Raw genomic sequence first — 124,826 nt, 5'->3', positions numbered from 1 at the left:
TCAGTAAATATGTTGTTTTGTCGTTATTAATAGAATGTAATGGGCCTTTGAGATCTTAAGTACTTATGTTACCTTTGTTATTCAAACGCTGAACTTAAGCAGTGAAATAATAGAAATTATTTGAAGGAAGTTATTAAGGGGTTTAACTATTTTAAGTCAATATTTAGCTTACTCATATTGGTTTCCTGAAGATGTCAGAATTTGTTTTCAGTGTAAGACAAATATTCAAAAGTAATAGATCAAGTTTAAAATGTAAATCCACTGTATGTATTATATTGATACCATCATTTTCAGGATGTACATAAGAGGATTGTGATACATAATTAGTAATCTCAGGGTTTTCCCCATATATCTAAAATTTAGACTGTACTTATTTCTCTTTCAGTTAATCAATTTCTCTTAGCAAAATAAATTTAGTTTGGTATTTGATGTTCTATTAAAAAGACTATTTCCAGGCTTGAGCCAGCTTAGAGACCTAGAACACCTTGAATGAAGGGGGGACTGAGTCTTCCTTAAGAACCTCAGAAAACTATCTAAAATCTATACTGTATCTTTCAGCCTTCACCAAAGGGACCTACAGCCTTTAACTAGGATAACTGCATTGAGGAAAAGGAAATAAGCAGACCTTTTGGGAATTACTGGATATGGGCTTTGACATTTACTCCAGGAGACCCAAAATATCACTGTGATCACGTCAGAATAGTGGCTTATGGAGGTCACAGAATCAATGGAAATTTAGGTCATGTCCATTTCACAGTGGACCAAGTGGATACCCAAGCCCGTGCTGCGGTTATTTCCCCAGTTCTAAAATGTGTAATTGAAATCGATATACTCAGCAGCTGACAGAATCCCACACTGGTTCTCTGACCTGTGGAGTGACGGCTATTGTGGTGAGAAAGGCCAAGTGGAAGTCAATAGAACTGCCTCTACCTAGGAAAATCATACATCAAAAGCAATACCATGTTCCTAGGGGACTGCAGAAATTCGTATCAACATTAAGGACTTCAAAGATACAGGGGTGGTTGACAGAGCAGGAGTACTGCCATCTTGAACAACTACTGTCATTTTAAAATTCATCTTAATAAAAAACTGCCTAAATCCAAAGGGCATCAGTGTAATGGCTAAGGCAGCATGACTGTAAACCACAAACAACATCTCCAACCAGAAACATCCCGAACTCCTCCCCTACCAGAGACATGCTAGCCCTGAGATAAACCCCCTCTGGGTGGGAAGATGCCAGCCTCGAGATAAACCTCTTCTGGCCGGAAAGATGTCAGCCCCAAGATAACCTCCCCTCTGCCCAGAGACATTTTAACTCCACCATAAAACTTCTCCCCCAAACAGAAACATTCCAAGCTTATAATAAGCCCCCTCACCCTAAAATCAATATATACTCTTAGTCTGTAAGAGAAAGTGCTCCCGACTGAAATCGGCCAGAAGGCCCTCTCAGGTTTATTTTCTCTACAATAAATCTGTCTTTAACTGTTAAGCCACATTTTGTGTTTCTTTCCTCTTTAACTCTTACATTGGTGATTCCCACCACATCCCCAATGAACACTCCTGTTTGTCCTGTGCAGAAGACAGATGGATCCTGGAGGATGACACTAGATTAAGTTTAACCCGATGGTGTCTCTAATTGCAGCCATTGTGCCAGATGTGGTTTCACTGCTTGAGCAAATTAACACATCCCCAGGTACTTGGTATACAGCTATTGATCTGGCAAATGCCCTTTTCCCCATCCCTGTCCATAAAACCCATTAGAAGTAGTTTGCTTTCATTTGGAAAGGCCAGAAATACACCATCCCTGCCTACATTAGGGGTACATCAACTCTCCAACACTATGTCGTAATTTAGTTCACAGGGATTTTTTTTTTTTTTTTTTTTTTTTTGAGACAAGGTCTCATTCTCTTGCCCAGGCTGAAGTGCAGCGGCACGATCAGAGCACATTGCAGCCCCAATGTCCCACGCTCAAACAATCTTCCCACTTCAGCTTCCTGAGTAGCTAGGACTCCAGGCATGTATCACCACATATGGCTAATTTTTAAATTTTTTTTTGTAGAAACAGGGTCTCAATACATTGCCCAGGCTGGTCTTAAACTCCCGGGCTCAAGCAATCCTCCCTCATTGGCCTCCCAAAGTGCTGGGATTACAGGCATGAGCCACTGCACCCAGTGGGATCTTGATCATTTTTCCCTTTCAAGAGATATCACACTGGTCCATGACATCAATGAGATTATGGTGATCGGATTTAGTGAGAGAGAAATAGTACCTACTCTAGACATTGGTAAGATAGCTGCATGACAGAAAGTGGAAAATAAATCCGAAAAAACCTCCAGGGGCCTTCTACCTCAGTGAAATTTCTAGGGCTTCAGTGGTGTAGGGCATATTGAGATACTCCTTCTATTTGATTTTTTTGTTTGCTTTGAGATGGAGTCTCACTCTTGTCGCCTAGGCTGGAGTGCAGTGGCACAATCTAGGCTCACTGCAACCTCTGCCTCTCAGGTTCAAGTGATTCTCCTGCCTCAGCCTCCCAAGTAGCTGGAACTACAGGTGTGTACCACCATGCCCAGATAATTTTTGTATTTTTAGTAGAGACGGGGTTTCACCATGTTGGCCAGGCTGATCTCAAACTCCTGACCTCAAGTGATCTGCCTGCCTCGGCCTCCCAAAGTGCTGGGATTACAGGCATGAGCCACCACGCCCAGCCTGAATTTTTAATTTTTTTGAGACAGAGTCTCAGTATGTTGTGCAGGCTGGTCTCAAACTCTTAAGGTCAAGTGATCTGCCTGACTTGGCCTCCCAAAGTGCTAAGATTACCGGCATGAACCCCTGTGCCTGGCCAGAGATATTCCCTCTAAAATGAAGCGTAAGTTGTTGCATCTGGGCCCTTCTAAAACCAAAAAATGAGGCACAACACCTAGTAGGGTGACATGGTTTGGCTGTGTCCCCATCCAAATCTCACTTTGAATTGTAATCATCCCCACGTGTCAAGGGTGGGGCTAGGTGGAGCTAATTGAATCATGGGGGCAGTTTCCCCCATACTATTCTGTGGTAGCAAATAAGTCTCATGAGATCTGATGGTTTTATCAATGGGAGTTCTCCTGCAGAAGCTCTCTCGCCTGCCACTATGTAAGATGTGACTTTGCTCCTCATTCCCCTTCCACTATGATTGTGAGGCCTCCCCAGCCATGTGGAACTGGGAGTCAATTAAATCTCTTTCCTTTATAAATTACCCAGTCTCAGATATACCTTCATTAGCAGTGTGAGAACAGACTAATACATAGTACCTCCTTGGATTTTGGAGGCAACATATTCCTCATATGGCTTTGTTACTCTGGCCTATTTATGAAGCGACCTGAGAAGCTGCTAGTTTTGAGTGGGGTCCAGAATAAGAAAAGGCTCTGTAACAGCTCCAGGCTGCTAGGCAAGCTGCTCTGCCACTTGCGGCATATGATCCAGCAGATCCAATGACAGTGGTGCTTGAAATGACAGTGGCATTTAGGGATGTTGTTTGGAGCTCTTGGCAGGCCCCCATAGGTGAACCACAGCTCAGGCCCTTAGGATTTTAGAGCAAAGACTTGCCATCTCCTGCAGATAACCACTCTCCTATTGAGAACAGCTCTTGATCTGCTACTGGGTTTTAGTAGAAACAACACTTGACCATAGGCCCCCAAGTTACCATGTGACCTGAGCTGCCCATCATGATCTGGGCCACCAAGCCCAGATCATGTTATCTGACCCACCAAGCCATAAAGTTGGGTGTGCACACCAGTGCTCCATCACCAAATGGAAATGGTAAATATGTGATGGGGCCTGAGCAGGCCCTGAAGGCACAAGCTACATGAAGAAGTGGCCCAAATGCTCATGGTCTCCACTCCTGATACACAGTCTTCTCTCTCCCAGTCTGCACCTGTGGCCTCATGGGGAGTTCCCTACAGTCAGCTGACAGAGGAAGAGAAGACTTGGGCCTGGTTTACAGATGGTTCTGCATGGTAGGTAGGCACCACCCCAAAGTGGACAGCTGCAGCACTATCACCTCTTCCTAGGACGTCCCTGAAGGACAGTGAAAGGAAATCCTCCCAGTGGGCAGAACTCCCAAACAGTGCACCTAGTTGTTCACTCTGCTTGGGAGGAGAAATGGATAAATATGCAATCATATACTGATTTGTGGGGTGTGACGAACGGTTGGTTAGATGGTCAGGGACTTGGGAGGAACATGTTGGAAAACTAGTGACAAGGAAATTTGAGGAAAAGGTATACGGATAGACTTCCTTATGTGGGTCAAAAAAAGTGAAGATATTTATGTCCTGTGTGAATCCTCACCAAAGGTGACCTCAGCAGAGGAGGATTTTAATAGCCAAGTGGACAGAATAATCGTTTCTGTGGATACCAGTTAGCCTCTTTCCCCAGCTATCCCCTCATTGCCCAATGGGTTCATGAACAAAGTGGCCATGGTGCCAGGGATGGAGGTTATGCATGGGATCAGCAACATGCACCCCCACTCATGAAAGCCGACCTGACTATGACCACTGCTGAGTGTCTAATCTACCACTAGCAGAGACTATCACTGAGTTTCCAATATGGTGTCATTCCTGGGGAGATCAGTTATCTGGTTGATTACTCTGGATTGCTTCCATCAGGGAAGAAGCAATGTTTTGTCCTTACTGGAACAGACACTCTAGATACTGGTTTGCCTTCCATGCACACAAAGCTTCCGCCTAAACTACCATCCATGGTCTTACAGAATTCCTTATCCACCATCATAATATTCCATACAGCATTGCTTCTGGTTAAGGAACTAACGTCACAGCCAAAGAAGTGCAGCAATGGGCCCATGCTCATGGAATTCACTGCTCTCACCATGTTCCCCACCACCCTGAAATAGCTGGCTTGAAAGAATGGTGGAATGGCCTTTGGAAGATTCAGTTACAGTGCCAACTAGGTTACAATACCTTGCAGAGCTAGGGTAAGATTCTCCAGGAGTCTGTATATACTCTGAATCTGTATCTAACATATGGTGCTATTTCTCCCACAGCCAGGATTCACAGATCCATGAATCAATGGGTGGAAATCAATGGGTCCCTATCAACCCTAGTGACCCACTAGCAAAATTTCTCCTCCTGTTACAGAGATCTTTTGGTCTGCTAGCCTAGAGGTTTCAGTTCCAAAGGGAGGAATGCTTCCACCAGGAGACACAACGATTCCATTGAGCTAGAAGTTAAGGCAAAGAAGGGAGTTGTGGTGTTGGTTGGAGTGATTGATCCTGTCTACCAAGGGGAAACTGGAATACTACTCCACAATGGAGGGAAGGAAGAGTATTCTAGAATACAGGAAATACTCTAGAGAATCTCTTAGTGTTACCATCCCTTATGATTAAGGTCAATGGAAAACGACAACAACCCAACCTAGGCAGGACTAATGGCCCAGATTCTACAACAATGAAGGTTTGGGTTACCCTACCAATAAAGAACTATGACTAGCTGAGTTGCTTGCTGAAGGCAAACAGAATATGGAATGGGTAGTGGAAGAAGGTAGTTATAAATATCAGTTATCATGTGACCAGTTAGAGAAACAAGGGCTGTAATTGTCATATTTCCTGCTTATTTTGTTATGAATATATTTGTTTGTATGTATCAAATACTTTTGTTTTCTTCCTTCTCTTATCCCCTTGTCATGTAACATAAGATGTATTGGCTTTAAATAATAGTATTTAAGAATTGTTAACTTTACATCATGGTATTTAAGTTACAGGATATCAAAGAAAACAGTTAACATTAGTGAAGGACTTTACCTCTTTTTCTGGGGAAAAGGTTAGTGCATTTTCGGTTGTAGGTAGAACAGTTGTATCATGTTAGATGGAATTATGACCTTGTTATGGTCTTCATTTGAAGATTAAATATGGTTTAAGGAGGTGTATATGGGTGCCAAGTTCACAAGGCATGGATTTGTGATGGTTAATTGTATGTGTCAACTTGACTGGATCTTGGGGTACCCAGATATTTAGTCAAACATTATTCTGGGGTTTCTTTGGGAGTGTTCCTGGGTGACAGGAACATTTAAATTGGTAGACTGAGTAAAGCAGATTGCTCTCCCTGATGTGGGTGGGCCTCACCCAATCAGTTGAAGGCCTGAATAGAACAAAAAGGATTACCCTCCCCAAAGTAAGAGTGAATTATCCTGCCTGACTGCCTTCAAACTAGAACATCAGCTTTTTCTTCCCTTCAGACTTGAACGGAAACAGCTCTTCCTGGGTCTTGAGTCTGCCAGCCTTTGAACTGGAACTACACCATTGGTACTCCTGGGTCTTCCTCCTGACAACTCACCTAGCAGACATTGAGACTTGTCAACCCACACTATCATGTGAGCCGACTCCCTACAATGAATCTTTGTCTGTCTTTCTCGCTCGCTCTCTCATATATATCCTATTGATTCTGTTTCCCTGGAGAAACCTAATACAGATTTGAAAATAAATATTTGTATAAATTAAATCTATTTCCATGTTAGGTTCTAAAAAGTCATTATTACTTAGAGATGGGGTCTAGTTATACTGCCCGGGCTTGAGTACAATGGCTATTCACAGGCACAATCGTTGTACGCCACAAACTCAAACTCCTGGACTCAAGCAATCTTCTTGCCTCAGCCTCCTGAGTAACTGGGACTACAGGTGTGGGCCACCGTGTTGGGCTCAAAAATTAATTTTGGCCAGGCATAGTGGCTCGTGCCTGTATCCCAGCACTTTGGGAGGCTGAGGCAGCAGGATCTCTTGAGGCCAGGAGTTCAAGACTAGCTCTGGCAACATAGAGAGACCCAGTCTCCACAAAACAGAAAAATTAATTTTAATTGTTAAAAAATTAATGTTTTAAATGTTAAAAAATTTAAATTTTAATGCATTTAAAAATAAAATTTAAATGCATTAAGAGTCCTTTAAAGTAAATTGCACTGAAACATTTAAAAAAAACCCAGGTGTAATCCTGAAATCTATAAATTCACCTATAGATCTTTTTTTTTTTCACTTTTTTTTAAAATTATACTTTAAGTATTAGGGTACATGTGCACAAAGTGCAGGTTAGTTACATATGTATACATGTGCCATGTTGGTGTGCTGCACCCATTAACTCGTCATTTAACATTAGGTATATCTCCTAATGCTATCCCTCCCCCCTGCCCCCACCCCAGAACAGGCCCCGGTGTGTGATGTTCCCCTTTCTGTGTCCATGTGTTCTCATTGTTCAATTCCCACCTATGAGTGAGAACATGTGGTGTTTGGTTTTTTGTCCTTGCGATAGTTTGCTGAGAATGATGGTTTCCAGCTTCATCCATTACCCTACAAAGGACATGAATTCATCATTTTTATGGCTGCATAATATTCCATGGTGTACATGTGCCATATTTTCTTAATCAAGTCTAGCATTGTTGGACATTTGGGTTGGTTCCAAGTCTTTGCTATTGTGAATAGTGCTGCAATAAACATACGTGTGCATGTGTCTTTATAGCAGCATGATTTATAATCCTTTGGGTATATACCCAGTAATGGGATTGCTGGGTAAAATGGTATTTCTAGTTCTAGATCCCTGAGGAATTGCCACATTGACTTCCACAATGGTTGAACCAGTTTACAGTCCCACCAACAGTGTAAAAGTGTTCCTATTTCTCCACATCCTCTCCAGCACCTGTTGTTTCCTGACTTTTTAATGATTGCCATTCTAACTGGTGTGAGATGGTATCTCACTGTGGTTTTGATTTGCATTTCTCTGATGGCCAGTGACGATGAGCATTTTTTCATGTGTCCTTTGGCTGCATAAATGTCTTCTTTTGAGAAGTGTCTGTTCATATCCTTTGCTCACTTTTTGATGGGGTTGTTTTTTTCTTGTAAATTTGTTGGAGTTCATTGTAGATTCTGGATATTAGCTCTTTGTCAGAGGAGTAGATTGCAAAAATTTTCTCCCATTCTGTAGGTTGCCTGTTCACTCTGATGGTAGTTTCTTTTGCTGTGCAGAAGCTCTTGAGTTTAATTAGATCCCACTTGTCAATTTTGGCTTTTGTTGCCATTGCTTTTGGTGTTTTAGACATGAAGTTCTTGCCCATGCCTATGTCCTGAATGGTATTGCCTAGGTTTTCTTCTAGGGTTTTTATGGTTTCAGGTCTAACATTTAAGTCTTTAATCCATCGTGAATTAATTTTTGTATAAGGTGTAAGGAAGGGATCCAGTTTCAGCTTTCTACATAAGGCTAGCCAGTTTTCCCAGCACCATTTATTAAATAGGGAATCCTTTCCCCATTTCTTGTTTTTGTCAGGTTTGTCAAAGATCAGATGGTTGTAGATATGCAGCATTATTTCTTAGGGCTCTGTTGTGTTCCATTGGTCTATATCTCTGTTTTGGTACCAGTACCATGCTGTTTTGGTTACTATAGCCTTGTAGTATAGTTTGAAGTCAGGTAGCGTGGTGCCTTCAGCTTTGTTCTTTTGGCTTAGGATTGACTTGGCCATGCGGGCTCTTTTTTGGTTCCATATAAACTTTAAAGAAGTGTTTTCCAATTCTGTGAAGAAAGTCATTGGTAGCTTGATGGGGATGGCATTGAATCTATAAATTACCTTGGGCAGTATGGCCATTTTCACGGTATTGACTCTTCCCATCCATGAGCATGGAATGTTCTTCCATTTGTTTGCAACCTCTTTTATTTCGTTGAGCAGGGGTTTGTAGTTCTCCTTGAAGAGGTCCTTCACACCCCTTGTAAGTTGGATTCCTAGGTATTTTATTCTCTTTGAAGCGTCATCCTGCATTTAATTATTGCCTCAATTTCTGAGCCTGTTATTGGTCTATTCAAAGATTCAACTTCCTGGTTTAGTCTTGGGAGAGTGTATGTGTCGAGGAATTTATCCATTTCTTCTCGATTTTCTAGTTTATTTGCATAGAGGTGTTTATAGTATTCTCTGATGGTAGTTTGCATTTCTGTGGGATCGGTGGTGATATCCCCTTTATCATTTTTTATTGCATCTATTTGATTCTTCTCTCTTCTTTATTAGTCTTGCTAGCGGTCTATCAATGGGAGTTCACTCATGATTTGGCTGTCTGTTTGTCTGTTATTGGTGTATAAGAATGCTTGTGATTTTTGCACATTGATTTTGTATCCTGAGACTTTGCTTAAGTTGCCTATCAGCTTAAGGAGATTTTGGGCTGAGACGATGGGGTTTTCTAGATATACAATCATGTCATCTGCAAACAGGGACAATTTGACTTCCTCTTTTCCTAATTGAATACCCTTTATTTCTTTCTCCTGCCTGATTGCTCTGGCCAGAACTTCCAACACTATGTTGAATAGGAGTGGTGAGAGAGGGCATCCCTGTCTTGTGCCAGTTTTCAAAGGGAATGCTTCCAGTTGTTGCCCATTCAGTATGATATTGGCCGTGGGTTTGTCATAGATAGCTCTTATTATTTTGAGATACGTCCCATCAATACCTAATTTATTGAGAGTTTTTAGCATGAAGGCTGTTGAATTTTGTCAAAGGCCTTTTCTGCATCTATTGAGATAATCATGTGTTTTTTGTCATTGGTGCTGTTTATATGCTGGATTATGTTTATTGATTTGCGTATGTTGAACCAGCCTTGCATCCCAGGGATGAAGCCCACTTGATCACGGTGGATAAGCTTTTTGATGTGCTGCTGGATTCGGTTTGCCAGTATTTTATTGAGGATTTTTGCATCAATGTTCATCAGGGATATTGGTCTAAAATTCTCTTTTTATGTTGTGTCTCTGCCAGGCTTTGGTATCAGGATGATGCTGGCCTCATAAAATGAGTTAGGGAGGATTCTCTCTTTTTCTGTTGATTGGAATAGTTTCAGAAGGAATGGTACCAGCTCCTCCTTGTACCTCTGGTAGAATTCAGCTGTGAATCCATCTGGTCCTGGACATTTTTTGGTTGGTAGGCTATTAATTATTGCCTCAATTTCAGCTCCTGTTATTGGTCTATTCAGAGATTCAACTTCTTCCTGGCTTAGTTTTGGGAGGGTGTATGTGTCGAGGAATTTATCCATTTCTTCTAGATTTTCTAGTTTATTTGCATAGAGGTGTTTATAGTATTCTCTGATGGTAGTTTGTATTTCTGTGGGATTGGTGGTGATATCCCCTTTCTCATTTTTTATTGCGTCTATTTGATTCTTCTCTCTTTTCTTCTTTATTAGTCTTGTTAGTGGTCTATCAATTTTGTTGATCTTTTCAAAAAACCAGCTCCTGGATTCACTGATTTTTTGAAGGGTTTTTTGTGTCTCTATTTCCTTCAGTTCTGCTCTGATCTTAGTTATTTCTTGCCTTCTGCTAGCTTTTGAATGTGTTTGCTCTGGCTTCTCTAGTTAATTGTGATGTTAGGATGTCAATTTTAGATCTTTCCTGCTTTCTGTTGTGGGCATTTAGTGCTATAAATTTCCCTCTACACAATGCTTTGAATGTGTCCCAGAGATTCTGGTATGTTGTGTCTTTGTTCTCGTTGGTTTCAAAGAACATCTTTATTTCTGCCTTCATTTCGTTATGTACCCAGTAGTCATTCAGGAGCAGGTTGTTCAGTTTCCATGTAGTTGAGCGGTTTTGAGGGAGTTTCTTAATCCTGAGTTCTAGTTTGATTGCACTGTGGTCTGAGAGACAGTTTGTTATAATTTCTGTTCTTTTACATTTGCTGAGGAGTGCTTTACTTCCAACTATGTGGTCAACTTTGGAATATGTGTGGTGTGGTGCTGAGAAGAATGTATAGTCTGTTGATTTGGGGTGGAGAGTTCTGTAGATGTCTATTAGGTCTGCTTGGTGCAGAGCTGAGTTCAATTCCTGGATATCCTTGTTAACTTTCTTTCTCGTTGATCTGTCTAATGTTGACAGTGGAGTGTTAAAGTCTCCCATTATTATTGTGTGGGAGTCTAAGTCTCTTTGTAGGTCTCTAAGGACTTGCTTTATGAATCTGGGTGCTCTTGTATTGGGTGCGTATATATTTAGGATAGTTAGCTCTTCTTGTTGAATTGATCCCTTTACCATTATGTAATGGCCTTCTTTGTCTCTTTTGATCTTTGTTGGTTTAAAGTCTGTTTGATCAGAGACTAGGATTGCAACCCCTGCCTTTTTTTGTTTTCCATTTGCTTGGTAGATCTTCCTCCATCCCTTTATTTTGAGCCTATGTGTGTCTCTGCAGGAGAGATGGGTTTCCTGAATACAGCACACTGATAGGTCTTGACTCTTTATCCAATTTGCCAGTCTGTGTCTTTTAATTGGAGCATTTAGCCCAGTTACATTTAAGGTTAGTATTGTTATGTGTGAATTTGATCCTGTCATTATGATGTTAGCTGGTTATTTTGCTCATTAGTTGATGCAGTTGCTTCCTAGCCTCAATGGTCTTTACAATTTGGCATGTTTTTGCAGTGGCTGGTACCAGTTGTTCCTTTCCATGTTTAGTGCTTCCTTCAGGAGCTCTTTTAGGGCAGGCCTGGTGGTGACAAAAACTCTCAGCATTTGCTTGTCTGTAAAGGATTTTATTTCTCCTTCACTTATGAAGCTTAGTTTGGCTGGATATGAAACTCTGGGTTGAAAATTCTTTTCTTTAAGAACGTTGAATGTTGGCCCCCACTCTCTTCTGGCTTGTAGAGTTTCTGCCGAGAGATCAGCTGTTAGTCTGATGGGATTCCCTTTGTGGGTAACCCGACCTTTCTCTCTGGCTGTCCTTAACATCTTTTCCTTCATTTCAACTTTGGTGAATCTGACAATTATGTGTCTCGGAGTTGCTCTTCTCGAGGAGTACCTTTGTGGCGTTCTCTGTATTTTCTGAATTTGAATGTTGGCCTGCCTTGCTAGATTGGGGAAGTTCTCCTGGATAATATCCTGCAGGGTGTTTTCCAACTTGGTTCCACTCTCCCCGTCACTTTCAGGTACACCAATCAGACGTAGATTTGGTCTTTTCACATAGTCCCATATTTCTTGGAGGCTTTGTTCGTTTCTTTTTATTCTTTTTTCTCTAAATTTCTCTTCTCACTTCATTTCATTCATTTGATCTTCCATCACTGATAACCTTTCTTCCAGTTGATCGAATCGGCTACTGAGGCTTGTGCATTCGTCACGTAGTTCTCGTGCCTTGGTTTTCAGCTCCATCAGGTCCTTTAAGGACTTCTCTGCATTGGTTATTCTAGTTAGCCATTCGTCTAATTTTTTTTCAAGGTTTTTAACTTCTTTGCCATGGGTTCGAACTTCCTCTTTTAGCTCGGAGTAGTTTGATTGTCTGAAGCCTTCTCTCAACTCGTCATTCTCCATCCAGCTTTGTTCCATTGCTGGTGAGGAGCTGGGTTCCTTTAGAGGAGGAGAGGCACTCTGATTTTTAGAGTTTCCGGTTTTTCTGCTCTGTTTTTTCCCCCATCTTTGTGGTTTTATCTACCTTTGGTCTTTGATGATGGTGACATACAGATGGGGTTTTGGTGTGGATGTCCTTTCTGTTTGTTAGTTTTCCTTCTAACAGTCAGGACCCTCAGCTGCAGGAATGTTGGAGTTTGCTGGAGGTCCACTCCAGACCCTGTTTGCCTGGGTATCAGCAGCAGAGGCTGCAGAACAGCAGATATTGGTGAACAGCAAATGTTGCTGCCTGATCGTTCCTCTGGAAGTTTTGTCTCAGAGGAGTACCCGGCCGTGTGAGGTGTCAGTCTGCCCCTACTGGGGGGTGCCTCCCAGTTAGGCTACTCAGGGGTCAGGGACGCACTTGAGGAGGCAGTCTCTCCGTTCTCAGATCTCCAGCTGCGTGCTGGGAGAACCACTACTCTCTTCAAAGCTGTCAGACAGGGACATTTAAGTCTGCAGAGGATTCTGCTGCCTTTTGTTTGGCAATGCCCTGCCCCCAGAGGCGGAGTCTACAGAGGCAGGCAGGCCTCCTTGAGCTGCAGTGGGCTCCACCCAGTTCGAGCTTCTGGGCCACTTTACCTACTCAAGCCTCAGGAATGGCAGGCGCCCCTCCCCCAGCCTCGCTGCCACCTTGCAGTTTGAGCTCAGACTGCTGTGCTAGCAATCAGTGAGACTCCATGGGCGTAGGACCCTCCGAGCCAGGCACGGGATATAATCTCCTGGTGTGCCGTTTGCTAAGACTGTTGGAAAAGCGCAGTATTAGGGTGGGAGTGACCCTATTTTCCAGATGCCATCTGTCACCCCTTTCTTTGACTAGGAATGGGAATTCCCTGATCCCTTGCACTTCCCGGGTGAGGTGATGCCTCGCCCTGCTTCAGCTCACGCTCAGTGCGCTGCACCCACTTTCCTGCACCCACTGTCAGACACTGCCCAGTGAGATGAACCCGGTACCTCAGTTGGAAATGCAGAAATCAACTGTCTTCTGCGTTGCTCATGCTAGGAGCTGCAGACTGGAGCTGTTCCTATTTGGCCATCTTGGCTCCACCCGAAATTCACCTATAGGTCTATAGAATTTATAGATCTTGAAATCTATAAATTCACCTTACTGTACAATATGGATTAAAAGTACTTGAGACACAGAAAGACTAAGGCAGCTGCCTGGAGACTTGGATCCACTAAGTGGCTGAACTGAGATTTACATGGGAAAGATGAAAATTACATGAAATAAATTGTGTAAGGGACGCTGGCTGATAATATGCAAAATGGCCTACTTATTTCAGAATAAAAACAGTATTCTTTAAAAAACACCCAGGTATAGTAAATATTCTCTGGTGGTTAATAAAAAGCCTAAAAATTCACAAAGTATTCCTTACACTCATGTATGGACTTTTTTTTTCTTTTCTTTTCTTTACAGTGGTGCAATCTAGGCTGACTGCAACCTCCGCCTCTCAGGTTCAAGCCACTCTCCTGCCTCAGCCTCCTGAGTAGCTGGGATTATAGGCATGTACCATCATGCTCGGCTAATTTTTGTATTTTTAGGAGAGACAGGGTTTCACCATGTTGGCCAGGTTGGTCTCAAACTCCTGACCTCAGGTGATCCACTTGCCTCAGCCTCCCAAAGTGCTGGGATTACAGGCGTGAGCCACCATGCCCAGCCTAGACAGATTTTTTGTTTTTGAGACAGAGTCTGGCTCTGCTGCCCAGGCTGGAGTGCAGTGGCATGATCTCGGCTCACTGCAATCTCTGCCTCCCAGGCTCAAGCAATTCTCATGCCTCAGCCTCCTGGGTAGCTGGGACTACAGGCACGCACCACCATGCTTGGCTGATTTTTGAATTTTTAGTAGAAGTGGGGTTTCGCCATGTTTCCCAGGCTGGTCTCGAACTCCTGGCCTCAACTAATCCACCCTCCTCGGCCTCATAAAGTGCTGGGATTACAGGCGTAGCCACCCAGCCAAGGAATCAATTTAATTAAGTAATTCTATTGTTATATGTTTTCCTTTTACTAAAAGAAAATAATTCAGAATAAATTTCCATCAAAAATCAGTATTTGGCTAATTGTTAACTTCAAAATCCAGTAATACACTCACTTGCTGCCACCAGCCCCCACACTGTGTCTTCTCATGGCTCCGCCGCCCTGCTCCTCCACAGGTTGCAATGGAAATAGAGATCACCGCGCTCGTCATTGACAATGGCTCTGGCATGTGCAAAGCTGGCTTTGCTGGGGATGGATGGCCCCTGAGCTGTGTTCCCCTCCATCAGGTGCCCCCGACACCAGGGTGTGATGGTGGGCATGGGCCAGAAGGATGCCTACATGGGCCATGAGGCCCAGAGCAAGCACGACATCCTGACCCTGAAGTACCCTATCGAGCATGGCATCATCAGCATCTGGGATGACATGGAGAATATCTGGCACCACACCTTCTACAACGAGCTGTGCATAGCCCCAGAGAAGCACCCAGTGCTGCTGACCGAGGCCCCTTGAACCCCAAGGCCAACAGAGAAAAGATGACTCAGATCACGTTTGAGACCTTCAACACCCCAGCCATGTATGTGGCCATCCAGGCTGTGTTGTCCCTCTAAGCCTCTGGGCGCATCACTGGCATTGTCATGGACTCTGGAGACAGGGTCACCCACATGGTGCCCATCTACGAGGGCCACGCCCTCCCCTCACACCATCCTGCGTCTGGACCTGGCTGGCCAGGACCTGACCAACTACCTCATGAAGATCCTCACTGAGCTTCACCATCACGGCCAAGCAGGAGATTGTGCGTGACATCAACGAGAAGCTGTGGTACATCGCCCTGGACATCGAGCAGGAGATGGCCACTGCCACATCCTCCTCCTCCCTGGAGAAGAGCTACGAGCTGCCTGATGGCCAGGTCAGGTCATCACCATCGGCAACAAGTGGTTCTGGTGTCTGCAGGTGCTGTTCCAGCCTTCCTCCTTGGGCATGGACTCCTGCGGCATCCACAAGACCACCTTCAACTCCATCATGAAGTGTGACATGGACATCCGCGAAGTCCTGTACGCCAACACAGTGCTGTCCAGCAGCACCACCATGTGCCCTGGCATCACCGCGCTGGCATCCAGCACTATGAAGATCAAGATCATCATGCCCCCAGAGCACAAGTACTCGGTGTGGATTGGTGGTTCCATCCTGGCCTCACTGTCCACCTTCCAGCAGATGTGGATTAGCAATTGGGTATGTGGCCCCTCCATCATCCACTGCAAATGCCTCTAAATGGACTGCAAGCATGTGGATTAGCAATCAGGTATGTATGACGAGTCTGGCCCATCGTCCACCGCAAATGCCTCTAAATGGACTGCGAGCAGATGTGCAGATTTGTTGCATGGGTTAATTCAGCAGTATAAATTTGCCCCTGGCAAATGCATACACCTCATGCTAGCCTCACAAAACTGGAATAAGCCTTCAAAAAGAAATTTGTGGTCAGGTGTGGTGGCTCATGCCTATAATCCCAGCACTCTGGGAGGCTGAGATGGGTGGATCACAAGGTCAGGATTTCGAAACCGGCCTGGCCAACATGCTGAAACCCCGTCTCTACTAAAAATACAAAAATTAGCCAGGCATGGTGGCATTCGCCTATAATCCCAGCTACTGGGGAGGCTGAGGCAGGAGAATCGCTTGAACCTGGGAGGCGGAGGCTGTGGTGAGCCGAGACTGCACCACTGCACTCCAGCCTGGGCAACAGGGTGAGACTCCGTCTCAAAAAAAAAAAGCAAAAAAAAAAAAAAAAAAAACATACAAACAAAGTTGTCCTTGAAGCTTGTATCTGATATCAGCACTGGATTGTAGACTTGTTGCTGATTTTGACTTTCTATTCAAGTTATATTGAAGTTAACTGTTCCCCTTGGTAATGTGTTTAATACCCTGTACATGTCTCTGATTTCAACCTTTAGTACATGTGGCTTGGCCACTTTGTGGCTGAGGTAAGAATGTGCTTGTGGAAGACAAGTCTGTGGCTTGGTGAGTATGCGTGGCCAGCAGTCTCCAATATGTGCAGGGTATTAATGTGTCAGGGCTGAGTGTTCTGGGATTTCTCTAGAGGCTGGCAAGGGCTCCTGAACCAGTTGTTTCTGTCCTGCTGGTCTGTCAGAGTTGGAAAGTCCAAGCCATAGGACCCAGTTTCCTTTCTTAGCTGATGTTTTCCTGCCAGAACACCGTGGGCTGTTACTTGCCTTGAGTTGGAAGCGGTTTGGATTTACACCTGTAAATATATTCATCCTTTTAATTTATGTAAGGTTTTTTTGTACATAATTCTAAATTCTTTAAAGAGATGACAACAAATTTTGATTTTCTACTGTTATGTGAGAACATTAGGCCCCAGCAACACGTCATTGTGTAAAGAAAAATAAAAGTGCTGCAGTTAAAAAAAAAAATTCAATAACAGAGAGTGGGAGAACGAGCAACTGGAGAGGGAGAGTGAGAGCAAGAAAGAATGAGGGACAGAGAGAAAGAAGAAAGGAAAGAGGAAGGGAGGGAGGGAAGGTAAAACAATGGGGGAAATACCAACTAAGAAAATGAAATCAGTTATGTTCCTTTAAAGCAGCACCTAATAATAGATGCTGATTCTGATAATAAAAGATGTAGCTTCCATGTTACCAGAAAAAATTGTGAAAAGAGCAGATTGAATCTAATAAAGTATTTAAATACTACACATATGCACACCAACAAAGTATCGTGATGAGCAGGGGCAAGGCAAAAATCAGGTTAAGTCGAATGATTCCCACAGAAGGTCAGAGAAGTGCTGTATACTGCAGCCCCCACACAGCCCCTCTCTGGTAGTAGGAGCTAAGCACTAGATCTTGCACTGGACCAAGACGTTCAAAGAGGGAACTGTGTGAAACACCACACTGTTCAAATATAATTTAAAAATAATTTTATTTTACTTATTTTATTTTTGAGATGGAGTTTCGCTTTTGTTGCCCAGGCTAGAGTGCAATGGCGCGATCTCGGCTCACTGCAACCTCTGGCTCCTGGGTTCGAGTGATTCTCCTGCCTCAGCTTCCTGAGTAGCTAGGATTATAGGCATGCACCACCACGTCTGGCTAATTTTGTATTTTTAGTAGAGACGGGGCTTCATCATGTTGGTCAGGCTGGTCTCGAACTCCTAACCTCAAGTGATCCACCTGCCTCAGCCTCCCAAAGTGCTGGGATTACAGGCGTGAGCCACCACGCCTGGACTTCAAAATAATTTTAAACTAGAAAAACACAGTTGCAAATGTTAGAGATACTTTAAAAACATTTATCATTATTTAAAAAATTATAACTATTGATACCTCTCACCCCTGGAACTGAAATGCAGCACTGTCGGGTACCTGGGCACACAGGCTAGGAATCTCTACTTTAATAAGAGAAGGCTTGTGCTTTTTTTGCCCTTGGAAACTTCTAATTTGGAGGGACATACATTTTGTTTTTGGCCTTTTTGTGCTTAATGTGTGATGAACACCCTTGCATATGGCCCCTTATATATCTGTGTACTTCCCTGGGATTTATTGTACCCAGGAACAGAATTGTTGGGTCATACAGTAAATGCATATACTTTTTTTTTTTTTTTTTTTTTTTTTTTTGAGACAGAGTCTCGCTCCGTTACCCAGGCTGGAGGGTAGTGGTGCGATCTTGGCTCACTGCAACCTCTGCCTCCCGGGTTCAAGCGATTCTCCTGCCTCAGCCTCCTGAGTAGCTGGGATTACAGGAGTGCACCACCACATCCAGCTAATTTTTGCATTTTTGGTAGGGACGGGGTTTCACCATGATGGCCAGGCTGGTCTGGAACTCCTGAGTGACCTCAGGCGCTCCACTTGCTTCGGCCTTCCAAAGTGCTGGGATTGCAGGAGTGAGCCACCGCACCTGGCCCAGTAAATGCATATCTAATTTTACAAGGTACTTCCAGACAGCTCTTTGGAACAGCTGCCCCAGTCCACACTCCCATCAGCCATGCAGGAGGGTTTGTAGGTCCTTACACTCCCACTGCCACTTGGCATTATCCTGCTTCTTAAATTTGTCGGGCTGATAAACTGATATGTTATTTTAATTCCTCATACTTGCAATGATCTTGAACACCTCATCATATACTGCTGGCTTTTCAAATTTCTTCCTCTGCAAATTGCCTATTGTATGCTTTGGCTAATTTTCTATTGGCGTTGCTGTCTTCTTCTTCTTTCTTCCTTCTTCTTTTGTCCTTCCCCTTCCTCCTCCCCCTTCCTTCTCTCCCTTCCTCCTCCTCCTCCTCCTTCCTCCTGCCTCCTCCTCCTCCTTCTTTTGTTTTGTTTTTAAAAACAGGGTCTTGCTTGTCACCCAGGCTGGAGTGCAGTGGCATGACCACAGCTCACTGTAACCTCAAACTCCTGGGCTCATGTGATCCTCCCGCCTTAGCTTCCCAAGTAGCTAGGATGATGACTGGCGTGTGCCACCACAACCAGGTAATTAAAATTTTTTTTTCTAGAGACAGGGTCATGTTGTACTGTCTGGCTGGTCTCAAACTCCTGGCCTCAAGCAATCCTCCTGCTTCAGCCTCCCAAAGTACTGGGATTACAGGTGTAAATCACTACACCCAGCCTCTCTTCTTGATGATTCACAGGAAATCTTTTTATATTCTAGGTATCAAATCCCTTGTTGGTTTATGCATTGCAAATATCCTCTCCCAATCTGCACATTATCTCTTACTTTTGTCCATAGTGTCTTTCATTGAGCACAAAACCTTAATTTTGCTATAATCCAATCATCTCTTCAGCATATGGATTATAGTCTTGAAGTTTTGTCCAAGCCCATAGGTCACAGACATCTCCCTACAATTTCTATTAACATTACAGTTTTATTTTCACATTTAGGTCCTCAATCTACCTAGAATCCTTTTTTTTGAGATGGAGTCTCGCTCTGTCACCCAGGCTGGAGAGCAATGGCACAATCTTGGCTCACTGCAACTTCTGCCTTCCAAGTTCAAGCGATTCTTCTGCCTCAGCCTCCTGAGTAGCTGGGACTACAGGCACACGCCACCACACCTGGCTAATTTTTTGTATTTTTAGTAGACATGGTGTTTCACCATGTCTGGTTGACCAGGCCAGTCTTGAACTCCTGACCTCAAGTGATCCGCCCGCCACGACCTCCCAAAGTGCTGAGATTACAGGCGTTGAGACACTGTGCCTGGCCCCTAGAATCCATTTTTGTACATGTCATGAGGAAGGGATCCAGTTTTATTGTTCTCTGTCATGAGCCAGTTTTCTCAACACCTTTAACTAAGCAACTGTCCTTTCTCCCTTGATTTGTTATACAATAGGTTTTTATACACAGGTGTCTGCATCTATGCTGTTGTATTGGTCTACTTTTCTGTTTCTGTGCCAATGACACATTGTTTCTATTTCTATTTTATTTATTTATTTTTTTTTAGACAGAGTTTTGCTCTTGTTGCCCAAGCTGGAGTGCAATGGCACAATCTTAGCTCACTGCAACCTCCACCTCCTGGGTTCAAGCGATTCTCCTGCCTCAGCTTCCCGAGGAGCTGGGATTACAGGTATGCGCCATCACGCCCAGCTAATTTTGTATTTTTAGTAGAGACGGGGTTTCTCCATGTTGGTCAGGCTGGTCTTGAACTCCCGACCTCAGGTGATCCGCCCGCCTCGGCCTCCCAAAGTGCTGGGATTACAGGCATGAACCACCACGCCGAGCCTATATTTCTAAATTCAAAGAAACAAAGGCCGGCCGTGGTGACTCGTGCCTGTAATCCCAGCACTTTGGGAGGCCGAGGTGGGCGGATCACCTGAGGTTGGGAGTTCAAGACCAGCCTGACCAACATGGAGAAACCCCGTCTCTACTAAAAATACAAAATTAGCTGGGCGTCGTGGCGCATGCCTGTAATCCCAGCTACTCGGGAGGCTGAGGCAGGAGAATCACTTGAACCCGGGAGGCGGAGGCTATGGTTAGCTGAGATCGCGCCGTTGAACTAAAGCCTGGGCAACAAGAGCAAAACTCCGTCTCAAAAAAATAAATAAATAAAAATAAATTCAAAGAAACAAGAAAGAAATAAGACAGAAATAAAATAGACAACAAAAGACAACAGTGAAAATTAAGCAAACCAAAGCAGATTCTTTGAAAAGACCAATAAAAGAGACAGACTTCTGACCAGTGATCAATAAAAAAACAAAAAGAAAATTAAAAAACCAAGATATAGGCTGGGCACGGTGGTGAAACTCTGTCAAAACAAAAAACAAAAAACAAAAAACAAAACAAAACAAAAAACAAGATATAGAATGATAAGGGGGGCAACAACTAGGGAAAAACAGATTTTTTTTTTTTTTTGAGACGGAGTTTCGCTCTTGTTGCCCAGGCTGGAGTGCAATGGCACGATCTCAGCTCACCACAACCTCCGCCTCCAGGGTTCAAGCGATTCTCCTGCCTCAGCCTCCCGAGTAGCTGGGATTACAGGCATGTGCCACCACGTCTGGCTAATTTTGTATTTTTTTTTAGTATAGACGGGCTTTCTCCATGTTGGTCAGGCTGGTCTCGAACTCCCAACCTTGGGTGATCTGCCCGCCTCAGCCTCCCAAAGTGCCGGGATTACAGGCGTGAGCCACTGATCAGCCTCCCAAAGTGCTGGGATTACAGGCGTGAGCCACTGAGCCTGACCAGAAAAATAGATTTTTTAAAAGTAAAGAATTATGAATGACATGCCAATGAATTAAAAAACCTAGATGAAAATAAATGATACATTCTTAGAAAAATACGCCATGCTAAAAATGGCACAAATAGAAAGGCCTTGAATAGTCCAGTAAGTATTAAAGAAATAAAAATGGTAGTTAAAGAACTGTTCTCTCTCAAAACCCCAGTGGGTTTTGTAGGTGAGCTGTAGCAAACCTTCAAGGTATAGTTAATTCCAATCATATGCATAATAACAAAAGTAAAACCTATTTATTCCACTTTTTGAGGTTAGCATAACCTAAATTATAAAACTGGATGGGAGAACCCAAGAAAAGAAAATCCTACGGCCACTTAGAATGTTATGGTTCAACATCAATAGTATACTAATATGGCCAGGTGCAGTGGCTCATGTTTATAATCCCAACAATTTGGAAGGCTGAGGCAGGAGGATTGCTGGAGCCCAGGAGTTTGAGACCAGCCTGGGCAACATAGTGAGATGTCTCTACTAAAAATACAAAATTAGCCGGGTGTGGTGGCACATGCCTGTAATCCTAACTACTCGGGAGGCTGAGGCAGGAGAATCGTTTGAACCCAGGAGACGGAGGCTGCGGTGAGCCGAGATTGTGCCATTGCACTCCAGCCTGGGCAACAAGAGCAAAACTCCATCTCAAAAACAAACAAACAAACAAAAAAACAAAAATATATATATATATATGCCGGGCATGGTAGCTCTTGCCTGTAATCCCAGCTACTCGGGAGGCTGAGCCTTGAGCCCAGGAGTCTGAGGCTGCAGTGAGCCATGATCACGCCACTGCACTCCAGCCTGAGCGACAGAGTGAGACCCTGCTCAAAAATGAAAAAAAAAAAAAAAAGGCCGCGAACGGTGGTTCACGCCTGTAATCCCAGCGCTTTCGGAGGCCGAGGCAGGCAGGTCACCTGAGGTGAGGAGTTCAAGACCAGCCTGGCCAACATGGTGAAACCCCATCTCTAGTAAAAATACAAAATCAGCCAGGCGTGGTAGTTTACACCTGTAGTCCCAGCTACTCGGGAGGCTGAGGCAGGAGAATTGCTTGAACCTGGGAGGCAGAGGGTGCACTAAGCCAAGATTGTGCCATTTCACTCCAGCCTGGGCGACAAGAGCAAAGACTCCGTCTCAAACAAACAAAAAGAAACAAACTCTCTGTTGCTGATGGTGGGTGAAAACAGAGTTTTAGGGAATTGGGATGTCCTGAGACAGAGAAATAGTGTTGGTCAGGTCAACCCCAAAGAAGCCTGAACTGGATTCACAGAGAGGATGATGGTGGATTCAGAAGTCTGGGATGAACAGGGGTGACGTATGTTCGCTAATGTGGTGTGGGTCCTGATCATGATGACAGACCCATCTGCTCTTAGACATAAATTTTGCTGACTTTCTTACCACGAGGATATGGCTGTTGTATAGACTGTGGTTGGCATTAAGACACCCAGTTTGAGGAGGACATTGATGATAGGCTCATTTCCCTCTTCTGCCAGTATGGAAAGTGGACACTGGGGCTAGAAGAGGCAACAGGTGCTGTGTAATTTTGATTTTAACGGGAGCATCCTAAGCAGCTGCCCTCCCTTGTTAAAGTCAGCTGTCCACAAGTTGGCTGGGACTTCTGCAAGGGCTCAACTCATAAAGACAGTTATTGTGGGTCAGACCCGGGTGATACAAATGGCATGGGGAGGTCCGGTTATACTCCAACTGGCCTGCAGCGCATTACTATGTTTAGTTTGCAAGGAACATGTCTACCTGATATGTCAGTAGACGTACAAGATTAGGCAGGAAGGCACATACCTCAATGAAGCATCCTATGGTAACAGAAAGCCATTTCATAAGATAAGAGCTAACTAACATGATCTCAACTAAAACTGCAGCCCACAGCAGATCTGGCGAGGCAACCTGAGTGCAGAGACAAGGCAGAATACGTGACCTCAGTGTTGAGGGGAAATGTCCATTTGTCCATCAGTGGAGATAGGGACACTAGGACTGGGGGACAAAAGGAGGGAGAGTGTGGCTAGGGGTGATCCAAGCAGACTCAATATAACCCCCATGATTCTTTTCTAGTCTAAGGATGGCTGAGGTTAAATCAAGCACACATTTTTCCAACAGCCAGGTTTTTGTTTGTGTTGAAGCTACAGAGGCAATTTCCAAGACATGGTTCAACATGGGACTGTACTTCCAAGGTATGAAGGTTTGGTCTTTTGCTCTTGTAGGGACATGAGTTCAGCCCCCTGCTTTCCCCACTGGCTTTTGAGTTTTACTGTGAAATGGGCTAATGAACCGAGGGCCGCATCTGAATCCTTTAGGAATGCTGGGAAGCAATCCCGACAAAACTTTGGAGGAATGACCAACTTTTGAAGGAGCCTTCAAAATCCTTCACCTCAGAAAACTCTCTGTTGCAATGATTTACTTGATTATAATAATCTTTTGAGTACTCAGGTGATTTAAGTTTGTACCTGTTGGTTTTGGATCAATCAGATTTATTAGGGACCAGTTTCTTGATCATGCTCAGTATTTATTTTTCCTTTGAATCTCAGGTGCAGAAGGTGGAGGAAGCTATACTCCACTGGTCATGTTACATTATTATCTTTGATCAGTAAAATGCTTATCTTTTTATTTACTTATTCATTTATTTACTCAACTTTACCTTCATTCCTCACTCCCGTTTCCAACACCCACCCCCTCATAGGCAGATATTCCAGTGTGATTGTTGTCATTCTCTTTTATTCTATGTGTTCTGATAAATGCAAATGTTATCGGGTTTGAAATCTCTTTGTGTTCCTTTCAAACTTTTAAATGTATTCAACATAGAGAAAAGTTTTGAAAACTTCCATGTACAGTTGAAAGACATGTAAGAAAACACCCATCTACCCACCAGCTGGCTTAAGAACTGGAACATTATAGAGTTTGAGAAGCCAACTGTGGATCCCTCATCTCCTTCCCCCACCCAGAAGAAACCACTACCTTGACCTTTATGTTCTCATTTCCTCGATTTTTGAGGAAAATTTTTTTTTTTTTTTTTTTGGAGACAGAGTTTCACTTTTGTTGCCCAGGCTGGAGTGCAGTGGCACGATCTCAGCTCACTGCAACCCCCACCTCCTGGGTTCAAGTGATTCTCCTGCCTCAGCATTCAGAGCAGCTGACATTACAGGCACATGCCACCACGTCCGGCTAATTTTTGTATTTTTAGTAGATACAGGATTTCTCCATGTTGGCCAGGCTGGTCTCGAACTCCTGACCTCAGGTGATCCACTCACCTCGGCCTCCCAAAGTGCTGGGATTATAGGCGTGAGTCACTGTGCCTGGCCTGCTTTTGAGAAAATTTCACCTCCCATGTATGTATCACTGAACAAGGTATTGTTTTGTTTTGAAAACCGAATGGCAAGCATGCACTTAGCTGGTTATGGAAGGAGCAGTATTGGTACAATTAGGTGAGGAGTTCCAGGAGAGGATAAGCTGGAGAGAATCTCTCAGTCAGTGAGTCTGGCTTCAGTTTCCCTAAGAGTTTACAAGAGCTGCTTCTGGGGAAGTCAGAGGGTAAGGTTCTAAATGAGGCCAGGAAAATACACCCATGTCTCAGCATAGTCAGGGCACTGGCAGGGCTGTTATGTGGACCAGAAATTAGTTACCATATGGTCTGGTTACCATATGGTTTGACGGGGAGTGGGCCGCTCTAACTCTTCACTTCCAAACTCTGTGACCAGCCCCCACCCTCAATAGTAGATCACGGCAGGCAACTTCTGTGGGATGAAATGCATGTCCACACCTGCTCCAGGCAGCTGCAGTGCTGGTGGGAGGGTGTGCAAGAGCCGCACCAGCACATACTCAAAACCAGCCAAGTACAGACCGTCTGCGCCAGGCTCACCTGGGCATTCTGGCCTCAGGTTAGCAGAGTGTAGGTGTGGCTGTTTCCTCCTCAGTGAAGAGCAGACTCTAAAGGATGATGCCATGGGGAGTGGGTGACTAGGCCAAGGGAACAGACACTTTCTGCTTGTTTTTTCTCCTCCCCCTTTTTTTTTTTTTTTTTTTTTTTGACAGGGTCTCACTCTGTCACCCAGGCTGGAGTGCAGTGGTGCAATCTCGGCTCACTGCAGTCTCAGACTCCTGGGCTCAAGCTCAAGCAATCCTCCCACCTCAGCCTCTCTGGTAGCTGGGACCACAGGCACACACCACCACATTTGGCTAATTTTGTATTTTTTGTAGAGATGAGGACTCACTATGTTGCTCAGGCTGGAACTGAACTCCTAGGCTCAAGCAATCTGCCCGCCTCGGCCTCTCGAAGTGCTGGGATTACAGGTGTAAGTCACCGTGACTGGCAATTCCACCACTTTCTTGTTTTATTTATTCCCTGTCATCCACGCTCCCATTCCTCCCGACTCCCCGACATAGGCATTTTTCAAATGTGTTTAACTTACGTCCTTTTGTGTGCATTTCTGTAAGGTGTGTATTTGGTGTATATGTGCATATATTTGTAACTTGTGAGTAGTACTGTTACACGGTTCATTCTTTTTCACTCAGTGCTACGTGCTGAAGATCATCGTGTTGCCCTGTGTACATCTAACTCACTGGTCTAAAGGTTAAGAGGTCCTCTGTGGAGTGCACCCATCACTATTTCCCTGTGTATGCCCCTGGTGATGGACACCCAGCATGCCTTCGACTTCCCACTGTTGCAAACCACACCATAATGAACATTCTTCTACATGACCCTTTATGGACCTGTGTGAGAATTTCTTTGGAGGGCCCATGGGGATAGTGCCACATTCATCTCTGGGATGGCTGCCAAAGTCCCCAATCCCAATGCAAGAGGGTCCCTATGCCCCCATATCCCCACTAAAGGACTTGGCATGATCCAGCTTTTTAAAATTTTGTCTGTTTGTGAAATCTAAAGTAAAATCTCACTGTGGTTTTATTTTAGACTTTTCTGTTAATACATCTGAACATCTTTTATTAGGCCTGTTAGCTTTTTGGGTTTTCCACTTCAGGAAATTGCTTGTTCATATTCTTTGTAGACCTGTTTGCAACTGGAGGCCCTGTCACTGTTTTTCCTCTCTATATGTACTCCACTGATAGTCCTAATCCTGTGGGAAAGCTGAACCCTACCCAGGGTTTCTACACACTGTACCAGGCTCTGTAGTGCCTTTCCATATGAATTTTAGGATCAGTTTGTAAATTTCTGCAAAAAGCCTGCTGAGATTTTTATAGGAATTACATTTAATCTATGGATCAATTTGGGGAGAACTGACATCATAACAATACTAAGTTTTCCAACCCACGAATGTTTTTCATTAATTTGGCTCCTCTTTCTCTCAGCAAGTGTATAGGTCTTCCACATCTTTTGTCAGATTTATTCCTAAGTCACATTTTTAGATGTTATTGTAAATGGTATTTTAAAACTTTCTGTATCTAATTGTTCATTGCTAGTATACAGATATACAACTAATTTTTGTATATTGATCTTATAACCTGCAACTTGTTAGACTCACTTATTAGTTCTAGTAGGGTTTTATTTTTGGTGGACTCAGTTGGATTTTCTATATAGATGATCACATTTTCTGTAAATACAGTTTTACTTCTTCCTTTCCAATTTGGATGCCTTTTGCTTCTTTTTCTTGCCTGACTGCACTGCCTAGAACCTTCAGTATAATGCTAAATAGAAGTGGTGAGAGTGGACATCTCTGTTTTATTTCTGATCTTGGGGGGGAAAGCACTCAGTTTTCACCACTAAATATAATGTTAGCTGTGGGTTATTTTGCAGATGCCCTATATCAGATTGAAGAAGTTCCCTTCTACTTCTAGTTTGCCAAGAGGTTTTTGTTTTTTAAACTCAGGAATGGATGTTGGATGTTGTCAAATGCTTTTTCTGCATTTATTGCAATAATCATATGGGTTTTCCTTTTTGGTTTGTTAATATGTTGAACTGCATGATTGATTTTCTAATGCCAAGCCAATCCTGCATTCCCGGGATAAGATCCATTTTGTTATGATTCATTATCCTTTTAATACATTATTGGATTTGATTTGATAAAGTTTTGTTTATAATTTTTGTATCTCTTGAACTTTCCATTTTAATACTAATGGCTCCTCAAATTGGCCTCCCCACCACGCGCCTGTTTTCCACATGACCCACTCTGCCTGTTCATATCCTCTAGACTGTGTCTGGGATGGTTACTGAGGCGGTTACTGAGGCTGGGACTTTCCCCAAACTTACGGAGGGTCAAAGAAAATTTAGAACAAAGACTTGAAAGCATTTTTTTTATGTGGTCAATCCTACCTCTGAGTATGTGAATCAACTCCTGGCAGCAGTCTTCCCCCTTAACAAAGGCGTGTCCCCAACCTGAAGAGCCATCTTCAAAGCCTCTCAGTACCTGACAGGTTAGTTCCTAAGAGAAAAAGCATTATTAACTGCTTAAGAAATCCCCTGACCCTAGATTATCCCTCTGTCACTGTTCCCCCATATGGTACTGCTCTGCTCCAAAAAGGAAATATCCAATACTTCCCACTGAAGAATTCTATCCCATTCTGACTGCCTACTTGATATCCCACACTCTAAGATGCCCAAATAACCCCTTCAAATTCCTGACCCTGTGTTTTCTGTGGATGGCTTTTATATCCAAGATATTAGGGGAGCACACAGGGCAGGATATACTCCTTTCCCCATTGCACCATAGAAGCTCTTCTTCCTTCAATCCCTTCGTCGCGAAAGTAATAATGGTAGTAATAGCAAACACATATACAGTGCTTACTACATGCCATGCATTATTCTAAATATGTAGATTAACTCATTTAATACCCTCAATAATCCTATGAAGTGCACATTACTACTATCCCCATTTTTGTTTTATTTATTTTTAAGGGGGCTTTTGGCAAAAACCAGAATGCCTGCTAGACAAATTCTAAAAGAGCTGTAACACTACTATCCCCATTTTTACAGAAGAAACTACAGAAAATTGAGGTCAAGTGACTTGACCAGCTCTGGGATTTGAATCCAGGCAGTCTGGCTCAAGTCCACTGAACTACCATACTCGCAAGTGACAGAACTGTGGTACTGACCCATGTTTGCACACAGTAGAGGGCCCCCCGGCCCACTATTCATACAAATTCTTTCTAAGGCTTCAGAATATGTCATGCCTGTGTTATCTGTGGTGTCTTTGGCCAAATCTGGTGTCAGTGAGTTTCTCACTGCTGCTGACAATGAAATATATATGTTTGGAAACAAAAATTATGTAGGGCCGGGCGCGATGGCTCACGCCTGTAATCCCAGCACTTTGGGAGGCCAAGGTGTATGGATCACTTCAGGCCCGGAGCTTGAGACCAGCCTGACCGACATGGTGAAATCCTGTCTCTACTAAAAATACAAAAATTATCCGGGTGTGATGGTGGGCGCCTGTAATCCCAGCTACTTGGGAGGCTGAGGCAGAAGAATCACTTAAACCCAGCAGGCAAAGGTTGAAGTGAGATGAGATCGCACCACTGCACTCCAGCCTGGGTGACAGAGTGAGCCTCTGTCTCAATAAATAAATAAATAAATAAATAAAATTGTAGGGAGAACACTTTTTTAAAAAGACATTATTATTTAATGTCATCAGAGTGACAAGAAGAAAACACTGCATTCATAGGGCAAGATTAGGAAGCTATAAAAAGGAACATTTGCAAGACAACACCAACTAAAAAGATCTTATAGAGTCAAGCAATAATCAAAGGACCTTCAAAGCAGCCAGAGAAAAAGAACACCTACAAAAAAAATTAGAGTGACAGTAGACTTTGCAACAGTAATAATAGAAACCACATGAGTGTCATAATGTCCTCTTAGTGTCAGTGTTTAATATCCTTCTAAAAAAGGCAATTTAGAAGTAGGTACCTAGCAAACCTATCTTTTAAGAAGAATAAAGGGAAAAAAAGGCATTTATAGATAAACACAGACTAAGAGTTTCCAATTAAGTGATCTATGCTAAAGGATTTTCTAAAGTTCTGTATGTATTTCAAGAAGAGGAAAAATCAGGCTGGGAGCAGTGGCTCATGCCTGTTATCCCAGCACTTTGGGAGGTCAAGGCAGGCGGATCACGAGGTCAGGAGATCGAGACCATCCTGGCTAACACGGTGAAACTCCGTCTCTACTAAACACACACACACACACACACACACACACACACACACACACACACACACACACACACACACACAAATAGCCAGGCATGGTGACAGGCGCCTGTAGTCCCAGCTACTCGGGAGGCTGAGGCAGGAGAATGGTGTGAACCCAGGAGGCGGAGCTTGCAGTGAGCCCAGATCGCGCCACTGCACTCCCGCCTGGGCGACAGAGTGAGACTCCATCTCAAAAAAAAAAAGAAGAAGAAAAATCATCCCAAAAACAACATCTGAGGTAAAAGAAGAAAGATGGGCAAATAAAAGGTAAATGAGTATTTAAACAAACAATGTTTGCATAAAATGATATTGTTAGTGTCATCCTTAATAAGGGAGGAACAAAAATAGTAGATATAATAACATGTCAATTGGGAGACATTAAAGATTTATAAAGTCTGTGAATTCTTTGGGTGGGGAGTATGTTTAACTTTGGACTTTAGGTTAAATATGTAAGGCAAGCTTTCAAGGCCAATCGCTAAACAAAAAATCTTTGGAGAGACTAACAAAAAATAGAAAAGGTACAAATAATACGAACAACATAAAAGATACAGTAAAAATTTAAAAATAAGAGAATATAATTAATTTGCAAACTACATGAAGTGGACCAATTCCTAGAAAATTGATTTATTTATTGGATAAGATCACTATAACCTTAACCAGACAAATACAGATGGCTAAAGATGCAAAAATCCTAAACAGTTTATTAGCAAACTACATCCAGAATGAGTAAGATTTAATACAACATAAAAATGTTCAGTTTAATCCCAGAAATGCAAGAGCAGTTTAACATTAGAAAGTTAAACTAAATCTTTTAAGATTTAGTTCATATGCCATCTCTTCCAAGAAAGCTTCCTTGGTCCCCTGAGCTGGGTTGTGTATTCCTTAGGGGCTCTTACAGTCTATTCTTCCCACCAGTGTTACTGCACTGACCACACTGCCCTGAAATTACAGTTCTGTGTCTGGGAACACACCTCGTTCATCTCTGTGTCTTCAGTGTACAGCAGGAAGCCTGACACACAGTAAGTGGTCAAATTTTGCTCAACTGAACTTATACATAGCATTCTGTATAATTCTGATGGCATGCTGATGAAATTAGTGGATGACCAAAACAGGAGAGTAGGTCACACATTAGACAACAGAATTAGTATCCGGAGTCATGGGCAGGCAGAAACACTGGAGCCAGACTAGGCCCCAGTAGGGCTAGGGGCAAAGTCAGGACTAAAACCCCACACAGCCTGTTCTCACTTTGACAATGAAAAATACTCTTTTTGAGCTGTAACTTACCCTCCTATGGGTATCTCCCATTATAACAACACTTACTATGAGTCCAGTATCATGCCAACTTCCACGCCATCCCCTGCAGCCCCCCTACCACCACCAAGTACCACAGGTAAAGTATAATGAGAGTGGTCCGCTTGGCCTGGGGACCAGGAAACAGTTCCTCACAGTGCAAGAGAAAGGGGGATGATAGCTGGGATCAGAAAGCCTAATGAGAGTTGGGGTTTTGTTTTTCACCAGGTAACAGGCAGCATGACAACACAGCAGTTTGAGGGCTATTTGAGTAAGAGGCAGGCCTGCCTTCAGGAGCCCTAGGGTGTACAGCCAGTCAGAAAATATGGGGCTTTGCCACAACCCTACCAACTGAGAACTTGCCTCCCAAAAGAACCCAGGAGCTATCCTCACTGCTTCTTCACAGCCCCCAACCTTATGAAAAATGATATCCAAGTTCCTTAGCATGGCATTAAAGGCCTTTGTGCCTAGCCTACTCCTCAAGGCCTTTATCTCTCTATCCTCCACATTAATCAATTAAGTCATTCATCCATTCATTCAGTTTATTCCACAAATATTTATTGAGTGTCTACTATGCACTGTTGTTTATGGCACTGGGGATACAGCAGTGAACAAAACAGAAGTCCCTGCTTTATGGAGCTTACAGTCTACTGAAGAGAGACAAACACTAACCACAATAAATAAATATAAAATATACCAGGTGGTGATCAGTGCTTTGTAGAAAAACATACATGAAGTAGGATAAAGGGATATAAAATGCATGTGATGGGGCAATTTTAGATATGTTGATCAGGAAACACTTCTCTAGGGAGGTGACATTTGAGCACACTGGAAGTGCTAGGGCAACTCATCAGATTATTTAAGAGGAAGGGTGTTTCAGGCAGTGAGAAGAATAAGTACAAAGGCCCTGAAAAGGAAGGGTATCTAGTACACTTGGGGAACAGCAAGGAGGCCAGTGTAGCTGGAGAAGAGTGAGTGATACTGAGAGTGATAGGAGACAAGGTAAGAAAGGTAAAGGGAACCAGATTATGTAGGGACTTTTGGGCCATGGTGAGGGCTTTGGCTTTTGTTGAGGGAGGTGGGAGCCATGGGAGAATTCTGAATAGTGGAAGGACATGATCCGATTTGGATTGTATAAAGAATTTCAGAGAAGAATAGTTAATAGGTACTAGAACACTAAGCAAAAGAAAACAAAATACACAATTATTAGCTCCAAGGAAAACGAAAGGGTATACAACAAAGGATATGTAATCAGAATATACTATGTAGTTTTGATGTGAACAATACTTACAATGTCATACTCATGCAAACAGTGACTACTGGTTGAACAAAAATTATATAAAATGTTTTAAAGAAGTAATAACAGATGTAATCACAAAGATGACCAAGCAATAAGAGACTATTAGGGATGACTAGGCAGATTAGCAAGTAAAATATATGAGGTTTGTACAAATGAAAAATATAACTTTTGAAATAAAAAACTCAATGGGCAGATTAAAGAGCAGATTAGACATAGTTGAAAAGAGAATCAGTAAGCTGAAAGATATACCTAAAGAAATTATCCAGAATGAAGTGCAGAAAGACAAGGAGATAGAAAATCTCAGAGATGTTATGAGATACAGAAGATAGAATGAGGAGGTCCAAAATATGACTAACTGTATTCTGAGAAAGAAAAACTAGAAAAAATGAAAGGCAATATTTGAAGAGATAATGGTTGAGAATTTCCCAGAAATTACGAAAAGCATGAATCCACTGAGCCACGAAGCATGACATTCCCAAAGTAGAATGAAAAAAAATACATATGTAAACATGTTAGAGTAAAACTGCAGGACCCCCTGCACATTCTACTACTACTACTACTACTACTACACACACACACACACACAACCAGCAATTAGTCTGATAGTCGACTTCTTAATAGCAACAGACTTCTCAAAGCCAAAAGATAATGGAACCATATATTCTAAGTGTTGAGTAAAAATACCTGTAACAAACTATCTTTTAAGAATGAGGATAAAATAAAGACATTTACATATAAGAAAAACTGGAAGAATTTAACATCAAGAGACCTGTACTAAAAAAAAAAACCCACTTAAACACTATATTCATAATGAAAGAAAATGATCCCAAAGGATGATCTGCGATACAAGAATGTATGCATGTAAGTCCAAACAAACACTGTCTATATAAAATAATACTGACAATGATGTAAAATTGTGAGGTTTATAAAAAGGAACAAACTAACATATTTGAAAACAACAGTATGTGATCAGGAGAGGAATGACTAGAGTTGAAGGTTTCTAAGCTTCCTGCATTCTTTAAGAAGGGGGCTAAAATATTGTTTAACTTTAGACTTTATAAGTTAAACACATATGGAAAACATCAAGGATAACCGCAGAAAGAATAGAAAAAAATTTAAAAATAGGGAGGAAAAAATTGAATAAGAAAACAAATCTCAAAACTAAAAAAGCAGGCGAGAAAAGAGAAAATGAAGCACCGAAAAGGTAGTGGTGGTAAACAGAAATAAAAAAGTATGATGGTAGAAACAAGCCCAAATACATCACAGTAAATGTAAACAGACTAAACTTGCCAACCAAAAGAGATAATCAGATTAGATTTTTTAAAAGGTCCAGTTATATGTTGTTTCCAAGAGATATAATTAAAGCATAATGGCATGAAAATGCTCAAAAGTAAAAGGATGGAAAATTATATACCACACAAATCCCAACAAGAAAAGTTTGTGTTACTACATTAATATAAGATAAAATAGGTTTCAAAGAAAAATGCATTATCAGGAATAGAGAGGGTCATTACATATTTATCAGGAATATATAACAATTTTTAATTTGAATATTCCTAATGAACACCCTCGAAATATATAAAGCAAGAAACGAGATAGAATTACAAGGAGAAATTGCCAAATCCACCATTACAGTTGAACATTAACACACCTCTTTCAATTATCAGTAGATAATGACCAAAAAAATCAGTATAGATAAGTAAAAATTGAACAATAGTTCACAAACTTGATAATAGACATATGTAGATCTCTGTATTCAACAATTAGAGAACACACATTCTTATAAATTAGCACATAGGAAGTATTCAAAAATATTGGTCACATACTAAGCCATAAAACAAGTCTAAAAAATTTCAGAGTTGTTGTCACACAAGCCACATCCTCTGACCATAATGCAATTAAGATAGATTTCAATAACAAAGAGATAAAATTTTAAATCCCCAAACATTTGGAAATCTAAAAACACATTTCTATATAACTTACAGGTCAAAGAAGTAACCTTGATGGAAATGAAGTACTTATAACTGAGCAATAATGAAAATACTACATATCTAAACTTATGGAGAAGCAGGAGTTAGAGGGAAATTATATCCTTAAACGCACGAATTAGAAAATGGGCAAGAATGAAAATTAATGAGCTCAATGTCCAGTTAAATTAGAAAAAGAACAACAGAATAAACCCAAAAAATGTGGAAGGAAGGAGATCAAAAAAGATAAGAGCAGAAATTAAAGAAATAGAAAACAAAGATACAATAGAGAGGAGCAACAAAGCCAAAAGTTGGTTCTTTGAAAAGACTAATAAAATAGATAAACCTCTGGTGAGATTGATCAAGAAAAAAAGTGAGAAGGCACAAATAACCAATATCAGTAATGAAAAAGGAGACATTGTTACAGTTTATACACAGCAGAGAATAAAAAGGAAACTTTATGCCAATGAATTTGAAAATGCAGACAAAATGGACCAACTCCTAGAAAACTGTTCTCTTACCAAAATCGACTCAAGAAGAAAAAGAAATCCTCAACAGTTCCATAGCTACTAAAGGAATTACAGCAGTAGTTAAAACTCTTCCCGCCAAAACAAACAAAAAATAGCAGGCAGATTCTTCCACTTGGTATGTGGATTACAGGTAGGTGAAGAGATACTGATCCCCTCAGCCCTAGAGGTGTCCGGGTAGGACCTGAGGAAGTGGAGACCCTAGGCAGGCCACTTCTCTCTATGGGCAGCCTCTTCTGGAGATCCTTAGAGGGTGGCCCTTAGTGAAGTAGGGTCTGACAAATCTCTCTGCAGTCCCTGAAGGTGGTGAGCACAAATAAGTAGCATCCAGCTCTGCAGTAAATGTGCTAAACAGGGCCAAGAAGGTGCTCTATCACTTGGACAGCCTCTTCAGTAGCCAGCTCCTGTAGTCTTCTGCTCATTGAGGACAAGGGGCCTGTGGAGCTGCTGGAGGAGTCTGTGTTCCAGTTTCCAAGAAACACCACGCACAGCCCAAGTTGTGACTGGTTGGGATGGGACTGGGTGAAGGGAGGCCAAGGAGGGGCTTCCTGAGGGTGTAGCTCCAGGTAGAAACCCTGAAACTCTGTCTTCCCGAGTACCAGATACTTTAATCCGTTTGCAGCTGATGAGCCCTTTTAATGGTATCCAAGCTAGCTGCAGGGTGATGGTTCTAATAATGATGCATGTTCTGCAAATAAGAGCTTCATCATTATTTTGAAATTGTTAATATGAAAGCGTTCAACTGGATTTGAAATCTACTCACATCATCAAGAGAAGTTTTAACAATATACTTGTCAGTCAAACAAAAAGAAAAGCTGTTACATATAATTCCAATTGTTAAATATCTTTGAAACATTTAAAAATTGGCTTTAAATATTTTATCACCTACTTGTACAAAGAAAGACATTTATGGATGGCGACTGTTAAGAATTTGAAGAATGCATCATTAAAAAGTCTTGCTCAGGATTTGTGTGTAGCCATTTCAAGCATAAAGCTTATAAAATAAACATGGAGGCAAATTTCAACCTTCTTATTTACAATTTTGAAAAGATTTTAATTTATAAGTTTAATACTAATTCAATATTGAAAAGGAAAACACTAGACCAAGATGGTTTTGCAGGAGTTCTACCAAACCAATCATTCCAAAGTTATACAGCATCTTCCAGAATATTGTAAAAGAGGGAACACTCTGAGTCATTCTATACCAGCAGAACCTTAATGCCAAAAGCCAGTAAGAACAGCCTGAGAAAGGAAAAGTAAAGACCAATTTTATTCATGGACACAGTTGCAAAATTCCAAACTTTTGTTTACCAACCTGAGTCCAGCACTGTATAAAAAATGAAAGACCATGACCAAGTTGTGTTTATACAAGAAATGCAAAGATGGTCTAACATGAGGAAAATCTATAAATGTCATTTACCACATATCAGATTATTGGAGAAAAAACATATAATTATCATAAGAAACAGAAAAGGCATTTGGTAAAAATTCAACACCCTTTCATTATTAAAAAAATAAAAGCCTCTTAGTATAGAGTAATAGGATGGAACTTGCTTAACCTGATAAAACCTGTAGGAAATCTATAGCAAATACGGTATCATTCTTAATAGGGAAAAGTTAGTGGTGTTTCCTCTAAAATACACAACAAGACACAGATGCATGCTGTCATCATTGTACTGATGTCCTGGTCATCTCAGTATGACAAGAAAAATAAAGGCATAAAGATTGGAAAGGAAAAGACAAAACTGTCATTATTTATAGCTGATATGGTTGTCACCATAGAAAACATAAAAGAATATACAGACACCTTAAAAGGAACCAGGGCTCCTTGGAAAAATGGCTGATTCCAGCACTAAGAGAGGAAAATACAAGATGAGTCTGGAGCATTTCCTAGTGCTGGCAAGTAAAGCAGTGCTCAAAACCAAAGGATGGGAGTATGTGAAAGGGACACAGGAGCCAACTGGCAAGAGTCCCCAGTGGCCAAAACTGGACTGATTTGACCAACAAAACAAAGAACACAGTATTAGATTTATAACTCAAATTATTAAATAAAAATGCATGAGTTCATACTGATAAAAGTGACTGAATAAATAAATAAGGGATAAGAGACAAATCTTTACAGAAGAATTTCAAATGATATACAGGGATACACCCCCTCCTTCCAGGAGCTGTAGCTCAATTCTTCCCGCCTCCTTGAGGGTGGGCTAGAGTCTTCCAAAGAACAGACTATGAAAAGGGAAAGGCAGCAACTTGCCAGGGGGAAAACCTGGCAAACACCACCTTAACCAAGGGATGAAGGTTCACAAAACCAGGGATGCCAATGGATACCAGGTACCTCTGATATGATCTGATAAGAAAGGCATTTAAACTCTGGTGTTCTTTCCAAAAACAACTCCAGTCTAAATATAAGCAAAACTTCAGACAAATACAAACTGAGGAACATTCAACAGTATTCCTTAAAACTGTTAGGTCATAAAAAACAAGGACATTCTCAGCTTAATGGACTTCTGGAAAAAAAAAAAAAAAAAAAAAAAACAAGAACAGACTGAGAAACTGTCATAGACCAGAGGACACTATGGAGACATGACAACTGAATGCAATGTGTATTTTGAATTGGATCCTGGAACAAAAAAAGGACACCAGTGAAAAAAACTGATAAAGCCATGTAAAGTCTGATGTTTGGGTAGTAGTAATATAGCAATGTTGCTTTCTTATTTTTGATAAATGTACTACAGTGAGGAATATACAGAAACTCTCTGTACTATCTCTTAACTAACTTTTCTGTAAATCTAAAACTATTTCAGAATAAAAACCTACTTAAAAATAAGTTTAGGGCCGGGCGTGGCGGCTCACTCCTATAATCCCAGCACTTTGGGAGGCCAAGGCAGGCAGATCACCTGAGGTCAGGAGTTCGAGAGACCAGCCTGACCAACATGGTGAAACTCCGTCTTTACTAAAAATACAAAAACTACCTGGGCATGGTGGTGGAAGCCTGTAATCCCAACTGCTCAGGAGGCTGAGGCAGGAGAATTGCTTGAACCTGGGAGGTGGGGGTGGCAGTGAGCCGAGATTGCGCCACTGCACTCCAGACTAGGAGACAGAGCGAGACTCCATCTCAAAAACCAAAAACAAACAAAAAAAACAACACCTTGGGAGGCCGAAGCAGGTGGATCATTTGAGGTCAGGAGTTCGAGATCAGCCTGGCCAACATGGTGAAACCCCATCTCTACTAAAAATACAAAAAGTTAGCTGAGCGTGGTGGCACGCGCTTGTAATCCCAGCTACTGGGAAGGCTGAGTAGGAGAATTGCTTGAACCCGGGAGGCAGAGGTTGCAGTGAGCCGAGATCGCGCCACTGCACTCCAGCCTGGGCAACTGAGAGAGCTGTGACCTCAAAAATAAATAAATAATAAATAAATAAATAAAATAAATAATAAAAAGTGTAATAAGGCAAATGGTTATAATACTAATATACAAAAGCCAACTTCATTTATATATACCTACAAAAGAGATAAAAAATACAATAGAAGATCCCACTTATAATAGCAGAAAACCCATAAAGTTTCTAATAAATAAATAAATCTAACACAAGATATGTAGACCTTATGCAGAAAAATATAAAGCTCTGCCAGAAGACATTCAATAATTTATTTACAATAGAGAGCTATGTCAGGCTCTTAGGGAGGGAGACTCAACACCATAAACATCGATTCTCTTCAAAATGATCTACAGATTCATTGCAATTCCAACATTTTTATAGAACATGACAAGCTGATTCTGAAACGTGTTTAAAAAAACACAAAGGGGGGCCGGGCGTGGTAACCCCCACCTGTAATCCCAGCACTTTGGGAGGCCAAGGCAGGAGGATCACTTGAGGCCAAGAGTTCGAGACCAGCCTGGGGAACATGGCAAAACCCTGTCTCTACAAAAAAATACCAAAATTAGCTGGGTGTGGTGGCATGCCCCTGTAGTTCCAGCTACTTGGAAGGCTGAGGTAGGAGAACTGCTTGAGCCCTGGAGGTTGAGGCTGCAGTGAACTTACTGCACCACTGCACGCCAGCCTGTGTGACACAGCAAGACCCTGTCTCAAATGACTAAATTAATAAAATAAAATAACAAAGGGGGGCTGGTCAAGGTAGCTCATGCCTGTCATCCCAGCACTTTGGGAGGCCAAGGTGGGTGGATTGCTTGAGCACAGGCGTTCGAGACCAGCCTGGTTAACATGCGGGGAACCCTGTCTCTACAAAAAATACAAAAATTAGCTGGGCATGATGGCATGATGGTAGTCTCAGCTACCCAGGAGGCTGAGGTGGGAGGACCGCTTGAGCCCAGAAGGTTGAGGCTGTTATGAGCCAAGATCACACCACTGTACTCCAGCCTGGGTGACAGAGCAAGAACCTATCTCAAAATAAATAAATAAATAAATAAATATAATAACAAAGGGCTAAAAATACATGATACTTCTGAAGAAAAATAAGATGGGAAGATTTTGCTTTATCAAATATCAAGATTTATTATGAAGGCAAGGTAATTAAGGCAGTATAGTACTGGTTCAGGGACAAAAAGCTAGCCAACAGCAAAGAGAGGCCAGAAACAGATCTATATGGATATGGAACTTTGATGCTCCAGCCAGAGGTGGTTTCTCAGATTATTATGTTATCCATATGGAAAATAATGAAACCAGCTCCCTACCTTATACCACACAAAAACCAATTCCATTTGGACTTAAATGTGAAAGGTAAACTTTTAAAACTTTTATTAGAAGAAAATAAAGAAAATGTTTATAACTATAGGTTAGAGAAGACAAGACAAAAAATTGCTGGCGATAATACAGAAAAGATGGATTTGTTCAACTCAAAAATAAGACTAGCCTGGGCAACAGGGAGACCCTGTCTCTACAAAAAATAAAAAATACCAATTAGCCAGGTATGGCTAATTTACAGGCATGGCACACACCTGTAGTCCCAGCTACTCGGGAAGCTGAGGTGGGAGGATCACCTGAGCCCAGGGAGGTCAAGGCTGCAGTGAGCTGTGATCCCACCACTGCACTCCAGCTTGGTTGGGTGAAAGAGTGAGACCCCGTCTCAAAAAAAAAAAAAAAAAAAAAGAAAGAAAAATAAGAATTTCTGCTCATGCAAAGACACCATTAAAAAAGCTTCAAAATTACAGAAGCTATTCAACACATACAACTGACAATGATAAGGATCCACATAAAGAACACCTACAAATCAATAAAAAAATGATTTAGCCAGGCATGGTGATGCACATCTATAATCCTAGCTACTTGGGAAATGGAGGCAGGAGGATCCTTTTGAGCACAGGAGTTCACGACCAGTCTCGGCAATGTAGTGAGAACCCATCTAAAAAAAAAAAGATTTTTTTTTTTTTTTTTTCTATTTTAGCCTTTTTATTTTTTTATTTTTATTTTTATTTTTTTCTTTTATTATTATTATTATTATTATTATTATTATACTTTAGGTTTTATGGTACATGTGCCCAATGTACAGGTAAGTTACATATATATACACGTGCCATGCTGGTGCGCTGCACCCACCAACTCGTCATCTAGCATTAGGTATATCTCCCAATGCTATCCCTCCCCCCTCCCCCCAACCCACATTTGAGACACAGTCTAGTTCTGCCGCCTAGGCTCAAGTGCAGCTCACTGTAGCCACCGCCTCCCGGGCTCAAGCCATCCTCCCACCTCAGCCTCCCAAGTAGCTGGGACCACAGGCATGCACCACCACACCCGGGTAATTTTTGTATTTTTTGTAGAGATGGGGTTTCGTCATGTTGCCCAGTCTGGTCTCGAACTCCTGGGTTCAAGTGATCTGCCTGCCTTGGCCTCCCTAAGTGCTGAGATTACAGGCATGAGCCATTGTACCCAGAAAAATTTTAATGGGCTAAAGATATTAACAGTCCTTTCACAGAAGAGGAAACGTGTGGCTAAGGACCATGAAAAGATGCTTGATCACATTAATGACTAAGAAAATGCTAATATGTCCCCAGTGAAATACCATTTTACACTCAGTGTAATAACAAAAAATAAGAAGGAGGACAATATCAAGTGTTTGAGGATGTGGATCAATGGGATCTCTTATACATTTCTGAAAGTAGTGTAAATTGGTTACCACCAGTTTGGCATAATCCTGTCAAGCCGAACTTTTGGATGACCTATTAATCAACAATCGCATTCCTAGGTCTATACACCTTAGAAAAATGGGTGTGCATGTGTCCCAGGAGATACACCTAAGAATGCTCATGGTAGCACTGTCCATAAGAGCAAAAAGCTGGAAATGACCCAAATGTCCAACAACGGTTGAATGGATAATTTGTCTTATGGTCACCCAAGGGAATACTGTAAACAAACTTTAGCTACATGTAACAACATAGATGAATCTCAGAAACATAATATTGAATGAAAAAAGCTAAATCTCAGAAGACCACACAGGGCCGGGCGTGGTGGCTCACGCCTGTAATCCCAGCACTTTGGGAGGCCGAAGCAGGTGGATCACCTGAGGTCAGGAGTTCAAGACCAGCCTGGCCAACATGGTGAAACCCCAACTCTACTAAAAATACAAAATTAGCTGGGTGTGGTGGTGCACACCTGTAATCCCAGCTACTCGGGAGGCTGAGGCAGGAGAATCACTTGAACCCAGGAGGCGGAGGTTACAGTGAGCCGAGATCACACCATTGCACTGCACTCCAGCCTGGGCGACAAGTGAAACTCTGTCTCAAAAAAAAAAAAAAACAAAAACAAAAACCAAACACAAACACACACACACACACACAGTATGATATTATTTTTACAAGGCTCACAACTGAGTCAAATAAACAATGTATTGGTTAAGCATCCCCACAAATATGAAAAAAAAATCCCATATATCAAAAAGGGCAAGTGAATGTTAAGCACAAGACTTAGCAGAGTAGGAATTTCAGGAGTGGAGTGGTGGGGAGGGTGAGGAATGGGATAGAAAATGACACACAGGTAGATGATATCATTAATGTTCTTGGGTGGGGTTGTGAGTTCTTGGGTTTTCATATTATTATATTTATAACTCGTGTATATAATGTATATATTCTGGGTTTTTTTGTTTTTTGAGATGGAATCTCGCTCTGTCCCCCAAGCTGGAGTGCAGTGGCGTGACCTTGGCTCCCTGCAACCTCCTCCTCTTGGGTTCAAGCGATTCTCCTACCTCAGCCTTCCAAGTAGCTGGGATTACAGGCACATGCCACCACACCCAGCTAATTTTTATATTTTTAGTAGAGACGGGATTTCACCATGTTGGCCAGGCTGGTCTTCAACTCCTGACCTCAAGTGATTCACCCGCCTCAGCCTCCCAAAGTGCTGGGATTACAGGTGTGAGCCGCTGTGCCTGGCCTATTCTTTTATCATATATCTAATATATGTTATATGAACAGCATATAGGAGAAAAGTAGAGAACGTGAGGAAGGAAAACTCTTTGAAGAGTTTTGCTGTTAGGGGAATTGAGAAATGAAGTCATAACTGCAAAGGCATGTGAGATGAAGAGGATTTAAAGTTTTTTTCAAAGACAGGAGTAATAGTAGATAGATGGAATGGCAGAGCGAGGACTTTGATGAACTCACTTTCCCTCTAAAACAATGAAAAGATGGTCAAACCAACTCAAATCAACCCTTTTAGAACTCTGGCAATTAACCAAAGCCACAGAAAGAAGTGAAAATCATCATCCAAAGAAACTACTGAATCTTGGCAAGACAGTGAGGTCTACGACATTTCACTTGTGGTGATCCCCATCCTCCCTCCCCAACCCTCCCTAGCTCCGTGGTACAGGATCCAAAAGGTGACCAAATTCCAGACAACAGAGAAATCTGACCACTTAGAGAATTTTACAGGAAATCCTAGAGAATGAGACAACCATAGGAAACTTTGAAAAGCTCTGACATATTCCTAGGGATCTAAAGGGCTGTGCATATACTCAAGGCTATATGCATGCCAAGTAAAGAGCTGGGATAGGAGAGGACCCAAGCCACTCACTTCTGGCTGACTGCAAGGCCCTGTGCAAATACAAAGTGAAAGCGAAGGCTGTCTCATACACTGGCTGGACTTTGAAGGCAATGCTTTCTTACGCAGATCCTCTTGGCAAGGGTTGGAAGATGTACAGGCAAGGCATTTAAGGATATATTCTGACCAATCACTGGCTGACCACCAAATTATATTTATTCACTAGGTGTGACCCCTAGGAATCCAGGCTTAAAAAGAAAAACAAGAACTGAAAAGAAAAAAGGCTGCTAGCAGGCAACTCAGAGGCCACATAATGCAGGTACTTGAATCTAGAAGTGATCTCCTGGTGCCGGGGCAGGCCTGCAGCCTAGGGCTGTGTAGGTCGGCCTGGTTCTGGGCTGGGCTGGAACCTAAGGTGGAGACTGAATCCACAAAATGAGTTCAGAAAAGTCACTGAACAAACAAGCAGTAACAAGAAAAAGAACTATGACAACAACAAAAACAAAAACAGACCAACAACAAACCTTGGAAGTCCAGATGGCAGCAAGATGGCAGAGCAGGACTTTCCAGTGCTCATCCCCCAACAGAAACATCAATTTGAAAAACAATCCACACACGAAAATACTTCACCAGAGCTAAGGAAACCAGGTGAGAGTTGACAGCACCTGGGTGTAGCACAGAAATAAGAAAAGACACTTTGAAGAGGGTAGGAAAAAAAGTTACACACTATCCATGCCACCCCTCCCCCAACCCCAGGCAGTGCAGTGGGAAAAAGAGATACTTTTCTCGGGGAAGAGAAAGGAAGTAAGCACTAGGCTTTCCCTTGGACTCCAACACCAGGCCTGCCCCAGCCAAACCCAGCACCGGGCAGGCACCCACAGCCCAAGCCTCTAGGCTGGTACCTGCAGACCGAGCCTCCAGGCCTGCCCCAGCACCAGACCAGATTCCACTGCCTCACACTCCAGGCCTGCCCGGCAGTCTCAGTCTCCAGACCCACCCCAGTGCCAGGCTAGCCCCCACAGACTCAGGTACCAGGCTTGTTCCAGGGCCAGGCCAGGCCAGCCCAGGTGGCCGTGGGTCCCAGACCACCCCCAGCATGGGGCTGGCCCCCCCAGCCTCAGGTTTCAGGCCCACCCCAGCACCAGGCCAGCCTCCACAGCACTAGTCATTAGGCCAGCACCTGCAGACCCAGCATCCAGCAAGACCTTGTGGACACAGGCTCCAGGCCCACTCAGTGCCAGGCCAGGCCATGTGGTCCCAGGCTCCAGGCCCACCTTAGGTTCCAGCCCAGCCCAGAACCAGGTCGACCTACACAGCCCTAGGCTGCAGGCCTGCCCCGGCACCAGGAGATCACTTCCAGATTCAAGTACCAGGCTGGCACACTCAGACACAGACTCTAGGCCTGCCCAGTGGTGGACTGATCTCTGTGGCCCCACCCTTCAGGCTGGTCCCTGCAGCCCCATGCTCCAACAGATCCAGGGTCCAGGCCCATTCCGGTAGATCCCAGTACTGGGCTGGGCCTAGAGAATCCAGGCGCCACACCTGCCCCAGCACCACAGAGTTCCCAGGCTCCAGGCTGGTCCTCATGGCCAAAGGCTCTAGCTGACCCAGGGTTCAGGCCCACCCTAGTAAGCTCTGGTGCCAAACCAACTCCTGTGGACTGAGGCTCCAGGACCACCCTTGCAGACCCAGGATCCAGGCCAGCCCCCATGGACCCAGAACCCAGGCTTGACATGCAGATTGAGGCTTCAGGTCCACCTCAGCACCATGTCAGCCCCTGTAGACCCAGACATGAAGTTGGCTCCCACAGATCCAGGAACCAGCTGTGCTCTTGTGGACCCAGGCACCAGGCCCACCTTCACATACCCAATCAACAGGCCCATCTGTTTGGATCCAGGCTCCAGGCCAAACCCCATGGACCCAGTCATCGGGTCCACCTACCTGCTGACCCAGACACCAGACCAGCCTGCCTGAGGACTCCAGCAGCAAGCCTGCCCACAGAACATGCCAGATGGCCAGTCCAGAATCTCTGGACAGGCTGACTGGTGAGGGGCTTTCCCAGACAAAGGCAGTCTGCAAAGACTAGAATGAGTTTTCACGTCTTCAGATGTGCAGACAACAATGCACAGCCACAAGGATCAAGAACAATCAGGGAGGCCAAGCACGGTGGCTCAGGCCTATAATCCCGAGCACTCTGGGAGGCCGAGGCGGGCAGACTGCTTGAGCCGAGGAGTTTGAGACCAGCCTGGGCAACATAGCCAGACCCTGTCTCTATTTTTTAAGGAAAAAATTTTTTTAACCTGGAGCGGTGGCTCACGCCTGTAATCCCAACACCTTGGGAGGCCGAGGCAGGTGGATTGCTTGAGCTCAGGAGTTTGAGACCAGCCTGGGCAACATGGCGAAACCCCGTCTCTACAAAAAAATTAGCTGGATGTAGTGGCGCATGTCTGTGGTCCCAGTTACTTGGAAGGCTGAGGCAGGAGGGTCGCTTGAGACTGGGAGGCAGAGGTTGCAGTGAGCTGAGATCATGCCACTGCACTCCAGCCTGGGTGACAGAGTGAGACTCTGTCTCAAAATAAATTTTGTTTTGTTTTGTTTTTAAAAAGTACAATCGACTGGGTGCAGTGGCCCACACCTGTAATCCCAGCACTTTGGGAGGCTGAGGCGGGCAGATCACTTGAGGTCAGGAGTTCGAGACCAGCCTGACCAACATGGTGAAACCCCCAACTCTACTAAAAATACAAAAATTAGCTGGGCATGGTGGCACGCGCCTGTAATCCCAGCTACTCGGGAGGCTGAGGCATGAGAATAGCTTGAACCCAGGAGCCAGGGGTCGCAGTGAGCCGAGATCGCGCCACTGCACTCCAGCCTGGAGTGGGTAGGTGACAGAGCGAGACTCCACCTCAAAAAAAAAAAGAAAAAAAAGAACAATCAGGGAAAGGGAAACACACCACCACCAAAGGAACAAAAGAAAGCACCAGTAACTGACCCTACAAAGAGGAGACGTATGAAGTGGCTTACAAAGAATTCAAAGTAATTATATAAAAGAAGCTCAGAACTTCAAGAAAATATGCAGGGACAATTCAATGATATCATGAAAAAATGAATAAAATGAAACATTTAACAGAGAGATTGAAATTATTTTAAAAATTAGGGGTTTTTTTTTTGTGTGTGTGTGTGTGTGTGTGTTTTCTGCTATAGGCTTGGTTGGTTGCTGTTGAAATGGGCAAGTTCATGAAACCTGGGAAAGTGGTGCTGGTCCTGGCTGAATGCTACTCTGGACACAAAGCTGTCACCATGAAGAACGTTGATAAGGGCACCTCAATCTTCCCCTACAGCCATGCTCTGGTGGCTGGAATTGACTGCTATCCCCGCAAATGACAGCTGCCCATGGGCAAGAAGAAGATCGCCAAAAGGTCAAAGATAAAGTCTTGTTAAAGTGCATAATTGTAATCATCTCATGCTCACAAGGTACTCTGTTGATATCCCCTGAGTGGGATATATCCCACTCAGAACTGATCAAGCAGAAAAAAGAATCTGTGAACCTGAAGACAGATTATTTGAAAATATACAGTCATGGGGGAAAAATGAAAAAGAAATAAGACAGCTTACGGGATTTACAGGATAGCTTCAAAAGAGCAAATTTTTGAATTACAGAGTTCATGAAGGAGAAGAAAAAGACAAAGGAACAGAAAGCTTACTTTAAAAAGTAATAGCAGAAAGCTTTCCAAGTTTGGAGAAAGATACAAAATATCCAGGCATAGGTCAAAGTTCTCCAATCAAATTAAATGCAAACAAGACTATACAAAAACATATAATCAAACTGTCAAAAATCAAGGACAAGCAGAGGATCCTTGAAAGCAGGAAGAGAAAAGTAGCAAATAACAGGTACAGGAGTTCTAATAAGGCTAGCAGCAGATTTCGCAGCAGAGACCTTACAGGCCATGAAAAAGTGAAATGATCTATTCAGTGTGCTGAAGGAAAAAACCTTCCAATCAAAAACTGTACCAGCAAAGCTGCCTTTCAGAAATGGAGAGGAAAAGTCATTATATGAAAAAGACACTTGCACATGCATGTTTATAGCAGCACAATTCACAACTGCAAAAACATGGCACCAGCCCAGATGCCCATCAGTTAACGAGTGGATAAGGAAACTGTGGTAATATATATACCATGGAATACTACTCAGCCATAAAAAGGAATGAAATAATGGCATTCGCAGCAACCTGGATGGACTCGGAGGCCATTATTTTAAGTGAAGTAACTCAGGAATGGAAAACCAAACATTGTATGTTCTCAATCATAAGTGGGAGCTAAGCTATGAGGATGCAAAGGCATAAGAATGACACAATGGACTTTGGGGACTCGGGGGAAAGGGTGGGAGGGGGTGAGGGATAAGAGACTACACATTGGGTATAGTGTATACTGCTTGGGTGATGGGTACACCAAAATCTCAGAATTCACCACTAAAGAATTTACCCATGCAACCAACCACCACCTGTTCCCCAAAAACCAACCGAAATTTAAAAAAAATAATTAAAAAACAAAAAATGAATGAGAGACAAGAGACTTTCCAAGACAAACAATAGCTGAGGCAGTTCATTGCCACTAGATCTGTCTTACAAGAAATGCTAAAGTTAGCTTGTCTAACCCGCCTTATTTTGTTGTTGTTGTTCTGTTTTGTTTTTAAGTTTTTAGCAGCCTGAAGCCACGGTTTTTAGTTTCTGTGTCTAGTGATAAGCAGAAAAGAGGGATGAGGAAGGGGCTTAACTGGCTCAACCAGAAACAGAAACTAAGAACTCATGACTGTATTCGTTCCCTTGGACACCTCTGTGCTAAAGAGAGTTTTTCAAGCTGCAAGAAAAGAATGCTAATTAGTAACACGAAAACATATGAAAGTATAAAACTCACTGGTAAAAGTAAGTATACAGTCAAATTCAGAATACTATAATACTGTAATGGTGGTGTGTAGATTGCTTATACATGTAGTATAAAGGTTAAGAGGTAAAATTATTAAAATAATATCTACAATAATTTGTTAACAGATACACATTATAAAAAGAAATAAATTATACCATCAAAACCACAAAATGTGGTGAGGGGGTGGAGCGAAAGTGTAGAATTTTTTAATGCACTCAAAGTTAAGTTGTTACCAGCTTAAAATAGCCAGTTACAAGATGTTTTAGGCTGGGTGTGGTGGCTCAGGCCTGTACTCCTAGCACTTTAGGAGGCCGAGGCAGGAGGACTGCTTGAGTTCAAGGCAGGAGTTTGAGACCAGCCTGGGCAACATAGCAAGACCCCATCTCTAAAAAAAAAACTTTAAAACTTAGCCGGGCGTGGTCGTTGCATGCCTCTAGTTGCAGCTATTCAGGAGGCTGAGGTGGTAGGACTGCTTAAGCCCAGGAGGTTGAGGCGGTGGGCTGTGATTGCACCACTGCACTCCAGCCTGGGTGACAGAGCAAGACTCTGTCTCAAAAATAAATAAATAAATAAAATTTATAAAATAAAGAAGTAATATCAGTCATTCTCAAACTCTTCCAAAAAACTGAAGAAGAAGGCATACTTCCAAACTCTTTTTTTTTTGAGACAGAGTCTCGCTCTGTCACTCAGGCTGGAGTGCAGTGGCGCAATCTCAGCTCACTGCAATCTCCGCCTCCCGGATTCAAGCAATTCTCCTGCCTCAGCCTCCTGAGTAGCTGGGGTTACAGGCGCATGCCACCACGCCCGGCTAATTTTTGTATTTTTAGTAGAGACAGGGTTTCACCATGTTGGTCAGGCTGGTCTCAAACTCCTGACCTTGTGATCCACCTGCCTTGGCCTCCTAAAGTGCTGGGATTACAGGCGTGAGCCACCGCGCCCGGCCCCAAACTCTTTTTATGAGGCCAGCATTACCCCGATACCAAAGGCAGACAATGACACTAGAGGAAAAGAAAATTACAGGCCAATATCCCTGATGAACAGAGAAGCAAAAATCCTCAACAAAGTACTGGAAACCATATTTAACAGTACGTTAAATGGATCATTTACTATGATCAAGTAGGATTTATCACAAGGATGCAAGGTTGGTTCAACACATGCAAATTAGCAGAATGAAGGACAAAAACCATATGTCAATAGATGCAGAAAAAGCATTTGGCAAAATTCAACATCCCTTCATGATAAAAACTCAAAAAACTAGATTAGGAGAAATGTACCTCAACATAATAAATACCATATATAACAAACCCACAGCTACCATCATACTCAATGGTGAAAAGTTGAAAGCCTTTCCTTTAAGATGAGGAACTCTATTCTACAGAATACTAGAAGTTCCAGCCAGAGGAATAAGTCAAGAGAAAGAAATAAAAGGCACCCAAATTGGACAAGAAGAAGTAAAATTGTTCCCATTTGCAGACGACACAATCTTATATATAGAAAATACTAAAGACTCCACCAAAAAACTGTTAGAACAAGCCTGGGTGCAGTGGCTCATGCCTGTAATCCCAGCACTTTGGGAGGCCGAGGCAGGCAGATGGCTTGAGGCCAGGAGTTCGAGACCACCCTGGCCAACATGGTAAAACCCCATCTCTACTAAAAAATATAAAACTTAGCCAGGTATGGTGGCACACGCCTATAGTCCCAGCTACTCGGGAGGCTGAGGCATGAGAATTGCTTGAACCCAGGAGACAGGGGGTGCAGTGAGCTGAGAACATGCCACTGCACTCCCACTTAGGCGATACAGTGAGACTCTGTCTCCAAAAAAAAAAAAAAAAGAAAAAAGAAAACCGTTAGAACAAATAAATTCAGTAAAGTTGCAGGATACAAAATCAACATACAAAAATCAGTAGCATTTCTATACACTAACAACAAACTATCTGAAAAAGAAATCAAGAAAGCAATCCCATTTACAATAGCTACAGAAAAAAAGTAAAATACTTAGGAATAACCGGGCGCAGTGGCTCATGCCTGTAATCCCAGCACTTTGGGAGGCCGAGGCGGGTGGATCACCTGAGGTCAGGGGTTCGAAGCCAGGCTGGCCAACATGGCGAAACCCCGTCTCTACTAAAAATACAAAATTAGCAGGGTGTGGTAGCACACATCTGTAATCCCAGCTACTCAGGAGGCTGAGGCAGGAGAATCGTTTGAAACTGGGAGGCGGAGGTTGCAGTGAGACGAGATCGCGCCACTGCATACTCCAGCCTGGGCAACAAGAGCGAAACTCCATCTCAAAACAAAAACAAAAACAAACTTAGGAATAAATTTAACCAAGGAGGTAAAAGACGTGTACCCTGAAAACAGTAAGACATTGATGAATGAAACTGAAGATGATACAAATACATGGAAGGATACCCTGTGGTCATGAATTGGAAAAATTAGTATTGTTTAAATGTCCATACTACTCAAAGTGATCTACAAATTTAATGCAATCTCTATAAAAGTTCCATGTCATTTTTTACAGAAAAATACTAAAATTTGTATAAACCACAAAAGACACCAAATAGCCAAAGTAATCTGGAGCAAAAAGAACAAAGCTGGTAATCCCAGCACTTTGGGAGGCTGAAGTGAAAGGACTGCTTGAATCTAGGAGTTTGAGACCAGCCTGGGCAACACAGTGAGACCCTTGTCTCTACAAAAAAATTAAAAATTAGCTGGGTGTGGTGGTGTGCACCTGTATGTAGCCCTACATACTTGGGAGGCTGAGATGGGAGGATTGCTTGAGCCCAAGAGTTCGAGGTTGCAGTGAGCTATGATCACACTGCTGCACTGCAGCCTGGGTTACAGAGCGAGACCCTGCCTCAAAAAAACAAAAGGCATTCAGACAGGAAACAAAAAAGTGAAACTATCTCTATTTAGAGATAACATGATCTTGTATATTAAAAAATCCCAAGGAATCCACCAAAAAACTATTTGAACTAATAAACAAGTTCAGCAATGTCATATGATAGAGGATCAATAAACAAAAATCAATTGTATTTCTATGCACTAGCAATGAACAATCAAGAAATGAAATTAAGGGCTGGGGGCAGTGGCTCATGCCTGTAATCCCAGCACTTTGGGAGGCTGAGGTCGGGTGGATTACTTGAGGCCAGGAGTCCGAGACCAGCCTGGCCAACATGGCAAAACCCCATCGCTACTAAAAATACAAAAATTAGCTGGGTGTGGTGGTATGCACCTGTAGTCCCAGCTACTTGGGAGGCTGAGGCACAAGAATTGCTTGAACCCGGGAGGCGGAGGTTGCAGTAAGCTGAGATCACGCCACTGCACTCCAGCCTGGGTGACAGAGTGAGACTCTGTCTCAAAAAAAAAAAAAAAAGAAAGAAAGAAAAATAAAGAAAAAATTTGAAGGCCAGGCACGGTGGCTCACGCCTGTAATCCCAGCACTTTGGGAGGCCAAGGCGGGCAGATCACGAGGTCAGGAGTTTGAGACCAGCCTGGCCAACATGGTGCAACCCCGTCTCTACTAAAAATACAAAAAATTAGCTGGGTGTAGTGGCGGGTGCCTGTAATCCCAGCTACTCTGGAGGCTGAGGCAGGAGAATCGCTTGAACCCTGGAGGCGGAGGTTGCAATGAGCCGAGAGCGCACCACTGCACTCCAGCCTGGGTGACAGAGTGAGACTCTGTCTCAAAAAAAAGAAAAAAAGAAAAAGTCCAGCTAGGTGCAGTGGTTCACACCTGTAATCCCATGAGTTCAAGGCTGCTGTGGGCTATGATGGAGCCATTGCACTCTAGTTTATTGCACTCTGTTGCAGGTCTAGCAACAGAGCAAGACCTTGTCTCTAGAAAACAAACCCCTGACTCTGAGATAAAAGCATGAGGAAATTAAAAATTATTTTAATTTAAAAATTTTTTAAAATTAAAAAACATCCCATTTTAAAGTAGTATCAAAAAGAATAAAATGCCTAGGAATAAATTTAACAAAGGAACTGCAAGACTTGTACACTGAAAACTATAAAACACTCCTGAAAGAAATTAAAGATCTAAATAAATCCCATGTTCACAGACTAGAAGACAATACTGTTAAATGGCAATACTCCCCAAGTTGATATACAGATTCAACATAATCTCTATGAGAATTTCAGCTGCTTTTTTTTTTTTTTTTTAAGAAATTGATAAGCTGCTGAGTTTGGTAGATCATGCCTGTAATCCCAGCACTTTGGGAGGACGAGGCAGGAGGATTGTTTGAAGCCAGGAGTTTGATATCAGCCTGGGCTACAAAGCAAGACCCTGTCTCTACCAAAAAAAAAAAAAAAAGCAAAGAGGATCACTTGAGCCCAGGAGTTCAAGGCTGCAGTGAAGTATGATCACACCATTGCACTCCAGCCTGGGCAACAGAGAAAGATCCTATCTGTAAAAGAAAAAAAAAAGAAAGAAATTGGAAAGCTGATCCTAAAATTCGTATGAAAATGCAAGGATAGCCAAAACAATCTTGAAAAAGAACAAAGTTGGAAGACTCTCACTTCTTGACTTCAAAACTTACTACAACTACAGTAATTAAGACAGTGTGGTCTAGCATAGTGACAGACATGCAAATCAATAGAATAGAATTAAGAGTCCAGAAGTTAACCTTTATGTTTATGTTTATGTTTTATGGTCAATTCTTTATTTTTTTCAGAGATGGGGTGTCACTATGTTGCCCAGGTTGGCCCTGAACTCCTGGGCTAAAGTGATCCTCCTGCTTCAGCCTCTCTAGTAGCTGGGACTACAGATGGGTGTCACTATGCCTGGTCTATGGTCAACTGATTTTTGACAAGGTTGCCAAGACAATCCAATGGTAAAAAGAATATTTTTCAACAAAAGGTGCTGAGAAAACTAGATATCCATGTCGGAAGAATAAACCTGTATCCCTACTCTCACACTATACACAAATATTAACTCAAAATGGGCTGGGTACAGTATGTCTGTAATCCCAGCACTTTGGGAGGCTGAGGTGAGAGGATCACTTGAGCCCAGGAGTTCGAGACCAGCATGGGCAACATAGAGAGACCTCATCTCTACAAAAAACACAAAAATTAGCTGGGTGTGATGGCTCACACTTGTAGCGTCAGCTACTCAGGAGGCTGAGATGGGGGGATCACTTGAGCTTAAGAGGTCAAGGCTGCAGTGAGCTGTGATTGTGCCACTGCACTCCAGCCTGGGTGACAGAACGAGACCCTGTCTTGAAACAAAAATAACTCAAAATGGATCACTGTCCTAAATGTAAGAGCTAAAACGATAAAATTCCTAGAAGAAAACATAGGAATAAATCTTTGTCACCCTGAGTTAGGCGACGATTTATTGGATATAACACCAAATGCCCAAGTGACAACAAAATAGGTAAGCTGGACATCACTGAAATTAAAACCTACTGTACATCAAAAGATACCATCAATAAAATGAAAAGAACCCACAGAATGGGAGAAAATATTTATAATTCATTTTATCTGACAAAGGACTTATATCCAGATACATGAAGAAGTCCTGGCCAGGTGCAGTGGCTCATGCCTGTAATCCTAGCACTTTGGGTGGCCGAGGCAGGTGGACTGCCTGAGCTCAGGAGTTCAAGATCAGCCTGGGCAACACGGTGAAACCCCATCTCTACTAAAATACAAAAAAAAAAAAAAAAAAAAAATTAGCCAGGTGCGTCGTCGTGTGCCTGTAGTCCCAGCTATTCAGGAGGCTGAGGCAGGAGAATTGCTTGAACCCAGGAGGCGGAGGTTGAAGTAAGCCAAGATCACGCCACTGCACTCCAGCCTGGGTGACAGAGTGAGACTCCGTCTCCAAAAAAAAAAAGAAGTCCTGCAACTCAATAATAAAAAGACACATAATCCAATTAAAAATGGGCTAAGAATTTGAATAGATATTTCTCCAAAGATATACAAGCATATAAAAGGACATTCAATATCATGAGTTATTAGGGAAATGAAAATCAAAACTACAATGAGACACCACTTTCATACTCACTAGGATGGCTATAATAAAAAAGACAAATGAAAAGTGTTGATGAGGATATGGAGAAATTGGAACCTTCATACATTGCTGATAGGACTGTAAAATGGCATAGCCACTTTTGCAAACAGTTTGATAGCTCCTCAAAACATAAGGCGGGGCACCACGGCTCATACCTATAATCTCAGCACTTTGGGAGGCCGAGGAGGGCAGATCACTTGAGCCCAGGAGATCAAGACCAGCCTGGGCAACATGGCAAAACCCCATCTCTACAAAAAATACAAAAATTAGCCAGGTGTGGTGGCACGTGCCCATGGTCCCAGCCACTCAGGAGGCTGAAGGGGGAGGATCACTTGAGCCCAGGAGGCGGAGGTTGCAGTGAGCCAAGATTGGGACACTGCATTCCAGTCTGGGTGACAGAGTGAGACCCTGTCTCAAAAAGAAAAAAAAAAAAGTTAAACATAGAGCCACCATATGACAGCAATTCCACTCCATGTTCAGAGAAACATTAGTCATATTGGCCAACATGAAAGCAACTGAACTGACCAACTGAGGAACGGAGGTAGATCCATATGACAGAATATTATTTGACAATAGGAAGGAATGATACATGCAACAGCATGGATGGACCTCAAAACATTATGCTAAGCGAAAGAAGCCAGCCAGCAAGACCAGTATCTTGTATGATCTCATTTATATGGAATATCTAGAATAGACAAATCTCTAGATAGAGACAGAAAGAATATTAGTGGGTGGCTAAGACTGGGGAGAAGACTAATGGGAAGTGACTGCTAATGAGTATGAAGCTTCTTTGGTGGGGGTGCGGGGGTGAAAATGTTCTAAAATTGATCATGTTTGGGAGGCCGAGGTGGGTGGCTCACTTGAGGTCAGGAGTTTGAGACCACCCTGGCCAACATGGCAAAACCTCGTCTCTACTAAAAATACAAAAATTAGTCAGGCATGGTGGTGTGCACCTGTAATCCCAGTTACTCGGGAGGCTGAGGCAGGAGAATCACTTGAACCCGGGAGACAGAAGTTGCAGTGAGCCGAGATTGTACCACTGTACCCCAGCTTGGGTGACAGAGCGAGAGTCTGTCTCAAAAAATAAAGATAAATAAATAAAACTACTGAACAGTATACTTTTATTATTTATAGTAATATTTATTATTATGTTAACAGTACCCTTTAAAAGGGTGAATTTTACTCAGAAAGTTGAGGCCAGAGGATCACTTAAGCCCAGGAGTTCAAGTCCAGCCTGGGCAATACAGTAAGACCCTGTCTCAAAAATAAATAAATAAAAGGTGAATTAGATGGTATGTGACATGCATCTCAATGAAGTTGCAACGAAAAGATGGAAGAAGTAATAGAATGTCTGTGTGCTAATAAGAATGATCTTGTAGAGAGAGGGGAAAACTGGTGGAACCATGTCCTCAAGTAGGTGAGAGAGGATGGGATGGAGTGCCAAAGTGGAGAGACTGGATTTTGATGACAGTAGGAGCACCTCACGTAGAACAAAGAAGGCAGAATATGTGCATAGATGCTGTGTGGTGGTTGGATGTGGTGGTGGGAATCTGCAGATGTTTTATTCCAATGGTTTTCATTTTTTCAGTCAAGTAGGAAGCCTGAGTGTAAGGACAGGGAAGGAAATGTTGAGGATTTCAGGAGAGAAGGTATGAAACAATCATCATCTAGGAGGGTAGGAAAGGAAATGCAATGGAGCAGGTAGAGAGCTGGATTTAACCAGGGCTGAGGCAGTGCCCAGTAAAGTGGATGGTAAGTACGCTGAAGTGGCAGAGGGTGAAGGGAAGTGAGACTGTCTGCCCAGGAATGATTGTAACAGTGGCTCATAGAATCTAAGCTGATTAAAGGAGGGACATGGGAGCATGGGGGAAGTGAAAGGGAGTGAAAATGTTCAGTCCCAGTGGGATTGAGGGATTGCTGGAGTTGGAGTACTAGTAGGTGTGAACTAGAAAAATAGGAGGTACTGGCTAGAGAACAGGATGCCTGAAACTGAGAATATGAAAACAATGCAGTCACAGGTACTGACAAGAACAAGGGTCAGGCTTGGCACAGTGGGTCACACCTGTAATCCCAGCACTTTGGGAGGCCCAGGCGGGTAGACCACTTGAGGTCAGGAGTTCGAGACCAGCCTGGCCAACATGGTGAAACGCAGTCTCTACAAAAATTAGCTGAGCGTGGTGGCAGGTGCCTGTAATCTCAGCTACTCTGGAGGCTGAGGCAGGAAAATCACTTGAACCCAGGAGGCAGAGGCTGCAGTGAGCTGAGATCGCACCACTGCACTCCAGCCTGGGTGACAGAGTGAGACTCCGTCTGGAAAAAAAAAAAAAAAAAACAAGCTTCAGACTATTGGGAGTAGGTAGCTGAGGTGGGGTTAAAAGGCAGGATCATTGTAGGGTGGCAAATCACAGAACTGATAGAACTGATAGATGAAAATATTGGAAGGACCAGCTACACAGATATTAAAATCACCAAGAATTAGGACTGGACCAGTGTTAAAGAGAATGACAGTGAGATCATAGCTAAACTCATCTAGAAATAGTAATGACGGGCAGATATGGGTGTATGTCTGTATATGATGATACAGAGTGGTAGCTCATGGTATATTCTGATGATATGAGATTTACAACAAGGTTGTTCATATTTATATAATCCCAACATATTTTACGAAGGAAAAAAGGGGAACTATAGTGGAAAAACCTGACAGACACCACCTTAAACAAGGACTCAAAGTCAACAAAACCAGTAAAAGGACAAAATGACATCACATGCCTCCTGATAGGAAGCACTGAAGACATTTCTCTTCTGCGGTATTCTCACCAAAATTACATAACTTGAATATAATCACAGTGACACTTGAGACAAACCCAAATTCTATGAAATAACTGTCCAGGAGTCTTCTAAATGATCAAAATCATAAAAGACAAAGAAAGACTCAAGAACTGTTCCATATTGGAAGAGTCTAAGGAGGCATGATAACTAAATGTAATGTGGGAGCCTGAACTGAATCCTTGAAAAGAAAAGCGGCACTAGTGAAAAACTGATGTAATCTAAATAAGCCCTGTACTTTCGTTAAGAGTACAGGCAAGACCTCATTTTATTGTACTGCACTTCACAGATACTGTGTCTTTTTCTAATTGAAGGTTTGTGGCAAAGTTGTATTGAGTAAATCTATTAGTGCCATTTTTCCAACAGTATGTGCTCCCTTAGTGTCTCTGTCTTACATTTTGGTAATTTTCACATTTCAAACCTTTTCTTATGTCTGTTATGGTGATCTGTGATCAGTGATCTTTTTTTTTTTTTGAGACAGGGTTTCACTCCTGTCACTCAGGGTGGAGTGCAGTGGCGTGATCTCAGCTCACTGCAGCCTTTGCCTCCTGGGCTCAAGCGATTCTCCTGCCTCAGCCTCCCTGAGTAGCTGGGACTAGCGGCGCACGCCACAGCACCCAGCTTAATTTTTGTATTTTTTGTAGAGTTTCACCATCTTGCCCACGCTGGTCTTGAACTCCTGAGGTCAAGCAATCCACCCACCTCGGCCTCCCAAAGTGCTGGGATTACAGGCGTGAGCTACCGCACCCTGTCTAGATCAGTGATCTTTGGTGTAACTATTTGTAATTGTTTTAGGGCACCATGAACTGTACCCATGTAAGATGGCAAACTGAACTGACAAATATGTATGTTCCGACTGCTCGACTGACTGGCTATTCCTCCGTCTCTCTCCCTCTCCTCGGGCCTCCCTATCCAAGACATAACAAATTGAAATTAGGCCAACTAATAACCCCACAATGGCTTCTAAGTATTCGAGTGAAAGGAAGTGTCTCAACATCTATCACTTTATTTTTTATTTTTATTTTTTTGGAGACAGGGTCTTGCCATGTTGCCCAGGCTGGTCTCAAACTCCTCGGCTCACACAATCCTCCCGCCTCAGCCTCCCAAAGTGCTGGGATTACAGCCATGAGCCATTGTGCCCGGCCTTCAACATCTCTCACTTTAAATCAAAGGTTGGAAATGATTAAGCTTTGTGAGGAAGGCACGTTGAAAGATGAGAGAGGCCAAAGGCTAGGCTTCTTGCGCCGAACAGTTAGCCAAATTGTGAATGCAAAGGAAAAGTTTTTGAAGGAAATTAAAAGTGCTACTCCAGTGAACACATGAGTGATAAGACAGTGAAACAGTGTTATTGTGGATATGGAGAAAGTTTGGGTGGTCTGGCTAGACAATCAAATCAGCCACAACATTTCCTTAAGCCAAAGCCTAATTCAGAGCAAGGCCCCAACTCTCTTCAATTCTATGAAGGCTGAGAAAGGTGAGGAAGCTGCAGAAGAAAAGTTGGAAGCTAGCAAAAGTCAGTTCATGAGGTTTAAGGAAAGAAGCCATCTCTGTAACATAAAAGTACAAGGTGAAACTGCAAGTGCTGATGTAGAAGCTGCAGGAAGTTATCTAGAAAAATCTACCTAAGATAGTTGGTGAACAACAGATTTTCTTTTTCTTTTTTTTTTTTTTTGAGATGGAGTTTTGCTCTTGTTGCCCAGGCTGGAATGCGGTGGTGCGATCTCGGCTCACTGCAACTTCTGCTTTTGGGTTTCAACTGATTCTCCTGCCTCAGCCTCTTGAGTAGCTGGGATTACAGGTGCCCGCCACCACACCCAGCTAATTTTTGTATTTTTAGTAGAGACAGGGTTTCACTATGTTGGCCAGGCTGGTCTCAAACTCCTGACCTTGTGACCCGCTCGCCTCTGCCTCCCAAAGTGCCGGGATTACAGACGTGAACCACCGCACCCGGCCAACAGATTTTCTTTTTTTTTTTTGAGACAGAGTTTCACTCTTGTTGCCCAGGCTGGAATGCAATGGCATGATCTCGGCTCAGTGCAACCTCTGCCTCCCAGGTTCAAGTGATTCTCCTGCCTCAGCCTCCCGAGTAGCTGGGGTTATAGGCATGCACCACTACACCCAGCTAATTTTGTATTTTTAGTAGAGGCGGGGTTTCTCCATGTTGGTCAGCCTGGTCTCGAACTCCCAACCTCAGGTGATCCGCCCGCCTCAGCCTCCCAAAGTGTTGAGATTACAGGCGTGAGCCACCGCACCTGGCCAACAGATTTTCAGTGTAGCTGAAACAGCCTTATATGGGGAGATTATGCCATCTAGGACTTTTATAGCTAGAAAGAAGTCAATGCCTGGCTTCAAAGCTTCAAAAGACAGGATGACTCTCCTGTTAGAGGCTCAGGCAGCTGGTGACTTTTAACTTGAAGCCAGTGTTCATTTTACCATTCTGAAAATCCTAGGATCCTTAAGAACTATGCTAAATATACTCTGTGCTCTATAAATGGAGCAACAAAGCCTGGATGATAGCAAATCTGTTTATAGCATAGTTTATTAAATATTTTAAGCCCACTGTTGAGACCTGCTACTCAGATAAAAAGATTCCATTCAAAATATTACTGCTCATTGAAAATGCACCTGATCACCTAAGAGCTCTGATGGAGATGTACAAGGAGATTCATGCTGTTTTCATGCCTGCTAACACAACATCCATTCTGCAGCCCATGGATCAAGGAGTAATATTGACTTTCGGGTCTTATTATTTAGGAAATACATTTCATAAGGCTATAGCCGCCACAGACAGTGATTCCTCTGATGGATCCGGGAAAAGTAAATTGAAAATCTTCTGGAAAGGACTCACCATTCTAGATGCCATTAAGAACATTTGTGATTCATGGAAGGAGGTCAAAATATCAACATTAACAGGGTGTAGAAGAAGTTAACTTCAAACCTCAGGGATGACTTTCAGGGGTTTCAAGACTTCAGTAGAGGAAGCAACTGCAGAGATGGCAGAAATAACAAGAGAATCAGAATTAGAAGTTGAGGCTGAAGAAGTGACTGAATTGCTGCCATCTCATGATCAAACTTTTTTTTTTTTTTGAGATGGAGTCTCGCTCTGTTGCCCAGGCTGGAGTGCAGTGGCGTGACCTCAGCTCACTGCAACCTCCGCCTCCCAGGTTCAAGGGATTCTCCTGCCTCAGTCTCCTGAATAGCTGGGACTACAGGTGTCCGCCACCACGCCTGGCTAATTTTTCTGTATATTTAGTAGAGAAAAGGTTTCACCGTGCTGGCCAGGCTGGTCTCAAACTCCTGACCTTAGGCAATTCACCCGCCCTGGCTTCCCAAAGTGCTGGGATTACAGGCATGAGCCACTGTGCCAGGCCCATGATGAAACTTTAATGGAGACTGGGCAACAAAGTGAGACCCTGTCTCCACAAAAATTAAAAAAAAAATAGCTGGGCATGGTGGCACATGCCTGTGGTCCCAGCTACTCCAGAGGCTGAGGCAGGAGGATTACTTGAGGCCAGGAGTTCGAGACTAGCCTGGACAACACAACAAGACCCCACCTTTGCAAAATTTTAAAAATTGGCTGGGCATGGTGGCATGCACCTACAGTCCCAGCTACTTGGGAGGCTGAGGTGGGAGGATTGCTTGAGCCTGAGGGTCGAGGCCGCAGTGAGCCGTGATTGCGCCACTACACTCTAGCCTGGGTGACAGAGCAAGACCCTGTCTCAGAAAAAAAAAGAAAAAAAGTTAGTGGATGAGGAGTTACTTCTTATGGATGAGCAAAATAGTGATTTCCTGGGATGGAATCTACTCCTGGTGAAGATGCTGTGAACACTGTGGAAATGACAACAAAGGATTTAGAATATTACATAAACTTAGTTAACAAAGTAGTAGCAGGGTTTGAGAGAACTGACTCCAGTTTTGAAAGAAGTTCTACTGCGGGTAAAATGCTATTAAACAGCATCACATGCTACAGAGAAACCCTTTGTGAAAGGAAGAGTCAACGTGCCAAACTTCATTGATACCTTATTTTAAGAATTTGCCACAGCCACCCCAACCAGCAACTACCACCCTGCTCAGTCAGCAACCATCAACATCGAGGTAAGACCCTCCACCAGCAAAAAATTACAACTTGCTGAAGGCTGAGATGATCTTTAGCATTTTTTAGCAATATAGTATTTTTAAATTAAGGTAAATACTTTTTTTGATACAATGCTATTGTACACTTAATAGACTATGGTACAGTGTAAACATAACTTTTATATGCACTGGGAAACTAAAAAATTCATCTGACTTGCTTTATTGTGTTGGTCTGGAACTGAACCTGTGATATGCCTGTATGTACCAATGTTAATTTTCTAGTTTTGATAGTTAAACTGTAATTATATAATTTATTTCTTTTTTTTTTTTTTTTTTTTGAGACAGAGTCTCGCTGTGTCACCCAGGATGGAGTGCAGTGGCATGATCTCGGCTCACTGCAACCTCTGCCTCCTGTGTTCAAGCAATTCTCCTGCCTCAGCCTCCCAAGTAGCTGGGACTACAGGCACGCGCCACCACACCCAAATAATTTTTGTATTTTTAGTAGAGACAGGGTTTCACTATGTTGCCCAGGCTGGTCTCGAACTCCCGACCTCAGGTGATCTGCCTACCTTGGCCTCCCAAAGTGCTGAGATTACAGGTGTGAGCCACTGTGCCCAGCCTGTAATTATATAATTTCTTAACATGTGGGGAATCTAAGTGAAGAATATATGAGAATTCTTGTATAATTTTTGAAGCTTTTTAAAAGTTTGAAATTATTTTAAGTTTAAAAATTCTTGGCTGGGACCAGTGGCTCACACCTGTAATCCCAGCACTTTGGGAGGCCAAGGCGGGTGGATCACTTGAGGTTAGGATTTCAAGACCAGCCTGGCCAACATGGTGAAACCCTGTCTCTACTAAAAATACAAAAATTAGACAGGCGTGGTGCATGCCTGTAGTCCCAGCTACTCGGGAGGCTGAGGCAGGAGAATCACTTGAACCTGGGAGGCAGAGGTTGCAGTGAGCTGAGATCACGCCATTGCACTCCAGCCTGGGTGACAGAGTGAGAGTCCATCTCAAAAAAAAAAAAAACAAAAAACCCTAAAACAAATGAAAAAAGGGTTGTTTGAGGAGGGAGAATGTCTGGAAAGGGTAACTAGGAGCAAGCACACCCACCCTCACCCTCACCACCCAGTCTCCCGGTAAGAGGGGTATGAGAGGGCTGCCGGGAGGATAAAATGTTCAAGGGAAAGCCAGGCTGCTACTTAAGCAGTGGTTCTCACTGAGAGGTAGGGGGCTGGACAATTAAAGGGTGTTTCAGGGCATTTTTTCTTTTTTTTGAGATGAAGTTTCGCTCTTGTTGCCCAGGCTGGCTCACTGCAACCCCTGCCTCCTGGGTTCAAGCGATTCTCCTGCCTCAGCCTTCCGAGTAGCTGGGATTACAGGCATGCACCACCACGTGGGCCTGGCTAATTTTTGTATTATTAGTAGAAACGGGGTTTTACTATGTTGGCCAGGCCGGTCTCGAACTCCTGACTTCAGATGATCCACCCACCTCGGCCTCCCAAAGTGCTGGGATTACAGGTGTGAGCCACAGTGCCCGACCCATTTTTTATTGTTTTTCTTTTGAGACAGGGTCTCGCTGTCACCCAGGCTGGAGTGCAGTGGTGCAATCCTGGCTCACTGTAACCTCTGCCTCCTGGGCTCAAACAATCCTCCCATCTCAGCCTCCTGAGTAGCTGGGACCACAGGCGTGCACCACAACACCCGGCTAATTTTTGTATTTTTTGTAGAGACAGGGTTTCATCATGTTGGCCAGGCTGGTCTCGAACTCCTGGACTCAAGCGATCTGCCCACCTTGGCCTCCCAAAGTGCTGGGATTACAGGCATGAGCCATCACACCCGGCCCTGTTTGGGGGGCATTTTTGACTGTGACAATAATTGGAGATCATCAGTGACAACCCTAGCTATGGACCAGGGATGCTCAGCCCTCTGCAGTGTACAGGACAGCTCCACACCACAAAGAATCATACCACATCTCATACAACTTTAGAATATCTCACCAGTAATGTAGGTGAAAAACCTGTTCATTTGTTCTTTTATTCATTCAACAAACATTCATTGAGAAAGTCTACTAGGTGTCAAGCACTATTTTAGGTAATAGGAATATATCATAGAACAAAAAATACAAAAACCCCTGCCCTTCTGGAACTTATAATTGAGTGGGAGAGTCAGACAATAAACAGCAAACATACTAAGCAGTTAATGCTACACTGTGAAAAAGGTGTAGAATACCATGGAACAGACAGAGCAGGGGCATATTAGGGGAGAGCTGCAATTTTAAACAGGATGGTCAGGGGGGCCCTCTGAGAAAGTGACAGCTGAGTAGAGGCCTGAAGGAAGCAAGGGCCTGAGGCTTGTGGGTATTTGAGGAAAGTGCATTCCAGATACACGGAATGCAAAACCCCTGAGGCGGAAGTGTGCCTAAGGTGTTCAAGTAATAGTAAGGCGGCCAGCACGGGTAGATACAGTGAGCAAGGGGGGAGAGTGGTGGGAGATAAGGTCAGGGAGATTAAGAGGGTCTCATCATGGATATTAATATATACTGATTTTTCCAGAAATTTAACAACCATATAAACTGAGAAACTCTTCCACATTGTTTTGTTTAGAACTTTGTGAAGAATTGTCCACTATTTAGGAAAACTGTGTCACTCTACCTGTGGCTTCTGAATCACCAATCAACACACATGTAGCTGTCACTATCATTAAGTGTAAGACCATTTCATTATGTCTTCTAGTGGAGTCATATCCCAGTCTTTGCATATATGTGTATAATATATGTATAATATAATACTATATTATATATTACTCTTCCTTTACTACTCTCTATATTACAATTAGGGCATTATATTGGTTTTCAGGGAATTATGTGTGTAGACAGATTCTATTTTCTATCCATTTTATTTTAGAATAGTGAAGCATTTCAAAATACACCTTATTAAAAAAAAAGCAATGTTGGGTCCAACAGGTATGAGAACGACCAAAGCATAGCAAGAAAATAAAGGGAGTATTCAGAAGCCAGGATGAGAATGGAGGGAATTTTGCTGGTAACTGAAGGTTGAGTTCCTTAAGGCCTGGTCAAAGGATTTCAGGATGGAAATAGAAAATAGGATGTCCAGGGCTGTATGGAGACGTAACCAGGAGATCTGTGGGCTTCTTGTGGTGATTGACATTATATAGGATAAGGGGCTATTAAAAAGTGGTTTTTAATCTAAGTTGCTCCCAACTTTGGGTGTCTCTACCTGTTTAACAGAGTAGGCTGGGGAGCAAAGAGAGTTCTCTCTTCAATGAGACCAGAAGCAACCCAAAGCCAGGCTCCATTTTTTACCCACAGAACAGGTCGACGCCCCAGGCTAAGCTCATGTTCTCGGGGGTAAACTCATTGCTATAAACTATGCACCTCTAACCTCTTTAGAGTTGAGAAAGAGACGGGTAAAAAGAGGAAAAACAGTAACAGAGAAAGACAGAAGCATTTAGAAAGATCCAATGGAGGAAGGGTCAGAGACAGAGAAAAGACAGAAACCAAGAGAGACAATATTCTTTTCAATCAAGATAGACATTATTTATTGAAAATTTTCTAAGGACCGGGTGCAGGACAAAGTAATGCACATGCATTGTCTCAGGTACAGATTATCAGACCCCCATTTGACAGATGAGGAAACTGAGGCCCAGGTTGGTGAAGGAGATAGCTCAAGGTCTCATAGCTAGTTTAAACTGGTCAGGATTCAGCATCTTATGTCTACTACGTCTCAAAAAGTGGGACAGACAGAAAGAGACAGAGATGGGCGAGGGGATGCAAAGACAGACACGCACGCAGACGATCACGTGAGCGGCAGACCTGCATGGAACCGTTTCGAAAGACACTGAGGGTGGGAGGTGGGGCCGTGGAGGGCAGGAACGGGCACCGACCGCTCCGCAGGGTACTCACCTGGTTGCCCTCTGGGAGCCGCAGGAGCACTCGGCCTGCCTTTGCTACCCGCACGATCCTCCGCAACCTGCTGACCTAGGGTTGAGAGGCCGCCCAAGTAAAAGCTCGCGCAGGCCCCACCCCTCGCGCGCTCCGGCCGGCCTCTTCCCGCTGCCACTCCCCCCACCGCCCCGTCTTTATGGCCTCTCACCGTACACCTCCGGCCGTCGCCGCCACCGCCCCTGCCGCGCGCGCAGACACGAGAGGCCTACAGCAAGATCTGAAGGATACGCTGGACGGAACCCTTCCACGGGCTGCAGCGCGAGCAGGGGCACGGGCCTACGCCGCTACCGACGGCTCCCCGGCTCCCATTGGAAGAGTGCCCTTCTGCCTTTCCAGGGATTGGCTGGGGATGGAAACATTTTATTTTTACCCCCGAGGCTTAGAGCCAAACCGAGGAAAACTCCGCCCCTTCGGGGAACTTTGATTGGTTAAAGAGCCAAGCCCACCCTTTAATAGGATTGGCCAGGAAAGGCGTGCTTGTCATGGCCCTTTGCCTGTCTATTCGACAGGGTTTCAGGGGGCTAGTTGGGAATACGCAGGCGCGAAGCCGGAAGCGACGCCAAGCGCCGAGTCACTGAACAATCGAGATGCCTGGCTTCTTTGACGTTTTACTCTCCATAAGCCACCTTGCACTGCCACCGCTCTGCTAAGAGACGCGATTCTGCCCCCAGTTTCTCACAGTTCCACACCCACCTGCAGAGATTCCTAAGCCAGGTTTCTCTCGCTCAAAGTGAGCAGAGTTCCTTATTCCATGCATGGAGGATGAGGTGGTTATGGGGATGTGGCGTGTCACCCACCAGTCCCTGATACCTGCTGAGACATTGGTCAAGTGACAACCTCGCTAGGAGCCTCAGTTTAACCATCTGGAAATGGAAAGATGTTTTAAAATTTTCCTCACAATGTGTGAGGATTAAATGAGAGGACAAATATAGATAAGTTGCCTGGGGCATAAATAATTAAGTTCTCTCCTCCCAATTCTTTCCCAGTGTTCAGGCGGACAGAACTTATAGCCCAGAGAGGCAAACTGACTGGCTTGAAGTCACACAGCCAGGCCCCACCCCTCGCGCGCTCCGGCCCGGCCTCTTCCCGCTACCACTCCCCACCACCGCCCCGTCTTTGCGGCTTCTTACCGTACACCGCCGGCAGTCGGCGCAGTAAGACCCAGAATAAAACCCAGGCTTCCAAAGGAAAGCTGTTTAAGAAGGAAGGAGAGATGGGAAGGACCCTCCTATTTGCAAGGGTTCTTAATTTGTATTCTGCAGACCTCTATTTGAGGCTGGGGACAGGGTTTGGAGAGGTCCATGAATTTGGATGGAAACAAATTTACATCTTTATGGCCGGGTGCAGTGACTCATGCCTGTAATCCCAGCACTTTGGGAGGCCGAGGCGGGCGGATCACCTGAGGTCGGAGTTCGAGACCAGGCTGACCAACATGGAGAAACCCCGTCTCTACTAAAAATACAAAATTAGCCGGGCGTGGTGGCACATGCCTGTAATCCCAGCTACTAGGGAGGCTGAGGCAGGAGAATCGCTTGAACCTGGGAGGCGAAGGTTGTGGTGAGCCGAGATCGCACCATTGCACTCCAGCCTGGGCAACAAGATTGAAACTCCGTCTCAAAAAAATAAAATAAAATTACATTTTTATTTTCCCTCTCCTCTAACTGAAATTTAGCATTTTTCAATAAAGAATGTAACTAGGCGTAGTAGCAGCAGTAGTAGCAGTACTGATTGTCACCAATAGAAATCAGAGATTTTCATATCACATTATAGATGTTGCAGATCTCTTGAAAATCATATAATTTCAATCATTATTTTAAAATCATGATAGTCATTAGACCCTCCATTAAATCTTATGATTTAATGGATTAATGGGGAGTACATATACGATTATACTATAGCACATATTTGCTTTTTCCATATTTTAATAACTATATTTCAATGTAATCAATTTCTTTTGTAATTCTAGATATTTTATTTTATGAATTTAAACAATTTTTTTTTTTTTTTTTTTCTGAGAAAAGGTCCGGTGGGGCATGGTGGCTCATGCCTGTAATCCCAGAACTTTGGGAGGCCGGAGGCAGGTGAATCACCTGAGGTCAGGAGTTCCAGACCAACCTGGCCAACATGGTGAAACCCTGTCTCTACTAAAAATACAAAAATTAGCCGGGCGTGGGGGCGGGCGCCTGTAATCCCAGCTACTCGGGAGGCTGAGGCAGGAGAATTGCTTGAACCCAGGAGGTGGAGGTTGCAGTGAGCCGAGATCTCACCATTGCACTCCAGCCTGAGCGACAAGAGTGAGACTCCATCTAAAAGAAAAGAAAAGAAAAAGAAAAGGTCCCATTAGGCTTCACTAGATCACCAAAGGGGTCCATGGCACAAAAAATATTAAGAATATTTGTCTTGAACTCTAGGCTCCAGGAAGAAAAAGACTTGCTCTATTGGCTGGGTGCGGTGGCTCACACCTGTAATCCCAGCACTTTGGGAGGCTGAGGCGGGCTGATCACGAGGTCAGAAGATCGAGACCATCCTGGCTAACATGGTGAAACCCCGTCTCTACTAAAAATACAAAAAATTAGCCGGGCGTGGTGGCAGGCGCCTGTAGTCCCAGCTACTCGGGAGGCTGAGGCAGGAGAATGGCATGAACCTGGGAGGCGGAGCTTGCAGTGAGCGGAGATTGTGCCACTGCACTCCAGGCTGGGCAACAAAGAAAAAAAAAAAAAAAAGACTTGCTCTATCTTGTTTCCCTGCTGGATCCCTATCACCCAGTTCAGTACTTCAGGCACACAGTAGGTACTCATAAGTGTTTACTGAATGAATAATAGGATTCCTTCCCCACCATCCTGCACACCCCCAATTGGGGCAGCCAGTGCCAGCCCTTTGGGTCACCTAAGAAGGAGGGACATTCTTGAATCTAGTTTTGTCACTGCCAATCCGATTCTGCTCACAGAAGTAGGTGGCACTTTAAAGGTCTGGTCCCAGGAAATCCCGGGAACCTCCCACCCAGGAGCAGGGCCCTCTGCTGCAAAGGAGCCAGGGCAAGCTAGGAAGCATATGAAGACAAGTAGTTTCAACATGGGAACAGGCCCTAGGGCACATTGGGCCAATGACTCTTCATCCTCCTGGTTTCTGTTTAAGGTCTCCGCCAATGGGGCCTGTCTTCTCTGGCCTTCAGCGAAGACAGTATCTTGGAGTTAGATGTGACCTTAAAGACCTAGAACAGCCCTCCCTTTCGTAGGTCCAGACTGAAGAGTGAGGGCACAGGGAACAAGATGTTACTCTGGGCAAAGAACATCCTGTCCTCACATGGCTCAGCCAAGGACATGAGCACTCTGGCCAACTATATTAGAATACTATGATTGACTCTTAAGAGCATCACTGAAGATGAAGACCAGAGGCCCTCTCTAACAGGGTGGGTGAAGAAGAGTCTCAAATGCCAGGATGAGAGGCTGGGGATTTGATTGGGGGGACAGAGAGGAATCAGGGAAGAGCACAATGAAGGCCAGACTTCAGAGACCTGCTTCAGGGCTAGACTCTGTCTTGAGACCTTAGGCAGGTTGCTTCTCCTGGACTGATCCCCCTGCACGATAAGCCTCAGTTTATAGATGGGAAAACTGAGGCCCTCTAGAGAGCACAAGGAGAGTCATGTTGTGAGGTAGGGCAGACTGAGGCAAGAGTAACCAGATTGGCTACTCTGGCTCTGACTGGCTGGGATCCTTCGGCAGGCTGACCTCTTTCTGGCCTACTCCGGCCTACTCCATTGCCTTTGCCCCTGCTGCTTTCCCCTCCCCTCCTCTTCACCGCATACTCATTGGGGTTGGCTCCAGATATTGCATGTAGATGTCTCTTTTCTCTAGGATCCTGCACTCTCAGCTCTGGCCTTGAGGTATTGTGTTACTTTGGGCAAGACATTCCCCTTTCTGGGCCTCAGTCCTCCCTACCCACCTCTGACAGCACATCAAAGCCTCCATCCTGTCCCCCCGAAAACATTTATCAGAATCATTGGAGAGACATGTCAAGGATCTGGTATTCCAACCATCTCACAGAGGAGGCCCAGAGAGGGAAGGGGCCTTGCCAAAGGTCTCACACCAACCTGGCAGTCATCTTGACTTCTCTCAATCCCTCTCCTTCCATATCAAAGCCTGTCGAGTCCAACATCTTAAAAGCTCTCACAGAATAGACAAATTGCTCTTGCAGAAGAATTCCAATTAATTTATGTACATACTTCCCTCTCAAGGAAATGGAGCATAACTCCTCATTCCCTAAGCACAGGCTGTGCTTACTTGGCTTCCTTCCAAAGAGTACAGCATGGAAAAAGAGAAAGAGGAGTAGCTTTACAGTGGAGAAACCTGACGGACACTACCTCAGCCAGGTGATCAAAGTTAACGTCAACAGTGATAAATCACATTGAAAGTACATGCCCTTGATATGATCTAGTGAGAATGACATTTCACTTCTGTGGTCTTCCTTCCCCAAACTCATATCCTCAGTTTAATCATGAGAGAAAACATCAGAAAATCCTGATTAAGGGACAGTCTATAAAATACCTGACCAGTACTCCTCAAATGACTCCAGGTCATCAAAAACAAGGAAAACCTGAGAGAGTGTCATAGCCAAGAGGAGCTTGAGGAGACAAGATGACTAAATGTAGTGTGCTATTCTGGATGGAATCCTGGAACAGAAAAAGGACATTAAGTTAAAACTAAGGAAATTGGAATAAAGTATGGACCTTAGTTAATAATGATGTACTGATATTGGTTCATTAATTGTGACGAATGTATCACACAAATGTAAACTGTTAATAAGGAAAACTGGCTGTGGGACATACGGGACTTCTCTGTTATCTTCACAATAATTCTGTAAATTTAAAACTGTTCTGAAATTAAGTTTATTTTAAAAACCTCTCATATCCGCCCCTATCTTGCCAATCCCACCTGAGGTCTAGCGTCTATTTCCTTACTGCTCTCCTTCCTTCCAGTCAGTTCTCCTGGCAGCCAGCAGAGGGCATTCTCTAAAACGCAAATCTAACCATATCTGAAGCCTTCCAGCAAAATAAAGGCGTTGGATGGAAAGTTCGGGAGATATGTTATAAAAGACCGACTCGGATGTCTGAATAAAAGTTATTGTGATCCAGAACAAATCTGGGAAATATTTCTGGCGCCCACCGAGATAACATTTATGTATCTAAAGCTAATATAACTCAGCTTTTCCAAGGTCTCCCGGATAAAGCCCGTTTTTCAGATGCCCAACTCTCTACGTTTCCACCCCTTCGCACAGTTACATAGTTAATTTCCCTTTGTTTTTCCTTTATCTCTACGGATACTTCTCTGCCTGAGATATCTTTTCCTGCCTTCTCCCCCAAGCCCAGCTCTAGGGACTCTGCACCCCTTCCCAAAGGCAAGAGAGCGCTCCTGTATAATTGGGTTGTGATATCCGGACCGAAATCGTTTTTCATTTTTACTAAATGCGAATGAGGAAAATGAATTCCTTTGGCTCCCCACGCCCCGCTCACTCTAGGCCCGAGAAAAGGTTTGACGCACTATAAATTAAAAGATGAATCACTGATAAATGGATGTTCTACGGCGCAGGATGTCTCTATACGCATGCGCCAGAGGGGAAGGCGTGGGAAGCCCTTTGCTACCTGGCTGGGTCCGCTGCGGGCGCCAGGAGAAGGAGGGGCTTTCTCAGCCTCGCCCTGCCATTGGCCACGATGATCCGCATTGGTCTGACGCAACGCCTCTGCGGCCTGGCGGAGCTCGCCCCCCCACCCGCCAAACCCCCGCAACTAGCATGTTGCAGGATACTGCGTAGGCCAGGCGGCTACGTGTGGGCCTGGGGGAAACTGACCGCTGGGGCCCGGGCACCAGGCTAAACAAAAGACTCGAAGCGGCACTTTGAACTTGCTCAGAATTTTATTGGGATTAACAGGGTCCACGGGGAAAGGCGAGCCTTCTGGGGGAGGGGGACAAGAATACCGCAAAGAATACCGCAATGGCGAAGCGGCCTTGCATAGACACCGAGGCGGGCTAGCGGCGCGGCGGGAAGAGGAGAGGGATGGAGAAAGAACTTGGGAGAGGAGGGTGGCAGCAGCGCCTCCATGGGCACTGCGCGGCTGTGACGAAGGCCACAGCGGCCCTCCCCACTTCGGGGGTCAGGGTGTCCACTCCACACAGCACAGGGAAAGGGGCTGGGGCCACAACTGACTGGGAGAAGGTGGGTAGAGGGGCCCTGACCAAGGCATCACAATAAATACAGTTAGCAGCACACAGAAGCCTGCGGGGGCGGAGGACCAAAAGAAGGGGACTAGCCCCCTTTCCCTCCCCCCAAAATAAGAACTCTGCAATAACTAAACCATAAAAATAAACTTTAAACCCGTGTACGAAGTCGGTCACCCCCCAGAAGTGCAATGTGGGGCCGCGTGGCCCTAGCTGAGGAGGAGGGCAAATGGGATAGGGGGTGGGGTATACAGAGAGGTGATCCCCAAAAGAGGAAGACCCTTATCCGGTTTTCCCCCTCTTCCCCGGATTGGCCCAACCGTTTGGGACCTGAAGCACATCTTCCAGGTCAGAGTCGTCTGAATCTTCCCCTTCTTCCCAGACATCTTCACTTCCTGCCTCCTCATAGTTTCCTTCTTCATAGATGTCCTCATCTTGCTCGATGCCTGCATAGGGGAGAAGCAAGGAAGGGGAAATGGAGGAAGGCAGTTAGATGAGCAGATAGGTGTCACTCCAAAAGGGAACAGAGCCCATAGCCAAGGCTTTTAGGGGCCTGGGACAACTTGCCAAGCGCCTCTGCTTGGAACAAACAGCCAAGAGTGTGTGTGGGTTTACTCAAGCAAGCCCACAGAATGAGAGGGAGTTGGAGGGAGGCAGGAAGGCAGTGTGGGCTCCCTGCCTCTGCCAAAACTGATACATCTCTGATAGTAGCTTTTTCTCCCCCTTGTACTCGGCAATGTGTGTCTCTTCCTGAGCTCTGACCTCAGCTGAATAAACCTATTCATCTCCAGGCAGCTTCCTTGCTCCTTTCCCCCAGTCTGATCCAAACAGGCCCCAGTCTGTGTTCTTCAACCCAATTCCCCACCCCCACTCCCACCCTCAGGGCTGGGCAGATAAGCTCTGCCTCCCCTTCTCTGAGAGAAGAGATGCCATCAGGTGGGAGGGGAAAGAGGACTGAGAATCCCTGTTTCCCTCTCCTACCTGAACATGTCTAGATTGAGGTTTCACATTCATTCAATACCTCTTCCCTTAGTGCCCTGGCCTTGCCCTCAATGGAAGTTTGCCAGGGACCCCATGGCCAAAAAAACCCAAAGAGTGGTTGATTTTCCTGCCCCTTCCACCTCCCATCTGAGTACTTCTCAGCACCTTTATAATTCTGGTGTTATTCTCAGAACCTTTAAGGTGCTAATGTGACTCTACAACAGGGTATTACTATATGCAGTACTTGTCCAACATATACGACCACTGAAACCTTTTGTGGGAAGCAGCTTTGAGATCTGGTGAGTGATCCTCAGGACATAATTTTGGAAACCCTGCCCAACCTACGATGCATTTTCATCCTTCCAGGTCCTTGTTCAGATGATCCACTCCACGGAGAATGCTCCATAATGCTCCTCAGTGTGAATGCAGCCTCCAATTCAAATGTCACCTTTTTCCTCTAGCTCTCCCCCGCCACCCCCCTCACCCCGATTCTTGAGGTAGAACTGGCTGCACCCTTTTCTGGGCTCAGAGAGCACACTGTTCACTTCATGCTCTGCTCCCAACACAAGCCTGGGAATGTGCCAAAGGCCAAGGCCGGGTACAGACTGTGCTGAAATGCACTGTTTTGCCACTCCCCCACCTCGATGTGAAGTGTCCTTTTTAGTTTTCCACCCACTGTCTCCTATCTCTGTGTACTCATCATCTTTTGCTGTTACAACCATCTACCCATCACCTAGAACTAAAATGATTTTTTGGGGTTTTGTTACATTTTTAAGTTAAATGCTCACTGGACTTCCTTTGTTTAAAAAGTTGCTCAGAATGCTTTTTCTTTCCTCCATAAAAGCAGACTGTGTTCATGCCTTGATACCCTGTCCTTGGCCAGGCTTGCTCTGAGAAAAGAAAAGAGGGAAGACAAGGGTGGGTGGGGGTGTTAGCTCACCTTCCTCAATGCCCTCTTCTTCCACTGATTCGTCTGAGATGATCTCTATCACGTCCTCGTAGTCAGCCTGATCCTTGTCAAAGTCTTCAATAACTTTCTCATAGTACTCAATGTCTCTGTCGTCATCATCGCTGCCTTCATTGTCACCTTCATTGCCATCATCATCACTGCCCTCATTGTCACCTTCGTTGCCATCATTATCTTCATCATCACTGGCCTCATCTGCTTCATTGTCACTGTCGCTGCTGTCCTGGTTGTTGCCATGGCTGCCCCAGAAGCCACCTTTGAAGAAGTTGTTGCCGTAAGTGTTCTCGTTGTTGTCAGGGTTCTCTTCGTTGTCATCAGTGTTCTTGTTATTGTCTTCAGGATTCTCATTGTTGTCATCTGCACTCTCATTGTTGTCAGTGGTTTCGTTGTCATCAGCACTCTCGTTGTTATCAGTGGTCTCGTTGTTGGGGACCTCATTGTGGTCAGGATTCTCACTGTCGCAGATGTTCTCATTGATGTCAGTTATCTCGTTGTCAGTGGTCTCGAAGTAATCGGTGGTCTCCATGAAGTCAGAGATCTTGATGTCATGAATTGTCTCATCAATGTCTGAGATCTCGCTGAAAATGTCTTCCACTGCATAATAGTCAGGGGCGTCTTCCATGATCACCACCTCACATCTGCCCCTGGTTTTACTGTAGGGAAGGCTGTGGCTGAGTAGGGGGTTGGTGGGAGGAGGTGTACCCATAGCACTCAAAGGTGGGAAGTAACTGGGGAAGGGATCCCAGGGATGGGGCTAGGGTGGGTAAAGTCCCACTTCTGCTCCTGACTGTGTAACCTCAAGCCATTTCTGGGCATGATTTCCCACTTGTAAAACATATTCCACTGGGATTATCTCAAAGGTCCCTTTTTGGCTCCATAAACCCTGTGTTACACTAGTCTTTTCCCCATCCCCAACAAACCACCTCTCAGCCACCAAACCCCCATTACCGTTTCTTCATTTCTTGCTTCTTTCTCTTTATCCTGGAGCCCCTTTCTCTCAGGTAGTAGCGTAGAGGGTTAACCCACAGATCATTCTTGATAATCTGTTGAAGAAGAGGAGAAGGAATAAGACAGCCATTAGTACAAGCTCCAGATCCTACTCTTACTTCCCCACGCACCCAGGAACAAGCCTAGCAAGGCCTTCTCTGGTGATGCCAGGAAGGGCCCCACCTCAGCAATCCTGTCAGCCTCTGGGAGGCTATGGTTTGAGAACCAGCTGAAGAAGCTGTGGCTCGCATCCTGGTTCCCGTGACGGCGGGCCTGGGGTTCCTGGCCCCGGTGCCAGCGGATTGGGGTTGAGTGAGACACCAGCCGGCCTAGGGAGAGAGAAGGCTACGGAGATGGGACAAAACAAAGACAGATTGGGGGGGGGACATGGATTTACTCTGGGACTGCCTCTTACCTGAGCGGTTGCGCTGGAACTCCTTGACAATCACCATGTTTGTGAAGTAGGGGTTTGTCTGGAAGTACAGCTTCATTTTGTAGCCCATGGAGATATGTCTGAGATCCTGTACCTGCTCCAGGTGGGGGTGATGGTGGAATCTGTCTCCCCCCCCAACACCACAGCCCTTTCCACCCACCTCCCCTCACCTCCAAGAACCAGATTCGTGCCCGATCCTACTAAAAAATGTCTCTCTGGCCTGACCTGCAGATTGGTCAAGTAGCGGAAAATGTCTTCATCACGTCGGTTGATCAAAATTGAAATTCTGGGGTGGTTGAGGAACTGATGAGTGGAGCAGTTTAGGTCAAGGATTGACTATTCCGTGAAAGGGAGGGAGGGAAGGCCAGGAAGGGCACAGTAAGAGAGGCTGGAGCAGGAGGATTCCTTCTGTGTTTATGTGGTGTGTATAAAGCAAGTGAGTCATGGGACATAACCCACACTTATTCCCATGATAAACCTCTATGTTAGGTGGCCCTGCAGGATGCTGACAATCCATGTGCATGTGGTATATGTTACTGGGTGCTGAAGGCTTGTGTTCACAAAATGCACATGTCTGGGGGCTGAAGGGCCATGTCCAAGTGATGCTGTATCTGTTGCTGAGGGCCTGTGGTCACATGTTGTTGTATGTATGGGTGTTGAAGGTCCATGTCCACATGATGTGTGAATGGCTCTGATGGCTTGTGGTCAAGTTATGCCATGTGTCTACATACTGAGGACCTGTGGTCACATAATACTATGTCTAGGAGCTGAGGTCCTGTCTATATGATATTGTATGCCTGGGTGCTAAGGGCCTCTTACCATGTGCTGTTTCTTATGAGGGCGCTAAGGGTCTATATCCACATAATTCTATTAGGATTTAGACTCATGTTCCTAACATGTTACATGTATGTATGTCTATCTACTCTCCCCTTTCCTTCATTTAACTCCTTTTTCTCTATACCTAGACACTCCCTCTCTTGATCTTTCAGGGGCTCCAGCCCCTCTCTAGCTCCTTTCCCTCCAATGCAAGGCACTCCAGCCAGGATTGGCGTCTGTTATTATCTTAAGCAGAGATCTAGGTTTACAGAGCCCTGTATGGCTCAAGCACCCTTTCTGGGCAGTTTCTCTGCTGTGTGCCATTCCCCTCCCTCTTCAAGGTCTCTGAGTCAGTTCATCTTCTACGTGCCCCTCCCCTCCTCCTTTCGCCATCTCTGGTCCAATTTTTTTGCTGTGTGCCCCTTTACTACCCTCCCCCTTTTTATCATCTGTGATCCTTTTTTCAATGCTATGTTCCTCCTCTTCCCCCTTTCCCATCTGTGGTCCAGTTTTTATGCCCGCCCGCTTCATCATCTCCAGTCCAGCTTCTCTGCTGTTTTGCCCTCCTCCTTCCATCCCTCTTCCACCCAGTCTCGTCCGTCTTCCGATAGGGGGCTCATGCCCACCTCTGGCTCTCCTCCACCCGCTTTACCTTTTTTGTCCCTCCCCCACCTTCCCCTTTCCTGTCACGGGCTTCTGACCTACGGAGTATCGATTAGAAGGATACTGCTTTGACCCAGAAGCCTGGGATATGCTGGATGATGAGGTCTCTGCGCTCCAGGAAGGGTCTTCGCATCTGGATGAACTTGCGCTTGAGACGCAGGAAGGCCTTGCCTGCCTTGATGTTCACCGCCTCCAGATCCAGCTGAATATCCTCCAGTGCCTGCAGGATGCTCTCCATCCTCTCGGCATTTCTCTCTCTGCTTTCCCTCTTCACCTTCCTCTGCTTCCTCCTCCTCCGCCGCCGCCGCCTCCTGCTGCTCCTCATACTCTCCTGCTCATCCTCATCCTCATCCTCCACTATGATGATCGCCTCTTCCTTGCTCTTCGGGTCAACTAATCTCTGGGGCCCCCACCCCACTGCGCTACAGGTTTCTAGGGCCCCCTCTCCACCAAAACTGCTAGACTGTACAACCTGAAAATCGATTTCCAGGCTCCCCGCCGAGGCCTCAGCAGTGGGGAGTGCTTCCAGGCTCTCCGTGGGCGGGGGCGCCTCCCCATACCCCGACTCGATGGTAGAATCCCAGCCGGGACACTCAGCACCGAGCGTGAAGTATGCGCGGATCCCCCCCTCCTCGAGAATGACATAGGGAGGCGGCGGGGGCAGCGCGGGGCCCAGTCCCACCCCCCTCATATCGGCCAGCACCTGTGCCGCCTCCGTTTCCTCCTGGAGCCTCGGGCGCTGCTGGGGTGGAGGCAGCGGCAGTCGGAGGAGCGGCGGCGGCGGCGGCGGCGGCGGCGGCGGCGGGTCGCGCTGTGGAGACTCGGAGCTGCTCAGGCGGCGGGTCTTGGCCGGAGGCCCCTCATCTGGGCGGTCCATGGCGACCGCGCTCGTACAGCTCAGGGAACTCGCACTCGCCCCTTCGCTTTTAGCCGCGTCGCTGCCGCTAGTCGCACCGGGAAGCAGAGCTGAGGAGACTCACGCAACCAGCTATCCTCACCACCTCGCTCTGGCGTTCCCTCCCACAGCGCCCGCTCTACTCCCTCCGCGCCAATCGCCGAGGCCCCGCCCACTCCTGACGCAGGGGTCCGCTCGGCCTGGCCATTGGCTGCCGGCCGCCGCGGCGGCGATCGCGCTCCCGCGACCCCTGCCCGCTCTCACGCAATCTGCTTGCCAACACCACACATCATCAGTTTCCGATTGGCTCCCCTCGGGCCCGCCAATCAACGGGCTGACTCCCCCAGCGACGGGAGGGAAACTGCAGGGCGATTGGCTGCGAGGAAAGCTGGGGAAGAAGCCCCTCTCCCTCACCCTCTCAGCGTTTTATCCAATGGGAAAAGTACCAGTGGTTCTGAAGACCAAAAAACGAGACGAAAAACAAACGCAGGCGCTGAGCAGGATGTGCTCACATGAAATTGGAAGAGCCTCGTTATCGTTCCCCCCGCCCCCCTCCCCTCAGCAACTACGCACTTTTAAAATCTGCCCCTTCCCCCATTTCCTTCAGCTCCTTCCCCCACCCCCGCTTCTGCCCCTTCCCCCATCCCGGCTCCTGCCCCTTCCCCCATCCCAGCTCCTGCCCCCTTCTCCCACCCCCGCTTCTGCCCCTTCTCCCATCCCCCACTGCTGCCCTTTTTTCCATCCCCGCTTCTGCCCCTTCCTCCACTCCCCGTTTCTGTCCCTTCCCCCACCCCCCATTTCTGCACCTTCCCCCATCCCCCGCTTCTGCCCCTTCACCCCCCGCTTCTGCCCCTTCCCGCATTCCCTACTTCTGACCCCCATCCCCCAACCCTGTCCCTTCCCTCACCCCCACTTCTGCCCCTTCCCCCAACCCCCCACCCCCCACTTCTGCCCCTTCCCTCACCCTCCCATCCTCCACTTCTGCGCCTTCCCCTATCCCCCAACTTCTGTCCCTTCCCTCACCCCCTTCACCGCCACTTCTGTCCCTTCCCTCACCCTCCCACCCTCCGCTTCTGCTTCTGCCCTTCCCCCATCCCCCATCCCCCAACTTCTGCACCTTCCCTCACACAACCCCGCCCCCCGCCTCTTTCCCTACCTTCCACTTCTGCCCCTTCCCCCACCCCCCACGTTTGCCCCCTGGGTGAACTCTGCTGTAGCTCCTTGGGGGCTCGGGCTGCCCTACTGCCTGCGCCTGCAATTTAGGCACCCAGGGTGTTTGGTTTGGGGGCCAGGTTTTGACGTGGTGTTTTCCATCTCCGCAAAATGGCTCCACAAATAATAATCACACACACAAAAAAGTAACTTCCTCTGCGTCATAAAAATGATTGTGATTCAGCTCATTTGCTAGAATTTTCTAGCACTTTGTCTCTTCATTTCTCCCCCTTTCCATCCTTTCCTCTCCCTTTCCCCAGTGTATGCTGTATTTAAGATTTTTCTTTTTAAACCATAGATGGATGGTCTTTTGTGAGGCATAGTGGTGGAGGGCTGGCTTTGGTGCTGGGATTCACATCATGGGTGTGCCCCTCATTTTGTAACCTTAACCAAATCACTGCCTCTCTCTGAGCTTCAGTTTTCTCTCCCCTAAATTAGACATCCCTAAAGAGAGGTGTAGGTAACTGCCCATTGCAGCCTTGTCGCGGAGCAGAGAGGAGACCTAGGAATCCATCATCAGGGGAGTGGATAAGAAAAATGTGATACATGTTTTAGATGGACCACTAGAACGAATTAGATCTGTATACGGCAACATGGCTGGATCTCTCAAAGACAGAATGTTGAGTGAAAAAAGAAACAGAACAAGATTTATAGTACAATACTGTTTATGTAAATTAAAACACAGCAATACCATACATTTTTCACAGATACACATATATGTAAATAAACACATGAACGGTGGATTGGAAGGACGTACGTTAAATACACGAGAGTGGGTGCCTATGTAGGGGGCGGGGAGGATGGGATCAGGAATGGGTGATGAAGGGGACAAAACTGAAGAAGAAAAATAAAAGGGCCTCACATGGACCAATGATGATATAGCGTGCCAAGAACTGAGGAGTATGGTCAACTCAATTCTGTGCACCTGAGAGAATAACTAGATAGTAAATTAACTGTCTAGGGAGCAGGGTGGCTGGGTAGACTCCTGGGCTTGGGTTTTTTTTTCCCCATGACATCCCTCCCTCTAAATTTGGTCAAAGCTGACCAAAGTCCCAGCTGCATACAGTGGCCCCTAGGAAGGGCTCCCATCCCAGACTGAGCAGTCCCTCCAGAAGCCATTACTTTGTGGGGGGCATTTTCTAACCCCATCAGTTTCCCTCACATTTGATCCTCAATTCCCAGTCCCCATTCTCCATGGTGGTCCAGTTTTAGGAACACCTTGTTTGAGTTTGGGAAGGAGACTGAGGCGGGGTTGAAATGGGGCTACAGGCTTTGTGAGGAGATGAGGTTCTCAAGTACCCTGGCGGCTCCAGCCCTCCCGTGCTCAGGGCCTAGGCCAAGGGAGGCCCATCTTGTGAGATGGGAGTCTATCCTCTTGCTACCTACCTATGTAGTTTCCAAGATCCATCTCTTGACCACTCTACTTCCTACCATGGGCACATACTCTAGTTTGTCTCCTCTCAACTGTGGTGTGTGTGTGTGTGTGTGTGTGTGTGTATGCATGCACGTGCTGTATCTGTCCCCATATACAGGCATTTGCTTACGTGTGTGCACTGGGCAAGTTTTCCTCAGGAGTGCCTCCCCACACAAAGTCACACAGACACACACTATCACTGAATCATGTCTCTCCACATGTGGTCAGACAGGGCACATACACACACACACACACACACACACACACACACACAGTCAGAAAGAGAAAACATCCAATATAGCATTGTTCATTTCAGTTTTTCCATTTACAAAATCCAATGGTGAATCCAGGCAGTTAGAAAAAAGAAATGGAGGAAAACCCTCCTGAATGTACCCTATCTACCCCCCACCCCCTTGGTCTTCCCACCCCACCCCCTCGGAAAGGCACCCCCATCACTATTGCTGAGAGAACAGGCTCCCCCACTCCCGGCCTCTCAGCCACTCTGGCCTGCCTTTCCAGGGCCACTCCACAGCCAGGCTCATTAATGTCTCTCCTGCCTAGAGTGCCCTACCCATTCTGTATGGGTCAGGCTTCCCCAGTTCTGGGGCTCTCTTGGGCTAGGGAGGGAGTTTAGGACAGGGACTTCTATAAAGAAGGGAAAGGGGGATGGATAAATACAGATTCCGGCCCCACAGGAAGTGAGAGGGGGACAGAGAGCCTGGGTAAGACCAGGGCAAGGAGTGCCAGCTTGGCTCACCAATCCACAGAACAGGCCTCGAAGTAAGCCCAGAGTGGATTCCACCCCTGGGAGGGAGGCTTGGATCTCCCACCTGGAGAATCTGACTGCAGTCTGCTCCACTTTGGGTGTAGGTAAGGGTGGGGGAAGGAAGGGGAAGGAGGGTTGTTGGGAAGAAGGATGTTTGGGGCTCAGGGCCCAGTCAGCCAAGGGCTACTAAGGAGGGGCTTGAGGCCCCTGAGGCTTGAGGGGGACAAAAAGAGGTCAGATAGGAACGGACTCAAGTCCGCAGTGCCTTGGAGTTTGTACCACTATCGGTTACCAAGGCCCCAAACAAATTTTCATCTTTAGAAGAGTAGGGTGAACCCAAGAGACAATTCTGGGGTTGAAATCGGCTCTGACCCAAGTCTCTGTGGTCCAACTACTCTGGGGAGTTAAGCTCCCTCCCTACACTTTCCTGGTGGGCTGCTCCTGCCTGTATGGCACCCACATCAGTCCTAGTGGGGCTGAAGTGGATTTCCATCCTCAGAAAGAAGAGTTAGGGGCTGGGGATCCTGAAGGCGACGTGAGAGAATGTGACCAAGTGTGGGTCTCTTCAGTTCGAGGAGTTCAGCTCACATCCTACTCTTCACCTAACCTGAGCCCATCCTTGGGGCCCTTCTCCCTACTCCCTTGACTTCTCCAATAGATGCACAAGAACCATTTGGGAGATCTGGACATGGTGGGGAGGGAGAAGAGACTGGGCTTGGGGCAAGGGTTGGCCTAAAACAACATTGCACACGACATAGTAATTAAACATCCCTGCTCCCTGGGAACCCAGCACCCCCTTTGGTCCCTCTTGTCAGCAGCCTTGGACCACTTTCTCCCTAAACACCCAGGCCTTGCTAAAGTACTTGGAAGGGGAGAGTGCATGGGAGCAGAGGGGGCAAAAGAGCTCTGGAAGTCTATTTTACATGACAAATTTCCCCCTTCTGGACAGTGTCAGAAGGAGAGACATTAAAGTAAGAAAGCCTGTCTCCTCAGCTGTTAGTAGAAAAACCTGCATTCTCAGTGTTCTTTTCTTTTTCTGAATTGTCACTTCTGAGAGAGAGAGAGAGAGAGAAAGAGAGAATGAGATTGTAGAAGTGGAGAAGGAGGCAGCGGAGACAGGCCCCACAAAACTAAATATGCCTCTTTCCCAGTCCCTCACCCAGTCCTCCATCCTTGGGAGGTGTTGGCAAAGGTGCCTAGATTACAGGTGGTTCGAGGGTCTGGGGCTGGAGCTCAGAAAGGAGGACTCCTGTATGGGCCCCCACCCCTCCCTTGCTGTTAGCCCCATCACGGTGGCCATGACCTTCTCTCTGCCTGTCTGCCTACCAGCCTGCTTCACATGACACAGTAGGGTTCTCTGGGAGCCGGGGCACCTCCTGTGCCCCAGCAGGGGGCGTGAGTCCTCAGGCACTTCTTGAGGTCCTTGTTGAGCAGGAAGCAGACAATCGGGTTGACGGCAGCCTGGGCGAAGCTCATCCAAACGGCAGTGGCCAGGTAGCGGTGGGGCACAGCACAAGCTTTCACAAACACTCGCCAGTAGCAGGCCACAATGTAGGGTGACCAGAGGAGCAGAAAGAGCAGTGTGATCGCGTAGAACATGCGGCCCAGCTGCTTTTCACCCTTGACCTCGTCCATGCCCAGTAGCCGCCGGCTGGCTGCATGCCCATTCTGCCGGATACCCAGCAGGGTTGGTGGCATGGGCCCACGGCCAAAGCCAGCGATCCAGTTGGCAGCAGCCTGGCCGGTGGCCCCGGGACCATGGAATGTCCAGTTCTGGCTGATGGCTGGCACCATCTGCACTGGCTTCATCTTGCGGTGACGATACTCGAAGAGGAGCAGCTTGCCATAGACAGCATGGGTAGCTGCCATGAGCACAGCCAACATAAGCATGAAGCCCAGCGTGTCATTGGCCTTGAAGTAGCGATGCTCAAAGATGCACTGGTCCTCCTCCCGAATAAACTTGTAGGTGCCCACGTCAAAGACAGGTGGGAAGGCCATGGCCACAGACAGGGTCCAGGCCATGCAGATGACAGCCGCGCATGTCCAGAGTGTCATGCGCTTGGCGTAGAAGCGGTGGTGGGCGATGGCCATGTAGCGGGTGACGCTGATGCAGAACAGCATGAAGGCCGCATGGAAGCAAAAGAGCACGGCCATAAAGGCCACAATCTTGCAGCTGAGTGCACTGAAGGTCCATGAAGAGCCGTGGCGCACAGAAGCCAGCACAAAGGGGAAGCAGACGGCAGAGCGTATGCCATCGGCCAGGCACAGGTCCAGCAGGAAGTAGTAAGGAGCCTTGTGCAGGGCACGCTCCTTGAGCACCAGCAGGGACAAGATGGCGTTACCCGCCAGGCTCACGCACATAATCAGTCCCAGCAGTACAAGCTTCACATAAGCCGATGCGGACGGTGGGGACAGAGCGCCGCTCACCTCCTCAGGCTCTCCGGTGGTGTTGGCCATACTGAGGGTCAGGGGCTACTGCCAACCCTAGGGGGTCAGCCAGTTCGGTACTCGATGGGCCCTGGGGGGCTCCATGAGTTGTCCTGCTACATTGCACCTGCAAATGGGAATGAGCGGGGGAGACACAGACAGAGACAGAGAGATGAGGGCAAGAGAGAGACAGAGAGGGGGAAAAACACAACAGGCGTGCAGAGACAAAGTGGGAAAGAGAGAGAGAGAGATGGAACAAAGAGATAGAAAAGTGGCCACCGATATAAATGGATTGAGATTGACACAGAAATGGAGGGGATGAGAAAGAGCGAGGAGAGAGAAAGAGGGGAGAGAGAGACAGACAGACAGGAGACCGTGAGAAACAGATGGAAAGGAAAGATGAGGAAGAAACAGAAAGGGCAGGGTTAGTGTGTCTACGAGCCCTCCCCAATTATGCCCTGGCTGGTGCCAGGCCCTGCCCCTGGGCCACTCCTGCTCCTACCCGCTCCTTGTCAGGTGAGGATGCTGCATTTCTTTGGATGTCTTTGGTTACCTGTTTCCTCCACTGGTGGATCTGTGGGGCAGGGATGTTGGTGCAGCTCTTCTCCCCCTTTGCAAAGCTCTAAGGTTGTGTTCAGACTTTTTTTTACTGCCACCCATAGTAAAAAAATACATTTTACATCACAACCCGCTACACATACATGCACGCACACACACAGCTGAACCAAAAGTTTCACAAAACAGTACTGAATCTGTATGCAATGTACCCCATTCATTTTTATTCTCTTTCATGTATTCTTAAAATGCTGGCACCACTCACTTAATAGATTTCTTTATTCATGATGAAGAATGTGTTTAGTATGCTTGAGGAACAGCAGGAAGACGAGTGAGGCAGGAACGGTGAGAGCAAGGGAGACAGTGGTGGAAGATGAAGTCGCAAAGGTGCCTTGGGGCCAGATTGTGTAGGGTTGTGGGCCACGATGAGGACTTTGGTTTTTATTTTAGGTGAGGAGGCGAGTATGTGTGAATATAAACATGTAGGTATGCCTGTGCATATTCATTCATACACTGAAAAAATATTTATCAAGCATCTGTGTGCCAGGCACTGTTCTAGGTATTGGGGATACAGCTGTGAACTACACAGATAAAGATCCCGGCCCTTGTGGAACCGACGTTCTAGATAACAAAGAAGAGACACGGGTGAAGTATAGTATGTCAGATGATGACAAGTTCCCAAGAATAAACATAAAGGAGGGAAGGAAGATAGGAAGTGCTAGGGGTGGGGAAGATGCTGCAGTTTTAGATGAGGTGGACGGGGAGGCTTCACGGAGGAGGTGTCATCTGAGCACAGACCTAAGGGAGGTGAGAGAGTGAGTCATGCGGATATCTCGGGGAAGAGAAGTCCAGGCAGGGGGAACGGCCAGAGCAAAGGCCCTGAGGTGGGACTCTACATGGCATATTTGAGGAAGAGCAAGGAAGCCACTGTGGGTGGAACACAGTGAGTCAGGGGAATGCGGTGGCAGGCGGGGTCAGAAAGGTGGTGAGGTCAGATCAGGGAGGCCGTGGCAAGAACTTTTTCCTCTGAATGAGATGGGAGTCATGGGAGGGTTCTGAGCAGAGGCCAGATGTGGTATGATCTAGGATGGAACAGAATCCCGCTTGCCGTTGTGAAGAGCAGGGGTCATGTGGGGTGCAGATAAAAGTAGGGAGACTACTCAGAGGCCCCTGCAGCAATCCAGGTGACAGATAATGCCCCCTCCATGCCACTCTCCCTATTTTGCTTCCTAGAATTTCTCTCTTCTAACACACTATATATTCATATAGATATAAAATTTTTTATATATGTATAATTTTATATATATAATTTACTTTTAAATTTTAGTTTATTGCCTGCCTTGTCCTATCAGAATGAAAGCTCCACAAAGGCAGGAGTTAAAGACTCACTGACTCTCCTCTGAAAGAACACTACGTAGCACATCATGGTAGGCTCTCAGTGACAATATATCAAATGAATTGATTGAGGGATTAAATGGGCTGGGGCTGTGGGTCAGAGAGGGCGCCCTGGAGACATCCAGGCAGGATTAGCTACAACAGCAGCCTGGGGGGTACATCTGGCGGTGAGAGCAGCGCAGCAAAGCTGCAGGAAAGAGGAGAGCTCCGGGAGTGTGGGGATGTGACCAGGTAACAGCACAGGTCCCAGAGGGAAGGCAGTGAGGCAATTGGGCAGAAACTGGGGAAACTCAGGATGATTGTTGGGGCTGGGCTGGGATTAGGGGGTGGAACTTGAGTGGATGTTTTCCTACTCCTTCCCTCCCAGGAAAAGTCTCCCCTCTGCATGGTTTTCCAGCTCAATCCAGCCTGGCCTGCCACAGCCACCTGGTGCCGGGCCTTTTTTTTTTTTTAGACAGAGTCTCCCTCTGTTGCCCAGGCTGGAGTGCAGTGGCACAATCTCAGTTCACTGCAACCTCCGCCTCCCAGATTCAAGTGATTCTCGTGCCTCAGCCTCCCGAGTAGCCGGAATTACAAGCACACGCACCACCACGCCCGGCTAATTTTTGTATTTTTAGTAGAGACACAGTTTTGTCATGTTGGCCAGGCTGGTCTCCAACTTGTAACCTCAAATGATTCGCCCGCCTTGGCCTCCCAAATTGTTGGGATTACAGGCATGAGCCACTGCGCCCGAGCCAGGCTTTTTGATCTCAGAGCCCATGACAGGAGGCCAAACTAGCACTTAGAAAGTACCAGGGCAGGGGCTGAGCAGAAATGGGGTTGGTGGGCTCCCTTTCAGCCCTTCAAGGCCTGACAGCCCCCTCAGACTGTGGAACAGCCCGCAGCTGGGTGAATGTAAACACACTCTCTTTCTCTCTCTCTTTCTCTCTCCTTTACGTTGAGGGGAGGCAGAGGGAAAGGGATAGAGACAGACAGAGACTGAATGTAAGAGAGAGGCCAGAGAGACACAGAGAGAGAGAAGGAGAGAGAGGTGTGTGTGACAGAGACAGACGGAGACATAGGAGGGAGAAAGAGACAGAGAGAGAAACAGAGAAAGGGGAGAGATCCTTACATACAGAGAGGAAGAGAGACAGAAAGGGGAAGAAGGGTGAAAATGAGAGTGAGAAAAAAGAGACAGAGACACACACAGAAACCAGCATGCCAGACAGAGAAGGGAGAGAAATAGAGAGAGAGCGAGAGACAGAGCAAGAGAGAGAAAAGAAGAGCAGGGAGAGGGAGAGGGCTAACGCCAGGAAAGAAAGAAAAATAGAGACGGGGTGGGGTGGGGCAGAGATAAGAGAGGGGAGCTGGAGAGAGATAGAGAGAGAGACAGAAATAAAGATGGAGATAGAGAGGGAGACACGGAGAGCCACGCTAAGACCGAGAAGGTGGATAATGCGTAGCCCTGAGTCTCAGTGAAAACAAAAGCTAAAGATAAAACAAAACCCCCCACAACCCCCCCGCAAACAATAGCAGCAAACAAACGAAACCCTGGGAAAGCTCGGGACATTTTACAAACAAGTGAGGAGAGGGTTTTCCTCCGCAGACTGGCAGCCGCAGCCTGGGCCCAGCTGAGGCTCAAGACGCGTGCAAACACAGAACACACGCACACCTGCTCGAGCCCAGACACGTGCACACCCCCTCCCCCCATAAACGGTCTACTGCTGTGGACACCCTCAGACAGCAACCCGCTCTTGCATGAGGAACGCGTGCGCACGCATGCAACACACATACACACACACACACTCACACATACGCACACGCACTCACATACATACGCACACACGCACACGGAGGCAGAGGTACATCTTGTACTCTGCCGCGTTCACACAGGTACACAGTGTACCCTCTCCGAGCGCCAGCGCTTCGTCCTCAACAAAGGCGTTACTGCCCTCTAGGGGACATTTTGGAAATTTGTGTAGGAGCATTTTTGATGGCCACAGTGCTGGGGTGTAGGGTGTCCTTCTGACAGGAGTCGGGGAGGATGTTGGCCATCCAGTAATATGGGGGACAGTCCCACGCAACCAACATGTCCCGCATCCTCTAGGACTTTGGACTTTTAAGTAAGTGAACCTACAATCTATTTCACAGATAAACACCATTTTTTTCTCTTGATTTTAACATACCCTGAATTATCCAGGAACGTGGCTGTCATGTAAGTAAAGAGGAGGCTGCACTTTGGTTTGGGATGAGCTTTCCTTAGAGTTGTTGACTATTTTAGAAAATCTCACCTCCAAGGCCTGTGCCTGTCATTTTCCTGCACGTCCTGCCCCTGATGTTTCCCCTTCTCCTAAATCCACAGTTACCCAGTGTAAGACATTGGGGGCCGGGAACGGTGGCTCACGCCTGTAATCCCAGCACTTTCGGAAGCGGAGGTGGGCGGATCACCTGAGGCAGGGAGTTCGAGACCAGCCTGACCAACATGGAGAAACCCCGTCTCTACTAAAAATAAAAAAATACAAAATTAACAGGGCGTGGTGGCGCATGCCTGTAATCCCAGCTACTGGGGAGGCTGAGGCAGGAGAATCACTTGAACCCGGGAGGTGGAGGTTGTGGTGAGCTGAGATTGCGCCACTGCACTCCAGCCTGGACAACAAGAGCGAAACTCCATCTAAAAAAAAAAAAAAAAAAAAAAGACACTGGGAGCCTCTAATTACTTCCTTGAATCTCCTGGGGAGTGTCATGCCCAAGCATTTACATATTGAAATACAAATCGTTTTCTTATAAATAATTTTTCTTTTATTTCTTATTGGTATTATAGTTAATACAAAATGGATATTGTATAAAATATGGATTTTCTTTTTAAATTACATGTGCAGAGGGCCAGGCGTGGTGGCTCACACCAGTAATCCCAGCACTTTGGGAGACTGAGGTGGGCGGATTGCCTGAGGTCAGGAGTTCGAGACCAGCCTGGCCAACATGGTGAAACTCCATCTCTACTAAAAATACAAAATTAGCTGGGCATGGTGGCACGCACCTGTAATCCCAGCTACTCGGGAGGCTGAGGCAGGAGAATCACTTGAACCCAGGAGGCGGAGGTTGCAGTGAGCCGAGATAGTGCCATTGTACTCCAGCCTGGGTAATGAGTGAAACTCCATCTCAAAAAAAAATTACATATGCAGAGAGATTATATTACCTAAGAACTTCATTTCCAGATAGTAAAGGGGTGTTACAAAATATCTGTTACGTAGAAGAGGGCACTGGGTATGAGAGGGCTGAGAATTGTTCACATACACAGACACACTCAGATACACACTCATTCACACACACACACATGCAATGGTCCACGAAACCACCTTTGTAACTCCCCTAACACACACATGGATGAACGAGATCTCAAACACTGACAGATAGGTACACACAAGCAAACTTACCCACATATACTTTCATTCACACAGACATATATATACTCATTGACCCAATATAGCTGATTATTCAAATCCTCCCACATATTCAGACACAACACAGATATACACAAAGTCGTATATTAATATTGTCACATATATAAACACTGTCACAATATTAACACTCAGATTCAAAGTTACTTATGCCAGCAGGCTGACACGCACTTGAACCCTACCACGTGTGTGTATACACACACACATACACACACAGGTATAGTACATAGAATCCCCCTCAGAGACCTATAGATATATATGCACCGAGAAAAAAGGTAAGTAAAAAACTGCTCACATATACACACACATGCTGTAACACAAAGAGACAGATTCAAACTCTCTCACATAGATTAGGTGTGCTCACCAACACAAATATGTATATCCTGGTATATGTACATACACACACCCATTCACATATACACTCCCACCTATGAACAGACTTATAACAGCTCCAACACACACACACAGAGGCACACTCATACACTTTAGCAATATGCAAACAAACACAAAGATAAAAATTGCATATTGTACATATACAGACACACACAAAGACAAGTACACATGGGCAAACGTGTACACATATAAACTTGCTCACACACAGATACACTTAACTGACATACACATCCTGCAACAGGTATACCCCTGGAGCCAAACCTGCTCATGTGCAGAGACCAGCTAACTCTTGCACTTGTAAGTGGACAAATGAGCAGAGCTGCCCAGCTGGTAGGCTCCTACCACAGCAGAGGGCTAGAGCAAGAATGGCTCCAGAGCAACCATGTGCAAAGAGAGGTGGTAACTGTTTTCATCACTTCCTGTTGAAACATTCCAGATAGTATGATTATTACTTTGCTAGTTGTTTATCATCAGTGAGGTTTTGGGGTTTGGCCTATACCTATGTGGACAATGTTTGTTTTTGTTTTCTTTTGTGTTTTATTTTTTTTTTAAGACACAAGGTCGGCTGGGCGCGGTGGCTCACGCCTGTAATCCTAACACTGTGGGAGGCTGAGGCGGGAGGATCACTTGAGGCCAGGAGTTGGAGACCAGCCCGGCTAACATGGTGAAACCCTGTCTCTAGTAAAAATACAAAAATTAGCTGGGCGTAGTGGTGCATGCCTGTAATCCCAGCTACTCCAGAGACTGAGGCAGGAGAATCGCTTGAACCTGAGAGGTGGAGATTGCAGTGAGTGAGCTGAGATCATGCCACTGCACTCCAGCTTGGGTGACAGAGTGAGACTCTGTCTCAAAAAAAAAAAAAAAAAAAAAAAAAGAGACAAGGTCTCGCTCAGTCACCCAGGCTGGAGTGCGGTGGTGTAATCATAGCTCACTGCAGCCTCAAACTCCTGGGCTCGAACAATCCTTCTGCCTCAGGCCCCGAAGATGCTGGGATTACAAGCCTGAGCCATCACGCCTAGCCTTCATTTTTGAAAAATATTTATTTATTTATTTATTTATTTATTTATTTATTTATTTATTTATACAGGGTCTCGCTCTGTCACCCAGGCTGGAGTGCAGTGGCATGAACCTCAACCTCCTAGGCTCAAGCAATCCTCCTACCTCAGCCTTCAGAGTAGCTGGGATTACAGGGATGTGCCACCATGCCTGGCTAATTTTTTAAGGTTTTTTTTTTTTTTTTTTTTTTTTGTAGAGATGCAGTCTCATTATGTTGCCCAGGCTAGTCTCAAATTCTTGGGCTCAAGAAGTCCTCCTGCCTCAGCCTCCCAAAGTCTTGGGATTACAGGCATGAACCATTGCACCCCGCCTGTTTTTCTTTTAATTTGATTTTCTTCTTATTTTTCCTCAAGTTTTTTTCTTCTACAAAAATAGGAGGGCTGTCTTATCACCAAGAAACAGAGAAAAAATACAAGCGTTGTATGATTGTTGCTATGTGGACTATTATACATAGTATTAGGTGTTTCTAAAGAGAACAGTATTATTTTATTTTTCTGATTGTTACTTCTTTATTAAAAAGTTTTATTATAGAGCATTTCAAACATTAAAAAGTAAAGAGAATACTGTAATGAACCTCAGTGGATCCATTGCCCAGACTCACCAATTACCAACTCATAGCTAGTCTCATTCTGCCTATAACCCTACCCACTTCCCTCACTCCCAGTATTCTGAAGCATATCTATTATATCATTTCATCCTTAAGTATCTCAGTATCTACTCCTAAAAGGTCAGGACTCTTTTAAAAATATTACGACAATATCATTTTTATCATTTCTTGGTTTATTGATTGATTTACTTGTGATTGGTATTTGATACTAAAAATTAACCAAATCTGATTCTTGGTGGGATTTCATACTTACTATCTTTTGTTTTTACATAAAAATATTTGTCAATAAATGAATGAAGCCCAACAATAGTTTAATTGAGTTGCTTTATGACTTTGTTTCAGAGTGCTGCTTTCTTTCTTTTTTTTTTTTTTTTTTTGAGATGGAGTCTCGCTCTGTCGCCCAGGCTGGAGTGCAGTGGTGCGATCTCGGCTCACTGCAAGCTCTGCCTCCCAGGTTCACGCCGTTCTCCTGCCTCAGCCTCCCGAGTAGCTGGGACTACAGGCACCTGCCACCATGCCTGGCTAATTTTTTGTATTTTAGTAGAGATGGGGTTTCACCGTGTTAGCCAGGATGGTCTTGATCTCCTGACCTCGTGATCCGCCCGCCTCTACCTCCCAAAGTGCTGGGATTACAGGCATGAGCCACCGCGCCCGGCCAGAGTGTTGCTTTCTTACGAATGCAGAGAAAAATCAGTTTTCAGAACTCACAGAGGTCTGCTGAACCCTTCAATAGAAAGATTTGGAATTTTTAAAGCATCTGGCAGTGCAAATTGAGAAACTGGGATCTTTTATGAGATGGGTTAGAATATTTTTAGTTGGAGCTCAACCAGCTAGTGACAGGGTTGCATGATTAACAAGTAAAGCTAAGATGCCCCTCCCAGTAGAATCTCACAGGTTAGCAGTGTGCAGGGAAATTGTCTACGCTATTTTTAAGACCAATGAGGTAAAGGGAATAGGAAAGGGGCCATGTTTAATTATTGCTGTTAGGAGATACACTGGTGACAGGTCAAAGGGCATTGAGATGACACTAACTTAGATGTTCAATCAGAAAGTTTTTCATTTTCTACCCATGCATCTATGGGTGTTGACATTGCATAGTTTACAGTACTAGTTAGAAACTTGAAGAGAAGTACAAGAAGCACCAACATAAACTAAGGTTGAAATATTCAAAGTGATACATGAATATTTTGAAATACTGTGGAAACTGCATAAGTCTGTGGACAGATGCTGCTGTTTACAACAGCAGTTTGTTCGGAAAACTCTGAGATTTATTTACTGAGGAGCCCTCACGTGTAAGTTTGTCTGTAGGTCTCATTTCCACAGTAAATTATGCCAGATGAATGTAATTAAATCCGAGACATTTCCCACCTGCCTTTCAGCTTTCTGTAAGGAATTGGGATCAGTACACCCTTCCGTGTTGTTTTAAACCTAAGTGTGTAGAGATTTGGTAAAAATAATAATAATAATCATAATTATGAGGTAAAAGAAACATGGCAACATTTCTTTGTGAATGCTTCTCAGTTTTCAGATTTTTTTTTTTTTTTTTGAGTCTTGCTGTTGCCCAGGCTGGAGTGCAGTAGTGCAATCTCGGCTCACTGCAACCTCCGCCTCCCGGGTTCAAGCAATTCTCCTGCCTCTGCCTCCCGAGTAGTTGGGACTACAGGCACACACTGCCATGCCCAGCTAATTTTTTTTTGTATTTTTAGTAGAGACGGGGTTTTACCATGTTACCCAGGCTGGTTTCGAACTCCTGAGCTCAGGCACAGATTTTATGTTTACTGGCTTCAACAAATGGCTTTTTTTGCACACGAATAAAGTTACATAAAAAATGTTAAAGACACTAAAGAATAGAGTGGAGAGTACTGACAGAGTTTATGGATTCGAAGCAAAACTTCAACTTAGGAGATGTGAAGTCAAGTATGGTTCCCTGGGTGATGTTTACTTGGTGTTGCAATTTGAATACTAAAGAAGACTTATTAGGGTAAGTAGAGCAATGTCTGCATTCACTTAGGGGAAAAGCTTCATCATTATTTTAAGATACACAAAATGAAAATTTTCTGTTGCATTCAATTTGTGAGCATTTATTTATTTATTTATTTTGGAAACAGGGTCTCACTCTGTCACCCAGGCTGGAGTGCAGTGAGGTGATCATGGCTCACTGCAGCCTCAACCTCCCAGGCTCAAGCAATCCTCCCACCTCAGCCTCCTGAATAGCTGGGATCACAGGCACGCGCCACCGTGCCCGGCTAATTTTTGTATTTTTGGTAGAGACAGGGTTTTGTCACGTTGCCCAGGTTGGTCTCAAACTCCTGGGCTCAAGCAATCCTCCCACCTCAGCTTCCCAAAGTGCTGGGATTACAGGCATGAGCCACCGCACCTGGTCTGCATTTGTTACAAGAAATTTCATATTTGATTGGAAGAAAAGAAAGAGATGCTATATTTAAAAAAGAATCCTCCCTTTGAAGAACAAAATTCAAACACTACAAATTATCCAAATTCTGAATATTTGTCGAGAAACGAGTTTTAACCCACTAAAAAAATACTCTTTGACCATTTGCTGCAACTTACTTAGGCTAGCAATTTCCTGTTGATGGTGACTACCAAAAGATAGAAAAGATCATGCAGGTATTTCAAGCACAAAACCTTAGTCTCTGCCTGGCCATGACAAGAACAAGAGAATTATAAAAGGGAGGTGGAAAAGGAAGGCACGAATAAGCAGTTGTTCCATTTCTTAAGAAAGGTGGGTATGGTGTGAAAGCACCAGCCATACTCAACACTAGAAACTGCACCTGATGCTTCTGAGAAACCAAAATGTTATCTGATGACCCCAAAGCTTGTGTTTTTGAGGTCAGCTCTGCTGACCTGTAGAATCATGCAGCTACATTTCATACATTCAAGCTAATTACTGAGGGCATTAGGTCAAACATCGGGTTGTGCCTGAGCAATCTCCATGGAATGTGTCTTACCTTCAACAACATGCTTTCCAAGATCAAAAAGTGGCAGGCCACAATAGAAGTTTATATCTGTGTCAAAACTACCAATTGTTACTTACTTCATTTCCTTTGTTTGAGCTTTCACCAAGAAACACAATAACTTGATGTAGAAGATCTATGCTCAGCACCAGTGGATTTGCCAAGTCAAGATTAAAATGACCACAAATGAATCAAAGGACCATAAAATAAATCAAACCACTTATGACTTGATCAGAAGTGGGCATGGATGTTGACCACTACAAATTCACATTAGTGAATTTAAAAGTTATGGTCTGCTATGGTTTGAATGTGTCCCCTAAAGTTCATGTGTTAAAAACTTAATCCCCAATGCAACAGTGTTGACAGGTGGGACCTTTAAGAGGTAATGAGGTTATGAGGACTCTTCCCTCATAAATGGATTAATGCTGTTATCACAGGAGTGGGTTGGTTATCACAGAAACGGGTTCCTGATAAAAGGATGAGTTCTACCCACTTCCCTTCTCTCTTTGTCACGTGCACATGCTCTCTTGCCCTTTTGCCTTCCACCATGGGATGATGCAGCAAGAAGGCTCTCACCAGATGTAGCCACATGATCTTGGACAGCCCAGCCTCCAGAATGATAAGAAATAAAATAAAATCTCTGTTCCTTTTTTTTTTTTTTTTGAGACAGAGTCTCGCTCTGTCACCCAGGCTGGAGTGCAGTGGCGTGATCTAGGCTTGCTGCAACCTCTGCCTCCCGGGTTCAAGTGATTTTTGTGCCTCAGCCTCCCAAGTAGCTGGGACTACAGGGGCCTGCCACCAGGATGCCTGGCTAATTTTTGTATTTTTAGTAGAGATGCAGTTTCACCATGTTGGCCAGGCTAGTCTTGAACTCTTGACCTCAAGCAATCCTCCCGCCTTGGCCTACCAAAGCGCTGGGATTACGTGTGTGAGCCACTGCGCCTGGCCTAAAATCTCTGTTCTTTACAAATTACCCAGTCTCAAATATTCTGTTATAGTAGCGCAAAATGGACTAAGAAGATTGGTGCCAAGAATGGGGTTGTTGCTATAATGCCTGAAAATGTGGAAGTGGCTTTGGAACTGGGTAATGGGTAGAGGTTGAAAGAATATGGAGGAGCAGGCTAGAAAAAGCCTGTAATGCCATTAATAGAGGGTTAAGGGTGATTTTGGGCGAGGCCTCAGAAGAAGACAAGTGCTATAGGGAGAGCCTAAACCTCCTTAGGGATTACTTAAGTGGCCATGATCAGTTCTGATTTCATGTGTTAAAAATGTAATCGCCAAGTGGTTCTGATCATGACCACTTAAGTAATCCCTAAGGAGATTTAGGCTCCTTAGCTTTATTTCTAATCCCATGATCAGAAATATGGATGGTAAAGGCCATTTTGATGAGGTCTCCGATGGAAATGAGAAATAAGGTATTGGAAACTGGAATAAAAGCCACCTTTGTTATATGTGTGCAAAGATTTGGCAGAGTCGTGTTCATGTCCTAGGACTTTGTGGAAGGCAGAATTTAAGAGTCATAGACTAGCATATATAGCAGAAAAAATATCTAAGCAGCAAAATGTTTGAGATGCTGCATGACTACTTTTGGCTATGTACAGCAAAATGAGAGAAAAATGATTTAAAGACAGAATTTATAATTGAAAGAGAAGCAGAACAGAAAGATTTAGAAAACTCTCAGCCTGACCGTGTAAAAAATACAAAAGCATGTTGGGGAGAGAATACTAAGGGTGTGACCAAGAGACTGCTAAACAGACTAATATGGGTAGAAGGAAGCCAGATTCTATTCAGAGGCCTTTGAGGCAAGCTAGGATCTTGAGGGCAAGGTTTCTAGAGAGATACCCCTAGGACTTGAGCATTTGCTGCCCTGTGCCACCTTGGGACTCTGCTCCTTCAATTCTGGAGCAGTACCCCTTGGCTGCCCCTGCTGTGGCTCAAGCAGGCCCAAGTGCAGCTCGACTTGCTGCTCCAGAAAGTATAACCTGTAAACCTTGGTGGTGTCCACATGGTGCTAATTCTGTGGTCACACAGAATGCATGAGTTGTGGAACCATGGCTTCCTTTGTCTAGATTTCAAAGAATTTCATGGACAACCTGGGGAACCAGGCAGAGAGTTGTCACAGGGATGGAGCCACTGCAGAGGGCCCCCACTAAGGCAACACTTAGTGGAACTGTGGGAGTGGGGCTGTCCCAAGACCACAGAACTACAGGACCACGAATGTGCAACTCCAGCCTGGGAAGGCTGGAGGCATGAGACTTCAACCCATGAGAGCTGCTGGGTGGACTGAGCCCAGCAAAGCCATAGGGGGCAGGGCTGCTCAAGACCTTGGGGGCCCAGCCCAGCTCTAGTGTGCCCAAGATGCAGGACGCAGAGTCAAAGATCATTCTCCAGCTTTAAGACTTAATGTTGGCTGGGCACGGTAATCCCAGCAGTTTGAGAGGCTGCGGTGGGTGGATCGCTTGAGCCCAGGAGTTCAAGACCAGCCTGGGCAACATGGCCAAATCCCATCTCTACAAAAACTCGGGGGGCTGAGGTGAAAGGATTGCTTGAGCCCAGGAGGTTGAGGTGAAAGGATTGCTTGAGCCCAGGAGGTTGAGGCTGCAGTGAGCTGTGACACTATGATCACATCACTGTACTCCAGCCTGGGTGACAGAGAGGGAGACCTTAACTCAAAAAAAAAAAAGAAGACAAATTTTTTTTTTTTCCTGTTGGATTTTGGACTTACTTGGGACCAGTTACCCCTTTCTTCTTGCCTATTTCTCCCTTTTGGAATGGGAATGTCTATCCTATGCCTGTCCCACCATTGTATTTTGGAAGAATGTAATTTGCTATTTTCATAGGCTAACATCTGGAGAGAAATTTGCCTCAGGATGAATTGCACCTGGAGTCTCTCCTGTCTGATTCAAATGGGACTCTGGACTTTGGAATTTTGAGTTGGTGCTGGAACGAGTCAAGACTTTGGGGCTATTGGGATGGAATGAATCTATTTTAGACGTGAGAAGGACATGGATTTTGGGAGTCAAGGAAGAATGCTATGGCTTGAATGTGTCCTCTGAAGTTCATGTGTTGGAAACCTAATCCCCAATGCAGCAGTACTGAGAAGTGAGAACTTTAAGAAGTGATGAGGTAATGAGGACTCTGCCCTCATAAACAGATTAATCCTGTTTTCATGGGAGTGGGTTTCTATCATAGGAAGGGTTCCTGATAAATAGATGAGTTCCGCTCCCTTCTCTTCTCTTCTCTTCTCTTCTCTTCTCTTCCCTTCTCTCTCTTTCTCTCTCTCATGCAAAAGCGTGTTCTCTTGCCTTTCTGCCCTTCACTATGGGATGATGCAGGAAGGAGGCCCTTGCTAGATGCATGCCCCTCAACCTTGGACTTCCTAGCCTCCAGAACTGTAAGAAAGAAATCTCTGCTTGTTAAAAATTACCCAGTCTCAAGTATTCTGTTAGAGCAGCACAAAACAGACTAAGACATGTTTCTAGAAGTGAGCTCAAGTGTGTCATAAAAACTGAAAAGATTTCATTTGAAAGTTGTACACAAATTCAATATTTAATAACTCCCCTAAAATTCCGCATTTTAATTTTCTTCCCATAATTGTATAATATGAGGAAAATGTAAGAAATTCCTTTTCACTCAACTCTAGTACCCCTAACCCTCTTCAGTTTACTCCAGTGTGCCATAAAATATTTCACTTTCTCTGTGTCCCAGGTTGTGAATGCCCTAACACATTTACATCTAGTCACATTACATAGAAACACTAGCACATACAGACAGATATGTGCACACGGGGACATGTGTACATGGAAATTCAAATTTGCACTCACATTCAGACCAGCCGATAAGCACAATGGGACACTCATATACAGACACACAAACATCCCCCGTCAACTGCGCAGAAGCAGCTAGGCATGCATGTAGATACCCACACACCAGCAAATAGCTCAAAGGTACACACGCATACAATACACAGATATAACTATATAACTGCCTTTCTTTCTTTCTTTCTTTTCTTTTTTTTTTTTTTTTTTTTTTTTGAGATGAAGTCTCACTCTGTCTCCCAGGCTGGAGTGCAGTGGCGCGATCTCGGCTCACTACAAGCTCTGCCTCCTGGGTTCATGCCATTCTCCTGCTTCAGCCTCCCCAGTAGCTGGGACTACAGGCACCCGCCACCATGCCCGGCTAATTTTTGTTGTGTTTTTTAGTAGAGACGGGGTTTCACCATGTTAGCCAGGATGGTCTCGATCTCTTGACCTGATGTACAAAATGGTATACGGTTAGCCTCAAAAAGGGAGTAAAAATGTCACCATCCTCCTCTGGAAGTGTCTGTAACAGTCTGAGACTGTAGGCCTGTACAACTGCCTTTCTATAGAAATACAGGCCTGTATAACTGCCTTTCTATAGAAATACAGGCCTACAGTCTCAGACTGTACAGACACTTGCAGAGGAGGATGGTGACATTTTTACTCCCTTTTTGAGGCTAACTGTATACCATTTTGTACATCAGCTATGCACAGCCAGAGACGGGTAAGGGGTGTGGGGCAGGGGTGAAGGGCTGTAGGGGTGCCCCCACAAGAAATTTCTAACTTTTTGTGAATAATTAATCCCCTTCCCACTGTGGTTTCTGTTGTCTTTTTTTTTTTTTTTTGAGACGGAGTCTCGCTCTTGTTGCTCAGGCTGGAGTGCAATGGTGCGACCTTGGCTCACTGCATCCTCTGCCTCCCGGGTTCAAGCAATTCTCCTACCTCAGCCTCCCGAGTAGCTGGGATTACAGGCACCCGCCACCATGCCTGGCTAATTTTTGTACTTTTAGTAGAGACGGGATTTCTCCATGTTGGCCAGGCTGATCTCGAACTCCTGGCCTCAGGTGATTCACCTGCCTCGGCCTCCCAAAGTGCTGGGATTACAGGCATGAGCCACCGCGACCGGCTGTCATTTTTTTAATTAAATTTTTTTTTTGGTTGAGGCACGAGAATCGCTTGAACCTGGGAGGCAGAGGTTGCAGTGGGGTAAGATCGTGCTGCTGCACTCCAGCCTGGGCGACAAGAGCAAGGCTGTGTCTCAAAAAATTTTTTTGTTTCACTTTTTACCTCTTGTGTATATGTAGAGTTTACAGGGAAATGTGTACTTCATGGAATAAATTTTAAGAACTATATATATATGTGTGTGTGCGTGTGTGTATATGTGTATATATATATATACACTTTGTTTGTTTTTTTTTGGAGACAGGGTCTCGCTCTGTCGCCCAGGCTGGAGTGCGATGGCGAGATCTTGGTTCACTGCAGCCTTGAACTCCTGGGATGAAGGGATCCTCTCACCTCAGCCTCCCAAGTCGCTGGGACTACAGGCATGTGCCACCATGCCCGGCTAATTTTTCTATTTTTTGTAGAGACAGGTTCTGGGTTTTTTTGTTTTGAAACATGGTCTCACTCTGTCACCCAGGCTGGAGTATAGTGGCATGATCATGGCTCACTGCAGCCTTGAACTCCTGGGCTCAAGTGATCCTCCCACCTCAGCCTCCCGAGTAGCTGGGACTATAGGTGCACACCACTACACCTGGCTAATTGTTATATTTTTTGTAGAGGTGGGATTTCACCATGTTGCTCAGGCTGGTCTCAAACTCCTGGGCTCAAGCAATCCGCCCATCTTGACCTCCCAAAGTGCTAGGATTACTGGTGTGAGTCACCACACCTAGCCTAAAACATATTTTATTTAAAATAAAGTAATGGATCTTTAATCTTATACAGCTAAATTACTGATTATATATTTGTTGAGCTGATTTAAGGTTAAGAAATTGTATTTAACAAAAATTAGCCCGGCATGGAGGTGGAAGTTGCAGTGAGCCGATATCGGGCCACTGCACTCCAGCCTGGGTGACAGAGTGAGACCCTGTGTCACACACAAAAATTGTACTGAGAGTTTTATTTTTATTTTATTTTATTTTATTTTTTATTTTTTATTTTTTGAGATGGAGTCTTGCTCTGTTGCCCAGGCTGGAGTGCAGTTGCACGATCTCAGCTCACTGCAAGCTCTGCCTCCCAGGTTCACACCATTCTCCTGCCTCAGCCTCCCGAGTAGCTGGGACTACAGGCGCCCGCCACCACGCCCGGCTAATTTGTTGTATTTTTAGTAGAGACGGGGTTTCACCGTGTTAGCCAGGATGGTCTTGATCTCCTGACCTTGTGATCCGCCCGCCTCGGCCTCCCAAAGTGCTGGGATTACAGGCGTCAGCCACCGTGCTCAGCCAAGAGTTTTATTTTTTAACTTCAAAGCCTTCTTAATAGTCTTTCTTCTACGAAAAAAAAAAAAAAAAAAGGAATACAGGTCTAGGCAAAATGCATTCACCATTTACATAGGCACTTACAGACATACATACATATGAATCAAACTACATGAACCTACACACTTATAGATACAGTGTTACATGCGCAGACATAAGAAGACATAGGTCAAGTCCTGCTCACATCCTATAGATCCAGGCCCTCCCGTGCCCCACCCCATTGGTTCTTACACTAAGAGATTAAAACCCACTCTATTATTATACAAAGCCACTCTCACAAATCTGCCCTGGAACACATCCATATACACATAGTACAGACCTGCTCACGCATACAAGCACATGGCTCAGCCTCACTGCTACACACACACAAAGGCAAGCAGGCATGTAAAGCAATGCAGACTCAATCATACACACCCACATAGCTACTGAGGTTTATAAATACAGAGAGACCCTCAGATGCACACTAGCCCTTTACATACACACACACACACACACACACACACGCACCTGGATCATCACATATAAACCTGGATACCAACCTTCTGACATTTATAGGCACTCACAACAGAGATTCACATACATACATTTACATATTGACCCCTACAAACCTGTTTACATAGGTAGATAAAAACACACTGGCATGCACACACACAGATAAAAGCATGCTCACATGTGCAGACACACCAGCAGTGCAGGTCACATCCACACTCACAGACACCACACTACCACAAATACAGGCATGTGCACTCATACACCCAGATGTGTGTGCACTGAGAAATATACACATGGGGCCAAACCCCTCCATTCACGCCCGGGACACATGCTTCCTTTCTCACATGCTCGGGGTTTTATATGCACACTGGGATACACAGAAGTACAAACCCACTTTCATGTACAAACACAGATATACACAGGATATTCTCATTCTGTCACAGAGACATATAGATACAGATAACAGGGCAAATATGTACATAGAAACCCCATTCACACTTGCAGATGGACACCTACTATTACACACTGGCATGGCTAATAATTATGGTAGTACGTAATGGCTTATATGGTGCAGAGGACTCATTACATGCCAGGCACTGTTTGAAGTGCTTTTCTTTTCTTTTTTCTTTCTTTTCCTTCTTTTTCTTTTCTTTTTTTTTTTTCTTTTTTGAGACGGAGTTTCACTCTTGTTGCCCAGGCTGGAGTGCAATGGCGCGATCTTGGCTCACTGCAACCTCCACCTCCCGGGTTCAAGTGATACTCCTACCTCAGCTTCCCGAGTAGCCGGTATTACAGGCATGCGCCACCACGCCTGGCTAATTTTGTGTGTGTGGTTTTTTTTTTTAGTAGAGACGGGGTTTCTCCATGTTGGTCAGGCTGGTCTTCAACTCCCGACCTCAGGTGATCTGCCCACCTCGGCCTCCCAAAGTGCTGGGATTACAGGCGTGAGCCACCGTGCCTAGCCACTTTTTTTCTTTTTCTTTCTTTCTTTCTTTTCTTTTTTTTTTTTTTTGAGATGGAGTTTCACTCTTGTCACCTAGGCTGGAGTGCAATGGCGTGATCTCAGCTCACTGCAAACTCCACCTCCCGGGTTCCAGTGATTCTCCTGCCTCAGCCTCCCGAGTAGCTGGGATTACAGGCGTGTGCCACCACGCCCGGTTAATTTTTGTATTTTTAGTAGAGACAGGGTTTCACCACATTGGCCAGGCTGGTCTCGAACTCCTGACCTCAAGTGATCTGCCTGCCTCAGCCTCCCAAAGTGCTGGGATTACAGGCGTGAGCCACCGTGCCTAGCCACTGTTTTTCTTTTTCTTTCTTTTTTTTCTTTTTTTTTTTTTTTTTTTGAGATGGAGTTTCACTCTTGTCGCCTAGGCTGGAGTGCAATGGCGTGATCTCAGCTCACTGCAAACTCCACCTCCCGGGTTCAAGTGATTCTCCTGCCTCAGCCTCCCGAGTAGCTGGGATTACAGGCGTGTGCCACCATGCCCGGTTAATTTTTGTATTTTTAGTAGAGACAGGGTTTCACCACATTGGCCAGGCTGGTCTCGAACTCCTGACCTCAAGTGATCTGCCTGCCTCAGCCTCCCAAAGTGCTGGGATTACAGGCGTGAGCCAACGCGTCCAGCCTGTAAGTGCTTTTCATATAACTCACCCAATCCTCATCCTATGAGATAGGTAATAGTACTCCCACTTTTACAGATGAGACAATGGGGCTTTGTTGAGCTTAGGTGACTTGCCCAAAGCCATACAGCTAATAAATGGCAGAACTAGGATTCGAACACAAAGGCTGCCTCCAGAGACCTTGCAGATCCAACTTACATGTAGAAATACACTCACCTCATGCACAAGTACAGATACATACCACTTTAGTACAAGCACGTGCACACCCAATCCAGCTGATACACTCAGGTATAAATGGCCACACATACCTAGTCACATACATAAACAAACATAGACATGTTCACATTTACAGACATTCCAGCAGAGATATATATGCCCTGGGAAATATATACACATTCATACACATGCCCACAATCACACACCCTACACAGACATACCCACATTATTGAACACACACAAAACCTCCAGATATACCACCTACACACTCACACACAGATACACTCACATTCTCAGATATATTCCTCACCCAAATACTCACACATGCTATCCTCATACTCACATGCTGGCCACATACTCACACATGTGGCCAGATGCAGCCACATGCACACCCCCCAGATTCACTCACACTCACACACACACCCACACACTCTCACATCACCCGGAGATGACACATCCTATTTAGATATACACATCCTGATTCATAGCCATGTAGACGTTCAGACATAGGCCGAGCCCTGCTCACATCCTATAGGTCGCGGTCTTAGATATACCCCACACTTTCACATGCTCCAACTCAGATGTGCCCACATTCTCCTCAAATACACCTACTTTCAAACATATACCCAACGCTGATACACCCACACCCTCTCACACAAATCCCATCTAAATACACCCGTTCTCATATACACACATCTCAAATGCACTTACACGCACAGGCCCTCCACACTTATGCAAACTCCCAATTCAGTACACCCACACTCTCACATACATCACACAGATACACTCAAACTTGTACCCCACCCCAACTCAGAGCCCTCATACCCGAACCAGGTGCACCTACAATCTCTCTCTCTCTCACACAGTATTAAGACACACCCACGATGACACACATACCTTCCAAAAGCACTACACTTACCCACACCCCATCCAAGTACTCACACTCACAAATTCCCAAGCCAAATACATCCACACACACAGACACACACATCATTCTCATACCCATACACACACACACACACACACACACACTCCAAATACAGCCCCACTCTCACAGCCCCATCCAGACACATCCACCCTCTCATACATCATCATCCAGATTCATCCCATATAGACCATGGAGATCCACTCAAAGCCACATGCACCACCCAAGTATAACTACATCCACACACACAACCCACCTGGACATATCCAACTCTCACACATGCCATCCAGTGCACCTCTGCACACACCCCACTCCCCAGATCCGCCCATGCTCTCATCTCCTCCACACCACCCACAAGCACCCACACTCCATACACACACTTCCCACTCAGCTGTGCCCCCAACTCTCTTTTACACAACCCATCCAGTTATTCACATTCACACCCACACCCAAGTACGTATACGCCCACACTCTCCACCCAGATACAACCAAAGCTCTCACCACACGCCATCCAGACATACCTTACTACAAACTCCATCACCCAAATATACCTGTGCTCTCACTCGCCTACCATCCGGATACACCCACATTCAAACCCACTCCACCCCCAATACATCCACACACTGTCTCACACACAGCCCAAATGTACCTACACACTTTTTCTTTCACACACCATCAGGATACATCCTCATCTCACATGCACCTATATTCTGATACACCCCCCTACATCCACACTCGCCTCCAACCCAGTTAAACCCAAACTCTCACACCTCATCCAGATACACATACATGCTCTTCCCACAGGAGACATGTGTGCTCACACCCCTATCACACTCAGAAACACCCCCACTCTCTCTTACACACAAATACAATCTCGACCCCCAATTCTCTCTTAATCACCATCATCCAGATCTACTCACACTGCACACACACAATGCAGATACATCCATACTGTCTCACACACACCACCCATACACACACTCCATAGACACCCCCAATTATATACACCCCCACCCTCACCCAGATGTGCCCAAATTCTCTTTCTCATGCACACCATCACAGTACACCCTATCACACACTTCCATTGTCTAGATACACTTGTGCTCTTACCTACTGACATATCATCCACATATAACCACACTTGGATCTCCCTGACCCCAATATACCCATACTCCCTCATATACATACTCCACCCAGGAAACACCTACACTCTCTTACACACACAATACAGATACAGCCACACCAGCAAACACATACGCCACCTAGGTATCCCCCACCCTATCTCCCCATCCAGATAAACCCATACTCACACACCCCTCAAATACACACATCCTCACACATATCCCCAACCCAACTCTCACTCATACCATCCTCCACCCACACAGGCCACTTTACACACAACCACACTCATCCCCCACTCCCAACACACCCAAATGCCTCACACGCACACCCTACCCAGAAACACCCATACACCCATGTGCTCTCTCTCGCTCTCTTTTTTTTTAGATGGAGTCTTGCTCTGTTACCCAGGCTGGAGTGCAGTGGCATGATCTTGGCTCACTGCAACCTCCACCTCCTGGGTTCAAGCAATTCTCCTGTCTCAGCCTCCCAAGTAGCTGGGACTACAGGCATGCACCACCACGCCCAGTTGTATTTTTAGTAGAGATGGGGTTTCACCATATTGGTCAGGCTGGTCTCAAACTCCTGACCTTAGGAAATCCACCTGCCTTGGCCTCCCAAAGTGCTGGGATTACAGGCATGAGCCACCACCGCACCCGGCCCATGCTCTCTCTTACACACATGCAGACCACATCCTTTCTCTCTCACCAGATATACCAGTCTATACACACACACACATACACACACACTCTACTAAGATACTTTCACTTTTATATATACACATTCACATCTAGATTTCTGCCTGGATGGCATAATTTGGGTCCTGTCAGTGAAAACTATTTACCAACCCTAGATATCATACAATGCCACTCTACTCTGGGCCTTTGATGGCTGGGGGGATGAGAAGGGAGGTCTTTGTGTTTCAAGGAATCTTTTTCTAAATAGGCCTCTTTTCCCCAGTAGGACATCAGCCATGATTGGTGCCCACTTCTTGAGTGTGAATAATGACAGGAATTATCCTGAGACCCCCACAAAAGCCCAGTACATGGTCAAGGCCAGAGAAGCCCCAGAATGGGGGTCATAGGCATCAGGTGTCATAGCTTGCCAATCTGCAGGATGTCTACACACTTACAGACAGAAATAGTCTCGCAGGTCACCACTGACTCTCAGTCATACACATAAATACATACTGAGGTACACAGACTTGTAAGTATTCTCCCTTTCCATCCCCTTGCCAATAAGGCCCAATCCACACAGGCCCAAGGCCGAGTATCTCTCTCTCACATCAAATGACAGACACATGCACAAATACCTACACTCATCCTTACACATGGACACACTCACACTGTACTTAGTCACACATGTACATCCATTTACTCTTAAACACAGGCATGCATGCATGACATACATTCACATGACATAATGCCCATGAATGACGTACATTCACTCACAAACACAGGGGTACATACAGGCATACCTTCACATGTCCACAGACAGACAGACTTTGTATCACACCCAAAGAGATGATGAACAAACATGGACACAGAGAGGCAAGCTCCCAAATGTGTGCACACACACACCCAGACATGACCACATATATTTACACACTCACACGCATAAACACCTAGATATGCACATGCTTGTAAATGACATGAAGTATAGATATGCAGACATTCATAACACAGACTTGTACACACAACTGGGCATGTTCACATGCACATAGACTTGTTCATTAATTCATTCCCATATGCATACACTCAGACATGGAAATACAAATGTACTCACAAAACATGCCCACACTATCACAGCCAGATATGTACACCATGTACATTCCTACAAGTTCATACACCCATATGAGAAGCTGCACAATAAAGAGGAATCATTTACACCTACATTCTCACAGATGGACTTGGACACAAAGGTATATTCACACACATGCACACATGGAAGTACACTCACATACACACAACTGTACATCCACACAAGAAGGACTGATCCACACTCATCACAGACACACACATCCACACACATCCTATATTGACACACATGCACACATGGAAGTACACTCACATACACACAACTGTACATCCACACAAGAAGGACTGATCCACACTCATCACAGACACACACATCCACACACATCCTATATTGACACACATGCACACATGGAAGTACACTCACATACACACAACTGTACATCCACACAAGAAGGACTGATCCACACTCATCACAGACACACACATCCTCACACACATCCTCTCACACACACACACACACTTAAACACACTTGTAGGCTGAGAGTGACATGCATGGACGTTACCTTACATTGTGTTCTACAACATATGCTCCAGAACAAAGATGCATAAACACAAACACATACATGCAAATAATTAGAACTGTACAAACTGGCACATTCACACATATGAATATACCTCTGTGCATGCCTGTCTGAATGTACAGGCATACACACAGGCATATTCACACACACACACACACACACACATAGATGTGTATGGACAGGCAGGCATATACAGGCATGTTCAATGAAACACACACAGCCAGATGTTCACATATACTAGCATATGCACCCACATATACACTCACAATCACTCACAGGCATATTCAAATACACATTCACACTCACATACTCAGAAATGCAGACAAAACACATAATGAGACATGCACACCCAAGTACCTACTCATGCATGCCACAGACATGTACTCACACATAACAGTGTACACACAAACACAATTAGACATATAGACAATGCAACATTTCACCTATGCACGCAGCATTTTGCATGCGTGTGTGTGTTTGTGTGCAGACAGGCATACACCCCCACACACAGCCATACTCACATACATAATCAAATGTGCACACATAGGCATACCCACAAAATAAATTTTCATTCACACACTCTCCCCTACCCATAAAATTAGTTCTCCTTATATTAGTGTGCCCACCTATACCAACATTTCTCTAATCGGATGTGGACCAAAAGGTTTGTCTACAGGTGATATACACTGGAACATGCACACACGGACATCTACATAATTTAAAATGCTGGAGAACCCACATACAGACATTCACAGAAAGTCAAAAGCCTACTTACACAAATGCAGGACAGACACACTCATATATACACACGCACATATACACCCTCTCATACATGCATGGACATGCACATATATGCCCTTAACACTCACAAGCACACCCTTTAGATGCACCTACACTCATGAGCACACACCAATATGCACAATCAGATACAACTAGGCATTCATCTAATTGGGCACGCACACCCAGGCATTCTGAAACCCACACACTCATACACATACAACCAGACACGTACACTCAAAGAAAAACTGATGCCACACACATATACAACCAGACATTCAACAGGCCTGATGGCTCAGAGAAAACACACCCACACTCAGGCTCAAAATCAAACATGTCCATCTGATCACTCAGACAGACATGCAAAGTCATGCCCACCCTACAGTACACACACAAGCCTACCCAGATACCCACACACTCACACGCATGCCATCACATGGCCTGCTCACACACACAGGTTCATACACAGCCACACTGCCCATGAACAGACATGCACACACAAACTACACACTCAGCCACACATTCTCAGTAGCATATATACACCCACGCTCGGGCCCACAGGCCTCCAGACCACAGACCAGGTCCTCTCCCACACCAAATCCTTCTTCAGAAAAGTCTACTTTATGCCTCAAAGCCCCCCTCCCTGCCCCCACAGAGATGGTCTTCTGGGCCTCAGTCTTTCCCCATTCCTCCTCTTCCCTTGGCCACCGACCCCACACGCTGTGTCCTATCACATCTCCATGCCCCGAAATCAGCCAGCAGACCCCATTCTTCCCCCACCCCAGGCTCTAGGTGAGCAGCTCCCCGGGACGCGTCCCTCACAGGTCTGGCTGCTGCATGGGCCACACCCCAGCTCTACCCGAAGCCCCGTGATCTCAGGAGCTTCAGCCTCATCTCCAGGCCCTGCCAACCACTGACCACAGGCCAAACTCTTGCCAAGTCTCCCCTCAACAGGGAGACACATACATCACCAGGGCCAGGAAGGCTGCAGGCTGCAAGCCAGGCCTCTGCTGGCTCATGGGGGCTCAAGCTTCTGTGTGTGTGTGCGTGTGTGTGTGTGCACAAACAGGGACAAGTGCAGGGAAAGAAGCCTGGAGTGGGGTGGGGGAGGGAGGCTCTGCCCATAACCACTTATCATTCTCTACAAATGAGAAGTATTAACACAGGGCTTCTCCTGCCTCCCTTCCACTCCCCTCCATTTGCCCACTTGCTGCCCTCCCCAGATCTTTGCTGAGACCCTGGAGAAGAAGGACCTGTCCCTCCTCCAAGTAATCAATAACACTATTAATCATGAATAATCAGCAACAATATTGACTGTGAGCTTTGCTGACATTGCTTCAGTGCCACCTCGATGCACATCTCTTACTTACATGCACCAACTCATTCAATCCCTACACACACCCATCAGGGAAGGGTTACCAGTCTCTTTGACAGATGGGAAAACTGAGGTTCAGTAAGTGGCATGCTTCCACTAAAGTTGCAGAGCTAGTAGTTGGGGGAAGTGTCCCTGGGAGGATCCATGTTCTCCATGTACCAGGCTTTCCTGCCCTTCCAGATATATGGACCTCTGGCTACTGGGCACAAGGCCACAAGATCCGGGGGGTCTCAGACACAACATGGACATCTGAAACAGAGACAGAGAGCCTTGTGGTGGAGGCTGGGTCCCACACTGTAGGGACAACCATGTTGTTCCCGGTCCCTGCAGGTTGTCATGGGATTGGTCTTTGCCCCCACAGAACCATCAGGCAGCCTAGGGCCTGGAAGTGCTCCCCACCACCACTTCACCGTCCTTTAGCCCTACAGTGGCTTCCTCCCCCTAGCTGGGAATCGGCAACATCTTCAGTGGTGAGTGAGCAAAACTCTGCTACCTGTAGGGAGAGATGGGGAGGCGGGTGGTGGTGGAAGGAAGGAAGGAAAGGAGGAAAGAAGGAGTGGGGGGTGGTCTGGGCTGGGAGCAGCTTCTCTGTCATGTCTACCCACCTGCTTGCTACCCAGGTGCACACACATACACACACACACACACACACACACACACCCGGCCAGCAGGCCAGGGATCCTGGAGGAGAGTGGAGGAGGAGGGAGAGGGAGAGGAGCAGCCGCAAGAGGCTGAGCCTGCCCAGGGTGCAGGCATTGTGAAGGGAACACGGCCGGGCTCCCAGGCATCCCTTCCACAGCCAGCACACAAGGAAAGATTAACACAGCCTCATGCCCAAACGCAACCATGATGATAAAAACAGACCCTGTGAGGGGAAACAGGTGGTGGTTCCCTTTCTCATGGGACATTTGGGATTGGGGAAGATGGGGGGAAGATGAGGAGTCCCCAGGCTTGGGTGCCAAGGAGCCCCTGTGATGGAGCAGACAGAGACTAACAGAGTCAGACAGAGACAGAGAGCATGGCAGTGATGGAGACTCTGAAGTATGTGTGGGGAGACAGAACAGAAGTCCCAGCCCCCCATCCTTGGTGGAGGGATGCTGACTGCTTACCTTGGCTTTCTCAGCAGGGATGTCATGGAATCCACGATGGGGGCTCAAGCTGTCTCACCCAGGTAAATCACAGCCCGGGCCACATTGTGGGACCCTCAGTGATCTGGCGGCCAGTGACACTCCTGCTTCTGTTGCCGTGGATACAGCCGGGCTGGTCTAAATCGCAGGCATCAGGGAAAGCAGGCACCGGAGGGGTGCACTGGGTAGGGCTGGGGGTGTTGGGGAACACCAGGTGGGCAGCACACAGCCTTGGGGTGTCCAACTAGCTGGCAGGTGGGGGTCCCGGCAGGTGCTTCCTGCACTATACACTCCCACTCCCATCTTCATGCCACTGCCAAGCTGGGAGGGGGGCCAGTGCTGGCCCCTGCTACCCGTCTGCCTGCCTGGCTGCCGGTCCCCCTACCCCCCCCCCACCCCCCACCCCCCCTCCGTCTGCCTGCTGGCCGCCGCCTTTTGTCCTCAGAAGACACAGTCCCCGCGGGGCCTCTGCCAAGCCTCCAGCAGATGCTCAGGGTCCGGGGCTCCTCCCTGGGAGCACACGGGCCATGGCCTGGGAGAGCCCCAGGTTGGGGGGGCTCTCATCCAGGCTCACTCCGCTCCCCGGGCCTGGCGGGGATGGGGAAGAGGTGCAGGTCCACAGCCAGAGGCAGCAGCAGAGGTGGTGTTGGGGAGGGGATGGACGCCAGAAAGAGGGGGTGGGGTGGAGAGAGAGGCTGGCCTGATAGCTGTGTCCCGGGTTTTAGATCCGGGTTGAGGAGGGTGGCTCAGAGCATCCGAGGGGGGTCCTCATGCAAAATGAGGGCACCAAGGGCCTGCCAGAGGGATCCTCCTGGCCTGGGAACCACCCCGGTGCACACAAATCCAGGTCCCACGATGCTGGGGACACCCAGCCTGGATAGAGCATCAGTGGGGAGTCCGGGGCCCTAAGTTGGACCCCATCAGGCCTGTCCGTCCCCCCTCTCCTCGATTTGCACGGTCCCTGCCTCAGGGGCGGGCGGAGGAGGAGGGAGGCAGGGAGGGAGAGGGAGGGAAGGAGGAAGGCTGAGCAGGCAGGGAGACTCCCAGCTGCCAGCCTGGTCCTCCCTGGGGCGGGGCGGGGAGCCGGAGGGGGGGGGTTGGGGGGGCTGGCGAGGCCAGGGAGCAGCCGGCTGGCTGGCTGACTGGGTGGGGACACTGGCGTGGCGGCTGTGCTGCCAGGACAATAGCTGGCTGGGGAAGTCAGGCTCGGGCCTTTCTGAGATGCTCGAGAGAGGCATGAGTGGAGGTGGGGAGAGATGGCCAAGAGGCTGCTGAGAGAGCAACTCACATGGGCTACAAGTGCAGAGGAGGCAGGGCATAGGGGACGCTAGGATCTGGGTCGGGACAAAGGTCCGGCGAAAGTTTCTCGAAAGCTTTGGGCTGGGAGGCATGCTTAGGGCCCGGAGAGGTGGGATTCATAAACTGATTTAGAATGGGGTTCTATGGGCATTTTCCCTGCAAGGCCTGGAGGTTGGCTGGGGGGTGGGGGTGGGAAAGGAGCGCTGCCCAACTCTGAACAGCCCCTCTCAGGATATCTCCTGTGCCATCCCCACTTTCTCGGGGCCAGCAGACAGGCAGAACCCATACTTAAAGCCATGTCCCAGGACAGCAGAATAGGAGAGGTGAGGAGAACGCTTGGTAGGCAGAGATATGAAGACAAGGAAAAAAATATTTGTTTCAAATATGGTTAAATTGGGACCAAATGATGCTTCAGTGGTTCCCCTAAGTTACAGCGTTCAAGAATTCAAATTATCTTGATATAAGAAATTGTGTTTTATTTCCTTTCTTCCTTCATCCATTCGTTCCTTCATTTATGACAAATGGCTTTATGTTAGGCCCAGTGCTGGGCACTAATGGTACCCGGTGACTCAGACCTGTGCTCTCTGCCCTTAGGAAATGCAGGCTCTGCTACCATACTGTGGACCTGGAACCCACTTGCGTCTGAATCCCCTGGAGAACTTGTAAAGTGTAGATACCCAAGCCTACCTCCCAGAAATACTAATCTAGAAGGTTTTCAGATGGGGCTTCAAAACCTGCATTTTGACAAGGCCCTCCGGTGGTCATTTTTATGCCCGCATGCTTTGGGGAGGGAGAAAAATCCACGGAAAATTAGAAAATGTTTTGGAGGCCGGGTGTAGTGGATCACACCTGTAATCCCAGCACTTTGGGAGGCCAAGGCAGGAGGATTGCTTGAGTTCAGGAGTTTGAGACCACCCGGGACAACATATTGAGACCCCATCTTTATAAAAAATTTAAACATTATCTGGACATGGTGGTGTGCGCCTGTAGTCCCAGTTACTTGGGAGGCTGAGGTGGGAGGATCACTTGAGCCCAGGATGCTGCAGTGAGCTGTGTTCTCACCACTGCACTCCAGCTTGGGTAACAGAGCAAGACTCTGTCTCAAAAAACAAACAAGCAAAAAAAGGCAAAACAGGCTGGGCACGGGCTCACGCCTGTAACGCCAGAACTTTGTGAGGCCAAGGCAGGCAGATTGCTTGAGCTCAGGAGTTTGAGAAAAGCCTGGCCAACATGACAAAACCCTGTCTCTACTAAAAATACAAAAATTGGCAGGGCGTGGTGGTGCGCACCTGTGGTCCCAGCTACTCCAGAGGCTGAGGTAGGAGGATTGCTTAAGCCCGGGAGGTTGAGGCTGCAGTGAGCTGAGATCGTACCACTCCACTCCAGCCTGGGCGACAGAGCAAGACTCTGTCTCAAAAAAAAAAAAAAAAAAAAAAAAAAGGCAAAACAATAAGGCTTCTAAAATATGATGTAAGAGAATATCTTTATAACGTTGAGGTAAGGAAGGAATTGAACAAGACAAGAAGTAATTACCATAAAGGAAAGGAGTGATACATTGAACAGCATTCAAACTTCTGGTTATCAAAAGATACCATTAAAATAGTGAAAAGATAAGTCATAGAATTAGATAAAATATTTGCAAAGTATATATCCAGTAAAAGGCTCATATCCAGAATATACAAATAACTTTTACCAACCAATAAGAAAAAGACAGATAACCCAAAAGAATAACAGACAAGATACTTGAACAGGGACCTTGCAAAAGAGGATAGCCAACTGGCCAAAAACTTAGGAAAATGTGCTCAACCTCATTGGTAGTCAAGAAAATACAAAATGAAACCATGCTCACTAGACTGACTAAAAAGAAAAAGACAATACCGAATATTGGTGAAAATGTGGAGTGATAAGAGCTCTCATACAGTATTGATGAGAGTATAAATTGATGTAGCCACTTTGGAAACTGTTTAGCAATATCTACTAAGGTGACCACATGCACACTTCATAACCCGGCAGTTCTACTTTTAGGTATGTGCCCATCCAAAATGCATATATATGTTTACCAAAAGACATGTGTGATAATGTTCATAAAAGCACTATTTGTAAAACTGGAAACAACCCAAATACCATCAATAGGAGAATGAAAAATAAATTGTGGTATATTTGCACATTGGAATAGTATACATCAATGAGAAGAAATGACTCACAACTACAATATGGATGAATCCCACAAACATTACACTGAGCAGAATAAACCAGACAAAAGAATACTGTATGATTCCATACATATAAAGCTCAAAACCAGGCAAAACCAATGTATTGTGATAGAAGTCAGAATAGTGATTACCATTGGGGTCTGAGTAGGAGGCCCAAAGAGAATTTCTTTCTTTCTTTTTTCTTTTCTTTATTTTTATTATTTTTTTTTTGAGATAGAGTCTCACTCTGTCACCCAGGGTGGAGTGCAGAGGCACGATCTGGGCTCACTGCAACCTCTGTTTTCCGGATTCAAGCAATTCTCCTGCCTCAGCCTCCCGAATAGCTGGGATTACAGGTGGCCACCACCACGCCTGGCTAATTTTTGTATTTTTAGTAGAGGCGGAGTTTCACCATGTTGGCCAGGCTGGATTCAAACTCCTGATCTTGGGTGATCTGCCCGCCTCTGCCTTCCAAAGTGCTGGGATTACAGGCATGAGCCACCGCGCCAGGCCAAAGAGACTTTTTAGGGTGCTGGGAATGTTCTGGTTCTTGATTTTGGAGCCGATTACCCAGGTGGCTTAGTAACAGTTCATCGGGAGTATGCATTTATATGTCTCGAGTGCTTTTCTTTTATTTTGTTTCTTTTTATTGAGACAGAGACCCACTGTGTTGCTCAGGCTGGTCTTGAACTCCTGGGCTCAAGCAGTCCTCCTGCCTCCCAAAGTGTTGGGATTACAGGCATGAGCCACTGCACCCAACTTCAAGTACTTTTCTCTTCTTTTTTGAAGGGAAAGGCAAGAAGCTTTTATTGCAAGGCGAAAGTAAACACTTAAGAGAGAGAAGTGCGGGCGTGTTTGTGAGAACGAGTTGCACAGAAGGGAGTTTGGGTTTCTAATTTTATGGGTGTTTCTTTAATTAGGGGGTGGAATAATCATTAGATGTTCTAGAAAAGGAGGGGATTTCAGCTCCCCCACTCTGGTTACCACCCAGTTTCTCCCTTATTTGGATTTTCCCAGAAGAGTCATGGACCCATCCTGGCTGGGATTCTGGCCATTTTCTCTCCCTTATTTTGGATTTTCTGTTATCCCATGGTTTCTTTGCCTAGTTCTTGTTTTAGCTGTTGTTTGAGTTTTTTCATCCTCCTGTAATCACCCAGTGCTCTTCCTAATTCATTCACCCTTCAGAGATTTCCATCCCTTATTCTTAAGGGTTGATTAGGGAGGAGGCCAGTCATCTGTGTCTTCTTCTTGCCAATTTAAGGGTGCTGGCCTTGCCTGTCCAGGGATTGGAAATCTCCAGCTGCCTGGTCTAAGGGTCCCCAGGGTGCATCAGCAGGTGAGTCCGATTCCAAGACAAGAATTGGCTGGAATCCTTGCAAGATCATCATCTTTACATGGAACTGCTGTAACCTGGAAGATATAAACTTTGCCCGGGCCTAAAGATGAGGCTTTGGTTAGCTTGAGTTTGGTGTCAGATACTGGCAGGAGTCAGTGCCTTCTTTAGATGAGATACGTGTACCCAGGTGTCAAAGCCCTGTAAAGTTCTGCATGGCTGGGGAGGCCTCAGGAAACTTATAAGCGTGGCGGAAGATGAAGGGGAAGCAAGGACCTTCTTCACATGGTGACAGGAGAGAGAGAATGAGTACTTTATGTGTTATACTACTTCAATACAAAGTTTTTAAAAATGAAAAAGTAAAAGAGGCAATCAGATTGTTTCATTACAGTGTGAAGCGAAGGTGGGAACTGAGAGCTGTGGGAGCTCGAAAATGTCAGGGGCGGGGTGGGGAGAAGTGTTGACACCCAAGGTCAGTGTGGAAGAAGTGGAAGTGAGTCGGAAGTTTAAGAGGCAGCATAGTGCAGTGGCTAAGAGCACTGACTCGGGCACCAGACTGCTTGGGTTTGAATCCATCCCTCTTACCCTCCTTGTGCCTCAAGTTCCTTATCTGTTAAATGGGGTGATAATAGTGCTTACAATAGGGTTGTGAGGATAAATGAGGTAATATCTGTAAAGTGTTCAGAACAGCGTCAAGACATAATCAGTACCATGTACCTCTTAATTCCATTTAAAAAGGTGACTAGGTGAGTGAAACAGCCTGTACAAAGGCTTGGGGGGGTCCCAGAGGGTAGTGTGTTTGGGGCATGCTGGAAGCAATTTGGTGTGGCCTGATGAGGGATGCTCAGGAGGCAGGGATGAGACCCTGAATGCTAGCCTAAGGATCTCAGACTTTATCTCAAGACAGGGATCTTGACCTGGACTCCTGCTATCTCAGTTTGCCCTCAGTTAGCCTTCACTCATGACCTTCCAAGGCCGTCAAGAGAAAGGATTGTTCTGTTGTTGGCGATGGTGAGGAACAGTGATGGGGAAGGAATGCCTTGTGAAGGAGGGTGGGAGGGGCCAGCTGGACTGAACGCCCCCCACCCCCCACGCACTCACTATCCACTCTGAAGCAGCTTTCCTCCCTTTGCAGTGGGAGGAGAGGGTTCTCCAGAAAGACCTGTCTTTATGAGATGAGCACACAGAAATCATCAGGCAGAGTTGTAGGGAGAGAAGACGGGGGAACGGGGAAACTGAGTCATGCACTTGTAGCCACAGTCCCCCTGCTTTTCTTTTTTTGAGACAGAATCTCACTCTGTCACCTGGGCTGGAGTGCAGTGGCGTGATCTTGGCTCACTGCAAACTCCGCCTCCTGGGTTCGAGCGATTCTCCTGCCTCAGCCTCCCGAGTAGCTGCGATTACAGGCTCCTGCCACCACACCCAGCTAATTTTTGTATTTTTAGTAGAGACGGGGTTTCGCCATGTTGGCCAGGCTGATCTCGAACTCCTGACCTCAGGTGATCCGCCCATCTCGGCCTCCCAAAGTGCTGGGATTAAAGGCGTGAGCCACTGCGCCCGGCCCACAGTCCCCCATTTTGAATCAACTCCAACACTGCAGGAATGGAAGAGACCTGATTCCTTTCTGCCTGTGCCCCTCTGTTTATCACACTGAGCAGGCAGGGAGATAAGCAGGTTTTGGAAGATTTAAGAACTCCTTCCATATTTGCTCTTGTTTCTATCTCTAAAATGACAGTACTCCACCATCTGGTGGGCGAAAGCACCTTCATGGGGCTGCGACGGTCTCCTTAACCAGTCAGTGAGGCTACACTGAATTGGGAGAAAAAGTGTCGTGTTCTACTATTTCAATTATACTTTTCAAAAATTCAACTTTTTAAGTTGTGAAATACAACATATAGAAATGTGCATAAGTCTTGTAGATGAAGAAGTAGTTATAAAATGAACACTCACTTAACCACTGCTCAGCTCAAGAAATAGAACATTAATGGTATCCAGAAGCCTCCAGCATTAATGATTATTTTATTTTAAAAAATAAAAACACATTCCTATCATAAGGAATTTTTTTTACATAGTGTATAAATAGCTGGGAATGGTTTGATTCATTTCTCACCCATTTAAACTGGCCTAGTTACTGAATCTAAACAAGCCTTGAATAAAAATGCTCCTTTGCAACTTACTGTGAACATTTTCTTAGAGTCAAGATCCCCTTTCATTGTCTCAAAAAACTTTAATTTCTAAAATTATGAACATTTCAAACATGCAGAGGATACTACCATGAATACACATACACGCACTACTCAGATTGGACAATGAATAAGATTCTACTGTATTTATTTCATCTACTCTATTTTTTCTTTTGTTGAAGTATTTCAAATCAAATCTCAGACATTGTATCACATCCCTATATACTTCAGTATGCAATTCTAAAAAACAGGAATATCTTAAAACCACTATACCATTATTACACTGAAGGATAGTAACAATTCCTTGGTGATGTGTCATAATAGCAAGCCCACAGTTACCCAATTGTCTTCATAATCAAATGTCATTTTACACCCAGCTTGTTCAAACCAGAACACACTGAATGATTTGACATGTCTCTTGAGGGTCCCTTAATCCTAGAGCAGGTCCTGCCTTCCCACTTTTCATTTCATGCCACTGACTTGTTGCAGTTGTCCTGTAGAAGGACCTATCTTTTGGATTTCTCTGTTTGCTCCCTTGTGGTGTCATTTAACATGTTCTTTATCTGCCCCCCACTGACTCTATTTTTTCCTGGAGTTGGAAGTTAGCTCTTAAGACTCTGTTGCTTTCAGGTTATTTATCATTATTATTTATTATTATTATTACTATAACTATTACTATTATTATTATTTGCAACACTTTAGAGGTGGTGCTGTGAGATTTCTATTTCAACACATCAAGTGGCATATAATGTCTGGTGGTCCTGCTGTTAGTGATGTTAAGATTTATCAGTGGGTTAAGGTGGTAAAAGCCTCATCTCTCCACGGTAAATTTCCCCATCAACCTTTCATCTAATGGTTTCATCTATTGATGATTGTTGCCTGAATCAGTTGTTTTATTAGGACTTGCAAGTGGTGATCTTTCTAATTCTGTCATTTTTCTACATTTATTAACCAGCCTTCTTCTATAAGTAAAATATTTCTGGCCAGGCATGGTGGCTCATGCCTGTAATCTAAACACTTTGGTAAACCAAAGAGGTAGGATCGCTTGAAGCCAGGAATTTGAGACCAGCCTGGGCAAAATAGTGACACCCTATCTCTACAAACATTAAAAAATTAAGGGGGCCCAGTGGCATGTGCCTATAATCCCAGCTACTTGGAAGGGTGAAGTTGGAGGATGGCGTGAGCCCAGGAATTTGAGGCTGCAATGAGTTATGATCGTACCACTGCATTCTAGCTCAAGCAACAGAAGGAGATTCTGTCTCAGAAAAATACAAAAACAAAAACTTCCCTTCATCAACTTGGGCCATTGGAGTTACCCCAAGATAGAATTTACATAGGAAAGACAAAATAAATATATAATTTTGTCATTATAAATGCCAGTTTTCAGAGGAAGGACTTGATGTCCTAGTTATTTCCAATGGTTCAAATGAGGTTTTTATGTTTTTTGTTTTTGCTGCTTGTTTTTAGTGCCATTATGAACTCATTTTAAAAAATATTCAGTGTGTTTCAATCCACTGCAATTATCATTCTGTTTGATGTTCAAATTACCCCATATTTGGCCAATGGGAGCCCTTTCAAGTTTGTTTCTGTGCCTTTTTAACATGACACTAGTAGTCTTTGATAGTTTTCTTGGTTTCTGGTAGGAAAAGATGTCTCAGGCTCATGTTGGACATTTCCTGCTCCAGACCTGAAATCAGCCATTTCTCCAAGGAGCCCTGGTTCCTTTTAGTTGGGATGTATTCAGATACCAAGATACAGGTGCTAGGCATGTTCATTGATACCAGGTGTCACTGCTTCTGGGTATTTCCAATGAACAAGGCAGGGAAAATTTTTTTTTAATTTTTAATAGGTAAATGATACTAATTTTATTTCTTATTTTTAATTATTTAATTGATAAAAATTAAATATTCAAGGTGTACAACATGACTTGTGTATATATTATGTAATGATTACCACAATCAAATTAATTAATGCATCCATCACCAGATTGTACATTAGACGCCCAGAATTGTTCATCTTATAACTGCAATTTTATACTCTTTTTTTAAAAAAATTTTATTATCATTATACTTTAGGTTTTAGGGTACATATGCACAACGTGCAGGTTTGTTACATATGTATACATGTGCCATGTTGGTGTGCTGCACCCATTAACTCGTCATTTAGCATTAGGTATATCTCCTAATGCTATCCCTCCCCGCGCCCCCCACCCCACAACAGTCCCCGGTGTGTGATGTTCCCCTTCCTGTGTCCATGTGTTCTCATTGTTCAGTTCCCATCTATGAGTGAGAACATGCGGTGTTTGGTTTTTTGTCCTTGCCATAGTTTGCTGAGAATGATGGTTTCCAGTTTCATCCATGTCCCTACAAAGGACGTGAACTCATCATTTTTTATGGCTGCATAGTATTCCATGGTGTATATGTGCCACATTTTCTTAATACAGTCTATCGTTGTTGGACATTTAGGTTGGTTCCAAGTCTTTGCTATTGTGAATAGTGCCACAATAAACATACGTGTACATGTGTCTTTATAGCAGCATGATTTATAATCCTTTGGGTATATACCCACTAATGGGATGGCTGGGTCAAATGGTATTTCTAGTTCTAGATCCCTGAGGAATCGCCACACCGACTTCCACAATGGTTGAACTAGTTTACAGTCCCACCAACAGTGTAAAAGTGTTCCTACTTCTCCACATCCTCTCCAGCACCTGTTGTTTCCTGACTTTTTAATGATCGCCATTCTAACTGGTGTGAGATGGTATCTCATTGTGGTTTTGATTTGCATTTCTCTGATGGCCAGTGATGATGAGCATTTTTTCATGTGTTTTTTGGCTGCATAAATGTCTTCTTTTCAGAAGTGTCTGTTCATATCCTTTGCCCACTTTTTGATGGGGTTGTTTGTTTTTTTCTTGTAAATTTGTTTGAGTTCATTGTAGATTCTGGATATTAGCCCTTTGTCAGATGAGTAGGTTGCGAAAATTTTCTCCCATTCTGTAGGTTGCCTGTTCACTCTGATGGTAGTTTCTTTTGCTGTGCAGAAGCTCTTGAGTTTAATTAGATCCCATTTGTCAATTTTGGCTTTTGTTGCCATTGCTTTTGGTGTTTTAGACATGAAGTCCTTGCCCATGCCTATGTCCTGAATGGTATTGCCTAGGTTTTCTTCTAGGGTTTGTACGGTTTTAGGTCTGACATTTAAGTCTTTAATCCATCTTGAATTAATTTTTGTATAAGGTGTAAGGAAGGGATCCAGTTTCAGCTTTCTACATATGGCTAGCCAGTTTTCCCAGCTCCGTTTATTAAATAGGGAATCCTTTCCCCATTGCTTGTTGGAAAAAATTTTTTTGAAAGAAGCAAAAATGTCGTTGTATCATATTGATATTTCCAGTTCAAAGTTAATATTCCAAGGTGTTTATGTACTTTTTAAAAAGTTTATACTTCAGGCCAGGCATGGTGGCTCATTCCTGTAATTCCAGCACTTTGGGAGGCCGAGGTGGGCGGATCACCTGAGGTCGGGAGTTCAAGACCAGCCTGACCAACATGGAGAAACCCCCGTCTCTACTAAAAATACAAAATTAGCTGGGATGGTGGCACATGCCTGTAATCCCAGCTACTCGGGAGGTTGAGGTAGGAGAATCACTTGAACCCGGGAGGTGGAGGTTGCAGTGAGTCGAGATCACGCCATTGCACTCTAGCCTGGGCGACAAGCGAAACTCCATCTCAAAAATAAATAATAAATAAATAAATAAATAAATAAATAAAGTTTATACTTCATAGATGGCATTTTTATACTGAAAATCTTGGCTCCTAACAACATGTATATATTTGCGTCCCTGCATTAAACTAATCAAACCAATATTTCTACAGTCAATTAGACTCCTGAAAGAAGTCTAGGATTTCTTAGTAGTTCTATTTGTTCTTGGAATATATTCCAGTAAGGATATGCATTCAAAAACTGTGTTCTAAAGTTGCTGGAAATAGTATATTATCTTTGGAAGCTATGTTACCAATGTGATATAGTTAGGTTTATTCATTCCAGTTTGTTTTCTATTTTTAAAGATTGATTTTTAAATTTTTAATTGAATTTTCATTTTGAATATGTAAAATGTTTTTATGTTTCCAAAGTCTTAACTCTGTAACAAGGCTTATTCAGAGAAATCTCACTTCCATCATGTCCCTATACCCTGTTACACCCCCTCCCTTGTAGGTTACTCTTTTTTTATTAATTTTTAGTTTATCCTTCTAGTGTTCCTTTTTGCAAATACAAGTATCTATATATAATACTTATATATATACATCTATATGTACTTATGTATGATACTTACACTTTGCTTTTTCCCTTCTTTCTCATGCAAAGGTGGCAGACTGGATTCACTGTTTTACACCTTCTGCAAGCATCTATTGAGTCCTTATTATGTTCCCAGCACTGTACTGAGGTAGTCAGGCAAGAGTGATCCTGCTTATCACCATGTTCCAGTGTATTTTTCAGTATTACAGTTAATTAGGGCTGCTGCTCTTATCTCTGTCTCTCAGAAGACAGTGCTCCCGGGTGCCGCTTCAGTACAACTTATTTATCTCCACTATCTTGCAGAGAGCACTGGCAGTGACAAGCACTTGTCCCTCGGCATGTCAAAAGAATATACATATTTTTAATTACAAAAGTAATGCATGAGAACATGCACATCGTGAGATGCTTGAACAACACAGGAGTGTATGGAAGAAAAAGCCATGATTTTCCCTCGCCCTCACCCAATCTCACTGCACTTGCTTGAAACAATTATTACCTTGGTGGTTGCCAGATGGTGATTTTCTAATTCCACTATTCATTCTACATTTATTGGTTCACATTCTACAATAAGAAAAAATTTACTTTTGCCTCCATTTATTTATTCATTCAGTTAGCTAGTTTTATCATGGCTTTGCGGATTCTCAGTTTATTCAATGGGTTATAAACTGCTACATTTATTATTAATTTTGATGCCCAAATTGTTCCAGAATTTGACAGGGGAGCCTTTTTAAGCTTGTTTTTTGTGTCATTTTGATTTGTATCCTTGTTTCTGTGTCCTTCTCATGCTCCATCATTCTTTGAGGATTTCCTCACTTCCTGGAAGAGCAAGATGCTCCCGGCTCATCTGGTACTTTTCCTGACACAGCCCTGGAACCAGCTCTCCAAGAATCCAGGCTTCATTCCTTTTGATAGAGATAACAAGTTATGGGCATAAGGTGTGTTCTTGCTACTAGGGGATCATTGTTTCTAGGCCACCTTAGTGGACAGAGCTAGGATACATATGTATACATATGTGTAGGAATACATCTATCTATCTATCTATCTATCTATCTATCTATCTATCATCTATCTATCTATCTGTCATCTACCTATCTAATCTATTTATCTCTATTATCTATCTATCTATCTATCATTTGTCTGTCTAATTTAATCTAATCTAATCTATCTATCTAATCTCTGTATCATCTTAAAAACCAGGAGCAGGCCAGGCATGGTGGCTCATGCCTGTAATTCCAGCATCTTGGGAGGCCAAGGTGGGAGGATTGCTTTAGCTCAGGAGTTTGAGACCAGCCTGGGCAACAGAGTGAGACCTTGTCTCTATAAAAAATTTTTTTTAAATTAGCTGGGCGTGGTGGAGTATGCCTGTGGTCTCAGCTACTCAGGAGGCTGAGGTGGGAAAAATCACTTGAGCCCAGGAGTTCAAGGCTACAGTGAGCCATGATCGTGTCACTGCCCTCCAGCCTGGGGAACAGAGTGAGATGCTGTCTCAAAAAAACCATAAGCTCATACTGATACTCTAACCCCAATCCCAGGCCACAGAGTTCATTCCAGCCTTTCTACTTTCCATATTTCTAACTCCCTTATCTAACAGTGAGAACCTCACTTCCCATCATTCACAATATTTACTTGTTTGTTCAATCCTAGGATACACATTCAGTAGTTTCAGAATTGTCAACCCGCACTGTGAAAAATAAAGCTACTGATTAAGGTTTAATATTAGTTTACAATTCTTTTTGTTTTCCCCCTTTTAGTATAGTCACTTTATTCCACTGAAATAGGCTCATCTGTTGCTGTTTGTATTCCATCCTCCACCACCATCATTGTTAATTGATTGACGATGTGAAACGTTAATGTGACTTTTAAAGTCAAGACTATGCAAAAAATTATACCCAGAGAAGTGTCACTTCCCATCCCCTGTACCCCATTCTATCCTCTCATCCTTCTTTTCTTTCTTTTTCTTTCTTTCTCTTCCTTCCTTCCTTCCTTTCTTCTTTCTCTCTCTCTCTCTCTCTCCCTCTCTCTCTCTCTCTCTCTCTCTTTTTCTTTTAGACAGAGTCTTGCTCTGTCACCCAGGCTGGAGTCAATGGTGCGATCTTGGCTCACTGCAACCTCTGCCTCCAGGGTTCAAGCGATTCTCCTGCCTCAGCCTCCTGAGTAGCTGGGACTACAGGTGCGTGCCACCACACTCGGCTAATTTTTGTATTTTTAGTAGAGAGGGGATTTCACCATATTGGCCAGGCTGGTCTCAAACTCCTGACCTCATGATCCACCTGCCTCAGCCTCCCAAAGTGCTGGGATTACAGGCGTGAACCACTACATCTGGCCCTCCTCTCATCCTTTTCACCTCATTCCTACACAACCCCTGTAGGTAATAAATCTCACTAGTTTCTGGTATACTCTTCTTGTTTTTTGTTTGTTTGTTTGTTTGGTTTTTGCACAAATGAACAATATATATTTCTCGGTTCTCTTTCTTTCACACAAGACAGTATACTGAGATATTCTATCGCACTTTGCTTTTTCTTTTGCACTATTTGCTTTACAACTGTATCCTGGAAATGCATGCAAAAATCTTTATAAAAAGATTTTTGATTTTTTGTTTTTTTTGAGACAGAGTCTCTCTCTGTCACCCAGGCTGGAGTGCAGTGGCACGATCTTGGCTCACTACAACCTCTGCCCCCCGGGTTCAAGTAATTCTCCTGCCTCAGCCTCCCGAGTAGCTGGGACTACAGGCGTGCGCCACCACAACCAGCTGATTTTTGTATTTTTAGTAGAGATGGGGTTTCACCATGTTGGGCAGGATGGTCTCTATCTCCTGACCTCGTGATCCGCCCGCCTCGGCCTCCCAAAGTGCTGGGATTACAGGCGTGAGCCACTGCACCTGGCCATAAAAAGATTTTTATGGTAAAATATAACATACATATATAAAAGTATATAAACCATATATTCACTTTTAAATAATATGAACATATAAATCAAACACCTGTATAACCACTAAACAGGTTAAAAAATAGAACATTGTCAGTACCCTACTGACTTCTGTCAATCATATCTCTCTCTCTCTCCTCCAGAGGTAACCATCATCCTGAATCATATGGTATTTATTTCCTTGCTTGCTTCTTTTGATGGTCTACCAACTTAGTTTACTTTTGCCTTTATTCGAGTATAACACACACACATGAAAGTGCACTAAAATTATGGAAAACTTGAATTTTCACAAACTGAACATATCCAAGTAAAGAAACAGATCCTGACCAAGTAAAGAAACCCATCCTGACCGGAAGGCCCACCTGTGTCCCCTCCCAGTCGCTGTCCAGGGTAGCCATTTTTCTGACTTCTAAGGGCATGGTTTAGTTTTGCCTGGGTTTGTACTTTATATGAATGGAAAACTAAAAGTATATACTTCTTTTGATTAATTTTATGTTTGTGAGATCCACTCTGTTGACTGAACAGGTAGTTCACTGTTCTTGTTGAAGAGCATTCTGTTGTCTGACTTTACCACAATTTTGTATCCATTATCACTGGCATTGTTGGGAGCCTGAGTCCTACATACATAACTTGCAAAAGAAGGAAAAAGTAACCTGAAGATCATAGTCCCACAGGTGAGACAGACAGATGAGGCAGAAAGTTGCAAAATAAGTTCACCATGAGAGTTATACATGTGGAGTCATGGGCTCAGTTTTAAAGGATGAGAAGATAGGATATCTCTAGGAGGATATGGGTGAGGGAGAGAGAGATTCCAGACAGAGGAAGAACATGAGGAACTGCTAGCATTTTGGGAAGACTGGATCAGAGAGAGCTGCATTTCGAGGTGGAGGGGAGAATTGAGGTTGCAGGGTAGGTTGGTGAGACAAAGGATATGTCAAAAAAATTCTAAGGTACTGGATTAAGAAGATGGGACTTTATCGCTTAAGAGATTGGGGCACTACTGAGATTGTTTCCCTCCTCTTCCTTCTTTTTATTTTTAAAGCATCATGTGACTTATTTTACAGTTCAGAAGGATCTCTCCAGCAGGGAAAGCAGGGAAGATGAACTGGAGGGGTAAAAACAGGAAGCATGGAGACCTGTAAGGAAACCACAGTAACATTCAGGAGTGATAAATATTGGGGGTTGAGTGAAAGTCTTGGAGTCAGGCTCCCAAATTTGTGTCTCCAGCCCAGTTCTCTCTCCTGATCTCCAGGCTCTCATGTCCAGCTTTCTACGCAACATCCCCACTTGTATGTCTCATAGGCATTTTCAAATCTGCACTTCCAAAACTGAACTCCAGCCTTACCCCTAAAGCTCACTCCTCCCACAGTCTTTCTCTATCATGTTGGTTACTCCATTCTTTTGGTTGCTCAGGCCATATTCTTATTCTTTTTTTCCTGTTATTATTATCATTATTATTTGAGATGGAGTCTCGCTCTGTTGCCCAGGCTGGAGTGCAGTGGTGTGACCTCGGCTCACTGCAACCTCCAACTCCCAGGTTCAAGCAATTCTCCTACCTCAGCCTCCTGAGTAGCTGGGATTACAGGTGCGTGCCACCACACCTGGCTAATTTTTTACATATTTTTGGTAGAGACGGGGTTTCATCCTGTTGGCCAGGCTGGTCTCGAACTCCTGACCTCGTGATCTGCCTGCCTCGGCCTCCTAAAGTTCTGGGATTACAGGCATGAGCCACCACGCCCGGCCTTTACCATTATTTTTTTGTGACAGAGTCTCGCTCTATTGCTCAGGCTGGAGTACAGTGGCATGATTATAGCTCACTGCAGCCTCAAATTCTTGGGCTCAAGAGATCCTCCCACCTTAGCTTCCTGAGTACCTGGGACCACAGGGATGCATCACCATGATCAGCTAATTTTTTAATTTTTATTTTGTAGAGACAGGGTCTTGCTATGTTGCTCAGGCTGGTCTGGAACTCCTGGCCTCAAGCAACCCTCCCATCTCAGTCTCCTAAAGCGCTGGGATTACAGGCATGAGCCTGGCTAATGTTTCTTTTATATCCATGCTTTTGTATCCCCCTTAGGAAATCTTTGCCAGACTGAAGGTGAATAAGATTTCCTCCTAT

At 45.0% G+C, this 124,826-nt stretch overlaps 3 protein-coding genes, 1 non-coding gene and 1 pseudogene across 10 annotated transcripts; 1 reads left to right on the top strand and 4 right to left on the bottom strand.

The window, feature by feature from the left end:
• The first annotated feature begins 14,513 nt into the window (after nt 1-14,513).
• On the top strand, nt 14,514-15,627 carry LOC100457690 (actin, cytoplasmic 2-like; annotated as a pseudogene).
• A 12,259-nt stretch (nt 15,628-27,886) lies between these two features.
• LOC112131141 (U7 small nuclear RNA) lies at nt 27,887-27,947 on the bottom strand. The gene has a single exon (XR_002913283.1). It is a non-coding gene; the product is annotated as a U7 small nuclear RNA (small nuclear RNA).
• A 3,052-nt stretch (nt 27,948-30,999) lies between these two features.
• On the bottom strand, nt 31,000-64,531 carry KANTR (KANTR integral membrane protein). Of its 5 annotated transcripts, XR_008518075.2 has the most exons (5): nt 64,183-64,524; nt 63,993-64,067; nt 58,842-58,978; nt 42,765-42,905; nt 31,000-34,945 (listed from the first exon to the last, which is right to left on the bottom strand). XR_008518075.2 is itself a non-coding variant. In XM_054544583.2 (4 exons), exon 4 carries the CDS (start codon nt 34,147-34,149, stop codon nt 33,919-33,921), a length of 231 nt encoding a protein of 76 aa, XP_054400558.1. In that variant the 5' UTR covers nt 34,150-34,945; nt 58,842-58,978; nt 63,993-64,067; nt 64,183-64,522; the 3' UTR covers nt 31,000-33,918. The 5 variants fall into 5 exon arrangements, 3 of the variants coding, with proteins under 3 accessions (XP_054400558.1, XP_054400560.1, XP_054400559.1); XM_054544583.2 differs by lacking the exon at nt 42,765-42,905 and having other exon boundaries at nt 64,183-64,522; XR_008518076.2 differs by lacking the exons at nt 31,000-34,945; nt 42,765-42,905 and adding an exon at nt 36,785-39,616 and having other exon boundaries at nt 64,183-64,422.
• A 5,393-nt stretch (nt 64,532-69,924) lies between these two features.
• Nucleotides 69,925-76,203, bottom strand: TSPYL2 (TSPY like 2). Its single transcript, XM_024240960.3, has 7 exons — nt 75,158-76,203; nt 73,840-73,917; nt 73,597-73,708; nt 73,365-73,510; nt 73,143-73,237; nt 72,168-72,847; nt 69,925-70,692 (listed from the first exon to the last, which is right to left on the bottom strand). The coding sequence occupies exons 1-7, from the start codon at nt 75,968-75,970 to the stop codon at nt 70,529-70,531; spliced, it is 2,088 nt and encodes a 695-aa protein (XP_024096728.1). The 5' UTR covers nt 75,971-76,203; the 3' UTR covers nt 69,925-70,528.
• A 1,644-nt stretch (nt 76,204-77,847) lies between these two features.
• Nucleotides 77,848-109,455, bottom strand: GPR173 (G protein-coupled receptor 173). Of its 3 annotated transcripts, none has more exons than XM_054544582.2 (3): nt 108,471-108,888; nt 107,772-107,854; nt 77,848-81,934 (listed from the first exon to the last, which is right to left on the bottom strand). In XM_054544582.2, exon 3 carries the CDS (start codon nt 81,835-81,837, stop codon nt 80,716-80,718), a length of 1,122 nt encoding a protein of 373 aa, XP_054400557.1. In that variant the 5' UTR covers nt 81,838-81,934; nt 107,772-107,854; nt 108,471-108,888; the 3' UTR covers nt 77,848-80,715. The 3 variants fall into 3 exon arrangements, 2 of the variants coding, with proteins under 2 accessions (XP_054400557.1, XP_002831727.1); XR_010138962.1 differs by lacking the exon at nt 77,848-81,934 and adding an exon at nt 99,601-107,610; XM_002831681.6 differs by lacking the exon at nt 107,772-107,854 and having other exon boundaries at nt 108,471-109,455.
• Nucleotides 109,456-124,826: the final 15,371 nt, after the last annotated feature.

The sequence above is a fragment of the Pongo abelii genome, chromosome X, assembly GCF_028885655.2.
Source record: "Pongo abelii isolate AG06213 chromosome X, NHGRI_mPonAbe1-v2.0_pri, whole genome shotgun sequence".
NCBI lineage: Eukaryota > Metazoa > Chordata > Mammalia > Primates > Hominidae > Pongo > Pongo abelii.
This window is presented reverse-complemented; position numbering and strand designations above follow the sequence as displayed.

Bases quoted from the DNA above. Each gene is read 5' to 3' on its own strand.
- KANTR (XM_054544585.2), bottom strand. From the start codon at position 34,149: ATGTCTCCTTTTTCATTACTGATATTGGTTATTTGTGCCTTCTCACTT.
- TSPYL2 (XM_024240960.3), bottom strand. From the start codon at position 75,970: ATGGACCGCCCAGATGAGGGGCCTCCGGCCAAGACCCGCCGCCTGAGC. The intron at 73,238-73,364 runs GTGGGGCCCTTC...CTTCTTCAACAG, and splicing joins AGGCTGACAGGATTGCTGAG to ATTATCAAGAATGATCTGTG. The intron at 70,693-72,167 runs GTGAGCTAACAC...TCCCCTATGCAG, and splicing joins AGAAGAGGGCATTGAGGAAG to GCATCGAGCAAGATGAGGAC.
- GPR173 (XM_002831681.6), bottom strand. From the start codon at position 81,837: ATGGCCAACACCACCGGAGAGCCTGAGGAGGTGAGCGGCGCTCTGTCC.